This window comes from Populus alba, chromosome 8, assembly GCF_005239225.2.
Source record: "Populus alba chromosome 8, ASM523922v2, whole genome shotgun sequence".
Classification (NCBI taxonomy): domain Eukaryota; kingdom Viridiplantae; phylum Streptophyta; class Magnoliopsida; order Malpighiales; family Salicaceae; genus Populus; species Populus alba.
In genome coordinates this window covers 7288402-7400045 of record NC_133291.1, presented here as the reverse complement: position 1 = coordinate 7400045, position 111644 = coordinate 7288402, and the positions used below count along the sequence as shown (strand labels likewise).

The 111644-nt window shown below is 34.3% G+C and overlaps 12 protein-coding genes, 2 long non-coding RNA genes and 1 pseudogene across 25 annotated transcripts; 10 read left to right on the top strand and 5 right to left on the bottom strand.

Annotated features, from left to right (window-relative positions):
- Positions 1 to 298: 298 nt before the first annotated feature.
- On the top strand, positions 299 to 2781 carry LOC118039999 (uncharacterized). Its single transcript, XR_004686000.2, has 3 exons — positions 299 to 539; positions 778 to 2523; positions 2655 to 2781. It is a non-coding gene; the product is annotated as an uncharacterized lncRNA (long non-coding RNA).
- A 3451-nt stretch (positions 2782 to 6232) lies between these two features.
- LOC118040000 (transcription factor BIM2) lies at positions 6233 to 10323 on the top strand. 5 transcript variants are annotated; one of them, XM_073410987.1, is made up of 9 exons: positions 6252 to 6556; positions 6701 to 6822; positions 7109 to 7193; positions 7295 to 7345; positions 8096 to 8165; positions 8268 to 8363; positions 9233 to 9618; positions 9711 to 9840; positions 9966 to 10323. In XM_073410987.1, exons 2-9 carry the CDS (start codon positions 6711 to 6713, stop codon positions 10068 to 10070), a joined length of 1035 nt encoding a protein of 344 aa, XP_073267088.1. In that variant the 5' UTR covers positions 6252 to 6556; positions 6701 to 6710; the 3' UTR covers positions 10071 to 10323. The 5 variants fall into 5 exon arrangements, with proteins under 5 accessions (XP_073267089.1, XP_073267088.1, XP_073267087.1 ...); XM_073410986.1 differs by having other exon boundaries at positions 6254 to 6556; positions 6701 to 6828; XM_073410988.1 differs by lacking the exon at positions 9966 to 10323 and having other exon boundaries at positions 6233 to 6556; positions 6701 to 6828; positions 9233 to 9632; positions 9711 to 9774.
- Positions 10324 to 10992: 669 nt separating this feature from the next.
- Positions 10993 to 13960, bottom strand: LOC118040001 (uncharacterized). Its single transcript, XM_035046859.2, has 6 exons — positions 13494 to 13960; positions 13313 to 13416; positions 13110 to 13207; positions 12422 to 12627; positions 11526 to 11575; positions 10993 to 11329 (listed from the first exon to the last, which is right to left on the bottom strand). Exons 1-6 carry the CDS (start codon positions 13891 to 13893, stop codon positions 11279 to 11281), a joined length of 909 nt encoding a protein of 302 aa, XP_034902750.1. The 5' UTR covers positions 13894 to 13960; the 3' UTR covers positions 10993 to 11278.
- Positions 13961 to 16608: 2648 nt separating this feature from the next.
- Positions 16609 to 21733, bottom strand: LOC118040002 (uncharacterized). Of its 5 annotated transcripts, none has more exons than XM_035046861.2 (5): positions 21273 to 21733; positions 20714 to 20800; positions 18318 to 19129; positions 17136 to 17773; positions 16609 to 17042 (listed from the first exon to the last, which is right to left on the bottom strand). In XM_035046861.2, the coding sequence occupies exons 3-5, from the start codon at positions 19065 to 19067 to the stop codon at positions 16934 to 16936; spliced, it is 1497 nt and encodes a 498-aa protein (XP_034902752.1). In that variant the 5' UTR covers positions 19068 to 19129; positions 20714 to 20800; positions 21273 to 21733; the 3' UTR covers positions 16609 to 16933. The 5 variants fall into 5 exon arrangements, with proteins under 5 accessions (XP_034902752.1, XP_034902751.1, XP_034902758.1 ...); XM_035046860.2 differs by having other exon boundaries at positions 18318 to 19098; XM_035046867.2 differs by lacking the exon at positions 21273 to 21733 and adding an exon at positions 20934 to 21199.
- A 10062-nt stretch (positions 21734 to 31795) lies between these two features.
- On the top strand, positions 31796 to 37179 carry LOC118040004 (uncharacterized). Of its 2 annotated transcripts, XM_035046872.2 has the most exons (8): positions 31802 to 32409; positions 33487 to 33611; positions 34865 to 34902; positions 35700 to 35810; positions 35899 to 35978; positions 36538 to 36574; positions 36647 to 36688; positions 36794 to 37179. In XM_035046872.2, exons 1-8 carry the CDS (start codon positions 32149 to 32151, stop codon positions 36877 to 36879), a joined length of 780 nt encoding a protein of 259 aa, XP_034902763.1. In that variant the 5' UTR covers positions 31802 to 32148; the 3' UTR covers positions 36880 to 37179. The 2 variants fall into 2 exon arrangements, with proteins under 2 accessions (XP_034902764.1, XP_034902763.1); XM_035046873.2 differs by lacking the exon at positions 35700 to 35810 and having other exon boundaries at positions 31796 to 32409.
- A 6586-nt stretch (positions 37180 to 43765) lies between these two features.
- On the top strand, positions 43766 to 49844 carry LOC118040005 (proline-rich receptor-like protein kinase PERK9). Its single transcript, XM_035046874.2, has 8 exons — positions 43766 to 45552; positions 45989 to 46399; positions 46487 to 46573; positions 47022 to 47092; positions 47202 to 47278; positions 47500 to 47647; positions 48692 to 48853; positions 48964 to 49844. The coding sequence occupies exons 1-8, from the start codon at positions 44586 to 44588 to the stop codon at positions 49132 to 49134; spliced, it is 2094 nt and encodes a 697-aa protein (XP_034902765.1). The 5' UTR covers positions 43766 to 44585; the 3' UTR covers positions 49135 to 49844.
- LOC118040007 (uncharacterized) lies at positions 49844 to 51588 on the top strand. The gene is made up of 2 exons (XM_035046876.2): positions 49844 to 50494; positions 51113 to 51588. The coding sequence occupies exon 1, from the start codon at positions 49844 to 49846 to the stop codon at positions 50480 to 50482; it is 639 nt and encodes a 212-aa protein (XP_034902767.1). The 3' UTR covers positions 50483 to 50494; positions 51113 to 51588.
- On the top strand, positions 51401 to 52069 carry LOC118040008 (probable calcium-binding protein CML15; annotated as a pseudogene).
- A 3213-nt stretch (positions 52070 to 55282) lies between these two features.
- Positions 55283 to 61496, bottom strand: LOC118040009 (putative phospholipid-transporting ATPase 9). The gene is made up of 10 exons (XM_035046877.2): positions 60590 to 61496; positions 58322 to 59769; positions 57950 to 58226; positions 57781 to 57869; positions 57570 to 57678; positions 57178 to 57387; positions 56935 to 57060; positions 56728 to 56826; positions 56386 to 56577; positions 55283 to 56276 (listed from the first exon to the last, which is right to left on the bottom strand). The coding sequence occupies exons 1-10, from the start codon at positions 60983 to 60985 to the stop codon at positions 55638 to 55640; spliced, it is 3585 nt and encodes a 1194-aa protein (XP_034902768.1). The 5' UTR covers positions 60986 to 61496; the 3' UTR covers positions 55283 to 55637.
- An 8902-nt stretch (positions 61497 to 70398) lies between these two features.
- Positions 70399 to 75871, top strand: LOC118040010 (tRNA(adenine(34)) deaminase, chloroplastic). Its single transcript, XM_035046878.2, has 4 exons — positions 70399 to 74248; positions 74330 to 74417; positions 74706 to 74833; positions 75493 to 75871. The coding sequence occupies exons 1-4, from the start codon at positions 70635 to 70637 to the stop codon at positions 75764 to 75766; spliced, it is 4104 nt and encodes a 1367-aa protein (XP_034902769.1). The 5' UTR covers positions 70399 to 70634; the 3' UTR covers positions 75767 to 75871.
- Positions 75872 to 77217: 1346 nt separating this feature from the next.
- Positions 77218 to 78381, top strand: LOC118040011 (uncharacterized). Its single transcript, XM_035046879.2, has 2 exons — positions 77218 to 78021; positions 78155 to 78381. Exons 1-2 carry the CDS (start codon positions 77242 to 77244, stop codon positions 78257 to 78259), a joined length of 885 nt encoding a protein of 294 aa, XP_034902770.1. The 5' UTR covers positions 77218 to 77241; the 3' UTR covers positions 78260 to 78381.
- Positions 78382 to 79144: 763 nt separating this feature from the next.
- LOC118040012 (uncharacterized) lies at positions 79145 to 80011 on the bottom strand. Of its 2 annotated transcripts, none has more exons than XR_004686002.2 (3): positions 79757 to 80011; positions 79515 to 79638; positions 79145 to 79257 (listed from the first exon to the last, which is right to left on the bottom strand). It is a non-coding gene; the product is annotated as an uncharacterized lncRNA (long non-coding RNA). The 2 variants fall into 2 exon arrangements; XR_004686001.2 differs by having other exon boundaries at positions 79145 to 79164; positions 79757 to 80003.
- An 817-nt stretch (positions 80012 to 80828) lies between these two features.
- Positions 80829 to 86952, bottom strand: LOC118040013 (phosphate transporter PHO1 homolog 1). The gene is made up of 14 exons (XM_035046880.2): positions 86314 to 86952; positions 85926 to 86229; positions 85038 to 85443; positions 84860 to 84908; positions 84679 to 84750; positions 84289 to 84418; positions 83435 to 83555; positions 83097 to 83346; positions 82877 to 82981; positions 82696 to 82740; positions 82424 to 82576; positions 81968 to 82246; positions 81405 to 81541; positions 80829 to 81283 (listed from the first exon to the last, which is right to left on the bottom strand). The coding sequence occupies exons 1-14, from the start codon at positions 86545 to 86547 to the stop codon at positions 81193 to 81195; spliced, it is 2376 nt and encodes a 791-aa protein (XP_034902771.1). The 5' UTR covers positions 86548 to 86952; the 3' UTR covers positions 80829 to 81192.
- A 12284-nt stretch (positions 86953 to 99236) lies between these two features.
- On the top strand, positions 99237 to 103210 carry LOC118040015 (uncharacterized). Of its 2 annotated transcripts, XM_035046882.2 has the most exons (3): positions 99237 to 99662; positions 99748 to 99872; positions 102159 to 103210. In XM_035046882.2, the coding sequence occupies exon 3, from the start codon at positions 102186 to 102188 to the stop codon at positions 102999 to 103001; it is 816 nt and encodes a 271-aa protein (XP_034902773.1). In that variant the 5' UTR covers positions 99237 to 99662; positions 99748 to 99872; positions 102159 to 102185; the 3' UTR covers positions 103002 to 103210. The 2 variants fall into 2 exon arrangements, with proteins under 2 accessions (XP_034902773.1, XP_034902772.1); XM_035046881.2 differs by lacking the exons at positions 99237 to 99662; positions 99748 to 99872 and adding an exon at positions 100918 to 101052.
- A 1116-nt stretch (positions 103211 to 104326) lies between these two features.
- LOC118040016 (peroxidase 11) lies at positions 104327 to 105963 on the top strand. The gene is made up of 4 exons (XM_035046883.2): positions 104327 to 104629; positions 104765 to 104956; positions 105075 to 105240; positions 105362 to 105963. Exons 1-4 carry the CDS (start codon positions 104390 to 104392, stop codon positions 105784 to 105786), a joined length of 1023 nt encoding a protein of 340 aa, XP_034902774.1. The 5' UTR covers positions 104327 to 104389; the 3' UTR covers positions 105787 to 105963.
- Positions 105964 to 111644: the final 5681 nt, after the last annotated feature.

Genomic DNA, 111644 nt, shown 5'->3' with positions numbered 1-111644 from the left:
TTAGAGCTTATATAAAACACACAAGTGTATAGGACTGAGCCCACCAGAGGAGAAGCGTTAATAATTAAGAAATTTGAGTTAATACATCTTTGTAGCTAAAGGTTCCTTTACTGTGCAGACTTAAGAAAAATGGGCAAGGATACGGCGAAGAGTTGGTACTCGTCGATCAAAACCTTGTTTGCCTCGTGCACCGGTACTGCATCTAGTGCAAGTAAGAATACAGAGAATGCAGAGAATGCGCGCAAGCTGGCCCGGACACCCACGTTAATCAAAAAAAAAAAAAAAAAAAAAAAAGAATACAGAGAATGCAAGAGCAGCGTCGCCAGCCGGGCCGGAAACAACCATGGTTGCTGCAGCAAAGCATTTCTCTTCCGCCCATAAAGTGAGGTTAATTTAGCCTACCATGTTTGCTTATGGTATCACAAGTTTCTGACAGCCCAGCCCTTGTGAAACCAAGCTTCAAGTGCTAAGAAAGGTTCAACCGAAAGAGGAACAGAGTATCAGGAAGCCTACAAGTTCAGAAGAAAAAACGCACACTGGTATTTTCCCAGAAGGCACTTGGCAGTTGACACAGTTTACGATTACTTCTTTTTCTAGTACTTTCTACATGGATTTTTTTTTTCTTGAAAAAAGAAAGAAAGGGGCTTCTGTATATATTTTCCTAGCAGGCATTGCTATCTGTTAAATATAAAATCAATTCCATTTTCAGATGGTATGTAGTTCATGTTTCAAATTCCTAAATCGAATTGCTTATCTCAAATCTGGCCACACTTGCAGGCAACAGAACGACACTTGAATCGCTGAAGAGGTAATTGACATGAACAAGATAAGTATATATACAAGGGAGAAGGGACTCCATTTGAATATGTTTAATGGGGATTGACAAATTTACCAACTTGGTTTAATTAAAACAAGTAATCAACGGCACAAAATCCCCGCTACCAACAAACGCATAGATAAAGCTAAGGAAGAAGTTGTTTGTTGGACAGGTTAATCCTTAAGTAGCAAAACATTGTATATATTGAGAAAAGGGGCCTGATTGCAAAGAAACCAAAACAAATGACCTCGTTCAGACTCAAAGCTTAACTCCTTTTTTATTCTGTCTGCCAGGCATCCAACATCTTCCATCTTTCTTTAGCTAGAGCACAGAATGTTGCCGACACCCTTCAAAGTTCTCTTGATCCTATGCGATCCAACACTTTGCCATGGCAAGCAGTGCCTTCTTGAGAGAAGAAATAATCATTTCACATTATGCCCTTTATCAACCGAGAAAATGATGTCTTGAAATCAAATCTTGGTATCGTACTAGTCTTTGCTATTCAAATCTTGTGCATCAGTTTAAAAATTCCCCTGTTTTCTTTTTCTTGCTGCTGCAAGTTATGGGTCCAAAGACACCAACAGGTCTACAAATTTGAGAAAATTTGCACTTTCATTCATCAACATCATCAAATTAGTAACAGGTGGAGCTATCGATTCCTGAGAGCTGAGATTTACCGAATTTAATTCAAATATCTTCTATATCTGCCCTTTCTCTTTCTTTCTCCAAAAGGACAGGAGTTCAAAAAACTGCAAAAATGAACATGAAAAAAGGGCACATATAGTAAATGAATTGACAGCGCAAGCTAGTTTAAAAAACATATTATTTATTACCAGTTCTTCACTGTGTATGTCTTTTCTTATTTGTTCCATTTTTCACCTTACGAAGACATTTTATTATTGCCCTTCAAATTTAAAAAATCAATTAACTAATCAACGCATACCGTCTTTTGTTCTTCCTTTTTGGTACAAGATTTTGGTACCAGAATTTGCCAAGAGTACTCCTCGTACTTGCACAGGTTCTCTCTTCCATCCACCTCTGGATCATCTTCTTGTTTTTTTTGTTTCTCTTCTTCAGATTCATCGAAAGATGGAAGCTCCAAACTAGGGTCTGCCTTAAAGCTACCTTCCTTATCTTTGAGGCCCAGTTCATCGACCTTTTCATGATCAGCAATGTTATAATACTTTGAATCTCCTCCAACAGTCCTGGACCTAGTGGTTCCAAATTTCGTCCCAAAAAATGGGATATACTTCATTTCTAGAGAAACAACCTTAAAGATGAGGCAAGAGGATATAAAGCTACATAAGAATGGTAAAATTAAAACGAAAAGAAATATAATGAAAACGAAGCCAAAGAAAATACATGGAAGAAGAAAGGGTAGTAAGATTAACAGAGTGCTAGTAGCAGAGAAGCAGTTCAATAGTCTCAATAAAATGGGGCGTTGGAGAGGCATTATTGGAGATTGCTTTTGTATTTAGTTTTAGTATAGGTTTTTTGTTCCAGACGATTGGTATACTCGGGTTTCCTTCATGAATTTCTACAGATTTTCTTGGGTTCATTTGGAAGGTGATGTTACGTGGAGGTGAGCGAGGGTTTTCGGGAACCATTTTCGACGCCAAGAGCGTGATGTGGAGTTGGGAATGATGTGCGGGCGTTACTGGTTTGGATCAGTTCTATCCATACGTGGAATGTTCGGAGAGATTGAGGTAAGCATTTTCATGAGTGAAATCTTTGACGCGAGCAAGTTAGGAGGTTTTCTTTTTTGTTTTTGGGCTCTTTGCACGCATGAGTTGACACTTTCAATTTTCCATGTGGCTACTGTTCTGTGATCCTTCAGGTCTCCTCTCCTACTGACTTTCTATGAGTTATTCTTCGCAGAGAGCAGATCCTGATAGCCATTTTGCCAGGGGATCGTTGCATCGGAGCTAAACGTCTAGCAATATTTACATTACTGTTGGGAAATCCAACTGATGATGTGATAGTTGTTAATTGAAAGCTAAGCATACTAACACAATATTTAACATAGTTCGATAAATTATTTACATCTATGGAAAAAATAAATATTATTAAAAATAAAAAATGAATAGAAAACAAATACAGAGAAAAAAAATTAAATTCACTCTAACTTAACTCCAAGCTTACACACACTGCTGCATATGGTAGCAGGGCTGCTGCCCATTGCAGCAGCTCCTCTTTCTCTCTTCTTCACTTTACTCTCTACACTTTCTCATCGCTCTCAAATAATTATGTCTTTTTTATAGACATCAAATTATAAGGTTTTTTAGCACACTTGTCAATTTCGATGGGACAAGAAAGCCTTAATACATGCCACCAATTATAACACTAATAGTATTTCCACTTGCTTCATAATGGAGTATTGTCACAAAATAACAATATTATAACAACTACCGGTCATCTTCAAGCCTCACCCTGTCCTCTACCTCTTCCCCCACCCCACCCTGATCGTCAAAGGCAGACTAGAGAATCAAATTTTTTTTTTTGTGTGGTTTCAAGCAATTTAGGTTTCTAGGTTAGAAGAATAATGTTTTGTCTTTTATCATGTCCCAAGCTATGACAGGCCCTCATCATTTGCCAAGTATGAAAATGTATCACTTTTAAAAATCCATGCTATCACGTTTGACAGAGGTTAAAAGGTGAGGAAAATCATTGAAGATCGCCGCTCCTGTTACGGAGGCAATCGCCACTCCTTTACGGAGGCGATTCTTACTAGAGACAATCGCCACTCCTATTACGGAGGCGAGTCTTGGAACATCTAAAATCATTGAAGATTTTATATATATATATTTTGTATTGTATTTTGATGAACAGAATTTTCATTCGATAGTAAAAATTCACCCACTGCCAACCATCTTCCTTGTTGCGAGTCTACTGTCCATTGATATTTCTTCAGTGTCATCGATTCTTCGCTTGCAGGCCACTCGATGGCAGACCCATTGTCAGAGATGATCTAAGTTTAAATGGGCTGGCCCACTAAATCATAATGGGCCATAGGCTGAAGCTTTGTAATGAAAAGGGGGCCATGGGCATGTGAAAAACGTGGGGGTCACCTGCTTTTCACGGGCTCTATTAGCGGAATCCTTACCTTCTTGTCACGTGAACTCCGCGGGCCCCCATTGCTTCAACAGTCTTTTGCGACACCAAACTTGGAGGCAAGGACAACCGGGGGGGGGGGATCCAAGGTTTTTTTACTAGGTGTTAATTTTCACACGCTAATTTCACGTAAAAGTATCATAATAATCATCACTTTAATAACCTCTCTCTCTGTCAGACCACTTGTCAAAATGTTCAGGCGCTTGTGTTTTTATTCGTAAAATTGATTTTTTTTATTAAAAAATAATATAAATGTTCCGGATACTTTCATTAATTTTATGAACCTCAAAATGACCATATAAATTTATATTAGCCCTGTAATTTATAAGACTTTTATTAGTGATTTTTAAAAATTAAATTCAGAATCTAACTAGTTAATTTATATCTTTAAAAAATTTTATAAAATTAATTGTTATTCTTTTTAAGAGGTAGAAAATCTCTATCCTAATCTTAGAACCAAAGGTGAATGTACCTGGAGCTTGAGGTCTCTTTATACACATAATTCATCAATTTGCAAACAAAATAAATATAAAATATAAGCTTAAGTGGTTCGCTACTCCAACCAAACGCAAATTCTATTATTTGAGGTAGCTTTGTTTTTTGCAAAAAATATAAAATGCGGTAAAAAAATGACATGAAAAGAGTAGTCATAATTAGAATTGAGTCAATTGATATATCTTGTCAAATTTACTATTCAAATTATAAAATTATAATAGCTCAATAAAAATATATAAAAAAAATATAAAGATATTTTCTTGATAAAAAAATATGTTAAATTTTAAAGTTTGTGACCAAGGTCATTGGATCCAAGATATCCAATCTGGATAAATCATGAAGTTCAAGTTCAATTTTTAACCAATTAAATATTAAATAATAATTTTTTAAAAAAATCAATTATACAAGAGAATTAAAAATAATAGCAATTAAAATGATAAGGATCAAAATTAAAACACAAAATAATTTTTATATTTTACTGGAGGGTGAAATTAGAAAGAAAAATCAGTTGAATAAATGATAAAAAAAAAATCAAAACAACGAGGGTCACAATTGACATGAAAAATAAAAAACAATGTTTTGATAAAATAGTGGAATTAAAAAAAAATATTAACTTTTATGAAATGATCAGGAAAAAAAAATTAAAAATCAAAAGAATAAGGATCAAATTGAAAAACATAATATCATCAATTTAAATTAAAGGAAATTGAAAACCAATAAAACTTTTACAAAAGAGCAAAGATAAAACAAATAAAAATCCAAAGATTAAAGATTAAATTGTAGAATATAATATTTGATAAGTTGTGATTAAATGATGAAATTGAAAACAAATAAAACTTCTATAAAAATGATGAAACTAAAGATTATAAATTAAAAAAATAAGAACTGGAGTTGAAAATATCAACAATCAATAAGATCAAGCTATAATTTTTTGAGGAGAGAGAAGAGAGGAAAAAACGCGTCTATTATTGACAAACCATACCAATAATCGATACACGTTGCACCAACATAAAAAGAATATGATGACTCTTCCAACGACACAATAAAATGACATTGTTTTACCTTGAGAGGCGCTAAACACGCCACTTAAAGAGCATTAACACCTTCTAACCGCCTCTAAGTGTGCAACATGCGCACATCTTATTTTGTTTTGTTTTTTTATTTTTTTTATTTTACTAGATATGAAAGTGTTAAAAAAAATCATAGTGAAAAAAATTAAAAAGACCCTGACTTCATATTTGTTTTATTTTGAAGGTATCATCATCATTTTATTGTTTATTATATTTTATGTTTAGTCAAACAAGAAATTGTTTCCTAGCTTAAATTATAATAGTGAAAAAAATATTATATAAAATCATTGACACTAGGTTTAAGTTTTTTGTTTTCAATGGTGTTTTGATTGTTGCAATCAAGTTGCAAAATACTTATCTGTCCCCGTTTTGTTGGGCATTGAAAAATATATAAAGTGAAAAGATTTTAATATTTTTTAAAATATGCTTTAGGTTTTCTGGATGAAGAGACAAAAATACTATCATATTGTTCCAATTAATATTAACAATAGGTCTCGAGTTACACTATTTTATGAGAGGTTTTAGCTTTTTTTAAATATTCAGTCTAATTAATAAATTTTATGTTTCAACATAAATTTAATATTTAAAAAGAATCATTTTAAATCAAATCATCGATCTAAATAATTAGTTGTTGGTTCAGACTCAATAATAACATAATATTTAACCTTCACTGTTTTTTCACAGGTTAATAGGTAAAATATTTTTGGCACGCCTCAATCAAATCGAAGGGTGAAAAAAAATATCACTCCTGAGATTCCCTTTTATTCTCCTTCTCCCCTCACTCTTTTTTACCATAGAAATTTTTTAAGAAGAAAGCATTGAGCTCACGAGAAGAACATGAGCAGTTCCACATGGAATCGTTTGCACCATTTCCGGCTAGAAAAAACAAAAATACCTGAGTGACCAGACCCGGGCACGAAAATCCAACTCACAAACACAAATATACCGTCGGCAGATAGCCGGAGCCAGCATAACCATTCCACGGCCACGGCCGGTTCTGTTCACCAGAAACCACCCAACTCTTTAAATTGTCAATTCTTCTATATTAATTACTCCAGTCCAGGTTTGGCTCAATCTATATTTTCGTTTCTCTATCTATTTATTTTATTCATGGGCTTTGTACTACTGTCTTTCTTGCTCTTCTTGAGAGAAAAAATTCTGAGTTTTGGGTTTGCTTTTATTTTTTGTTCTTATGGTAATGAATTAGACTTACTGTAATGAGAGGAAAAGGGAATCAAAATCAAGTCGAGGAAGAGTACGAGGAAGATGATTTTGGTTCTAGAAAAGACGGGCCGTCTTCAAGTTTTACAGTGAACAACAATAATTCCAGTAAAGGTTTTTTCTTTTTTACATTTATTGTACTTGTATTAGATCCAGCTATGTTTACGTTGCTTTTCTACAAGGTTGTGACTGTTGATGTTCATTCCTTTCTTTATGGTCAAATTTTGCATTTTTTTTTTAAATCTAGACATTGTGCAACCTCTCTGATTTATTTGCTCAACAGCAAATTTTGGAGCTTTTATTGTGTCTTTTGGTTGTGAAAATGGCGTGTTTTAAACGGGGTGTTGAGTTTTGTTTAGTTCTATATTTTTGTGATCTGGGATTTGGATGTCAGATGGGAAGAATAGTGACAGGGCTAATGCAATAAGATCGAAACATTCCGTCACTGAGCAGCGAAGGAGGAGCAAGATCAATGAGAGGTTTGTTGGTTTATTTTTTTGGATGGACAATTAGTATTTAAATATGTAAGTAATGCAATTCTGATTTTTTTGCTCACATGATTCTCTTTTCTTTGTTCAAGTCACCGGCCTTTTTGTTGCGTACACTTTCATCTCAGTGAAGGGAGATATGGGTAAAAAGTTCGGCCAGTCTGAAAAATCAGTGGTATCTAGGGCAATTTTTGTTTACACTGGTTCAGTTAATGAATCTAGAACACAAGGATGATTTGATTTAAGAAGGGCATTTTTTAGGTAGCTTTCTTTGCAGTGGTTGTACAAATGTGTAGGGAATTAAGTCAATGCATTAAATAATGCAATTGAGCTGAGTTGAATCACTTCACTTGCTAATTGTTATTTGTAAGTCTCAAATACACCAGTTCCCGATACAATTCTTATTGTGCACTCGAATTGTTCTCATTGTCTAGTTTTCTTGGTTTTTTTACTAAAGTTCTGGAGCTTTTTCTAGAGATGGTTTCAGATTAGGTACTTACTGATTCCAGGATTCTTCATTTGTCATGTGACTATTGCTGACCCATACATTCAAATTTGTACCCTTTTTTTTATCAGCTTTTGGTCATGCTGTAGTGTTAAAAAATATAAGCGCACTTGTATAGCTTGGCATAATCTTAATACTGATTGCGAGGCTTGCATTTTGTGCGTGTGACTGCTGGCAAGGCAACTGTGTATCATTGTGGATACCAGTATCTCAACAAATGGTCACAAGTCAAATAATAAAAAAATTTACCGGAAATTTCAATGTTTGATGTTGCTTTACCATAAAATCTAGGATATTGATTGAACATTTGGTTATCAGTCAAAATTTTGTTTTCTCATAAACTATAAAATCTGATATAGCTTTATGAACCAAGGTATTTTTCTTTCAGATTTCAGATATTGAGAGATCTTATTCCTCATAGCGATCAAAAGAGAGATACGGCATCGTTTTTATTAGAGGTACACAATATACAAGTGACACAAACTAGAGAATACTTGTAAATTCAGCAGATAAGATTTACCATTCAAGTTTCTTGACTACATATTAATGCTCCTTTGCAGGTCATTGAATATGTCCAGTATTTACAGGAAAAGGTGCAAAAGTATGAGGGTCCGTACCAGGGATGGAGCCCTGAGCCAGCAAAGTTGATGCCATGGGTAAAGCTTTAATTCCTGTATATGTTGTATACTTATGACCTTCACCCATGTATTTTGGATTATGATCTGCTACACTCTAGGTGCTGACATATCCACTGGTTATAGTCTGCTAAACTCTGCAGGTAGAATGGTTATGACTTAGAGAGAGAATTTGGAACTGATGATAGAATTTAGTAAGGACTTGCTCATGCATTCAACTTGTGTGTTATGATGTTTTATATTATAACTTTGAGGGAAGAATTTTCATCTAGACAACATTTAACAGCCAGAAATCTTCATAATACAAAATGAAAAAAAAAGAAAAGGAAAACTGAGATGAATATTCATAATCAAGTAATTGAAAATTTTATTTTTTCTTTTCGAGTCTCAGAATGTTAACCCTATCAGTAGACCACGGTTCTATTTATGTTTGACTCGAATCCTGTTCCTTATGGATCGATTGACATAATAAAATTGTCATAAAACTGTCACAGATAAAAGAGTTGCAGTTGAAGTAACTTATTTGATATGCCTGTACTAAAACTGCCTTATTTTTAACTCCTTTAAAGCTTTTGGTTTTTGACTCATCAAACTTGAGCAACAACGATTGGTTTTAGATTTGGGGCTCATTTTTTTTTATGGTGAGCCCTTTCTCTTTAAACTTATTCTGTTTTGTTTTTATCAAGTTCAGGTTATCTAAAGGCTCTTGCTTCTAGATGTCCTTAAAAGTAGTTGCATTTTGGTTTGTGATGGGGGAATGATATTAATTTCTTCTATTGGAAATTTTCTGGTGGTGAAGAGCAATTGTGGATTTCTTTTCCATTTGAACACGTTACCTTTTTGACAATTAAAAAAACTCTCACAGTAACTCGTTGGTCTTCTTGAAACAGAGAAACAGCCACTGGCGCCTTCAAAGTTCTGTCGGTCACCCTCAAACTATTAAAAATGGTTCTGTACCAGGAGAAACATTTCCAGGTAAACTTGATGAGAATAACATTGCTCTCACACCAGCCATGCTTCCAAGCACACCGAATCTAGTAGAATCCGACCATGTTGCTTGCAAAGTGTTGGAACACCAACCTGAGCTGGCAAACAAGGTTATGCCTCTTCCCACACCTGCTCCCATTCGAAGTGTTGGACTTGTTGCTCACCCCTGCCAGCTACCAGTCTCTGATGCTCAATCAGCTGAGTGTCCCATCACCAGTGAAATGTTGAACCAGCAGGAGCTGGCAATTGAAGCAGGGACAATCAATATCTCCAGTGTTTACTCTCAAGAGTGCGTACAATCTTGTAAGATTTTTGAAGTTTTTGAAGTCCTGGGCGTTCAGCTATAAGCTGACAACTAATACGGAATTTCATGCAAATCAGGTTGCTGAATACTCTTACGCAATCACTGCAGAGTGCTGGTGTAGATCTATCACAAGCCAACATCTCAGTTCAGATTGATCTTGGAAAACGGGCAAATAGAGGGCTGACCCCTGGTACATTGACATCTAAGGTATGAGGCTGGTAATTTAAAGTGGTCAATAAACAACAGGTCTTGTTAGGAAGCAGTTGTAAACTTGTAAAGATTATGATTGTGCTTGATTGAGCCAGTTTTACATGTCTTCCATTGCTTTCTAGGATCCTCAGAATCCCCATCCTACCAATGAAATGATAACCCACCTTAGGGATGCAAGTGGAGGAGAGGATTCAGATCAAGCTCAAAAGCGGCTAAAGACATCATAAGGCACCATGGGATTTATCAAGTTTGCATTCGGTTTTCCTTTGGTTCCCATTATCAGTCATTGGGTTAATGTACATGCTATGCTTTTGGTTCCTCAGATTCTTACATACTTCATGGAATCATGTTAAGAGCTGTCACCTTAGATGATATGTTTCAGTGGAGTTGCTTAGATTTGTGGCCATTTCCTGCCATGGCCATATCGTGGTTTTAACGTACATATTAATTAAAAGCCCTGTTTGGCATTGCCCCATCCAACCACATTCTTTAGTTTTTTTGATATGTTAATATCAAAAATAAATTTTAAAAAATATTATTTTACTACATTTTAAAGCAAAAAATAAATAAATTAAAAAACAGTTTCTATCATAACCAGTTCCTTGGGAAAAAACTGCTTGATTATATTCAATACAGGATGTAGCGTGTCTTGTACCACCAAGGAAAGCGTCTATGCATGACCAAGTTTTATCATATGTTCCAGCATCTTATAATACAGCTGGAATGCTCTGCTGTTTGTTGGATGTTTGCTTTGGATGCAGAAACTACATCTTAGAAGACGGCATCCCATGCGATCGATCAAACAATCCTGTCTCCCCAAGCGCCTGCAAGATTGCATGCATGACTTTAGGATCGGTAACTGTCTTAAGGGAAGCAATCTTTTACGCGAGCAAGTGTGATCATGTGATAATTCTGCAGACTGTACCACAGAAAGGTTCTTAATAAAACAAGTGGAGAAAGAAAAAATATCTATGACTGGATGATCGAAACATACAGCCAATGAACCTGGAAGTGGAGCTAGGATACTCTATTCCCTTTATTCACTGTTGTGCTGCATTTTGTTTGATCACCTTTAGCTTTAAAGGAAAAAAAGAATTCCACTGCGTAACACTCTAAATACTTGAATATATATATATATATTTCCAACAATGAAATGAAAATTCTTAATCAACTGAATCAAATAATAATCTGTACAAAGCAAGTCAATTTGCCCTAATTTTTAAACATACCGGCATCATAACCTACCATTGTTCACCCCATTAAAACAAGTGAAAGAACACATGATATCTATAGCATTAAGTACATATTTCCCAGCCACCATGCACCTCTTCAGAAACACCAATAAGCGCTGCTTGCTTTTTCCTTTTGGTGGTCCTTTTCCATTCCTTGAAGGTGTTATTCTTCTCTCTCCATAATCTCCTGAATTACCACCACTCTAACTTGGACTACCTGTGCCCTTCTTCGAATGTTTCTCATCTTCAATATCCTGCAACACCCATCAAATTTTCCACTCATCTACCAATTACAGTACAATTCCGTAAAAGCATCTTAGCCTAGCATGCCCATTCTTTCTGACCTAATGATGCATTTTGCAAAGCAGGCATGCTAACTGGAATAAAAGGCCCTGCCTTAAACAACATCATGAGAGGAAGATAAAATAAGAAATCGCAAGATGAACTTACAGAATTGCCAATCTTGTCGAAATCATCATCAAAGCTCACATCACCGTCATCTGAAAGATAATGCAGATAGTTGAAACACTGAAGGCAACAACGAAAGAGGGAGCATTGGAGATGATAAAAAAAAAAAAATGCATGTCATCCTGTTCATGGATTGTTATTAATGAATTCTGCGGAGCAAACACCCATGCATTGATGAATCATGTCAACCCAGATGGCAGCCCAACAATTCACTGAGAAAGGATCAACCATTGATTAAATACCAGTGTACTGGGAAAATTAACAATGACAAAGCTTTTAACAATATGATTATGAAGTCAGATTTCCTAAGAGTGTAATATGCTGATAATGGCAATATTCAAATTCAGAATGGTCCCAGTGGATGTCTCTCTGACCAAAGGGGGTGTTTTAGGATTACAATTTCCAAAATATAGTTTCGTACAAGGCATATGAGCATGCTAACTTTAGGTAATCTCTCAAAACCAATTGCACATTCACCACCAGTCCAAAGAATTAAAATGATTGCGTAGAAAATCAAGAGACCCCAAGGAGAAGCAAGTAACTAAGCAATGTGAAATAAGGAAATCTCCGGAAACCAATTGTACATTCACCACTTGTCCAAAGAATTGAAATGAAATTGTAAAAAATCAGAGACCCCGGGAAGCAAGTGACCAAGGAAGCAGTGTGAAACTCAAGCTGTGAAACAGCTTGGTTTCTTCACAAGGATGCTAGGCAAAATGAAAACGTACTCTATAAGTAGAAAATGCTTCCATGCACAATGCAAGTATCAGAACCAAATAGTCAAAATAAAGTACAGAGTGAATATGTTAGAAGTCACGATTGAAACTAACAGCGTTGAAATAAACTTGCTTATAAACCCATATGTTGAAAGAATATACCCGGACCACCATCACTGTCCTCAAGATCTCCCAAAAGAAACGAGTCCAACTCCTGCTCATCTGAGGATGCCTTACTTTTCAGGCTCTTTTCTGTTGATTCTGATTTGGAAGAATTCTCCCCAACCCCTGAACTTTCCTTTGCCTTTTCATCATTCATCTGCTCTTCTGCTTTGCGCTTAACCTCCTCCGTATACTGCTTCTCGTACCTGAATTTTATCCATGAAAAGCAAACATGGAAAAATAAGACCTATGTTGTACTATTTCATTAATTCCACAAGAGCCTTTGATACACAAATTCATTTGAACCTAAAAAAGTTTACAAAATCAAATGCAAATAACCACTCCAGTCTTCCTGTTCTGTGATTCATAGACGACAAAAGCAAGCAGTTTCAATCTCCATGTAAAGCACGAAAACTGCTGTAAATTCACAAATCACATTAAAAGCCATCTACATGCGGCAATGATGATCAGTGCATAACACAAGCTACATATGATTAAGCTGCATAAATTTTTTTATCTTCGTAACTCAAAGAAATGCTTAATAAATCTAACTGAGTAAATCAATATGGATTTTCCTCAATTCTCGTCTGTCCATTAAGCATTCATGATGGCAAACCCAAAAACATAAAATCTTTTTCAACCATTAATCAAACCGGAAGGGAGCTTCAGAAAAAGAATAAAAACGTACGTCGCAACGTGAGTGCTGACAAGCGTGAAATAAATCCTCCAGAATCTCCTTTCTTTCATCACACGCGGACATAACTCATATCGCAACTTCGAAATTTGCTGCAATTAACAATTTAAAAAGAAAACACACACACAATTATAGTCTCGGTCGTTCCACGTTTCATACACAGAAAGAAGAATAACCAAAAACTAAATTGAAAATACCTTAACAGTGGTGAGAACAAGAGTGGCATGCCTCTCCTGCCATTCACTGAGATCCTTGCGTACATTTGACTCCGTTGCCTCCACATCAGACGGCTCTCCTTCATCTACACCATCAAAATCAACAATCCGATAAGAACAATTAGTCAAAAATCATAATCACATTTTGAGAGATGTGAACTACCTTGAATTGGAAAGTTCTGGAAGGTACTAGAAGTTAATCCTTTAACAAAATCTCTCAAATCATCAGTAACACCAAACTTCCGGAGCTCCGAATCGGAGACAACAGGACCAGAACCCGAAGAAGAAGCAGAGGAGAAGGCATTAGTATTGACGATGGAGAGAGAGGATAGCTGAGGAGGGATAATATCGGAAATGGACTTGAATTGGATCGAATCGGCTTGTTTAAGAGCGGCTATTTTGAGCTGATCGGCTTTTTTGGAAGCTTCTAAGGCAAGCTCTTTGGATTTCTTGGCGGTTTCAGTGACTAAATCGGCGATTGTGTTGGAAGAAGTTGTAAGGGTTTGGGATTTCTTCGCTGCTTCTTCTGCGAATACCTTCGCTCTCTTCCAGAAGTCTTCCATTTTTTTTTTCCTGTGTTTTTGTTGTGTTGTAGATTTTCTTACGTTTTCAATTTGTGAGATATAATATTTGCTTGCAGAGGTGGGGAGTTTGTTAATGACTTTCAGGGAATGGTAAATGCGATGACGTTTTATTGTCGGTGTTTTTTTTTAATGCTCCTTCTCTCTACATCAATTTCCTTGTCAACAATAGTTTTCTTTTTATTCATTATTAGTTACTTGTATTTTCTTCTTAAAAAAAAAGAAAAAGAAATTATCGTTGCAACGATTGGTAGGAAGGCTGAACATTTAGCGAGTGCTTAACAAAGTGTTAGAAGTAAAAAATATATGGATTTTAAAATTATATTTTATTATACTTATATTAGAAATAATAAGAAAATTTTAAAAAATATTTTAATATAATTCCAAACAAAAAAATACTTTATAAAAATAATAAATATTATAATTTCAAATATACACTTACAAAAAGTATATAGTGCTATTTAGTAATGCATTAAATGATTGATATTATAGTGTTAGGTGTTTTCTAATTAAAAATATTTTATTTTCATTATTTATTTATTTTTTATATCAATATATTAAAATCATTAAAAAATATTAAAAATATTAATTAAATTAAATTTAATGTTTTTTTATAAAAAAAATTTTAAAAACAGATTATAACTTAGAAACAAATAATCACTAATTCCAAATTTGATCCGCCCATGGAAATAATTATACATAAAAAAAAATATAGGTTTTTAATATGCACTATCACGTCTCCCTTCACAAAGACAATTTTGTTCAGCAAAAAATAGTCCTCTAGTCTTCGTTTTTTATTAGTAGAAAATATATTTTATTCAAACAAAATAAGAAAAGAGTAATTTGTTCTGCAAAATGTGTATTTTTTTTTGTTAGAGTTTAGATCATTATCTATTTTAATCATAAAAGAACTAAATAAAAAGAGATTTTGAAAACTGACACGCAGTACTAGTATTGTGTGGGAAAATAACAATAACAGCAAAATCAGCATTTTTGTTGTTATTTCCGTAATTACCAAAACAACAAAAAGACACTCCTCATTTCCGTAATTACAATAACACTACTTCTAACCAAAATCGTACTACTAGCTTATTTGTTAGCTTGTTATATTTTTTATATTTTGAAAATATTTTTTATTTTAAATTAATATTTTTATATATTTTTAGATTATTTTGACGAGCTGATATTTAAAATAATTTTTTAAAAATAAAAAAATTATATTTTTTTAAATTTATTTAGTTGGAGTTTTATAAATTTTAAAATTTATGAGATTAATACACACAAGTTTCCCTAAAACCTATATTAATCTACTAAAAAAAAGCATGTTCTTCTAACACTAGTACTGAAATTAAATCAGCATTTTACCACCGCCTCCGCCCCCCTCCATGCTTCACGGAACAACCGGCGAGGATTTGTTGTGTAGTGGGCGTCTCGTTCCAACGGGCGTATAATCCATTGTGAAAAAATAGGACGTGCCGGTCACCTTGACCCATTCACGCCACTTCCCGGCTGGTCTGCTCCCGGTGACCACATCTTGTTCTCTATGGTATGGTTTGCCTGGACATGATCATGGGTATCACATTAATTAACTAATGGGTCAAATCGAACAGCGCAGCCAACACCTGTGTGAGCTTCTGATCAACCAGTTAGAATTAACAAGCTATTATTGTATATTTCCCTGTTTTTCAAAACTGCATAAAGATATCTCCATTGACCCCCGAGTTAGAGAAGCACCTGTTCTGACTAAAGAACTGCCCGATCTTTTTTTTTTCTCAGCAGAGAGAATAATATCTGATAATTTCATTGTGACTGGTGACTTAGTCCTCTCTCATTCTTAGCTGAAAAGAAATTGTAGACAGCTCATTTATCATTGAATCACTCAACTAGTCAGCTATGTTCCTCTTGCCTCATCAGGGTACCACACCAAGTGACTGTTTTAAATACGTTATAGGCCCAATATATAATCTTTATTCTCCCAGAATCAAGCTACAAACAGGCCAATTTCCCTTTTTTTTCCTTGTTTAATTTTGGATGCCTTTTGAATTTAGCCAAGATCTTTCTATAAAGTACACCGTATTCAAGAAAGGTTGACTTTTTCCACGGAAAGTTAAAAAGGGTGATCGGGAAGAATATGCAACGAAAAAGGGGCTGGTATATGGTCATGGATCTGCAGGAGCCCATTAGCATATATATTATATAATTATTATCCTCCACTAACTCATGGAGGTTGCTGTCCTCTTTAAATGACCAGCAAAGTAACCAAATACCATGAAAGATTACATAGCTCTTGTCGTTACAGGTACCATTTTCTCCCCGTCTATTTGCCCCCTAAATCGCGTGCTGGTGGCTTTCTTGTTTCCTCTTAATTATCTCAAACTTTTCTATTAATTTTTTTATAAAAAATAAAACTAATTTTTTTTTGAAAAAATAAATGAATCCGCAACCATTTGCGAAGCAAATAAGACAAATTGAATCCACAGTTTTCTAGTTTTTTTTTGTGGCCCTGCACTAACTAGGAATCGCTTGTGAATTTAAAAAAGAAAAAAAAAACAAGATCAAGTTCAAGGATCTTCACTGAGTACTTATAGCGAGCCATTTTATAAGAAACGATAATGGTCATATGCGAAAAGGGTGCAACTTGGATCTTAAATCTCACCTACGTAGAAGTGGGCCGAGATTTGATTTTCGAGTCCCACCTTTGTCAATCTATCTGTCATAGGAAAATAAAATAAAATTTGATGCCTTAATATACAGGGTAAAATAAAATAAAATAAAGGGAGATGAAATGAAATAATAACAACAAAATTATAAGATTGTGCTTCCATCTCAACTAAAATGTATGAGCGCCCCGAACTCAGAACTTCTGATAATATAGAGCTGCTTCAAGCACACCCCAAGCCAGAGGAGGAAAGAGAAAGTTGCATGTCTGCACTACTAACTAAACCATAAAATAGAATTTTCAATGGTGTGTGTGTGTGTATATATATCTTTTCACTTCAATCTATGGACAGAACAGAGGAATTCAGAATCTACAGCAAAGAAGGCCCTGCATCCACTTCCTAGGTTTCTGGAAATGTCTTCGGTCAGCTTTTGCCATTCTTGCAGGACTGCTATTCCATTCTGACTGTAATCTGTGCAAAGCAATAGGCATAATCAAGTCATTACTCACCGATTTTATATATAGATACACAGAAAAACAAAGAAATAGTTTGGTTGTTATTTACATGGGGAAGGCAAAAGAGCGGGTGCTGGTTGTGCTGCTATCCGATCTAAGAGAGACACTACCAGAATATGGAATAGGGCCCGAGTGACTTGTCAGGCCAAATAAAGGACCCGATGAAGAGAAACTTGACTCTCCATCAGCATATTGAAGTTGACCACCTGAAAGCGGTTCAGCATTAGGATCTTCAAACCTAGACACGATTCGAGTCCCAAGACGCTGAGATTCACCTTTCTGAGGAGACTCTCTCGCACTTGCAACGGGAGCAGAAGAGTCATTGTCAAAACTGATGCATCGTGTGTCTGTATTGCTATTGTGAGGTAACTCATCCTCAAACCTACTGGTAGATTCTTCAGAAAAAGAATCCAAAGCATGGCTTGCCAATTTTGTTTCCTTGCTATCCGATTCTTCTGCTGCAGAAGTAAGAGTGGGACTCGCCAAGACTGCTTCCGTGTGGCCATGGTCTACTTCTTGATATGCAGGATCCTGGGTAGGGATTGCCAGGGTTGCTGACTCAAGGCCATTGTCCAATTCTTCAGCAGCAGAAACCAAAGTAGAGCTCACCGAGATTGTTTCCTCGCTGCAATTTTCAGATTCTTCACTGGCAAAATCTGTCTCCAATATTGCATTTTCCCTTGGGCACTGCAAGCAAGCATTCAAACCACATTACAAACAGCATTACATCCAAAACATGCCAAACCCAACACCTCAACTTTTGTTGTCCCTCTACACCAAATGCATTTGAAAACAAAGCTGAAATAGTTTTTCTGAAGCAAGGACCCGGGGAGAGGGCCTATCAATCCCTTTACATGAGAAGTAGCTAGCAATGAGTTTGCTGCAGACCAGATGATCATTAGCTATTCTACCAAGCACATTTAAAGGGTAGGACAGAGGTCTATCCATTGGATAATGTAAGCAATCACACTTATACTTTGTGGCACTCAAGCATCCACACCGCCCTCTATCAATTTAGTGCATGCAGTATGGTGACAGAACACCCCGCCCCCAAAAAAAAAAGAAGAAGAAGAGAAGAGAGAAAGGAGAGGAGAAAAGCTACACATAAATAATAAGCAATTCAATAACAATTAACTATGAATGGATAGAGCCATGCTTCCTTTTTCTCTATTTACTTTTTATTTGTGAAATTTGGAGCAAACCAAAATAATTTCGGTGAAGATGTGCATACCAGAAGAGATTGCTGTTCGACTTTATCCAGGTTGTGACAGGAAGCATTGGCTGGGGTAAACTTGGCACCTAATTCTGACATCGAAAGCAGATCTCCCAGTGATAAAATCTCTTTGGAAGCATCATCTGTAACCTTCTTTGTCCCATAATCCATTACTTCCTCTGTCGGCATTAAATGTTTGGGATCACAATCAAGGGACAGATCATGTTTCAAACCCTTTTCTTCGGGAGATATAAGCACATCCGGAACAGGCAAATGAAGATCCACATTTTGCTTTTCTGATGAAGATTTCAGCATATCTGGAACCAGCATATCAAGGTCAGACTTTTCTTTGACCATCTCATTGTTCATGTCCCTTTCAGAAGGTAAGAATTCACACATATTCTTCTTGTGTGCATCTGTGTCAAACAAGAACTTGTCCTGCAAAGGAACTCCCTCGTCAACACAGATATCCTTGACATGGTATGTATTCTCTTTGTAACAAACTATTAAATCTGGCACCTCACGTTCCATAACACTCTTGTCCACATAGAAAACCGACTCCTCGAATGGTTCCATTTTCAGTGAAGAATGAGGAGATGGTACTGGTGCTACATTTGGTAATCGATCTGCATCACCTTCCATGCCCTTCAAATCACTCAACTTTCCATTCTCAATTTCCTTCACAGGCCCATTTCCAGACTTGAGTCCAATGGAATCCAGAGCATCGTCATTATATTCAACAGGTCTAGAATCAGGCTCGTGGCTCATGGCTCCATTGCAAAAATAACACGTTCACTCTCTGCAAGGAGCATATTTAATGGCAGTGAAATCTGAAATCTGAGCGTTAGAAATGTCCACAGTAGAAGGAAACTTAAATGACAGTATATTTCCAGATAAAACAATCCATCCAGCAAGTAAAAATGAATGCTAAACCAGGGATAAAATAGTAGCAAGTCTCCTTACAATACTTGCAAGAAAAACAGAAACATAGACTGCAAACTTAAGCTAACAACGAAGTCAAATGGAGATGAAGAATGCAGAGCAGGTAATTACCAATTCTCATGTTTCACATAGATTGTACGAGATGGAAGATGTACAGTTATTCAAGCTACTGTGAATAATTTTTCAAACATATACTACTTGGACAATGCTATCTAACCGGCTCACCAAAACAAGGTTGGTAAGGAAAATCAACTAAACTTTGGAAAAGAAAACTAACAATAAGGAGATAAAATTGGCATACAGATGCTCAACTCAAAATGACAGAACAAGCACCATAAAAAAAAGTAATTAATTTCTAAGAGTCATCAATTTCTAACTAAATTAGTCATAGTTAAGGCTGTCCAAGTTCTAAACAAGTAATTAGTTAACTTTTACAGGCATGCAAAGCTTGGGGAGTAACCCAAAATCTAAACAATAGGATGAAGCAAACATGACACAGGAACAAGATCAGAACAGGTGGAAAACAAGTTTAGGGAAAATTACGATAAAGAAAACCACATTCAGCCTGAATCTAGTAGATAATCTAGCAGAGCAGGTGGGAAACAACCTTGACTTTAATGTGTCAAATCCCGCAATCATGTGTGTGTCGTGGGAACCACTTTCTCTAACTTTAGGACAAAAAACCACCAAAAAGTCAAGTAACAAATCAACAAAGTAGCCCATATAAACTAATTACGAAAAGAAAACCCGCAACTAGCTTAGCTTAGTTATTCAATAAAAATTATGAAAGTCTAAGGAAAAGTTGTTGTGATCAGAAGAGGAAAAAAGACATAGTTCAAGTGTTCTTACTTGAATATAATCATAATCCAAGCTTACGTTCTTAGCTTAAAGTTGAAAGATTAATGGTTGTCCAATTAAATGATCCAAAAACAGTATTTAAGAATAATGGCTTCACAAAGATTAATCCAAAGTCAAACGCAAGCTTTCGGCATACCATGTGGAATTTTAAATCTGTTCTCTACATGATAAATAAGGACAAATAAAAGTTCGAACTTTTGCAAAAGCTTACATAAACTTTCAACAAAAATATAATAACACGGCTCAAAACAACCCAACCAAATTTTTAAACATAAAAAAAGGAAAAGAAAGAGAAATCCTCAATGACCCTCTTACAACACCACCACCTTCTTTTTGTTTCGTAGCTAGTGATGATCAGATCTAAAACCATGACAAATTATAAATAAAAGAAAATATGAAATCTAGAAACATCCCGAGTAAATCCCAGATGGGTTTTCACTTTTACCTCGAGTCCCGTGATAAACCAAAAGAAATAAAGAAAATGAAAATCAGTAGAAACCAAAATAAAGCAATAAAAGAGATCTGAAACCAGATCCCACCACATAAACAATCTCAATAAACACAAAAAAAATATAGCAAAAATCAAAACAAAGAAAACATTAACAATGTCATACCTTTTTTATCAGCTTCAAAAAAAAAAAGTGAACACCTGCTTTTCTTTCTGATTCAGAATGAACAGTGCCTCTTTTCAAGGCCTATCACTGCAAAAAAAAAAAAAAAACATTGAGAAAACGCATAAACAAATCAACATCTACCTCTAACTACCAGTGAGGAATCCATAAATAAACAAAACCTGAAGATATGTAAAGGCAAAAACAAAGAAAGAGAATAAACCTCAAGCAATAAAGAGAGAAATTCTGTGTGAAAAAACTAAGGTTTGTTAAAGAGCTGATTGCTTTTAAGAGCAGAAATAGTGGCAATAAATTTTGAGAAACAGAGACGGGAGACGGAAAGAGACAGACGGGCTGATGCATGTGACAGAGTTGTAATATACATGGCAATCCAAACCCTAAATAAATAAAAAAGGTCAACTAACATATGTCTGTAATTAATACCACGGATAAGAGCAACTAACGGCTCTGTTTTAGTATCATAACCCCCCCCCCCAAAACCCTATTAATTATAGCATTCAATTCCTCGCCAGCTAAATAAATACCTTAAGACTTTTTTTACCTTTTTTTATTCTGATTTTTTTTTCCGAGTAGCCAAACAGCAACGTCTTTTTTTCCGAGAAAAAAAATAAAGAAATGGTTTTATTGCCGCATCAATCCCGAACAAGGCTTTCTTTCTCGCTTCTTACGTCTGACTCTTCTAAACTGACAACGATGTCGGGGCGGGCGGGCGGGGGCAGGGGAGAGAGAATCTGAGATACTCACGAGGTTAATAGAAGTCAAAACTGTTTTTTGGTTGCTGTTCTTGTTCCTGTTGTCGCTTCACCGGAGATAGAGTGTTTCTGTTGCTTTTTGTGTTTGTTTCGGCCGGTCAAAGTGACGGCAAATTAAAAAGGAAATTTGTTTTATTTCGAACGGAGCGAGAGATATGCTAGGTTGTGACTGTGACAGAGGCAGAAGCAGGTGATATGATCAGAGTGAGTAGTGTCAGGTTTGCTGAGAGATTTTACCGAGCCTGGCCCTGCCTGCTTCACTGCTTTTATGTGATTTCATGGATAAATTCTGTCTATGATCATCCCGTTTTCTTTAACTTTGAGCATATCAGCCCTTGCATTTTCAATTTCTGTCACTTTAACCACTTCAACCGAGCTTGTTTGTTAGTGTAGTTGCGGTTGCTTTTTAAATAACTTTTCGTGCTAAAATACATGTCAATAATATTTTTTTATTTTTTAAAAATTATTTTTAACATCAGCATATTAAAATAATTTGAAAACACTAAAAATATATTAATTTGAAGTTAATAAAAAAATAAAAAAAAAATCAATTTTTTTAAAAAAACACTTTTAAAATACAGAAACAAACTAGTTGGAACCAATGAAAGACGTGTGAGGAACACGTGTTCCGTGGAGGGGATACGACTAGAGAGTAGAGATTGAAAGAATGAGGGCTGTCGTGCTCGAAATTAAAGTACAGGATTTGATTAGATGATATTTCAAAACTTGGGGGACTACGTGGGATGGATTTACACGAGATTTTGCTGCCAGCTACGACTACTTTATTTTTATTTAACTTTAACTTTATTTTTTATTAAAGTGGAGGACCGACAAGATATGAATTTCAAGTTTCGTACTTTCATCCCTCCCCTCCAAACAGCTGAAGGGCGCTCTAATTCCCGCTCCCCGTCTCACACACACACTAGCTAATTAACTGAGATGATGCGGATCTGACCAAATTTTCGTTGAACATCAAAAGGTATTTGTTAATATATTTTTTTAATTATAAATAAGTTTAATATAGGAAGATAGAATATTTATTTTGTAGTGTTTAATAAATTTTTTAATTAAAATATTTTGTATATTCAATCAAATAATAATAGAAATAAACATATATTAAAATTATTATTTTTTCTTCATCAAATTTAAAATTGCCACACGAGATTTTATGTCGAGTGGGATCGAATGAGGAGGTGTCAAACATGCAAGGTGTTGCTGGAAGAAAGACCCATCTTATTCATGAAGTGTGGAGTACAGGGACTCAATTGAATTAAATTTGTAGTCCGGTGAATCAAACAAATTGACGGAGCGCAAGAAAATCGTGCCAGAAAGCCGCATGTTTCTCGGCGACGTGTTGGTTTGTATTTTTACGGACTCGGGAAACAAATCAGATTTGAACATAGAAAATAATCAATTCCGTCGATTATCCACGCATCAAATCTTTGTGCAATACTTTTATTACGGGTGCTCACCGTTCCCCTGCTTCGTTCATTCAAATCAGATCTTCTTTGATACATTACGTTACAGTTTTATAGTCTTTTGACCCACACTCGGAGTTTCTTTAAAAAAAAAAATCTGTAATGAATGTGCATTTGTTATCAACATACTTTCTAACCTGAAAATAATTAAGTATAAATTGAAAAGTCAATGTGTATATTTAATAAATTAAATTAAAAAATATAAGTACTAGTAAATATGTAAAAAAAACTATAAATGTGAACCAGAAAATAAATTTTAAAGTTAAAAAATGGATGCATACTAAAACAATACTTGATCCAACGCCAGCAGTAGCTCTTTAATTTTTTTAATACATGACATTTGAATTATTTACAATGAAATGACATCTTAAATATAATATTATCTATTTAATTATATTAATTTTGATTAAACTCTAAGGGAAAGAAAGAGGAAAAAGAATAGTTAAAAAAACACGCTTGTTTATGCGAAAAACACTATTACAGTGTTATTTGAAAAATAATTTTAAAACTGAAAGGTATTTAATGGAATAATAACCTAAATAGTAGTATAATTATATATTTTAACAAATTTCATGTAATTTTTTTTTTAAAAAAAAAAACTTTCCAGCTCTTGGTCCAGAAACAGATTGTTAAGCCCACGCATCTGACTCTAAAATTTATTTGTTTTTTCAAATTGGACGAACCATATGCTGTCTATCAATTGTTTTTTAAAAAATAGCATACATCATGTTTTTTTTTCAAAAAAAACACAGCAGATGACCTTTTAAAAATCAGGTCATGGGCCTTTTTACCTGCAAAGCTAATTTTTAGTTCATTTTTACCAGGAAAAAGTTATAAAACACCCTACAAATCTTGATGGCCTCTTTACAAGTCCCAAAACAACCTAAAATCTCTATAAAAAAAAAAAAATATAAAGTATAACGGGATTAACATTGCATTTCTTTTAAAAAAATACAGTCTCTAAATAAACATGAACTTACCCTTTTTATTTTAGTTTTTTGTATTGAATTGATTTTATTTTTTATTTTTTATGGAGGCGTATGGTTCAGGAAATCCTACTTTAACCATTAAAAAAATAAAAAAAGAATCATGTCTATTTAAAAAATTGGAAATACTAGGAATAATATATACAGGTAGAAAATGGATAAAATAATACACTAATTTAGGAAAACAAAAAAGGATACAGTGAATTACGAGTACAAAAGATATCACAAAATACCATAAATCATTAAAAGTTAATGCCCACTCTCTGACTCGAGCATGACCCTTCTCCGAGTTAAGTATGATTGGGACTTCCGGGATCTGTACCAGGGTCTCCCATGACATGATCTGGTCCTTTGACTGGTTCACACGTGTAGCCGTCGTCTGTGCGCGACGAATCAAAATGATATGGTGCCGTTTAGACTACCTTACCTTCTTCCGTTTTGTCAAGATATCATGGTGAATTGCCACGTGGGCCCTCTCAGCAGTCCCGAGTCTTTGTTTGCTCGCGGAAAATAGCTGTTTTTATAGAAAATAATATTTTGATATTTAGTGTTGCAACAAAAAAAATAAGTTGGAAGATAAATTTTAATGCCTAGATATTCTATGAAAAATAAACTGAAAATAATTTATTAATATTTTTTTAAAAAATAATTAAATAAAATCTTACATATAAAAAAAAATTGAAAGATGATAAAAATTTTAAAAAATATATTATTTTTTTAATTAAAAAAAATAAAATAAATAAAAACCAGATGAATAAAAATTAAATTTGATATATAAAAATTTTCAATTAAAAAATAATAAAAAAACAAATAACAATAAAATAAATAAGAATCAAAATCAATATTAAAATCAAATTATAAGGGATAAAATTGAAAAAAAAATTCAAAAACAAAATATATAACAATTAAAAAATTAATGATTAAATTTGATATAATATAAAAATAAAAAAATATATTTTTTTATTTTTCTTGCAACTTCTAAAATGTGTTTTTTGTTTAAAATAAAAGGAAAATATTTTTTAAAAAAATCAAATTAATTTTTTTAAAAAATATAATTTTTATTTATTGATCAAATTTATCGCAAGCAAAGACAATAAAATTTGGATTGTAATTTATAAAAGCCCACTTTTGATAAACACAAAGAAGGCTCAAAATCTACCCCACCATTAAGACCATGGTGCTGCACTTCTTTCTTTTAAAATCATATAAAATTAGATCATGGTAATTAATGTGATCAGATTAAAATTTCAAATTAGTGGTTTAATTATCAGTTCTCGATGAAATTAAATCTAGTAATATTAATTTTTTATGTGACCTAACTTTTAATTATACTTTTTAGTAGTGACGATGAGGCTTAAATTTAATGTTTTTAAAGTATCAGCTTCAATATCATTTCCAACCAAAAAAAAAAAAAAAACTTGATGTCCTTTTGTTCCCCACTAGTATCCAGGCCATTAACGACGATCCCCACTCGGAGTCGGTCTCGAGGACCACATCCACATCCAATGTATTTAACGCTTTTTTCTATAATACGCCAGTCAAATAATTGGTCTTTATATCACATTTATATCTTTTTTACCAGGCAGACATATATATCCACAGCTTTCAAGTGGTTTTCGTGCCGTCCTTTGACAAGGGAAACCACTCAATTCATCACCGGCAGCGAAGTCTGGGTTCATGGCACAGCTATTCTTGGGTTCCGGTTGCTTGCACGCCCACCGGCCGTCAGATTTCACGGGACCTGATTTACATTTGGAACTATCCAACGAAGTATTAAAAGAAGGCGCGTGCATATTCCTACCCCGATTAGTGTTTTCTTCATTTCACATGACATTGATAGCTGGCGGCTTGACGATAAGATGAAATAAAAAATTTATATCCAAGTCTGCTTTCTTCTGCTTACCACTTCAATTAATTAATGGTATATCCCTTTCTTCCTTGCTGTAATTATCTAAAAAAATAAAAACAATAATTCAAATTAAAAACATCATATTAGCTAAGATGATAGATAAGAGGTGCAAACTAGTAAAAATAAATAAATTTGTACTCAAGACTTGCAGATATTCTTTACATTTTAAAAAATGTGAATCCCCTCGTGGATGTATAAACTAGTTTCAATCCCGATCTTAATCCATGACCTTGTTATCTATAGAAAAGTTTTCCATTCAGAGTTTTAATATGCAATTTGTAAATCAATGCCAGTAGAGTATATTGGCATGGAATCTCAACTGGTTTTTTTAATTTGTGGACCTGGATGACTGTACCAACGTTTTTTCTCTTGTTGGTCATTGGTTTAACACTTGAGCCTAAGTAGTAAATTTTGTATATATATATTTTTAATTAAAAATTTATTTTTAATATCAATATATTAAAATTATTACACGTGTGTAGCATTACAATGATTGTCTATCTTCAAGAAAAATAAATATAATGGTTTATCTGGCAAATGAGAGACAATAAATTATTATCTCTTATCAGAGTGTATTTTAGACCAGCTTAAATGGTTTAGGTTGTGTTTATTTGTCCGGTTTTAATTGCTTTTTAATTTATTTTTTTATTTTAAAGAATATTAAATACAGTCTGGTGTGTTAATGATCAATGCTTCATTTAATCATCGTCTGAGTCATATATATATATATAAAGCATGGATTGAACTGTGTGAGAAGAGAAGGTTGGTGGGAATAGACTTTCTTGTCCGGTGAACGACAACTCTTGCAACAAACTCAATGACTCGTGTACGAAACTCGTCACAAGTTTATAACACGCCATGCTTGTTCTTCGAGTTTAGTGGGTGTCAGGGAATCTGATGAGGTGAGAAGAGCTGTTTTTGGGTTTTTTTTTTTATTTTTGTGGTGGGTTTTATTTTAAAAAAACATATAAAAAAATGATTTTATAGTTTTTTTTAGTAAGGTGTAGTTTGTGGTTGAATAAATAAATAAGTTGTGCCTTAACAACAAAATATAAACTCGTTTATTGAACATATTTTTATTATCAGTTATTTTTTAAAATATATTTTATTTAAAAATAAATTAAAATAATATATTTTTTAATTATTTTTAACATTCAAAATAAAAAATATTTTTTAAAAAGAATAAAAAAATACAAACAAATAAAATTATATAAAGCTAGATAAAATTAATTTTTTTTAAAAAAATAGTTGAATCATAACGCTAAAACAAGGTATCAATCACTAGCCAATCACCCTGGCTAGATAAAATTAATTAATAAGTCCCTATAGTTAAGAATTAGGTATATTCGACAATATATGTTTGAATTCATTCATGATTTAATTAGCTTCCATTCAGCATGGTATATGTACACCTGCTCTTCAGGATAATTATAACCCAGTCACTGTAGCTCGATAGAGCTAATTAATTAACCAATACATGTAGTTGTGAAAAATATACATTCAGCCATATATTTTCTAAATCATTCCTTCTATCTGGTATGCCCTTTGCGAGTTAATTTAAGATGTTTTTAAACTTTTGACTGGTGGAAAGATCATGAATATGTTTAGCTAGAAATAAAATTTGAATCGAGAAAAGAAATATTATAAAATTTAGTTAAAATCTTGATTTTTTTAAAATTATTTTTAAAAAAAAGCTTTTAACCCGTGGATTATAACTTATGTTACATCAATGTTTTCAAAAAAATCAACTTTAATTCGTTTTTACTAATTATATTTCCAATCAAAAGTTATAAAAAATTTAGTCAAGATCTTGATTTAATCAAGAGTTTAAAATTTTAACGTTTAATTTGTATATATTCTAGCTCATGTTATATATTTATTTTTCAAATAAATTATTTTAATTCATTTTTCCTGGACATGTTTATAATTTAAAAGTCATCTTATTTTATTTTTATCACGAGTTATTTATGGAATAATATTTGAACCACGATTCAAAGTCAAAATCATTTTTCACATGTTATATCAAGCATACTCTTAGTCTTTTGTAAACCTATATTAAGAGATTATTAAATCGAGGATAGTAAATAATCGGTTAAGAGACTAGTTGATTACCTTTTAGATAATTAATTTTGATAAACTAAAAGGGACATGCCTTTTATTTTTTTATTTTTAACATTAGGACTACAAAAAAAATATAAAAAGTATAAGCTTGATGTAGTTTTTAAATGAAAAATAATTTTAAAAACAGTTTAAAAAATAATTGAACCGTGTTAGAGACAGAGCGTGCATTATATAAATAACTCCTTATTCATTGTCCAAGATAAAAGAAAAAAATGCACTTGAGGTCTTAGCCCAGCTGTTGAAGGGACTTGTTTTTTTCCTCTGCATCCTGGGTTCAAATCTCACCGTGCACGCTTGTCATCCCTGCGGTGCCTTACATGCTTATTGGGTTTGCAGGATGTTCAGTGAGTCGTGGGATTAGTCATGATGCGCACAAGCTGGCCAGAACACAAACGGAAATAAAAAAATAAAATAAAAGAAAAGAAGTCAACTCCTGCAATTCCAATGGGCTGCCTGTATATTCAAAACTATAGTTTGCCCACAAGAATAGTAATCAATAATAATTACACAGGGGGTCTCGTCCTACGGAAAAGGAGGTGGGGGACATGACTAACGTAACGTCTTTTTTTTCCTTCGGCTGCGGCGGCTGACATGTTTTCGGATTGAGATATTATTTATTTAAAATTTGATTTATTTTTAAATATTTTTATTTTATTTTAATAAACTAATATAAAAATAATATTTTTATTAATCCAATGAACTCCGGCGCACTTTCAAACAGCCGCTATCATGCCTTCTCTAACGTTCCACCACGGTATTTCTCCCACAAAAAAATACTCAACTGGCATAATTAAAATTCTTCGTCTCTATCATATTTGATAGCCCGTGTTATAAGTTTAGTGGGTTGAATTATGTATTTTTTTTAAATTATATTTTTTTATTTTATCATTCAATATCGAGTTAATTATAAATTAAGCTTCATGATGTATTTTAATTTGCTTTTTATAAAGCTATATTAGTCTCATGACTTGAGGTGTGAGTTTGAATGAGTTAATCCAATTGACTGAATTTTTTTTTAATTTTTCTTTTTAGAATCAAGTTGATTATAAATAAAATTTCATGTTTTGTTTTACTTTACTTTTTATAAAACCATCCTAATTTAATGACTTGAATCACATATTTTCTGAGTTAACTTGAGTAAACTCGTATTGTTTTATTATGTTCTTAATTTATTAAAAATTAAATTTTATATTTTTTCTTTATACATTCATCGAGTTTGACAAATTAATTTAAGTTGATCCAAGTTATTTTTTATATTTATTGTTCTCGAGGTTATTCTGTTTCATAACTTAAACTGTAAATTTGACATATTAATCTAAATTAATTTTTTAATTTTATTTTTAAATACCAGATTAATCAAAAAACGAGTTTCATAATTCTATATAAAATTACCATAATTTCATAATTAAAATCACAATTTGAACAAATTAATCCAAATTAAATCAAATCAATCCAATATTTTCTTAAAAAAGCTTCCTTAATGTTTTGAGTTAACTATTTTTGTACGCATCAGTTAATTAGGTGGCATCACATCAACCAGTTCACGGTTTAAAATTTCCTTACCTTGAAAAACGTTATTTTTTTTTCATACGTTAATTTTTTTTTTGATTTGATGTTTTTTACATGTTATCAATACGTGGTCATATCAATGCCAATTATATACAATATATAATTTCTGATATGTTTTTTTTCTTTTTCGGTAGCAGTGAATTCTTTAATCACTTCTCTGACAGCCACAAAAAGGACACACTGAGGCACATATACGACCTGCACTCTCACCGCTAATCAGTGATGTCAGAAAACAATAAAATAATTTATAATTCCTATACTTCTATTATTTTGCTTTCTTTTAATACCCAGCCAGTTCAGAAAACTATAAAATAACAAAAGGAAGGCGAGGAAGTGGGAAATCAAAATAATCAACTGCAATCTGATGCCAGGCAATAGTTAGCGGTCAACGCTTTTGAGTTTAATTTTTTCTTCCCCTGAAGTAATTAAACAAAGAATAAAGTAGTTTGATTTTAATATTTCAATCCGTGGGGCACCTTATTAAAATGCTAGAAGGTGTTTCTGGTAGAAGAAAAACTCGCATTCATTCAACGAGAGCGAGGGATGTCTACGAATGAAAGCCGAAGGGGACCAAGGAAATCTTGTAAACATTTTGTTATATTTGGACTTCGGAGATTCAACTCCCGAGATTGCTACGGCAGCCTTTACCGAGACGACAAGAGCCCGTTTTGTTGACAAACCTGCCTCTTCTTCATCATCACGTTGATTCGTGCAGCTGCCGGGGGAGGAGCAAATCTGGTCGTGTATCAATGGCTGATTTGACAACTGGACACTCTCCATGCCGATAATGTTTAAAAAATGTTATTTTATCTTATAAAAAAACCAATTAACCCGATTAAAACCTATAATTCAAGCCTCCAAATGGGTTAACCACTGTGCCGTGTTGAAATACTACCGTCGCAACTCGTTGATTTTAAAGCAACATATGCATATATGGATATACTTTTCGGTAAAAGACACGAACTTGAAGTTTCTATATTCAAGCAACTCAGACAATGTTCTTCAGGTAATTTCTAATATAGAAATATTGCATGGGCTGAAAAAAGGGGAAATCTTTTACAGTTTTTAATTCCTTTCTCCTATAAATATTGTTAATTACCACCCGTGCAAATACATGCTGCTGCGACTTTCTTGTTTGATCGAGAAGAAATAACCTTCATTGATATATTGATAAAAGGAAAAAGGCCCACGAGTACAAAGGAAAAGGCCTATCACTGGTCCCGTTGCATCCAGCAAACTCAGTGCTATTGGACACTGTCACTGTTAAGGTGCGACTCCAGTGAGATTCCTGGATTCACTGAATGGGCCCATGAACTTTAAGCTGTTTTTGGGCCTGGAGAAAGTGGTGGGGTTTATCTAAACTCTCTACATAAACAAGCCCACTCACCACTCATGAGAACCGTGTATTGAACCAGGAAGAGTCATAATCTAGGCCATCACAAGTATATCACAAATAAATAAATCCTAAACCACCGTATCTTTGCAAGTTACAGAAATTCCGATCTCTTAATACTTGCCGCAGTTGTTTCCATATAATCTTCTACTCCCACTTATTCATGTGTATTATCCCTGAGTATATCTAAGAGAATTACTTCGAGATTAATCTGTTAAAAACAGCAACTATAAGAAAAGCAGGAAGAGAGAATCGAGAGGAAAAGAGGAGGAGAAAAATATGATTTTTTTTCTTAATCTGGATGCGGTGGAAAGAGAGAAAATGAAGATAATTTTCTGGGATTTTTCTTTGTATACATGTTGTGCGATTATTTAGTGAGGGTGATTTCTTTCGGATGTTTCCAAAAGAATGGGAAAAAAAGGAAGAAAAACAGGGTTGAGAGAATTAATTGATGGTGAGCATTTCGGTGCTTTTTGAAAAGAATTTTCATTATAAACCTGCCTTTATTTTTTTGAGTTTAAGGGATTGATGTGGTCGTTGCTCTTCAAATCATTTAGAAAAAAGTAGAACTATAATCAGCATTTTTCATGATTTATTTAAATTTTTTCTTTTAAATCAAGCTTGTAATGTTTCAGATTCATTGATGTTGTTTTGAAACCATCAAATTTATTCATTGGTAAATTAAAATATACCGGTATTGTCTCGGTATAACTACTCTCAGGATAATCTGGCGTTTAAATTGTTGACCCTACTGCTTCCACATAATCACTGACATGGACCGTTAATGTGTAATCTATCTATCAACACTATAACACCTGAATTTTGTTCTTTTGTTCTCGTTCTGGAGGGGAAAAAATAAAAAAAGAAAAGTATGTTTGTGGCTCGAGAGAGAGGGAAATGGGAGAAAAAGCCCATAATGGAAGAGTGCATGCATACTGCATTACCTTATGACCGTGTGCGTTTGTAGGCGTGGCTGCGAGTGAGAGAGACGCCCATATCTTTTGTGGTGTCGTGGGACCAAGACCAGGCAGAACACAACAGCAACTGAAGAGAACAGGAGCGTTCAAGGCAAGAAGACAAGCCAACAAAACCCGGGCTTACCCCCTTTTTTTCCGCGCATAAACAGACCACAACTCAGTCGCACACCCAAATCACGTTTTCTCAATCTCAACCAACAAAAAATCACAGCACCCTACAACAACAACTACAATGACTGTTAATGCACCGACTCACTGCACTCTTCCACCGATTCGCACTCTACCACCTCGCTCCTCTCTTTCTTTCTTTAAACGGAGACAGCCCATTTTCTTAAACGAAGCTCCAAACCCGAGAATCGTTTTAGTTCGCTGCGATAAGCTTAATTCGGATGGGCTAGGACCCATGAGATCCGTCCTGGAGACCGAATCTGTGTCGGGTAACTCATCAGCGTCATCGGCTATTGATTTCCTCACATTGTGCCATCGATTGAAGGTATGAATGAGAGTGCAAAAAGGGTTGCTTTTCTTTTCTCAGAATAGGCGATAAATGGAAAAGTTTTCACCTTTTTCTTGTTAGCTATGAAATGGGATTTCATTTTCCAGTTTAGAGCAGATAGTTGTTGTTTTTATGTGGGTAATTGATTTAACAAATTATGTTTTTAGGCTAGGAATTCTTTTTGAAGGAATATAATTTGCTGAAGCTTATAGGCTTTGGGATTTGGAATGCCAAATCGCTACTAACTTTTAGAAGGAAGGTGAATAAAACAAGAATCGGATGATCTTGTTCTTGTAATCGATGCATGCTCGAATGAATTTGTCGATTTTGTTGCGGCAAAGGAGGGTAATTTTCGAGTTGCCTTCTAGTTGATGAATTTGCTAGGATTGGATTGGTTAGCGTATGAAGGTTAATGCAGATATTGGATAGCATTGTGCTTGTTACTGTAGATAGGACTTAAATAGAAGAGGCATTTAAGGGTATCCCATTTTACTATAATTCCATTTTCATATGTCGCACTAAGTTTTCCATCCAATGAGGTTTTGCGGATTATGCTCTGGCTAGGTCTAGAGGGTTTACCAGACCATTGTCGTGTTTAAAGGATTATAGTGAGCTTTGCATGATGCAAACTGAGTGGCCCCTGTACTTGTAATTGAAATATCGACTATAAATTCTCGGCTGGGACAATGTAACTTATGTGGTATAATTGGTGTCTCTGCTACACGTGATCATCATATATTCAAGTGGCTTATTATGGTACAGAAAAGCCCCCCGAAGCCCTGCTTGTTTCTCATATTCACAACTCTGAACTCTGAAAGAGGTTGGAGCCTGTATTTAGTTTCCTTAGTTTTTCCAATACCATGGGTGCGTGCATGCTTATATATTTACGCGTTCTATATATTATGCTTGTTCAATTTTTTCAGTGGATTTCTCTTTGCTTTGATCACGAGCAAAATATTTGGTTCTTGTTAAAAAAAACATGTTCTTTTCTTTTTCCTCTATGTAAAGCCTGATCTGATGTAGATAAAGGTCTAAATTACATTTTAGAAATGTCTAATCTCTCTCTTTACTCAGACCACAAAACGCAAGGGATGGATCAACCATGGGATAAAGGGTCCCGAATCAATTGCTGACCATATGTACCGCATGTCATTGATGGCGCTGATTGTTGGGGACCTCCCTGGTGTGAATCGAGAAAGGTTTAACTGTTTATACCATGAAGGCTTGTGCATTTCTTTCTTTTTATGAGCCTTCAGGACAGTCAATGTCTATACTCTTTTATTCTTTCCGTACATATAAAATGCAATTAGTAATATTAATTAATTTGATTGCAAAGGTGGTGGTTTGCATTTATCTAATAAGCTCATATTATTTGTTTGTCGGGTCTTCAATTGGTGTTTATTATAAGTATTAAACTACTTCATTGTAGTCTATACCATTTGTAACTTTTGTAAAGGCATTGATCTCATGACTCACCAGCTTCTTGCAAGTTCTGCTCTTTCTGCAAGCTGGAAGATCAGTAATTTAGTTCAATACAAAAGTTTGTGGACATCAATGAGCAAAAATTAATTGGTTCTCATACAAAAGTTTGGTTGGCCCAGATTTATCTAGCATATGAACCATACTTCATCTTAAAAGCTTTGTAGAGCTGGTCAGCAGGCCGGCTGTAAGAAACATGCCTGGTGCATAATCATGTAATCCAAATTGGTAGACTAATCAGCTGAACAGACCAATTTCTAAATGATTTACTACAGAACTTTTATGATTAATGTACAAATGATTCAATGCCATACTAAGATACAGGGGAAGATTCCTAGGCTTTTGCTCAAGCAGGAAAGTGTTGGGCTATCAATCAGAAAATAGAAACCAGAAATTTAATTTTCTATTAGACTATATCATTTCTTCAGTCTGTTGAAGTGAATAAATGGAGGCTGGTGTTGTACATCTGATTAACTCTACTTGTCGATACTGTATCCAATGCTAATGTAACTTACAGGCCTTTAAAATGGCATTGTGGTAAATTTACCAATTAAATTTGTTTTTCGGGACAATTGGATGCCTCATTTTTCAGACAAGTTAGAGTGGTAGAAAAAGATAGTGGAACTGCTGCACTGCCTTAGATATATTGGAATTTTGGTGTCATTGTTTCTCAACATGTAATGTAATATTAGAATGAATGGAGAAGGGAAAAAATAGTTATTTCAGAGTATTTTTCCAGGTTATGCTCCTGGAAGTACAATTTGCTTTATTTATTTTTTATTTCATAGAAGATTAGATTTCCTTTGGTGAAAGGCGCAGACTGATTAGTTTTTCAATGAAGTTAAAATCTTTGTTGGGTAATATCATGATTTTTATTTGTAAAGTTGATAAATTTGGTAATTGACATTTTGTTTCACTTGTCCTTTGTCTTGGGGGCTTGCTTATGATTTTTTTCATTATCTTATTGTAACAGGTGTATAAAGATTGCGATTGTGCATGATATTGCTGAAGGTATTCTACTAAATTCTTCTAATTGACCAATATAGTTGATAAATGATATGTTATTTCCATGTGTAATTTCACATGTAGGCATGGTTACAGGTTCATTTATGCTCAAATGGAAATTGGAAATTTACATGCTTCTTTTGGAATGTGTAGAGCATGGATTTTTCTTCTTATATTTGGAGGGAGGGTGGAGTCATTAGTATCTTGCCTAAGCAAAATCATGTCCTGAATCCATGCTGGTCATTAACCTTGAAAAATAACTCCTTCCTGCATAAATGGCTCAAGGATCTACTTGAACTGCTCCAGCCATTGCACGTCATGAATAGATTGCTAAGTCAGGGAAAAAGTGGACCAAATTTTAGGATAATAGATCTCTCACAGAGAGTAAATTTTTGGCTAAAAATTAGAAGAGCAGACTCAATGTTGTAGTTTCATGAGCACATTTAATCTAGTTCTTTTGTCACTATTTGACTCTTGTCAGGCCACAAAAGTGAAACATATAAGTTGATGCTCCTAAACCATAATAGTCCACAGAGCATAACCATGCTTACACATACTGAGTGAGAAAACAATGTGTGTCTGCAAATATTGGGTTGCAGTCAGAAATAAGAACTGTGTATCTTTATAATTGTAGAGTGGAAGAAGAACCCAACAATAGCTACAACATGGATTGATCTTTGATTTCCATGTTTGTAATTGTACTCTTTTTATATATCAAATTGAGTTTATTGTGTTTTACTTTTGCTAAATATGCAAATATATTTTTTGGGGGTTTTGAATTTTGAGTTGGGGTTTGGACATAGCTATTGTTGGAGATATAACACCATCAGATGGTGTGCCTAAACAAGAAAAGAGTAGAAGGGAGCAAGCGGCTTTAAATGAAATGTGTGAAGTTCTTGGTGGAGGAATGAGGGGTACACAACTATTCACCAACCCTTGTTATCTTGACTTGTATTAGATTCAGCTTTGAATTTTCTGGAATTAAATATTCTCATTTTTCAGCTGAAGAGATCAAAGAGTTATGGGCGGAGTATGAAAACAATGCTTCCTTGGAGGCCAACATTGTCAAAGACTTTGACAAAGTATGTGATGAAATTTGAATTTTTGAATGATGTTATAAAGAAGCCAAAAATTTGTTATCAATTGATTTTCTTGCTATTGAAATATGTTGTGAAACTCATTGTAACACAGGACAGTCGTCAAATAAATGTGTTTGTCATGTGCGCCATATATTCATATATATGCCAATTTTTTTTGAAAAGCTGCAGGAAGCTGTCTCTTATGACCAAGCCTTAAAGTAGTTTTGGTTTCTGCCCAGGGACTTCTTCCATCCATTGACATCGTGATCCTCATTTTGTGTTCATGTTCACTGGTTGCTGTTGAAATGTTTTGTCTATTGGTAGATATATGAATGTACTTTTATATATTCACAAGGAAAGCTACCTAATGTTAAATAAAGGGCTTTTCTACTGTAATCATCTTCGATGTAATGAACCGACAAAGTTCCATGCTCCCCAGAAGTAAAATTCCCTAACCACATAGATGGTTTTCTTATAGCACTTGATTCACATTTATATACATATATACCTTCCTATGTTCAATAATTTGTTAATAATCAAAGGTCCCATGTCTTTTGTGCAGGTTGAGATGATTTTGCAAGCTTTGGAATATGAAATGGGTAGGTTATCTGACGAATTGATATTTTCCGCTTCAATGACTTTTCTCATTCAAAATTAATATGTTTTTGCAGAACACGGGAAGGTGCTGGATGAGTTTTTCCTTTCGACAGCAGGTAGAATCTGCTACTTCATCCGAAACTGTCTGCAACTGGAGCTTTTTGAAGTTTTACTGTGATAAAATTTTGTTTATAATTGTCATGCATCCCTTCTATCTGTAGGGAAATTTCAAACTGAGATAGGAAAGAGCTGGGCAGCTGAGATTGCCTCAAGAAGAAAATCTACACTGGCCAAAAAGCAAAACTGATCCCTGGTCCAGCCTCCTTTTTCATCCCCTCTAAGGTTGAGACAGCTCCTTTGGTATCGATGCCTCTCTTACCTTTATACGCTTTTGTTGCACTGCCTGGTTATGAAAGGATTACTAATAACAAGAGGTTAACGAATTGGTTCCTCTTCCCGAGTCACGGCAGGGCTCATCGTAGGCAACTAACGACCAAAGAATTATAATTCCAGGATTTAGTGTTACCACTGTTGTGTCCAGTAATGCTCAAGTGTCGAAGTGTTATAATCTTTATTATTATTATTACTATTTAGTGAACTTCAATAATGGAGTACGTTTATGTCCTCTGACCTACCAAGGCAGCGAGAAGCACTCTTCTAATGGTAGCTTGTGATGCATATATGATTGTGTCCTTGAACAAACATAGGCAAGCTTCTGTTTGGTGATAAAATCATATGTATCGCATTATCAACCACGTAGTTACAGGCACTCGTGCTTCTGCATTCTGCCTACTCGAGCTCATGGCTCATGCCCCTGTTCATGTCTGCGTAGATTCCATGGCCATCATCACAATGTTATTTGGGTTCAGTAGGACACCGGTCCTTGTGATGTCGGTGTTTTTAAGGTACGAGGGGGCTTGCTCGTGCAGCAAAGGTTTAGTGCTCGTTTAACATTGAGATTTAACTTGTTTTTCATTAAAATTTATTTATTTTTACTTTAGTACTTTGAATTAAAAACAATCTTTACTACACTAAGCTCTCTGAACAAGATGAACGCGTGGAGAGTGAGTCAATAGACTCAATACCTTGTTGCCTACGAGCAATAGGCCCATCATGGGTCAGTCTCTTTCTGCAGTTCATCAAGATCTGCTCTTTATTTTGAAGTAAAATGTTGGTTTATGATAGCGTTTTAATCAGAGTTTTTTAAAACTTTATTTTTTTATATTAGTTTTTTTAATATTTTTAAATTGTGCTAATATTAAAAATAAATTTTAAAAATAAAAAATATATATATATTATTTTAATTTATTTATAAGTAAAAAATATTTTAAAAAATAACTACTATTACTATATAAAACACCATCTAAAATAGTTTGAAAATTATTTTAGCTAGTTCTTTAAAAAATCAGATTACATTTCTTAAATATAAAAAGTTGTGAATATTTTTTTTATTATTCAAATTATATATCATGAATGCACAAGTATTTTCAAAATAACAAGCACAAACATGATTTTTCGTATAACTTCAAACAAATATATTACCCAACACACATGAATCAAATAATCAAAAATAAAAAGCAACTTCGAATCATACCATCCACCGATCAAGATCGTAACCCATTCCTAGAAACTAAAGAAACAGACAAGATTTTTATTGCAAAGTGTATGATCACATGCCCAGTCAACACAAACAAATCATTAAATCATCACCTCTAGCTATCAAAATTTAAACTTCTACAGAAAGACATGCTTCCTCTGCCAAACACCATGACAAGCTTCTAATGCATGGCTCCGCACTGACTCAGCAGCTTAAGAAACCAACCTTTAGCTCTTCATATAATCTCATATTCGAGGATTGTGATGGCTAATATGATAGTCACTGAAAATTTATATAATCATTAACTTTAAATCCTGAAAAATTAGTTAAAATACGTGCAAATTAGCCTGAACACCCACATTAATAATAATAATAAAAAAAACCAACCATGATAAAATATCTTCAGCAAGTAGGGAAAACAAAGAAAAAGAAGCAGGAAAGTAAAAAAAATAATTCCTGCTCGATAACATTCTTTAGGAACCAAACAAATCAAACCCAGCAGCAGCAGCAGCACTTTGAGTAATTAACTTTTTAACACAAAGCAATACTTCTCTGTTGAGCTCAACCGTAGATCATCTTCCCAATCAATAAAAGATGAAAAATCTAAAATTTTGAAAACACCCTCCCTTCCCTTTAACTTTCCATTTAGCAAACAAAAATTAACACAAAGCAGCATCACCATACTAACGAACCAGTAAAGAAAACTGCAAAAAGATTATAACTTTCACTTCCTCTCACTTCTCACTTCCTTTTCATCATTGAACTACCAATCCAAAACTGATATTAAAGCAACCCAATCGATTTAAAGACATAGTTATATGGTAGAGAATCAAAAGAAAAGAAAACCAACCTTTGTTCATGAGGAACCAAGGGACACCAAAGACAAGAGTGATGATGGCCATGCCAGCCATGACATGCTTTGTGTCCCCACTATGCAAGTACGATTTACTCTTGACTCGAATCCTTACTGTTGGCCTTTTTTTTGGCGCCTCGCTTCCCTTTTTCTTCACTTGCTAAAACAAAGAGACAAGCTTCCTTTGCCAAGCTTCGAGGTAAGAAACGAGTGTACTAGGTACTTCCTCGTACCTTCTCCACCCCTGTTTGGTCTACCAGGTACCCTGGAACTAAGCCTTCCTTTGCCCGCAAACTTCGTTGCTCAATCTTCTATCTCAGCCAAGGAGTGCTATCTCGCTATATGTAGCGAGCACTGTTCATAAAGCTAGAATAAAAAGTGTATTAAGAAGCCTATACTTGCTATTATAGCCAAGGAGCCATGATAAAGAGTATGGTTGTGGATGCTCTAAATCGTTTTGGAGAGAGTAAGACCTTTGATTATTTTGCCAATTCTATCATAGAGGCCCTAAAAAGGGAGCGGTTTTTCTGGGCAAACAGAGCACACTTCGACACTATCTTCTTCTTCCTATGCACTCCAACGTTAAACAGTGCTACGATGCATCCCTTTTGGGTTGCTCCGAGGTCATCGTAGTTAAATACTTGCACCGGTTGAATTATTTCATTTCTTCTTTTCCTTTTCTTTTGTGGGAAGCATGTGTGAGGCATTCTTGGGACCATCCAAAGTTCCAAGCCTATAAACAGATTCAATTTGGGCTCTGCACAACCAGCTTGATCAAAGTCTTTGTTAAAAGTTCCTCGGGGCCAATGCAGCAGTACTACAATCAATCCAGAATTGAATCATTCTAAAGGGTGAACCCGATAGAGATCAGGTTAACCATTCATGAGCAATAACATCTTGAATTCTGAACAGCCACTCCAGGCGAGGATTTTCATGGTTATGGAGCGTACAAGTCATTTATACACGGGAGAATTCAATACAATTGAAGCTATGAAATAAATGGACAATCAGCCATTCATGTTCATACAACACAGATTTCGAGCACATCACATGTCGTCCTAAATTTGACCAAGCCCAATTGCTTGCAAGGATTATTTTTTTCTCTTATCAGTAAAGGTCACACTGAACTCAAACCTGGAGTGATACATTTTTGAGATTTTATTTTATTATGACCTTCTCTAAATTTGAACTCGATGCATGCTTCCTTGCAGGTTAAATTCACACCAAGATCCTAGGCTACCATTCTACAAGTAGTGTTTGAGTGCATGACATGCTGTCTTAAATTTTGACCAAACCCCCCAGTTGGTTCTAACATTTGAAACAAAGCTATCCTTTTCCTATACAGGGAATCATTCAAGATGTTCACACATTTATATACGAGAAATAGAATTCATAGTTAATAATTGAGTAATTGAGATAGACTCTAGCTCTAGGCTACCAAACATTAATTACTAATATTTATGGTTCACCCACAGCGATTCAATGGCCTGATTCTCATAACTTTTACGCGTAGTTTGTTGGGTTTTTTAGTCTCCGTGCTGTCAAAGTGCATGCCTGGATCAAGGACCCAGTACGCGTGCAGTCAAATTTACGGTCTGCTTGCCCATCTTTCTTCGACCTCCACCGACACCTCAAAGCATCATCTTCTAGTATGGTGTTTTAAAAATATTTTTTTTTATTTTAAATTAATTTTATAATTTTATATTGTTTTGATGTTAAAAGTAAATTTTTAAAAATAAAAAAATATTATTTTGATATATTTTAAATATAAAAATATTTTGAAAAATAAAAAAAATAAAAAAAATTCATAGATAATTATAATATGATTGGTTCTAGTAATGTAAAAGCATTAAGAGTTGAATTGATATTATATCATAGTTGTTTTTCAAATAATTTTTTAATTTTAAAATATATTAAAATAATTATTTTTTAAAAAATATTTTTGATATTAATACATAAAAAATATAACATTATTAAAATTAATTTTTAATTTTTTTTACTAAAAAAACAAACACAGTCTAAACAAATTGATTTTTTTTTTTTTTTTTTTTTAAAAAAAAAGTTGGAACTTTGAAGTTCACGGGTTGGCATAGATATGCCAATGATTGGACAAAAATGGCCCTCCACCACCTTTTTGAGATTTTGTGTCCTTTGGGTCAGGCACTTTCTTCCATTTTGATGTTAGCTCACCAAGCATTTTTCCTCTTCTTTATTATAATTTCTCTGCCTTCCAGTTTCCTTTACCTGCAACTTGAAGTTGAAGTGGATAAAGCTGTCGACAGCCTCTACTGGCTATTTCACCGTGCGCTGCATATTGAGTCATGTTTTTCAGTCATAAAAAAAAGCTCAACATACAAGCTTTTTCAGTGCACTTTTTGATATAAAATATTCATAGTAAAACTCATATATTTATTTAATTAAATACTTTAAGAATGATTTATGTAAATGAATAAATAAAAATCATTGATGACAGCTAACAAATAAAATAAAAAAATAAATCAAGATATTTATCCATCAACAGTGACAATTTATCATTTTATATTTAATATTTTATTTATTATAAACAATTTTCTATTTAATTAAACAATAATAGAAATAAATACAATCTTAATTGAATATAATAAAAGGAGAAAAATATTATATAGGGTTGCAAATATTAAAAAAAATTAATTTACACGCTTGAACTAAAACAGTCAAAGCATGCGGGCCTTTCAATTTAGGCTCACATGCATGGGTTGAGTTATTTTTATATTTTTTTCAAAGGGTGGATAACGCCCCTTTATTTTTTGAGAAAAAAAAACAAGGGACAAGAAGGTTGTCAAAAAATCAAGTCAAGGTTTTTTTTGCTATAAAAACTTGATTTTTAATTAATTTTTGACCTAAAACATTTAGAAAACACCGTATACAAATTAAAAAAACTATTTATGGCATCAAACAACTAAAAAACCCAAAATTAAATAAACTTTTTGAGCTTAGATTTACTATCTCATGTAAGGTGAAGGACAAAGAACATTTCATTGAATTGTACTCATACACACAAAAATCATTATTTTTCATAGTTAAAGTCAATATCAATAGACTCTCTCATTACCATTAAAACCGATTACTTTCTCTCTCACCTCTCAAGTCATGAAATAAAATAAATAAAGTTTTGGGTTCAAATTAAATTTTTTATATATTAAAAGGCCGGATGCTATAATTTGAAAAATTCAAGGATTAAAATGAATTTTTTATCCCAAGTTTGAAACAACCATCTCATTTCTTTATATTTTTTACTTTGATTCTGAAAAATAAATAAATCATTATTATAGCAATTCATAGCTGTCACATATTTGAAGTTATTTTCACACATGAAACAACCATTGCATCTAGCTTCATGTCACAAAATTCACATGAATATAGAAAAAACAAAGCACACAAGATTCGAATTTAGAGTAAAAACATAAGTTTACCTCATAGAGTAATTGTAGATGCCATGACATTTTAAATGATATTATACTCCGAGCATCTCCTCGAACTCATCAAAGGGTATTTCTAAGTCACTAAAGAATATACAAAGATGAATCAGTGTTGATCTGTTCCTTTAATTGGAGAAAATTAAAATGAAACAACGCTTGGCATCACCATGCTGAATTAAAAACACCAAATATTTTAATAATTAGTAAGAGCATGTTTGCTTTTATATTTTAAAAATATTTTTGAAAAAAAATTTATATTTTTTTATTTTAAATTATTTTTTTAAATATTTTTTAGATTGTTTTAATATGTTGATGTTAAAAATAAAAAATATTATTTTAATATTTTTTTCAAATAAAAAACACTTTAAAAACCAACCGTTACTACAATACTAATCAAGATTTAAAAGAACATTGAAATGTAGCTTAATTCTGATCAGGTCTTGAATTTGCTCCCTAATAATCATTAGTTCGAATCTTTTCAAAGTCTATTGGAAACTTTATATGGTCATGTTAACTTTAAAAACTGTGAAATTAGTAAATAAGCAAGTAAACTAACTCGGACACTCACATTAATAATTTAAAAAAAAAACTAAAAAAAAAGTCCAAATAAACAACAGATTACACATCATTAAGGATTAGTTTATAGGATCAAACACGGCTTGAAGGAGAAATCATTATCCGAGGGGCAGGTGGGTATCTTAATTACAATTTTTTTCTTTCCTCTTCCATCTATCAAACCTGTCGTTTTAACATCAAGAAAGGAATAACTTTATGATAAGAGCAGAGAAGTCCACGGTTCATCGAGAGCAACATTTAGCAATGAAAGAAGACCTTTCACTTCACCTTGAACAATTCTTTCTGCCTTTCTTCTCCTTGCAATGCGATGAATGAGCTCATTCCGTATGTCATCACTCAGAATTCAGTTTTATTAGGGTTTTTAAGAATAATGGAAAACAAGATTTATAAATGTACAAGCCAAAACATAGATCATTTACTCAAGATTAATAAAAAAAAAAAATCTAATTGCAGATGAATTTAAAGATATAGACATCTTTGTATTTTTTTAAAAAGTCACATGTTCATACAGCGTATCTTGGACTTGACGTTACCACAAAGACAGTGCTTTGCATCAATTGACCCTTAATAATAATATTATCATGACGGAGACGATGATGCTCTGATTTCCTCGATAATAAGAAGTAAAACTATATATATTTTTAATTATCTTAAGAAAATATTTTTCATGTTATTTTAAAGAACTTAATATTTTTTTTCTCGATATTAATATCAAAATTTGAAGCGTGTATACACGCGCCCCCATAAGAAGCAGCGCAACCACTTACGCTACGAAGATTTTAAAAATATCTTAACGTTTACTATTCATGCTAAAAAAAACTGCCCCAGTATTCTTCTGCTTTGAGGGTCTCTATCAACACTGCTTCTTGTTCCTCATCTGAACTTCCTATGCAGGGAATACAGAGATCAAGAGTGCTAGAGAGTTTTGCTGCAACGCAAATGACCAGAAGAAGTTGAGGAATTGTACCTTTTTTTGAGTTTTTTCGGGCTTTTGGCACGCGGTTTCTTGTTTGTAGAAAAACCAACGGTGCAAGTGTTGCTGCATTTTCTCATTGAATGGAGAGGATCTTATTGGTGTTGCTGGAATCAGTTTGCTGATCAAAGTCTGAATCTTTTTTATTTTACTCTAAATATAGTAACATGGGCGTTGCTTAAAGGTTGCTCTAGTGATGTGGGTTTGGTTTGGTTTGTGATATATATGATCTGGGTTTTAGCTGGAAAGAGACTGGAATTCTGGGTTTAGCTAAAGAGCCCAGGCGATCAGGTTCTGGCTCCAAAGTGGTTGCTGTGAATGTTTGGTGACTTTTCAGGATTTAGTTGGTTAAGTTCGGTGATTTGAATCTCTATTGGTTTTAAAGTTTGTAAATTTTGGAAGTTCTTCTTGAAATTGATCTGTGAGTTTTGATAAAAAAATCCTTCTGTACTTGAATTGAGAGAACATAGTGAAAAATTAATGGAGGTTTAAAATTTTGTGATGTTAATTATTGCATGACCTGTAATTCAAAATCACTTGATTTGGATCTGAAGTAATGGCAACTGTATCTCCATCCCCAAATTCACCTTCAAACAGTACACCACCCCCGCCATCCACTACTAGCTCATCGCCGCCCGCCTCCTCTCCTCCTCCTCCTACTTCCCCATCTTCACAGCCCAATGCCACTCCACCAAACCCAAGAAACCCTTCAACTCCACCCCCGCCACCTCCCTCTCTTTCTAATCCTCCTCCTGCCACACCACTAACCCCTCCACCCACGACATCGCATTCTCCACCTTTATCTGGTAGTGCACCCAACTCCAATTCTCCTCCACCACTGGTGAGCTCACCCCCACCCCCACCCTCATCTAATCCACCTTCAATTTCACCTCCACCACCACCGGTGAATCCACTTACAAGTTCCCCTCCACCACCGTCATCAACTCCACCACCTAAGGATTCTCCTCCACCACCATCATCAATACCACCACCTCAGAGTTCACCTCCACCACCACCCTCATCAAGGCCACCTCAAAATTCACCACCACCACCTCCTCCAACCCCATCACAACTGCCTACCAATCCTCCCCCACCACCAGCATCTGTCTCACCTCCTCGAAGATCACCTCCACCGCCAGCATCGACTCCACCTGAGAATTCACCACCTCCACCAGCATCAATAGCCCCTCTTCCCAGTAATGTGCCCCCAACTCCTATGCTTACTCCTCCAACTGCAACTGCTCCTCTACCAACACCTGTCCCATCATATTCTACTCCACCAGCATTGTCACCACCAACAATAAGACTGTCTCCTGCCCCTAATTCACCCGAGAGTTCAAACTCCACAGGTAATGGGGGCATTGGTATTGGAGGTATAGCGGCTATTGGTGCAGCAATAGGAATTATAATGCTCATCCTCGTTGGATTGGCTCTCTGGTGCATGAGGAAGCAGCGAAAAGAGATTTCTGGACTGAATGGTGTTTATGTTATGCCATCTTCTTTGGGCTCGTCTCCAAGATCAGGTATATATTTCAAACAGCATTTCGCCATTGCATTTTTAACATGTTGTGACTTTTTGCAACAGTATCACTCATATTCAATAAGTACTGCTATTGGTAACTCTGCCAAGAGGTTTTTTCTCTGTCACGTCCAAAACTTTCACTGGTGTTTGTTCTCATAATTTGATATAACCTTTGCAATTTGTACTGCGTCTGATTTGCAATCAAATTTTTCTAGAGCATAACTTCTGGTTAATAGTTTAACAAATACAAAGGGTTTATCACATATGTAAATCATATGGTCATTTTGATCTTAAAACTTAAAAGAATACAAATAATTGGTTAATTTATTGTCAGCTCACCTATCAAGACGGTAATCTATTCCTAGCAGACTTGCATTTAATGAGATTGTTGTTAAGCACTTTGAATGATATTGTTGGGTTTAAATTTGTCTCCTCAGGTTCAACTTTCACAAAGACTCAGTCTACAGCTCCCCTAATAACAAGTGGTTCTAGCAGCGATTGTTTTTCTTTGCCACCTCAATCAAGTGGATTAGGTAATTCAAGGCCTTTGTTTGCGTTTGAAGAGCTAGTCAAGGCGACAAATGGGTTTTCATCCCAAAACCTTTTGGGAGAAGGTGGATTTGGTACTGTATATAAAGGTTACCTGCCAGATGGGAGAGACGTGGCAGTGAAACAGCTGAAAATTGGTGGAGGGCAAGGTGAGCGAGAATTTAAAGCTGAAGTCGAGATTATTAGTCGTATACACCATCGCCATTTGGTTTCACTTGTGGGCTACTGCATATCTGACACCCGAAGATTGCTCGTATATGATTATGTCCCTAACAATACCCTTCATTTCCATCTTCATGGTAAAGCTATTTCTTATAACTGAGATTTGGCATGTCAGTTCATCAAAATGGTTCATCAGTCATACATGTTGGTCTTTCTTTCTGTAGAGGTGGGTAGGCCAGCTCTGGACTGGGCAACGCGTGTTAAGATTGCTGCTGGTGCAGCTCGGGGGTTAGCTTATCTCCATGAAGATTGTAAGTATTTCAAGTCTCGATTTTAGTAGCTGGATAATGTTCACTCTCACTTCCAAAATGAGTTCAAGAAATTATTCACCAGTGTTTTATTCTTTTTCTACACATGGCAACTGTTTTCTTAAGCTATCCACTGGTACCTGCTCTTCATTTTCAAATGTTATGATCCAACATTCACTAATAAAAAACAAAGATCTAATAACTGAAGGATTTTACAATATTCTCTTCCTAAAAGCATAAGCAGAATTTCATCTTAATCAAGATTAGTATGAGCATACCAGTTTTAGTACTACTGATGTTCTTAGAGTTAAGAACATGCTGATAAGAACTCATCCATGTGATCATTGATAGATGCACTGGTTTCTTACACTAAAATATTGAATGAAAACACTTAATCGACTGCAGATGGTGTAGCAGGTATTATTCATTTGATTTACTATTATATGTTTAGGTCACCCTCGGATTATTCACAGGGATATTAAGTCGTCAAACATTCTTTTAGATATCAACTTCGAAGCTAAGGTATGCATGGTTTTTAGCTTCTGATTATTCACAGTTTTCCCTTTACCATTTATTGATGATTAGTTTCAAGTAGATTGTTGTTTAAATGCTTCTAGATTTTACTTTGCAGGTTTCAGACTTTGGGCTTGCCAAATTAGCTCTCGATACAAACACTCATGTAACAACGCGTGTTATGGGAACCTTTGGGTAATAACTCATCTATTATTTGCTTAAATACCCGCCACAACAGGGCTACTTAGAGGCACCCCTACTCTCTCTCTCTCTCTCTCTTTTAATTTTTTCTGGAGGGAGGGCTTCAATCAGCCAGGAGTTGATGGGAATACTGTTTTTGAAGTACAGCTGTGTGTTATTTTCTTTTCCAGTGAAATGAACATATATCAGCCATTAATGTTTAATTGATTGCTCAGATACATGGCCCCTGAATATGCATCAAGCGGCAAATTAACAGATAAATCTGATGTGTTCTCTTATGGAGTTGTGCTTCTGGAGCTAATCACTGGACGGAAGCCTGTGGATGCATCGCAGCCCATGGGAGAGGAGAGTCTTGTTGAATGGGTAAATTGTTTGTGCACTATCTATAATGCACCCTGACTGTTCAGCTGATGAAAAAAAGTCTCGTTCAGTTTTCATGAATTGTTGATTGTTCATTGAAGCATGCATTATAGATACATCCAATAACCTACTTACAAGTATTAAGGGCTTGAATGACAATTTTATTGACAGATCAATTACTCTCTGTATTGACCTTGTGCTTAGCTTTCTTTGTCTGCTGAGCAGATCTATCCTATAGATGTGCCTTTTATTTCAGCATGCATAAATGATAAACTCAATCAGATCATTTTTCCTGAAGTTGCTACTTATCTGTGATATGTTCGATATGGCTTAGTTTGAGTAAAAAGTTTTTATGGCTTCTGACTGCTTAGCTTTGATACCAGTAGATGTTGCTGAAACTGTCACATTTTTTAGAACATTAGTTACAAGAGTAATAGAAACAGGGCTACTAGATCTGTTTCGAAGAGAGTTTGTTTTAAACTTCTTATATGTACCCGTAGTGGTTTAATTTAAGGAACAGGTGTGCTTATTTTAGAATGAGGTTGTTTGGAAGATTTGCTTGATGAGTGGATGCTGTTCCTTAGTATATGCAGACTGTGGCCTCTAATCATGTATAGATTTTTAACTGATGAAAATACCTCAGTACATCGAAAATATAAAGCCATCCCAGATCTAGGACTAATTTTTCTGAACCTTGAATTAAATTCAGTACATAATCATGATATTCCTCAGTGCATGAATGATAAAAAATGGGTAACTGATAAAACAAATGCACAGAGTTGAAACAGTGGTATGTCTTTAAAAATTGTCTTGATGTCGTTTTGTCTTCTCTGTTCTTTTTGGTGGAGAATACATAATCCTGCTTTTTTTAGTTTTCTTTTGTTCTCTTTTCAATAATGTAATCTCCTTTTGTATCTATAAAAAGAAAAAGAAAAGGAAAAAAAATGCACGTGTTCAAAGAAATAGATCTATATGTTAAGCTAGTATTTGATCCTCCTCAATTTCGTGCTCGAAATCTTCTCACCCAAAGCGTACCTTTTCTTTCAGGCTCGACCTTTGCTAAATCATGCACTAGAAAATGAGGAATTTGAAAGCTTGGCAGATCCACGGCTTGAAAAGAATTACATTGAAAGTGAAATGTTCCAGATGATTGAGGCTGCCGCGGGCTGTGTGCGGCATTCAGCTACTAAGAGGCCACGGATGGGACAGGTAATTGCAATTTGATCGCAGAACTAGATGAAAATTCTTGCTTTTATCATTAAATGTTCAGATTTGGAGATGGCGGGATGCATTTCTTTAAGTCTGCATATGCTTCTCAGGTTGTTAGAGCTTTCCATACCTTGGCAACTGCTGATCTAACCAATGGAATGAGAGTAGGAGAAAGTGAGTTATTTAACTCTGCACAACAATCTGAAGAAATCAGACTATTTCGAAGGATGGCATTTGGTAGTCAAAATTACAGTACAGATTTTTTTACCGCGGATACTTAAAGAGCACATGGTAAATAGTGTTAGAGATGAATTCTTCGACAAACAGCAGCAGGACTCATGAATTTCGAGATGGAGCCTATACAAGCTCAAGATGCACAGGATGGTCTCTGAAATTATCTCTCTGCCGCAGGGATTGGATTCCAAGCCCTTAATACTGGTAGCCGGGTTAAATTGGTTTTCCCACATCATAGCTGGGTTGAAAAAATATATCGAAGTGGTGAACAGTAAAACTAAGTTTTTTTAGAGTGTTTAGGTAATTGTTTTAGAAGAATAAAGGCACACCCATGATGTCTTAGCGGAAAAGGAAATGTTACATGCTTCATACATACAACCATCCAAGATAAAGGACCAAAACAAAATTCCGACAGAGAGAGAATGTTAAACTTACGAACCATGTACAGTGAGTGGAACCAAGTTCGGTTAACTCGAGGGAAAAGCTTGTGAAGAAAGCCATCGCATGGACAGTAACTAACTTTCGTTAATTTCAATTCTTGAGTAGGGGAGAGAATCTTGAAGACACTTCAAAACACTCAAGGCAAGGCTTGTGGTCATACAAGCAACCGTCTAATTCCCAAGAAAAGTAGGTTTCAAGCAACAACATCTGGACGCCCTATGTTTCCCTTTACGTCCAATATTCTATTGTATGCAATGATCCAAACTAAAAGCTATGGCTGCATTTCAGGAAATGGAGCATGTAATCTTTTAATTCATGACTAATTGCCTCCCTTTTTTTAGCTTTGCCACATATCATTCTGTTTGCTTTACCCTTTCTGATTACCCTCCAATGAGGACAAGGAACGTATTCCTTAACAAGACATACCTTCATCAACCATTCTTCTTCATCAACATCATCCCCTTCCTTCTTCCATCTTTGACATCCATGGAAGATCTGAACATGCTGGCCACAGATTGTGTAGTCATATCTTGTTGCTGCCAATGCTTGATACTACAATCAATCATATTCGTCTTGCTCGAACTTCCCCGCAAAGTCATTCAGAAGACCAGAGCATATGCTAAGAAGAAGCTTTGGCACAGAAAGAAAGAGAAGATGTTAGAATCAGTCAGGGGTAGGTTCCAGGATAGTTTTGATAAATTTCTAGAAGGGTCTATAGAAATCCAAGTAGATGACTTCCATGGAGGGCATGATTGTGAGAGCTGCATTGAGGAAGTTGAGGAAGTCTTGGAAGGATTTTCTCAGAAGGGGGAGTTTGCTTTCGGAAGCTTTTGGGGTAGGGTTGGATCAGGGACCTCTCCAGCATGTATAGTAGCTGTGCAGGAATTTGATTTTAGTGTTGCACAGTTTGAAGTGGTTGAAACAATCAGTACATCTTCCAGGCATTCATATTAATAAAGCAAAAAAGTAAGTTCCATTTCCAATTTATTGTATACATCCATAGTAGTTCCACTTGATTAGAAATTTGCATCCAAGTCATTCTTTACTCATCATTAGGCTATTTTGCTCTTACATGAACAATGAGACTAGAATGCCAATATCGTCAAAATACAATTTCAGTACCCTTAATCATAAAGGATAAATGTGGTGATTTTCTAAGAAGGTTCCAAGCTGCATTGGACATATGCAATAATTCTCCACAATTAATGTCGTGGAGGTGTATTGGAATGAGAATCATTTGCAGATGGGGTTTGATTAATTGTTGGTTTTAAGAACTGGCTTGATTTCCTGAATAGTTTTTGCTTGTCAACTACTGACCACAAAATGCTCTGAATCTCTCAGAAATATAACATTCAACGGGAGAAATAACTTTCAACCCATGCTACCCAGGACAGTCCATTCAATAAAACAATAAAGATATATTTAATCTAGTTTCTGCACACTAAGATTAGATCTTTCTTTCTGTTGAATTTTAAGCAAGCATATCTATATTCGTTGTCATTTTTCTTTCATCTTCAATCTTAAATGACAACATGGAGAACAAATATAGTTGCCAAGTTCTAGAATAAACATTTTAACATGCAGGCTAATCCTCCAAGGATATACCACCAATCCACATGCCCTCATGTGCACAAACACATTTTCAGAAACTTCAATACTTAAATACCTTTGCTCTTTTTATCCCCACATAACACGGCAATGATATAAAAGCGGTTTTGGTTAGAACCATTCCAGTATTCCAAGTCTTCAAGACAACACACGCACAAGAAAAAAAATAAATTTAAGCCCCACCCACATCCTTGGCCAGCAAAAATACAGATACACAAAAAACAAAATTCCTTTCCTTTTCTTTCACCTTCTCCATTTCCAGCCATGATGGCAACCCTTCAGACTGATCAGTTCAAGGAAGTCTTCATGCGCTTCGATATGGATTCCGAATTTCCGATGGCAGCTAGAACTCGCTGCTCTTCTACGTTCTCTTGGCCTCAAACCTACAGGTTATCAGCTTCATGCTTTGTTATCTAACATGGATGCTAATGGCAATGGTCACGTTGAATTTGATGAGTTGGTTAATGCTATATTGCCTGATATGAATGAAGAAGTCTTGATCAACCAGGAGCAGTGTTTGGAGGTTTTTCGATCATTTGATAGGGATGGCAATGGATTCATTACTGCTGCTGAGCTTGCAGGATCGATGGCTAAAATGGGACAACCTTTGAAATATCGTGAGCTATATCAGATATGATGAGAGAGCCGACACCAATGGAGATGGTGTTTTGAGGTTTGACGAGTTTGCAAGCATCATGGCTAAATCCGCTGCTGATTTTCATGGCATCAAAGTTCCATAGAGCATGATGAGAATAGTCTTGTTAATACATGGACACAGACATTGGGAACTGCAATATCCATTAATGTGTCGTCAGCATCATTGATGGTTTGAGATGATCCTATGACCTTTTCTTTTATTTATTTCTTTTTTTTTGTCCATTTGATTTTTCTTGTAATTTCTTGTGTGTGTAAATGTAATTTTTTCTAAGGTCTGGTCATGGGATTCCTGTGAGCAAGATGGAAGGAGGAGAAGAGACCTGAATCCCACTTGAAACAACTATTAACACAACTCGTAGATTGTATAATGTTATATTTATTGTAGTGGTTGGTATTATTTACAAAACGAAATAACATGAAAATAACATTTTATCTACTAGTTTCCAAGATTTTCTTCACTAATTTTTCTGCTACACATGACATTACTGGCGGCATCACCAATCCATGAAAGTATGGAAACCGGATGCGAAATCATTCAAGGTCCAGGGTCCGCAATTGAGAAAGAATTCGGCCTCTGAATGTACGATGTTTTTTTTTTTTTTTTTAAATCCATTTACAGACTAACAACTACCCTTTTGCCCGTGGATCATTGGATCCAGTTTCGTGCATTCCACAGTTATTACTCTTGTGCCAAAAAGGCCTATATCTTGCTGCATAGTTTTATATAAATGCATCACTAAGATACTAGCCAATAGGCTAGGAGAGTTTTCCTTCCTTATCTTTTTAGTTTAAACCAGTCTGCATTTATATATGGCAGGAGAATAGGAGATAACATATTGATTGCTCAGGAAGTGGTGAAACGCTATCTTAGGAAAAATATGCCTCCCCGTTGTGCTCTCAAAGTGGACTTGATGAAAGCTTTTGACTCCGTACGTAGGGATTTTCTGTTTAATTTCTTAGAAGCTATTAATATCCCTGCTAAATTCATTGCTCGGATCAAGGCTGTGTTACAACTCCATCTTTCTCTATTTTGGTTAATGGAAGCTTGCACGGATCTTTTTTCTGGCAGTCAAGGATTGAGGCAAGGAGATCCATTATCTCCGTACTTGTTAGTATTTGCCATGGAGATTCTATCTTGCCTACTAAATAGATCAGTTATGGGAGGCCAACTGTCTAAACATCCCAAATGTAAAAAGATCAATCTTACTTATTTGTGTTTTGCATATGATTTAATGATCTTTACAACAGGAACAGTGGATTCTCTTGAAAAAGTTGCAGACATCCTTCATCAATTCTATTGGTTATCTAGATTAAAGCGCAATCCTTTGAAGAGTAAATTTTATGTGCTGAGGTAGATGCTTCTATTTCTCATTCTATGCTGGTTGTTACTGGGTTCAGAGTGGTAAACTGCCTGTAAAATATTTGGGGTGTTCCGTTAATTACGAAAAAGCTGGCTTATACAGATTGCAAGCCTTTACTGGACAGAATATCTTCAAGACTTTAGAAATGGGCAAAAAAAAATCTTTCATTTGCTGGAAGATTACAGTTAATATCATCTGTCATTTTTAGCATTCAGAATTATTGGTGTTATTGATGTTAGAGAATAATATAAATCATATCATGGGATCTCATCTAATAGCTTAAGCTATTGAGTTGAAATGTTTTTTTAATATGGTATTAGAACTTAGATGACCAAGCGGTCACGAGTTTGAATTTCACTATCCGTATTTATTTGATAAAAATTAAACATAGCATAATATGATTCTATGCAAGTTTCGAGTCCAAAAGACTTTCACTTATAGGGTGTGTTAGAAAATAATAAAAATCATATCGTGAGACTTCATCTAATAGATTAAGTTATTGGGTTAAGATAATTCTTTGATAGTTGTCAGCAAGAGTAATGAAGGTTACAAAACGTAATGCTTTTCTATGGAAGGTTAAAGAGGGGCCTGCAAGAGGAGCTAAAGTTGCTTGGAGTAAAGTTACGTTGCCCAAGCACGAGGGTGGATTGAGGGTAAAAAAGATCGAAGAATGGAATGTTGCCTTTATTTTTAGATGTATTTGGATTTGTTTATGAAGGTAGCATCTCTATGGATAGCGCGGGTGAGTGTTAATAGATTGTAAGGGTGAAGCTTTTAGAGTATGAAAATAACAGGGGACTCCACTTGGTATTGGAAAAGGCTTCTCAAGTTTAGAAAGTTTGTTTGGGATCAAATTCACTACATTGTGGTAGATGGAAAAACTACTCAACTGTGGTGGCATCCAGATAGCGTGCTTGTTAAATCCTATGGATAGAGGATACTGTTCGAGTCTGGAATTCTATTTAATGCTAAGTTGTTAGCAGTCTTGAGAGATGGCAATTGGGTATGGCCTAGCTTCCTTTCTGAAGCTTTGCTTGGACTACAAATGGCTATATGTGGGTGCTATATATCCTGATCCTTTGTCTGAGGATAAGGTGCTTTGGGGAACTATACAAGGCAGAGATACTTGAGGAAGCTCATCTGAATCCTAGTTTTTCTTATATTTGAATCAGCGGGTGTTGTTATAGCTAGTTGATATAAAAGATGTACTTGCTGATGGCCTAAACTTTGTAGTAGGATGAGCTCCTACTTGTCTCTTTTTGGATAAACTAAATCGTCATTTATCATTAAAAAAAAAAAAGGCATGGTGTTTTATTTTTTCTCCTTTTTTTCAGATATTGATGTGGGTTTCATGCACATACTGATGATGGCCGATGACATGCATTTATCCGTATAACTTACATCCACAGCAGCCACTCGATCCTGGTTTTGTATATTTTTCAGTAACAAAACTACTGTATGATGTAAATTATTCCCGTTAATCGATGTTCTGTTCTGATGATCCCTGCATTCTGCAGAAATTGACTGAACGGGCTCTTAAGAGTTGAATACAAAATGCTAACCAAATGCGAGAGATGGAAAGAGAATCCACAGTAACGGTTTAAATTGATAAAGAAAACATAATATGGCTCAAATTGACTCATTTAAAACTCAAACCTGAACCACTGAGACTAGGGCCAAAGCTTTTGTGCTTCCAACTCATTTTGAAATGAAACCAGGGAGATAAGGAAGTACATTTACAAGCTCTGCTCCCGCTGTGGTGTTTCATAGAGAAAGAACAGGCAATTTTATTGCCATATTTTTTGCCAAGGAAACAACATTATGCCCAAGAGCACCAAGATGGAGAAGAGAAATGGCAATATTTCCGAGAATTTCAAGCTCCGATCACTGATTATTGCAAATGTTCAACCAAGAATAAGAGGGTGTTTGGCCGCCTGCTGTTTTAACTTTCTGACTGCAATTAAAAGCAAGACGTCCGCTGTGTGCTTCAGGAGATTCAACAAATTTACCAAGCCCAGAGAAACAGAGACGGGAAAATAAAAACCTACTCCATGAGTTGTAGTCAATTAAAAAGAATCCATGTTTATTAAGAAGCACCAACAAATAATGAACTGAATAGAGCTACAAATTACAATAACAAAGAAAGTTTATTCTTATAAACAGCAATACAATCCAAATCTACCACGAATTCCCTTGTTTCCTACATACATTGTAAAATAATACAAGTCGGTATAAACATTATATTTCTTTTAAAAAGTACAACAAACAAAATTTAAATTCCTTTTGGCATAATTTTCCTGTTCCACGTATGGTACAGCTGAAAGATGCTTCCAGAAAAAAAGTCACCAAAAATTACTAATTTGCAGGGCAAACCTTCTGGTCAAGTAGAAGCCTCAGTAGTCATAGACAGCGGGGACTCGGATTTTGAGCAGATGACCACAACCCAGAAACATTGACAGATACCCTCCAAGAATAATCAGCCATTATCGTGGCTGATTCTTATTCTTGCGTCTTAACTTATTTGCTCGTGCTGCCAAGCGTGCTGAGAAACCTACTGATGTTGGTGGCCGCAATAACCTTTGTCGCATCATATCACAGTACTCAGGATCATCTTCATGTTTCCCACTCTCTAACCTTTGTATCATCTGGTGGTACATGGGAAAGAACCTTGTTTCAATTGCTGAATATGCATAGAAAGGCAACAGTGCTGCGATTACCACAAATATGATTGTAAACCAGTACGAAGCAGCTGGGGCGAGGGCTTCTGTGAAGAGCTTGTAAGCAGTTTTAGACATTGATGGAGACAGGGACCCAAATGCCAAGAAGAAAATGTACAACATACAAAGACAATATATAATTAGGCCACACTGTATTTTGGTGAAGAAACAAACAGACAGTGCCATCTGCAAGTTCACAGCCCACACAATGCAAGTATACATAGTGCCTCCTAAAACATCCATCCCAACAGTTTTTCCATCACGGTTGAAGGCTTGGTGCTGCAGTGCAGTTGTGCAGAAGAAGAAAACGACTATTGCAGTGTAGAACCCATTACCCAGCCAATGAAGTACTCGGCGCCAGCCAAAGAGGAGATTTTTCACACCTTCTTGGTATAGTAGAGGATACTGAAATATGAAAGAAGTCAAAAAATGACCAAAATTTGACCAAGATGTTTACTTCTACTTTGCTAACCATTTAATGACCATAATTGAGTCTGCAAAGTGAGCGAGATACCTTGAGACAGCTTGCAGCAGATACATCCTGTTCAAAGATACCCAAAGCAGCAACTGGAAGAGCTGTGAAGAAGACATTATAAAATGACAAAAACCAATCGCTGTATACAGGCTGTGCGGAAAATGATGTATATGCCTCATATAGCCAAATGGAGAAACCAAAGGCAATGTTCTTGTAGAAGAAGTAGCATATCTGCATATGGAAAAAAAAATCAGTGATAATCGTGAAAAGGAATAAACTCATGATCGCATGCGACGTGCATCAATAATCATTAAAGTTACTATAAGACTACTACTGAAAATGTTAAGCCATGTCCAATTCCAAATGTACAAATGGCCTTACCATTGATGAGAGCCTCCTGTAACACCAGTGCCCATGTACGAGTAGCAAACGCTCCAAATACCGAAACTGAGCAATTGCGACATCACTTGCCATGGCAGCCTGAGTTGAAAACAGGCATAAAATAGGGTTAAAAGTCAGTAAATTACAAGCAGGTAGAGAAATATTTACAACAATTAAAATGGATGTAAGCTTTTCTGTGGAGAGGACCTGCATGCCTTCAACACCACTGATTCCAACTCCAATATCTGCTTCTTGAAGCATACCCACGTCATTGGCACCATCACCAATTGCTAATGTTGTTTTCTTGGTTCCAATTTTGACTAGTCTCGTAACCTGTATTTTACCATTTAAAACAATTATTCCTTCAAGAAAAATATATAGAAGGTCTTCAATATCTAATAACACATGCGCCTACAGAAGAGAAAAACTACAGAAAGAATGATAACCCACCAGTGCTTTCTGTTTTGGTGATGAACGGCAACAAATCACAGATGCACAACTCATGGCAAGATCTAGAAACAAATGCTTCATATCATCCTCCAATGCATAAGCAAGTGATTTTCCATCAATTATCAATGCAAATATCTCAGCGGTTCCACTTGGTCCAGTAAGCAGAGCCTTTCCATCAGTTATTTGACGAAGAACATTTTCCCTTGATGCCTGGAAAATGAAAATGTATCCCATCAATATCACATAGAGATTCATAATAATTTAAGGTGCATCTTCAACTTCAACATCCCCTCGTTCCCACCAAGATGACACCCAGAGAAAAGGAAAATAAATCCCTATCACAAGTAATCTGAAGTGGATTGAAATCCATGATGAATTAAAGCAGTCTTTACCTTAGCAATGGTATCCTTGTCTCCTGTTTTTTCCAATGATAGGATCTCTGGATTCTCCAAATTGATTATGATCTGCTTCATTCCTTGTCTAAGCAAACAACAGGAGAAGCTGCATATTCAAATTTTGAAGTCAGACACCTCCACGTATGATACAAACTGTAAAGTCCATCTTAAAAGCATCAAAACAAACACCCGTTTCAAAATAACATACCCAATATTGATGGCAGTCTCCATTTTGTCTCCAGTCAAAACCCAGATCTTAATTCCAGCTTGAGCAAGTTTGTCTATGCAGGCAGGAACCTAATGGGTACAATAGAAAAATAAATTCAAAATCTCTAAAGAGGCTTTTATTTCAAGACATTTTAGGTTTTCTTACTCACCCCTTCTTGGAGTTTGTCCTCAACAGCAGTTGCACCAAGAAGAATTAGATTCCTCTCAACCTTCTCTGCCACTTCATCAATCAATGATTCCCGATCTGCATTAACTGAGTTCTTAGCCTCGGTGAATTTCTGGTTAAAATTTCTGTATTCTTCTTCATCAAGTTCACGATAGGCAAGTATGAGGGTCCTCAGGCCAGAATCAGCATAGTCATTCACGTGATTCCTGGTTTCCTCTTCAAACTTCCTACCACTCTTAGCAAGCCTTTCAAACATGACACTGCATAGGATAAAGGTTAATTTAATTAATAAGCAATAGATTAAAAGATAAGGAATTTGCCAGTGAGAAGGGTTTCAAGGTAGTTGATCACAAACCTGTCAGCTCCTTTACTAAGTAATAGTAATTTTCCCTCCTCATTTCTTACTATCACAGACATTCGCTTTCTTGCACTGTTAAACTCCAAAACATTCAAAACTGTATACACCCTTTCAACTTTCCTACCAGTCTCTGGATTGTACTCATGCACTGCAACGCTTGTTTGTGTCCTTTTGTAGAATTCAAAACCAATTTCTCTTGCAGCAATCACAAATGCCGCCTCATCTGGTGATTCAGCTTCATATGAAATCTTCCCTGTTTCTTCATCCACATCAGGTATGGCGGTGTGACAGATTGCCAACAAGCGGAAGAATTTTTCAATGATGTGAGCTTGGGGTTCATGGACCCACTTCCCATCCGTGATCCTTTCATCTTTAAAATTAAAGCCTTTAATGTGTGGTTTTGTACTGGAAGAATCCTTGCTCTGATCCCAACCATTCACACTTTCACCTTCTCTCATAGCCATTCCCCGTTCAGCCTCAGTAACCCCATGGCCATAAGCAGTCCCCGCAACAGAACACTTGATGAACTCCATGGAATTGCATGTCAATGTTCCGGTCTTATCAGAAAGTATTGTGTCCACTTGCCCAAGTTCCTCATTCAAATTTGAGGTGCGAGAATGTGCTGGCCTGTCAGATGGCTCATAGTACAAATTGATATCGTTGTTGATGAAACTGCTCTGAAAAACTTTGACGACTTCTATTGACACGTACAAGGAGATTGGGATGAAGTAATTGTACAACATGAGAGCAGTCAGAAAGTGAAAAATTGATGCCATGACCACTCTTTTAGGGTCAAAGTAAACCGTGGAATCATCTGGTTTGAGATACCACCTTTTCATCCTCTGGCCATCCAAGTCATTGTCAGTTGCGACTCCAAAAACAAGAGATCCAATAAATGCCATCATAAATAGAACAAAGAACAGGAAGTAAACAATTTTATCCATCTGCTTCTCAAATTTGCTTCTCTTTGAAGGGGGGGCTGTAGAATTTTGCATAACCTTAGTGTCATGTCCAGTGAAGATAACTGCCCCATATATATACTCCGTATTTCTGAGTTTTGAGTCTCTGAGGAGAAGCCGTTGAGGAGACAGGGGATACAGGTTCTGTTCAAAGTCCAGAGTTCCAACGAATGAGTACAAATTTGTATTTGGATCCTCACATTTGACAAGAGCCTTGAAATCCCGATAGTAAGAGTCCTCGTGCATGAATGCAGTTGACTCCAATGCCTGTTTCAGTTTCAAATTTGTCTCTCCATCTAGATTCATGGTCTCAACATAGCAGATTCCATCATCATAAGTTGATGAAAGCAAGAGGAGATCTGCTGGGAAGTATTCATCCTTCTTCACCTTCACTATATCTCCCACCCTCAGATTTTTCCATCCAGTGGATTTGAAAGTACCATCACCCTGGTGCAGTCTAGTTTTTCTACCGTTCATCTCAATATCCTGAGAAGGCATTCCGAAAGCAAAAGTATAGATCAGATATGAGAAATTTCAATAGAAGATGGATGGTCAGCATATTTATCATTTTCGATTTAGACATCTCTAATGACATGCATGAGAACATGGAAGCATTTAAAAAGTTGCAGGTAAAACATATACAATATAAACAGGACTGCTATATGGGAACAGGAGTTTCGATGCTAACCAGTGTAGCACAAATTACCCTGTGAGAGAGCAGAAGGCTCATCCTGTATGTGATGTTTCACTACTTTTACAAGTTACACAAAGTCTGGGAAAAGATGACATGAATCTTTAAAAATGAGCTAAAGTTCCGGTCTATCTTTCCCCGGACATATTGAAGATATAATTTAGCAACTATCTCCAATTCTTAATTTTTTGAAAAAGAAAGGTCTTTTTTTCTCTCTCTAAAGACTCTGTCAGTGACATGTCAAAACTGTCATTTAGTTTATCACTGTCATCTAAAGCCTTATTAAACTTCTAGGCAAAAGATTTCCCAGATATGTCAAGCAAAAAAAATGAAAAATTCCAAATGAAGTATCAGAATTATCCCAAAATTTCATCATCAAATCATACAAATACCATTCAACCAGTACAGTAATTTGAAACAAATGAAAATTTCCAGTAGTAGTATCAAAATTATCCCAAGATTTCATCATCAAATCATACAAATACCATTCAATCAGTAAAGTAATCTGAAACTTCTCTCTGTGAGAACTAGTCAAGAAGACATTACTGAAACACGTCAAACCATAATCAATAAACATATCAAACTTAGAAAACAGATGAAATATAAAAACCATACCTGCTGGGCTCTCTTCCAATCTTCAATACCTTCTTTAACCATGGTAGCTCCAACAACAACAATAAGGGGGAAGATAGCACTGACAGCTGTGAAAGGTGCAAGAGGAGTGAAGGCCAGGATACCCACAACCAAGAAATAGAAGTTAGCCACTCTCCTGAACTGCTCAAACAATGATTTGGGCAAGAAAGTAGCAACATTATACTTGGTAGTACTAACATAGTTGCTACTATATTTCCTAATCTTTGCCTCAAAACAGTCTGGTTCATTGCAGTGAACTACCCTTGAAAATCCAGGTGACCCCATCTGGGACTGATCACCCTTTAAAGATGTCTTTCCACATGCAAACGAGTACAGTTTGCTCAAACTCAACCTCTTCCTTTTCCCACCACCAGCCATTTCTCTCCTCCTCTAACAAAGAACAGAACTTTTTGGTTCTATAGTTAGGAGTGCTAAAAATGCCGCTCCTTTGAATGAAAACTGGAATACCCAGAAGCAGAAATCACACCAAAATCAAAATCCCATTTGGAATTCAAGCCTGAAAGCTCAAAAATTCAATAACCCAATAACACAAAGATGAATATTGAATAAGAAAAGAAAGAAAAGGCAAGGAACTTTTAAGAGATTGACGCGGCTAAAAACAGAGGATTGGAAAAAGGTAGAGACACCTTTAAAAGCTATGATCATATGGATTCTTGGATGTGATCTCCACCCTTGAAGAGGAACACAAAGGTAAGACAGTACAAGAGTAGTTTGTTTTGAAGGACACAGAGGTATATCAGATTGAGTGCGTCCTAAAACAAACCACTCTCTTTAATATAGATGGAGAAAAAATTGTCGAGGTGGATGGTGGTGGTCTTACATTGATTTAGTATTTATTAAAAAAAAATTATTGCATTGGATTGTTTTCTTCTTTTTTCTTGGAAAGGGAAAGCAGCGAGAAGCACGAGATGAGAGATGGCGCATCCTGTACGCTCTGAACGTAGACTTTGATTTAATTAGATGCCCCCTTTTATTTTTCTTTTTTTCTTTTTTTGACTTTTCGTTTTTTTGCTGTTATCTTTATTTTTTATTTACAAATATATTAAAATCATAAAAAATATCAATTTGACATAAAAAAAATTAAAAAAAACATAATAATAAAAACCTAATTTTCAGACACACTTTAAATGAAAGTAAATGAACAACAATCAAAGCAACCGGGTAACAAAACAATTAATGTTATAAAAAGAAAAAGAAAAATAGTTTGAGAATACTTCAAAAGTATAAATAGTTTACTTAAAAACTTGTTAGAAAGATTTAGCATCCACACATGATAGTTGATCTTAAAGATAATCTTTTTAGAAAGATTTAGCATCCACACATCTAAAGGTTCATGCTGGGATGGTAATTGGAATCCAATCATAAAAAAGAAAAAGAAAAAGAAAAATCAGTTTAAGATTGCAAGTCCGAGAATACCCTTGTTTAACTTTTAAAATAATAATAATAATCCTTTTATAATGTAAGAAACGCGCATTTGACCTCCTTCTAGATGGATGAACTTAGTCAAAATGGAAATTTAGTGCCGGAGAGTGACAAACCGTTAAAGAATATAATAAACGAGAGGACTAGTGGCTCTGAGATTTGAAGACTTGTGGCATTGTTTTTTATTTTTATATTTTTTTTTTGTCTTTTGTCGTAGAAGACCATGGATTTTAAATTTCGTGGTAAATCTTTACGGTGACCTGAGAAATTCTAGAAGGGAGGTTTTACATGGTGGGGCTGTGAGTCTAATTGGTTATTTTTTGAAGTATTTTTTTATTTAAAAATATAATAAAATAATATTTTTTATTTTTTAAAAAATTATTTTTAATATTAATACATCAAAATAATTTAAAAATATATAAAAAATATAAATTTAATATAAATAAAATATATATAATTTATTTAAAAATATATTTAAAACACAAAAGCAAATAATTAGTTAGAATTAGATTAATAATTGCATCTTGAACTGGGAAGATGGTGGCGAGCGAGTGCTGAGAATAGCGATTTCCGCGAAACACGTTTTTACTGATTTGGCATTTTTGCCCCTTTCCCCTCTCTCCTCCCTTTACAAATTTCAATTCAATACCCAATGTTTCATGTGTAAGTTGACGTGACTCACAAAAAAAAAAAAAAAAGATTTTACATTATTCAATTCAGTACTCAATAATTTTATTTTATGGGAGCTGGCATAATAATTCTCTAACCACTAAATTAGAAAAAAAATCACGAGACAAGATTGTTAGATTTGTTTTTGGATAAACGGTCGTTAGAGCGCTGTTTTATATAGTAATATTAAATTAATTTTTGAGGTAATGGGATTAAAACAGGGAAGGAAGAAAGAAAATCGGAAATGAGATCTTCAAATGAATTTTGGTTATCTGTCGAATATGAGAGGAAATCGAAAACATATCATATCAGAAAAACAAAAATAATCAAATAGGGACGGTTTTTTAAACAGGTTAAGGTGTTATTTAGCATTCCAGTCCAGCTTTAATTTTAAAATATTTTAATTTTTTAGTTTTAAATTGTTATTTTTAATATTTTTTAATCATTTTAATGTATTAATATAAAAAATAAAAATATTTATTACACTCTCCAACGTACCTTCATAATTAATTGTTTACTTGTTTGATGTTTATTGTGTTGTTTGTGGCCATGTTCTTTGTTGGATTACCGTTGGCATCGTCATGGTGGCGACAAAAGCAGGCGTGAAAAAAAGATTCGAAAAAAATTTCGAATCAGTTGCCATGGATTTTTTTACTAAGGAATTGTTGCCATTAATTTTATTTTTTTTCTATATGATTTGGTTTATTTTCCTATTACCGTTCTGAATTCTTGCCAATATTTTATTTATCTTTGTTACCTGTAAATTTTTTAAAAAAAAATGCTAGTGGGGATTCTATAGTTGAAAACAGATCATGAGGTGACGACCAACTATGACGATTAAAGTTTCTTGTGATGATCATGTATCACCAGAATTTCCGGATGAAAATCTATTCTCATTGAAAATGAAAAGGAACAATTCATTCGTTTAAGAAACCCGTAGTGAAAAAAGTGAACACTAACCCGTCATTTCATTCGAGCATTTTATAGATTCTCAAGCTCAGATAAGATTTTATTTATTTTTAAGTTTAATATTTTTTAGTTAGTTATACGATAAGTCCAAGTATATCTAAATCCGGTATTTTATTACACCTAATATATTTAGACTCATTTACACACTTGGCACAAGTCTATGATGGACTGATATCTTGCCAAATTTAATATTTTTAAATTTAATTATGTATTGGATCCAATACATATAAAGTTAATAAAATATTACACTCAACATCCTTCGACTCAGCTATGTGCTAAATTTAAATGCATGTGAGCCTAATAAGATGTTAAATAATTGATTTATATTTATAATATATTTTTTTTTCATAAAATAATTGATTTTTAAATTTATATTAATTTATTTTTTAAAATTATTTTCAATTCATGTTTAATAAAAAAACAATTAAAAAATATTTTTAAATTAGTACTGACGGAGTTATTAACAGACCGAGCCTGTTGATATATTCAAGAGAGTTAGAAAAAAATTATTGTAAATGCCACTACAACTCACAAGCAATTATCATATTGGCAACATGATGAACAATATCGAGAGAATTGCTAACAGATTGAAATGAATAATTTTTTTTATATGTAAAATTCGTTTATAAAGCTATCGGTTAATTTATTAATGATAATTTACCGACAAATCAGAATTTACAAATAAATGTTTTTTTAACAAACAGTTTAAACCATGATTTTTTTGGTAAAAAAGAAATTTGATGAGTAAAATTATTAAATTTGGTTATGAGATATTCAAATAAAAAATATTTATTATTTATCCGGCGAGATGATCGCTAATGCAACGTGAATCTAGAAGCCTTTTTATCTTCTTGCATTATCCACACACTTTTCCTCGTTTTTTCCCCGTGTCTTCGTGATGTCGTCATTTTGCATAATCATGTCAGGCCACGGATAAAGTAGTCTGTCAATCGCTCATGGAATATTGTACTGCATAAAGAGTGTTTTTTTTTTCAGGCTAAATCCAAGTAAATTCAACACGGATTCACGGGCAGGTTCTTTGATCGCTTTGAATTTACATCACTTGAATTAAAACCTCTCTGTGTTTCATATAATTAATTTATCTGGGGTGGAGTCTATTGTACATGTAGACGCACCAAATCACGCGATTATTGACTCACACGGACAAGTTTGTATACATCTTGCTGATATAGAGCGTGTTTGGCAGTAGGTAGCGGTTGCTTTTTAAATAGTTTTTTTGTGCCAAAAATACATGTCAATAATATTTTTTTTATTTTTTAAAAAATTATTTTTGATATCAGCATATCAAAACGATCAAAAAAATACAAACCGCATTCAATTTTAACAAAAAAATAAAATAAAATTTAACCAAACACAGATTGAAACGCACAGCCAAACGCTACCATAGTTGTTGAGCGTCTAAATTGACCATGCCGATTATTAATTAATTGGATGAAAGTTGATGTTCGTTCTTCGTTGAGCCCAACCATAACCCTTGACCTCCAATCGAATCTGGACTTGTTAAATACTATAGAATGCTCTGTACGGCACGCAAGAGTCTACATACATATCCCGCTCAACGGTGTCTTCTGGGCATGATTTTCTACAGCCGTCTCTTTTGGCAACCTGTCAGGATTATCTAGAGAGAAAATGATAAGTTGTGCAATTTATTAGTTTATAACTCAAATGTCTATCAACTGTGCCGAGGGGCCTCCATCTATCCATCGCTTTTATGGAAGTACAAGCATCATCTGACTTTCGAGCAAGCAAATATCTTAAAATTACGTGACCCTTGCCTTGGGTTTCGAACCATATAATAGCCTTCCTTGTTTGAAAACTTATAATTTAATCCGTCAGCTATTGTAGACCGTTTATCTTACTGGAGTAAACCTGAAGATTACGAGATGGTGTGGAAACGCTGTTCAGTTTGTGTTTTTTATACCACAATCCGTCAGCTATTGTAGACCGTTTATCTTTACTGGAGTAAACCTAATATTTGTTTTTTATATTTTAAAAATATTTAAAATATATATATATTTTTATTTTTTATTTACTTCAAATTAATATATTTTTAATGTTTTCAAATTATTTTAATGTGTTAATATCAAAAATAATTTTTTAAAAAATAAAAAAATATTATTACATAATTTTTCACACGAAAAGTGAAAAGCAACCACGATAACCACCAAAAAAAAAAAGTTCACACATAGCCAATATGGCTCATGGCACAGTAGATGAGGCCTTGAAGTCGACATGCTGCTCATTTCAAATAGAAGGAATGCAAGAATAGTTGTTGTTTTCGACCAGATACATTCGACCTGGTGTGGAATTGTTAGATTTTGATGCTGGTGATGCTTTGCTTTACTTTACTTTACTAATCAGATATTAGTAAAGAGATTAAAAAAATACTTCGGAATGTAACTAGTGTTAAAAGAACTAATTTAATCCTAATACCTTAAATTATTAAATAAAATTTCAGGATATGATTTATATTATTTTCTAATATACCCTCTTAAGTGAAAGCTCTTGGTCATCAAGGCTCTGATATTATGTCAAAAAACCATCTCAACACAATAACTTAAGTTTAAGTAAGATCCCAAGATATGATTTATATTTATTTTCTAACACACCCATTCAAATAAAAATCTTTGTGCGAGTCCATATTATCTTTTACTTAATTTTTATCAAATAAATAAAAAAATGGTGAAATTCAAACTCATAACCACTTAGTTATCAAGGTTCTGATATTATATAAAAAAACTATCTAAATAAAAAAATTTAAAATTATTAGATAAGAATCTAAAGATATAATTTATATTATTCTCTAATAATAATTATTACATTTCCAACATACCCTAACGGGTAGAGAATTAATCACTAACATGACTGGGTTTAGGGAAAGATGTATCGATGTGTTTTACCATGATGCATGGAACTAAATTATAGGTTTGCAAACATTAAGGCAGGGTTGTTTTGACGTCTAGAAGCCAAGTATAAATTACCCGACACATTTCCATCTGCGCAGTGGTAAGAGTTCGGAGTGGCAGGGTTTTTGTTTATTGGGGATGCATCTTCAGAAACATTTTGTTTTCTTCAACTGGGTTTTTTTTTTTTATTATTATATTTTTTAGACAAACGCAATTTTTCAAAACAGCTTAATCATGTTCACTGGGAAAGGAAAGTAGAAAGCTCAATGGTGAGATTAAGATATAAAAGAAAGCGATTCTAAACGACAACTGGGTTCCGTAAATAGAATTGTCAAGTTTGTTTTAGTTTGAATTTGAATCGAAAATAGAATTAAAATAAATTTATAATAGATAGATTAAAGGTCGGTCATAGCCGTACTAACCAGGGCGTTGTGCAGGCGGTATCCCAGGCTTATATAATCTGGTGAGTGGTCATTCACCGGTTCTTCTGCCGTCCCTGTTAGCTTTTGACCGAGGAGGAGTCACTCCAAAGTTTAGTGCCCGTATTTTTTCAGTGAATAATTTCAAATTTGAACGATTAATTAGACATTGGTTTTACCTCCAGAATATTTGCACCGAGGGACTTTCATGTATATTGAGAATATCGATCAGCCACATGTTGTAAATATATTTGTTATTTTTTAATTGAATACATAATATTTTTTTATTTTTTTAATATTAACACATCAAAATTATTTATGAATATTTAAAAAATATCAACATTATTTTTTTAAAAAAAATTATAACACAAAAATAAATACGCATTTAATATAAAATCAAATATTCTCTCGTCTTTCTCAACTTTTTTGCCAATAGCTACCTTTTTATGGTGCCAACTTTGTTTATCTCGCGATAATTTATACTTTTAATTTTTTTAATATTTTTATATTATTTTAATATAATAATAATAAAAAAATTATTTTAATATATTTTATGCACAAATACATTGAACAACAACTGTTATCATAATAATTATAAGCACCATTTATATATATAAAAAAATATGGGTAATATTTTTATATTATTTTAATATAATAATAATAAAAAATTATTTTAATATATTTTATGCAAAAATACATTGAACAACAACTGTTATCATAATAATTATAAGCACCATTTATATATATAAAAAAATGTGGGTAATTGGTAACACTTGGAGATAAAATTCCAATCACAAATCCAGATTGCTGAGGAAAAACTGATCCTGCTTTCACTACGATCAAGTTAATTTCAAAAATACGAAATATTAAAACTCTGTTGATGCGTTTATATTACAGCAGTTAAATACTCTGCTTTTATATATACATATTACACACATGTGTGAGTGTCCTAATAAAAAAAAAAAGAAATTCGGCCGCCATCCTGAAACACATGCATCAAACAATTCGGTGGATTATTAAAAATTTCAGGTCTCAGAGTAAGGGATGCTCGTAGACATGTGCATACCCCTCCTTGTTCATATAAAAAAAGATTTCTGTAAATCATTAGTAGATCTTCATTATTATATATAGATCAATGCTGACCAAGGAACAAGGGAGACGTCAAAGAGGACTGAAGGGTTTTTTGAGGACTATATATATATATTCAATTAATATTCATACGGACATGTCAACGCCCGAGATTTCAAGGCATCATAGCCATGATCCTTCAATTAATTTATTTTATCATTCATATATATATATATATTAGTAGCTAGCATTTGCTGTTGTTGCTTGAAATATTATTGTCTTTGAAGCAAGTAAAAACCAATCTCTGCACTAAAAAACTTTTGACGGTTTTCTGACATATTTTGAGCCAAAATAAATAAATAAATTAATTAATTTGAACCTCATTAACGAAGTGTATTAAGAAATTACATATATTACAGAGAGTGTTATGGTGCTGAGAGTGAGATGATCAATGGTCCAGTAATAGACGTGATGGTGCATGGTAGGGCTTCACGAGGAGTAGCAAATTAATTGATCTTCTTTTGACCACGATGCATGCCATGGAACGGCGCTTCTCCGAATTAATGTGGCTTCCTTCTCTACACGGCTGACTCAGAAAATAACAAATGCATTTGTACTTTATTTTCTCTTTTTTTCAAACATAGATTGTGGGCTGGAAAAAAATAAAAATAACAAGTCGCTACTTTGGCATGCTTTAGGCGACAACACGTTTTAAGATTTCAATAATATGTCAGCTTAGGTTTCATATTATGAAAAGAGATTTTTTATTTTGAGTGCTTAATAAAACATGAAGTTACCTTTTCCCTAAATAATTTGTAACATAAACTAAAGATATATTTTGTAAAAAATGACTTAAAACAACTATTTGGATGGAAAAAAGATGGTATAAATTAATCTCAACTTTAAATAAAATATTGATTGAGTTTTATAATTAATAATGTTTTAAAATCCAAGATATGTAAATAAAAAGTTGTTTAGTATTTTGGATAGTGGTTAATCAATATCCTTGAGTGCTTAAATTTTTTCTTCTTAATCTAAAGAACTTCAGACTTATGATAAGAACATGCAACGACATTTCAGAGGATTTAAAAACCCTTTGATAATAAAGTTAATATTTACGAGAAATATATTAAATAACCCAAGACAGTAAATAACTTGAAATAACCTTAGATTCAAGGAACAAATATATATTCTGGAGTTTTAAGCTGATTAATACTCTAAAAAAAATTATAAACTTGTTACCTATATGGGCTAAGGAGTAATTATACCCCACAAACCTTGTCTTTTTCAGAGAATAAAAGTACTAAAAAAATCTCTGCTTTTCAAATACATTATTGGAAGACAAATATCCCTATATGTTATTGATAGGATAAATAAGTACATGGTAAATCTCTTATAAGACCTTATATACACTCATGAGTATAGGTATGACGATTTATCATGTCTTTAATATTTTTATTGTAGAGGATTGTTCACAATCACATTTTACTTTAGAACTTGTTAATGTTTAAATTTTTTGGATCTGTCATGCTGGTAAAATCTACATTACCTTGAGTTCAGTTGACTATCAAGCTTAAATATTTTAGATTTAACATGCTTAGAAAACCTATTTTATTCAAGATAACTTTTATTTATAAAAATCCCAACCAAAAAGTTAATTCATCAATAATTATTTTTTAAACAAGTGAAAATAATTCACACATAACATAATTATTGAATATTCTTTAAATAAAAAACTTAAATTTAAATCAAATTTTTAAAAAAATATGATAAACATAATCAAATCATTGTAACAAAGAATTGCAACTAGGTGATCATGCTACAAAGTCATAGACACAGTGAGTCTTGTTTGGCAGCGAATGTTGAGCAGCAAATCATGCTTGTTGTGCCCCGCAAACAAATGAATAATAATTAATGAATTGCGTCAATTTGAATGCTCTGAGTTGGAATTTACTTCGAAGGTTCTTATTAGCCATAGCCACCATGCATTATTATTTTTTTAAAAAAATCTGTACGGATACCATAAGTGATTTGAAATCACCAAACGGAATTTCTGACTTAGTATTAGTCATTAATTAATGAATAAATAAATATTTTTTTGGTTAATTTGTATCTAGAGTTCCGTTAGTATATTTACTCACACTATAAATTGGGCTGGAGTATTGGACTTTGAAAGCCCAATTTCATAGATCAGATCTCAATTAACTTATATACGAAGCCCACTCATGTTTGCTTAAGTTCACCCGCCTGGAAAGCCAGCAGCCCACAGCCCAGTTTGTGTCAATCTCTAAAGGCGACCGAGTTAAACCAGCAGAGAGAGTCAACTCATCCGATTTGAAAAATGAAACCACTAGCTCTTTCTCTCTCTCATCCTACATTCTGGTCCAAATCTTGTCAAGCAAAAATACAAATCACCAAACCAGTTCCAACAGAACATCCCACATGATTTCACCACCAGTTTTAGCTTCAAAAACCTAACTAAATCCATCAAGGTAAGCTCCCTCCCTCTCTCTATAACAGTGGACCAAAGATATGCATAACACTTATATTAGCTCAACTTTTTTGTCCGTGGGAACAAGAGGGTCACTTTCATTTTCTTTCAATGACTACTCTAACTTATTAAATGAAAGATTTGAAAGAAACCCATTTTTATTACAATCTTGTTCTTCATCATGTCATAATTGTTGCTGTTGCTGTTGTTCTTGTTCTGCATCATCATCATCATCATTTTCTACTACTACTACTATACGTAGAGTGCCAATAAACCCAGGTTTGTTTTTTGGATTTAGACAATCTACTATTATTCAATGTCCGCCTTCTAGAAGGTTGATCTTGGGTGGGAGGGATAGGTGTTATTACCGGTCTCCGGCTTATGGTCTTGATCATGGTTGTTATGAGGATTCTTGCTCTTTTAAGGAGAAGAAAGGGAGTGAGAGGGTTGTTAGGAGAAGGGTGGGTGGGTCTGGGGGGGTAAGGTTGCACGAAAGGCGATGTTTTAGCGGGGTTGATGATGTGGAGGCCGTAATTAGTTTGCTGAGTGAGGAAATGAGTGAAGAGTGTTTAGGTGATGGGGAGAGAAATCAGGGCCTGTCAAAGAGAGTGGGAATGGAGAAGAGAGGAAATTACAGTGGTGGAGATCATAAGGGGAGGAGGAGGAAGAATGTTGGGCGTAGCTCTTTGGAGAGTGATACGAAATGTAAATTTGGGTTAGCTAATGTTGAGTTGAGGAAGGAAGAGTTTCCAAGGAAGGAAGGGAGTGAAGACAGGGAAGAAAAGAAAACAGTTTTAGAGGGGGAGAATTGCAGGGGAAAGAGAGGGAGCTCTAGTGTTTCATCATATTACTCACTTTCTTCTGCTGAAGATTTTGAGAGTGACATGGAAGCTCAGGATGAACATGTTGATTGTCTCAAAGAATCATCGCATGGATACAAGGAGGAGTTAAGAAGTGGAGAGGGTAGATTAGAGGGGCAAGTTGTAGAAGAGTTTAAGAGGCATAGAGATGGCACAGAGTGGAAGGGGGAGGTTTTGGAAGCAGGAACTAGTACAAGAAGGACTGGTGTTGAGTGGGATTTGAGGAAGAAATCTGAGAAGAAACTTTCTGAGATTGAAGAGACACGATCAGGAAGAGAATCCTTACAAATGCAATCAAGAATGGCAAGAACCACTGAAAGTGATTACAAGAATGTATCAGGTTCTCATAAGCAAATTGATGACGAGGAAGAGAAAAGCTTGGCAGTTAAGTTGGAGAAAGGAACAAGAAAGCAATATGGTCAGATGGGTGATCACGTGAAAGAGCAATCTGAATTCAGAAGAAATGACCAGGAAATTACTAATAAACATGAGAGCAGTGGAAAAAATGTCAAAGCAACTTCCCAATCCCAAAAGCGGTTTACTGGTAGAGAAGAAAACCTAGTGGATGTAAATTTGGTTTGGGAAGGAAGGGATGAGCGTTATGAAGAAGCAGGTGAAACTGCTGCAGAAAACAATATAAAAAGAAACACTCACCAACTGATTGACACGTCAACCCTTGAGAATGTCAGAACTGAAAGAGTTTCAAATTTGCAGAGTCAATCCGAGCCTAGAATGAAGATTCTGGAAGAAGATAGAGCTCCAGGGTCATTTTATGAGACAAATGAGCAACAATTCCAAATGGGTGGGCAGACAAGAAGAGAAGTTCAATCAAGATGTTTACAACAGTTATCTAAAATATCAGAAGTTCATGACAGTAGTAGCAAAAACACTTTGATTTTACAATCAGAAACTAGAATGAAGAAGCAGGAGGGACGTGAGAGTGTTGTTTCTAGTTCAGGTACAGAAGCAAAAGAGCACCAGCCTCGAACAAATCAAAAGGCTCTTCAGGGAACTGAAACCATAAAAGGATCTGGAGATGTCACCAATATCTCTCTGAATGTCACTGGTGCATCACCGGTCCATGCAAGTGATATGAAAACAGTCACCAATTTTGGTGGAACTTCTGGAAAGAGAATTGTTGATCAGGAAAGTGAATCGACATCAGCTGTGGAACCCATTCAAGAAACAAGAGAGAGGGCTGATAAAATTGAGGAAAATGTCACTCAATTCAAATCTAGAAATGAGGTTTGGAGGCCTACTTTCGAATCAAGGCACAGTGAAAGAACTTCACAGGAGGCTGCCTTAGATTCTCAAGCATCTGCTAATATGGTTTCTCAAGTGGGAATTCAACAGGTTGATGTTGGGGAGGGCAATCAAAGAACTTCACAGGCAATAATGATGCCTCCCCCACCTCAATTGTTAGCTCGAGGTACAGCACTTGTTAATCCACCAAGTAAGAATGCAAACCAAGAGATTTCCAGAGGAACTTCAGAAAGTGGCGCAAGTGCTCTATATATAATTTCTGGAGGGAGAACTCCAGTTTTCCAGCAGGAAACATATGGTAAAAATGAGAAAGATGAGATTTACATTGAGCCTTCAAATCTTATCTTAACTGGAGATGCTCTTGGTTCAACTCATCGTTTAGAGGAATCATCAATGCAGTTTGTTGGGGAGTTTGTTGAGAAGGCTAGGCATGAATTATTGGCTTCTGAAATCCAAAAGGAGAAAGTTTCTGATACAAAGTTGGCATATGAAGCCGAGAAACAGAGGCAAAAGAGTTCAGGTCAATATGATTCTGAAGACTTACAGTTTAAGAGGCAGGACTCAAGGAAATCATCTGGGGGCTCCAGAGGGAAGGGTCCCTCAGATGAAATGTGGCATGTGACAGATACATCCATTCAGGAACCTACAGACACAGAAGCACCGGCAGGTAGCACAGAAACTGAGAGTGGTGCTGTTAGGAGAACTGGAAGGTCCTTGTGGAGCATCATTTCAAATATAGCACGATTGCGCTGGGGTTCACATACTGAAACTCCTAAATCAGCTTGCAGATCAGGTGGAAAGAGTTCACCAAATGATTCTGTTACCAGTGAGGCATGGTTTTCTGGCCACGAACCTGATGAAAACAGTGATGAGAACGTAAAAAGGGAAAGGGAAAGCATGCCTAAGGAAGCTGCCTCTTCTCACCAGCTGCAACCAACAAACACTTTTAGTCAAGATCAGGCAAAAGCATCTGACACATTTGTATCAAAGAACATAACAAGACAGCTTGAAGTATACACTTCATCCCCACCAATTATGTTAAAAAGCGAGTCCACATCAAAAGGCATTTCCACACCTTCTGAAGAGGAGAATCTTGGCTGGAGTCAAGATGGGAACGATTTTCAAGCTGCTACATCTAGCACGGAAGTAGAGGAATCATCACTAGTTTTATTGCCTTCTACAAGCACAAGCGATCCCATTGTGGAAGAAAGTTCTGGTACTGCTAAAACTAATGTCTCTGTTAGTGGTTCAATGGAGCGACCTGATAGTGAAATGTTAATTGGAGTATCAGGCTCTGAGGGGAAGGATGTGGAGTCAAAACAAAGGAGGTTTCAGAGAAACAAGCAAGTTGAGAGAGACAGATTTGATGAATGGGAAGAGGCCTATTTACGTGAAAGTGAGCTGCGGAAAACTGATGAAATGTTTATGAGAGAAGCGCTGCTAGAAGCCAAGAAGGCTGCTGATTCTTGGGAGGTGCCTGTTGGGGCCGTGTTGGTGCATCATGGGAGGATTATTGCTCGTGGCCACAACCTGTAAGTTGTATGCACTGGTGAATAAACCTTATATTGTGCTTACTCTTTTTTGGGTTTTTTATGCGGAGATTTATATTTCAGAGTGGAGGAGTTACGAGACGCCACTGCCCATGCAGAAATGAATTGTATACGGGAAGCATCAAACAAACTCCGGACATGGAGGCTTTCGGTACTTTCTCCATTTTTTGAGAACTTTTTATATTCCCTTCATTCTTTTTGAAATAGTGGATAATTGATAGTTAATGGATTCACTCCCAGCTAGTTTAATAGTTATCAAACCATTTTAACTTATTCATTGACTAGCTTTTACATATGAAACGAACAGATAAAAAGGCAATCGTATCTATATCAATTGAAAGCCGAGTTTCAAAGTGCAAATCACTTCTCAAGGAACTGTCTCTAAGTTGGCTGATATGCACAGCAGGTGGTTAATGATGTTTAATGATTTGATTCGCAGGAGACTACACTTTATATAACACTTGAACCATGTCCTATGTGTGCTGGAGCAATACTTCAAGCAAGAATAAAAACTCTTGTATGGGGAGCTCCCAATAAGCTTCTTGGAGCTGATGGAAGCTGGATTAGGTAAGCACATCTTCCATGAAGTCTCATTATAATGGGAGCCTGGTCTTTTGTACAGCAATTATTATTTAAGGAAAAAAACCAAAGCCATTTTTTTTAAATTGTTCTTGTTAAATATCAATAGTGCCATAACCATTCCATGAAAAAAATGCATTATTTGGTCCTTTACTGCTGAGAGACTTGTTATTAAAGTGATCTGACCATACATTATGCACCCCAATGGGAAAAGTGTTCAGATTGCCTTGCCATAACAATGTACTAAGATTGAGATACACGTGTTCCCCCTTTTCTGTATCAATGTCATCAATGCTAATAGCGCTCATAATGCGTATGTGGATCAAAACATGATTAATAGAGCACAAGCTTCGCCCTTACTAAAATCAGTCTTTTATTTCCTATTGCTGTTGCTATTTTTTTTTTTTTTGGAAAGAAGATGATTAATTGGTTTCTATGGCCATTCTCCCAGCTTAACTGAAATGGCTGCTGATATTATATGAATTTTACTCGTTCCAGTTACCAAGCAAAGCATACAATCTCTGCTAGAATGGGATTTAGGGCCAAGAGACTTGGAACAAACCACCATTCGCAAACCAGTTAGATTCAACTTTATTAGGCCTTCAGCAGACTCAACCAAAAATTTTCACGTGTGACAATTTTTGCAGGCTTTTTCCTGATGCGGGAGAAGAAAATGGCTCAGAACCATCTAACAAGCCAGCTGCTCCAGTCCATCCTTTCCATCCAAAGATGACAATTCGGCGAGGAATATTGGAATCTGAGTGTGCAGATGTAATGCAGCAGTTCTTCCAGCGTAGGAGAAGGAAAAAGGAGAAGAAAGAAGATTCCCCTCCTCAGCCTTCGTGTCTTCCTATAACAAATCCTCAATTGAAAATCCTTGGTAAGATGCATGGTATCTTCCATGCCATGTTCTGTTTGTAAGAGATGATAGAACACCGAGTCCTTGTACGTTAAATAAAAAATCTGCTAAAAAACAGTAGTATCTTTTCGATCAAATTGAATAGATTATTGACGTCTTTATGAGAATATGAAATCCACGAACTTCATATTGCCTTTGTCTGAAGGTGAAAAACACGACTTGGAATAAAACCTTGTATTAGCATAGAGAGATCATGATATCGTTGGAAAGATTGGAAGATACCCTAGTTTCCCAGATACCTTGTTTCCACGTGGGCCTGCAGTAGCAATTGTCATGGAACGGCTGTCACCATGGAAAACCACTGTAATCTCACGAGTTTTTATTTATTGTAACTGCAACATCAAGTCGAAATTCTGGATTTGCAGATTCTCTCTTTTTTCTTCTATTTTTTAATGAAAAAACGGGGGGTTCATTGCCGAAGACAGGAGAATTTCACCAGGTTTGCAGCAAAACTATCCGTCCAAGATTTAGCCACAATTCATGAAAGTTGTTTGCGATTTACTTTTAGCCTTATTGTTAGAGCCCCACAGGGTCACTAGAATCAGGCAACAAGTAGCCTGAACTTGTGGATATAACAAGTTCAGCGCTCGCATTGTACATTGGATTATAATTTTACAAATTCTAACGGATAAAAGAATATGCAATGCCTTGAGAGAATTACCACTATCATTTTTTGTCCATAAACAGAAAGATGTCCTCAGCTGAGTGAAACAAAACAGAAATCAGAAAAAGGCACCCTACCTTGCCCTCTGTCCTTGAACTGGACAGGGACTGCTTACCAATGTAAAGATTGTGTTAGGATCGACATCATGGTCCGTCCCAAGTAGGTGAAAGGTTAGCCCAGTTTGCCGTCTGCATCTCCTCCCTTTCATTTCCACTCAATCATTTGTCTAGACATTTCTGGCACAACAAATAAAAGATTGTGGTAATAATTTATGATCATAAAAACTCGTGATTCGTGATTCAAATTTCTGTTAGGTTCAAGATTCTATTGAAGCAAACACTTATTACCTAATTACGAGATCCCACCGTGAAGAAAAAGAAACTTCAGCCTTCCCTCTTTGTGCTAAGGTTCTAAATGAGTTCAAACTGCATAACAGATCGAGTACATGGGTCTCTTTGGCTGCTGGCATATCCAAATCTGACTGATGCAATATCCAAACATCCAATACAGCACAGCTATTGACAATCATATCAGACATGCAGCACAGTTACCGATATACCTAAAACTTAAAAGCAGTAAATCTTTCTTCAGATTACTAAATTTTTGGCCCCAAATCTGACTGATGCGACCAACTAAATGCAGAGCTGGACGTAAAAGACATCATTCCCGATCATTGGAAGGGATGTAGCATTCAAATAAAGACTACATCTCCCCCTCTTAACATTCTACCAAACATTTATTAAAATTAAAAACCTATTTCCCACAACTCTATATAACATATTACTTCTTCCTGTTACTTCTCATTACAACAAAATGGCTTTGGTGCTTCGGGCTCTCATCGTGGCTTGTCTGAGTTTTCCATTAGCTATTACCGATGCCCAAACACCAGCAGCATCACCATCAACAACTTCACCCGCTACAACTGCACCTACAACCTCTGCGCCTCCACCTTCAACCACACCAACCACACCAGCACAATCACCAATAAGTGCAATGACACTCCCACCTGCAACCACTCCTATATCACCACCGTCTCCTAAAGTAGCACCAGCTACCAGCCCAATCGTTCCACCTCCACAACCACTGCAAAGTCCTCCAACTGCAGCTCCAATACAAACACCAGCACTGCCACCACCACCAGCTACACCACCGCCTTCTTTACCACCACCACGAGTGTCTCCAGCCCCAGCACTAGCCCCTGCAAAAGAGACACCAGCACCATCACCATCTAAGGAAGTACCTGCACCAGCACCAGCCACACCAGCGCCGGCACCAGCACCAGCAACACCAGCGCCAGCACCAACCACTCCAGCGCCGGCACCAGCACCAGCAACACCAGCGCCGGCACCAGCCACTCCAGCACCAGCACCAGCACCAGCTATTCCACCACCAGCCCCATCACCAGCATTGGTGCTTTCCCCAGCTCCAGCTCCTGGCAAGCACAAGAAGAAAAGAAAACACAAGCACAAGCACAAGAGGCATCATCATGCACCAGCTCCAGCACCAAATCCCCCCAGCCCCCCAGCCCCACCTACAGTGACAACAGTATCTGAGGACACAGCTCCTGCAGGACCTGCACCATCCCCAAATCCAGTATGTTTTCAAACAATTATTTTTTTTTCATTCTAAACCACTAACTGAATTCACTAATATTTCCATTCCAGAAATGATAGAAATTTGTCTCAAATTGTTCTAAATTATGTACCCTGCCTTTTCTCACCTGCAGAATGGAGGAAATTCATTGTATCACCATGAAGGAAGAGCCGGAATGTTAGCAAGGACTGTTGTAGCTATTGCCTATTTGCTGATAGTTACAAGCTACAGTTTCTAGAAATGTTACCAAGCCATGAAATTATATTTATGATGAAAAGACATTACTTTATATGTACAAACAAGACTGGTGTGAAATTCAGATTACAGGTATTATAAAGGCAAGCCAAGAAATTGTCAACATTTTTGGATTTTTTATGTTCATTGGAGTACACAATAAAGATGAACGTTATAACCATGAACAAAACTATCCAAGAGAAGAAAACATAATAGAAATTTACTTCATAGTTCTAAAAACACGAAAACAGTAATAATACGAGGAGCATACAAAAATTTCCATGGACAAAACTGTTGTAACTCTTCAACATAAAAACACAAAAGCAATCAATTTCAGTTGCACAGTTTTGCATCAGAAACTGTTCTTCCCTGAAGAGTATCTATCATGTTCTAGGGCAAATTAAGGTTCTGCAAACTTTCCCAAAAGCGAGTAAGAAGAAAATAGCACTCCTGAAAAAATTCCCTAGGCAGAAAGGAACTTGTGAATCAACCATGTTCAATCCCATGAACAAATAAATATAGTTATTTGGGAAACGACCTCATGCAAAATACTAAATAAGTTGCCTGGCAAGCACATATGCTCCAATTATTCCAACAGTTATTGAGAAACACCATATGGATATTTAAGTTAATTTTTATTAAGAAAATTTTGAAAACATGTTGATCATCAATAACATTGACAACATTTCCTTATGGAAAAGTGATGGGCTTTTAATTTTCTTCTAGTGCTTCATATTACTTTTGAGGTCCTCTATATTTCTATATTAACTCGTATCATTTCTTTAGGGAGCATTCAGTTTGAACATAAAACATAGGAGGACAGTGCATTGCTGGCCTTTAAAACAACAGGATAAATGCTTACTGTCAGCCCATTTAGAGCCTCTGATCAATGTCAATGGCTGCACCCTCCTAAAAGAATATGCAGGGGAGAACAAAAACACAGCTAAGAAATTTCCGTTTCCTCTTCGTTTTTGGTTAAAGCATCAAACTAATGCAGATTACCTGTAAGTAAAATCGATTCCCTCTTAACATGAATTTACATGCAAGAAATCAAGGACGACAGAGAAACAGAAAATGGGTAATTCACCATCAAGACCACAATTATTCATCAACTGAAAAAAAAAACCCAAATTTTGTTCCTAACCTAAACACAAATCTATCAAAACTAATAGCAACCAACACGTACATAAAGAACCAAGTTTTTTTTTTTTTTTTTAAAAAAAAATGAAGCTAAAATCAAATAACCAAAAGCCACATACCTCATTCAAATCACTTGATCCTGCTTCTGGGTATGTCTCAGAATTGCCATCCACTAACCCAGAAACCACAACTAACCAATGCGACAGTTTAGGTAATGCTGCTTTTGTTTGAGAAATTCTCAACCTGCCCAAAAAGGAAAGCAGACAAAAAAACAAGTTAGAGTTAAGATGGATTTGATTTTTAAGAGTTTAATAGTAGTAAAGTTCGAACATTTAGAGAGACTTTAGTAAGAGAGTGTGACCTGGCGTCTGTGTTGGAGAAACAAATGGGTTTGTAAAAAGCCAGGGCAGAGAAGTGAATTAATGGGTTTGAGTTTGGGATTTGATTTCAGACAAGTTATGGCGGGAGAGAAACGACATTGCGAGAGGGTAGCAGCAGCCACGGCGGTTTGATATTTTGAATTCTGATACGATGTTGCGCATGTGGCTTGTTTCTCTGTTTTTATTTCAAAATATATTAAAATAATAATTGTATTATTATTGTTTTAAAATTATTATATTAAAATAATAAAAATAAATAATTTAAAACTAAAAAATTTATTCAAAAACTTTTAAAAATATTGATGCACCGCGACCGGGAGCGGATAATTCGTGTATGACATGTCGGTTTGAAGTATTAAAGGAGAGAGCAATGAATGGATAGCGCGTATTTAATTTGTTTATTTCCCATCAAGCTTTCGGTATTCGGAGTTATAAGAGGAATCCCCATCACCTTTTTTAAATCCCATCAAATATGAATGTAAGATCGGCGTTTGAAAGCCTGGAGTATTCAAAGAATACATTAAAACAAACGAAAAAAAATTGTTACGAGATAACTTGTGTTTGGTATTGAAAGTGGATGGAAGATTTTTTGTAGACAAAAAAATCATAAAAAAAAAAAAAAACGAAGAAGAAGGAGGAGGAAGAAAGAAAACGTTAGGAAACTTGGTACTTTTCAATTGATGAGGATTCCTGGGTGAGTACTGTAGTTTATGATTGGGATTGTGTGTGCCGGCAGCTTCTTGTTTAAACCTTGAATCTTTTTTGTCGGAATGATGTCTGCTAAGTCCCAAGAGATTTAAATATAAATGAAATCAACCTGTAGTCCCTCTCATTCCATAACGATCTTATTCTGTAATTGAATTCACCAGTCTCAGTGTAATGTTATAATTTCATATGCTAAACATGGCTTATTTGCTCAAGGTTTTGCAGAATTACTGATTCTTCATGAGCACATACGCAAGGAGAAGATTTGAATGCATTAATGTGATGAACAGTGGAAAGCACCCCAGATGACAGTGGAGTAGCTATCAGATACTCCAGGAACAAACAAAGGAAAGAAAGAAAGATGTATTGGACGAGAAATTACTTCAGTTTTGGATATAAAAAATTCCTTCTCAACACAGTCCAGTGTTTTGCAGGACCTAGATAGAAGGCAAGGAAAGTATTGACAAGAATGAGTAACAAGAAATTCGGGTAGGTGATCTGTGCATGGTTTTCTTTTCCATGAAGAAAATCCTGTACACAACTATGAACCTTCTCTATCCCTGGAACAATTATGACCAAGTTGATGTCTTTCTACAACTGGTACAAGGACAATAAGGTTCTTGTCAGAAAATTTCGAGTAGAAAAAATGCAGCAAATCGGAATCGAATTCTGAAAGCAACTGCCGCCAATGAGCATCATCGGCCATCGGCCATCAGTCTTCTTCATCCACTTCATGAAAAGGAAGTGGCACCGTCTTGACTGCTCTATACTTGCCAGCATTATTTAGATGCTCATTCTCCAACCTGAACCATTAAAACAAATTCGCACTTTATAAGACCTAATGAAATGTCAGGAAAAATTTAAAATGAATTTATCATGATCATATTCACAAATGGCTATATCCAATTTCAGACAACGTTTTACCTGTAAAAATTCCACTGTCCTCTCCTGATGACTTCAAGGGAAGCTATAAACAGTTCCGTTACTCTATGATCAACATGTTCAAAATTTGAATGGAGAACAGTTTGTAGCCAGGCAAGCCTGAGAATAAGGTTCAGTCCCTGCAAGAAACGTCCAAAGTTTGATTTAGAATATACTTTAAAATTGAAATGACTTAAACCTGCAACTTGAAAAGAAATCCAATCTGTGTCTGTTGTGTGCTTATTTCAGAATCTAATTCTCTTCACTTGCCTAACTAGTACTAGCCTAGCTGATATTGGATAGGAATCGTACTTTCCTAGTAAAATGCTACCATCAGTACTTGCGATATGAATATGTTCGTTGTGCTCTTTCTAAGAACATCTTATCTTGATCGTCTTATAACTAAAATGAAAATGGGCAAGTTGGATGTCTAATCAGAAATCAGAATAACTTGTTTGGTACCAATATCCGTGAAAGATCTTGGCTTTGCTGGCAGTTAAATTCCTAATCGGAACCGGTGCCATTCCACTTAAAAAGAGAGTGATTAAGGGGACTTTAACATGTACCATGGAGAAGTAGTAAATGAACTTTCGACGAAGCACTAATTCATTCCTTAGCCAGGGATTCTTGGAATTCATTTGGAGTAAACCCCAATCCATCACGAAGTCCCAATACAATTGGTAAATTGTTGCAGCGCTTGAGATAACTACAACAAGCCACATCATTCCAGCACTCTTATCTCTCTCATAGGCCACTTTGGCTCCTGCTGCTAACATTGCTGATACATATTTGCCTAGATTGACAAGGTGATCTATCTGTCCTTCGTCAAACCATCGCCTAGCACACTGCACCGACGAATTAAGCATAAGAAAATATCACTCAGATACAGTTATATTGTTTAAAAATGATAAACTGAACTATAAGCAAGCAAGTGATTGGCACTTGATCAAGGGGCTGGAGAGCTTTTCTTTTCCTTTCTTTTTATTTTTTGACGAGGACGAGCAGATTTATTAATACTGTACCTGCATTGCTCTCCAGTAATAGGGTATAAAGGACACTGCATAAGCAAGATCACGGTAATGCTTGGACCTCATGCAGTAGCCATAGTCCTGAGTTTTGTAGCTCCCGGTTAAATAATAGCACGCCACATTCTCAAGGTTCCGAAGCATTGACACCTGTTCAATTACAAATTTACATCAGTGAAGCAGTACATTTTGACTTCCAGTACTGAAATGTTAATTAAGGTTCAATATTCTTTTGCAACAAGGAGCCTTTATTTAGCACGGAAACCAACCTGACTACAAAGCTGATCAGCCATGAAGAAGTCCAGCATGACAACCTGCGGAGATCAAAATTAGAAGCAGTTAAATAGATGATTTGGTTAGAATTCCTTTCAGCAAAGGAACCAAATGAAACTTTCAAGTGAAGGCTTAGCCTTCGAAACAAAATGTTGCAGACTTTCACAGAATGTTTACCTTGTAGAGAGGTGATAGAACGATGTTCCTTATCACACAAAGGAAGCTGAAACGACTTGATCGGTAGCAGATGTTGAAGGGGCACACAAGCAATAACAGGAAGCTCTGCGCATAAAGCAGTGACCCATTTTAGTAATTGACAGAACCAAGAATTGGACTCAAAACAAAAGAATTTACTTAAAGTGGATAAACTCTGTCAGATTTTCAATCAAAAAATTACCAAAAACAGAAGGCCTGGGATGGCTTGAACTTGGGAATACGAATATCGTTTCGTAAGAAGTGACAAGTGAATAAACATGACTCCCACCACTGCAGTCATTGCTGTGGTGCATATCAAGAATACATCTCTGTACTTTAGCTCCTTTGTGGGGGCCAGCTCAAAGATGAAGCTATAATTTATCCTGGATTTCCTCCACATTACAATGTTGCAACCATACAAAAAGAAGTGCAGGAACATCAAGCTCAACACGCTGCAAAGGACAAAGTCCCTTTTTTCTGTAAGCTACCATTCTTTAGGAATTTCAAACATGGTATTGAGAGTAAGTTGAAGAAACTTGCCTAAGCACAGGATAGAAAGTTTCCATATATGCTGTATCTGGATGCTGTCTGTACATCCCCATGATACGAGCCATTATTACATAACCAACAAGGAGGGCTATGAAGCTCCCGGTGAACAGTCCTGAATATTTTCACCCACATGAGGTTAATTTTCATCTATTTAAAACTCATTGAACATGGGATTCTCATTATTATCTGTCGAAGAAGTTGCGGTAATATGTGAATTAGATTCAGTAAATTCATTTAAATTTGCATTCAAGGTATGTTGGAAGGTATCGCGTAAAAGCTGTGCAAACTAGTTTAAAAGACGAGAGTAACATCATGCTTGTACGCACAGAAACCCACTATCTGATATATTATACAATGCAAGGATCGTAATTTCTTATTTTTTCAGATCAAAGAAGGAAATTTAATCATCCAATAGAAGATCAAGGGAGTCATAAGGCCTGATATGCGTGTTGGGTGCTCATTCAAACGTGTCCACGCAACATACTCCATAGCTTTTATTGCTCAAGGAAAAATAGTGGTCTTTTTTAGGAGCTAATAATATTCCTAATATTCGATACTTGTACGGGTCAAATTTGTATCTAAGATGATAATGGTATGACATGGGACCTATGCTTTATCATCCACCAAAATAAAGTGAACCGGGCACTGCCCTTCATTTGAAATCCCAGTGGCCTGATGGGTCCATATTTATGTTTCTTTAAGCCCTGTTTCATGTCACAAAGTGAACAAGAACAGAGCTCTTTACCCATATGATTGATCAAAAAAGGAAGGCAACTTAAAAAAAATGTTATCCCGTAATTTTAGTTTTAGACAAATTCAGTCAAATTTACTATTAAGAAACTCACCGATGAAAAAGGTCACAGAGTGTGATTCTTTACGCTGATGTGGTTTAAGGTATTTTCTGGCCTTTCTTCGGTCTTCTTCAGCGAAATGTTTGACAAATAGATCCTCAACTTCATCTGCTAAGTTCATTACCTGTCGTTTCTGAGACTAATGAGCAAGTCTAACAGATTCACCAAAACATTTTGGCCACAGAATTTGAAGTGACCAACAAGCATATCCAGGTTCTTTTTTCACAAATCTAAGGACTACCCGTCAGTGCAGACATGAGAAGCAAGATCATTAGCCACTTGACATTGTCGGAAAACATCCTATAATAATTTTTTCCGCAACTTGGCTATACATAACGGGACCAGATATTTTACTTTAATTAGTTTTTAAGATTCAGAATTTACCTTGTCTGAACTGTTAAAATAGGAGCTTTCGACAACTTTTAGATAGATGGGAAGCACTTGTTTTTCAGTTACCTGTAAAAAAGAAAAAAGAAAACCAAGAAAAACTCTTTTCCATTAGATATGTATATGCAGGCCAAAATGAAATGTTAAAAGAGGTTTAGAAGGTAACCTATTTACTTACTTTATCGAATTTCTTCAAAATCTTTATAAAAGCAAGCATGTTCAAGTTCCTGAAACCACACCATTAATTGCAGACCAGTAAGCTTCTCCATATCCAAATGAAATATCAACGACGCAGTAGTTTTTTTTTTTTCTTCTGGCTTTTCTTAAAAAAAAAAAGTAATCCTTCAATTAAATACCTGTAAGTTTCAAGATATCCCAACCCTTTATAGAGCTCTATGAAAGCTCCTTTGATCATCTTCTCTGCATGATGCAACTTTGTTTTGTTGATACGCAGCTTGCTCCCTTCAGGGTTGCAATTACTGGAGGGCTGATTAACTAAATCTCCCCAAACTAGATAACTGATCGCCGAGAAAGTACGAGAAGGTGTTGTTAGAGGAATGTTTATCCTTAAATTCTTCCCTTGGCAATTGAAAACACGGCCCGAAAGTGTCCTCAGTTTCCTATCCTCTCTTTTCATGATCCTTGTTGATTTTCCCATCTCTTCTGATCTTGGGGAGCCTAGGACTTCATTTTTCTCCATGTCATCTGTGCTGTCGTCCTGAATCTGTTCTTGTTCTATTCTGTCTGTCACTGAATCTTCCTCTGCAGCCAAGAAAAAATTTGATACAGAATAGAGATCATGAATTTACTGATATCAGATTATATCAAGTTAAAGAAAGTAAAATAAACTCTTGCACATTAATGCTAATACTAGTCCCACTTAATTAAGCTATTTCTATTTGTTTTTCTCTGCTACAGTTTTACAAGTTTAACAATTCCAATATGCTAAATCTTGATTATGATGCCTGAGGGTACTATTCTTCTAGAACTGATCTTTTATGGCCCATATTTCAAACAGCATAGGAATTAAAAAATTAAGTGTCAAATGTACTTGTGTTGTGCATGAACTATCATGTTCCGAGTCAAAGAGCAAAAATATGGATACGAGTCCTAATGGTAAGCGCATATGCAAGATTTAAATGAGGGTAAGAAAATGTGATATTATATTATATCTTTAATTAAATGACGTAAATTTGGAAAATCGGCTATCCTCACAAGCCAGAGTTGGAATGTGTCATTCATACCACAAGAGATTCTGCAATCAATAGAGGCATCCTCAGTGGAATCCTGGGCAGAATTAGCAGCTTTGTCGCGCTGTTGTTTGAATGCAGCTTTGAGCTCTACAAGAATATCCATTTGTTTCTTCAAGCAATCCCCTCTATCCAAGAACTCTTCCTCCTTAGTCTTGTAAAACTGGTTAACTTTGTTAAGTTGCAAGTCCAGACATGAGAAAAACTCTTTGGCAGCATCACTATCCTCAAATTGCTCAACCAGTTCTGTCTCGTACACATCACCGTTACTAGCTGAAGATGCAAGTTTCTTATGAACCTGTGAGACACCAATATTCATCACATTAATTCTTGCCAAGTATATCAAAGAAGTAATGCACATGTTAGGGGTAGATAGTACTACATGAATGGCTTCATGGTCCTTGTGTTGATGACCAAAGAAAGAGAACCCCCCCTTGAGAGAGGAAAGGAAGTTGCTAGACAAAGAGCTATGATGACTGTGCTTGATGAAGGTGTTCTTGTTGTTGTTATTAAGGATTTGGATTTTCTTGAGGTCTTTCTTGAGTTGCCAGTAATCAACAAAAGCCTCTTTCCACTCAGGCACAAGCTGACCCTCAAACTGCTTAGAAAACTTCATCCTTAACAACTGATCACCCTAGCCTGTCACTTACGTCTGAAAGAGGGTGTAACTAGGTGAAGTTTTTTTGTGCAGCTCGTTTTGTTGAGACTTGAGAATGAGTTCGATGGCAGCCCATGATCACATTATTTATGGGATGGGAGGGAAAAAAAAAAAGGAATATGATTGACGTGCTTGTACCGATGCTCGAGTACAGCACATTCTAAAATATCCTTCGCACTTGTACTAACAATTCTATGCTTCGTCAACTTGAAAGTTATAGTGGCCAAGATTCGCCGGAAAATCATCAAACCGCCACCGGATGTGATGGCTTCTCTGCCAACATGTTCTCGTGAAGGTTTTGAAAGGCTTGGGAATTTAAAGTGGAAGAGAGTGGGTACGTTCACATTTCAAAAATAAAAGGGGAGCTTCCTGCAATGTCATGATCGAGTAATATTTTGGACAGTTGGTATATTTATGTTTATTTTTTAGCTTTTAAGTATGGTGGAGTCTTCCTAAATAATAATAAACATGTACATGTATGCTGCCGGTGTGTACGTGGATCGATGTATACGATATTCTCGGTTTTTATTCTATCTATTTATTTATATACTCATAATTCGCCTTTATATATTAATTAATTTAAAAGACAAATACAGCTACTTGGTGCTTCATTAACTCTTAAAAAGAGTGAATTTGACTGGCTAATCATATACAAGCACACGAATGTTGCTTCTAATTAGACCAGCCTGATTTCCACTAATTCGAGATAAAGTAAGAGTCCCCACTGTTTAAAAGAAATGAAAATGAAAAAACTCCATTTAATGGACAAGTTACAGCTTGCTATCTTTCTAGACATGAATTACAATAACATCAGAAATTATAGTTGTGGAAAATGGACAGCGCGCTTAAGGTAGCTCGCTCAAAGATACGCTGTATTTATTTTCTCTCTTTTTTACATAATATAATTAATATTCATTGCTTAAGAGAATATCGCAGTTAATATATATTTCATAGAATAAATACGTTTTCTCTAATATTTATGTAATTAAGAGGATAATTTCCTTATAAATAAAAATAACGATGGCCTTTTTAAAATATTTATGTATTTTGAAGTAAAACACTGGAGATTGTATGTATATTTTTCGCAATCATTTTTAATAACTCCTTATTCTACAATATTGTATATATCTTTTTTATTCAAACACTTTAAGTTAGATAAATAAAAAAATTAAAAACAAACAAAGTCTAAAACCCTCAACACACATGTATCGGTCGAAAATACTTCAAACATTTTCTATCTAATCAGAGTAGGAAGTTCGATATGAAGAATATATACTTCTCATTTCATAGCAACCATGCCTGTGCATCGAATAAGACCTTCAAATCAGTGTAATTAGAATAAAATCGTAGTTTGAACGGACAAAAATGTTGATTCTTAGTGGATCGATGCATAAAAGGCTTACTTCCTTAAATTGGTTCAATCAATGATTCATCTTGATAACGATGCTCTGCATAATAGGGGGGGGGGGGAATATAGCAAATGAGCTGTATTTGTTGAAGCTATCCAAGCATGGAGCTTTAGTCGTTTTTTGGTATTATAGAGTTCGTATATTCTTTATAAATATATCCAAAAAACATTGTTTGATGTGAAATACATTAGTAATTGATTTTCTTTCGTAATTATAGAAGTTTCTTAATTATAGTAACATGCCAGAAGCAGAGCCATTGTACTTATCTGGTTAAGGAAGGACGAACAGAGAGCGAAAATCATTACAGACAGACATGGAAAGAAAAAAAGAACACGGATCAAAATATATGTGAGATCCATCTGGAAGCCGGCGCACGGTCGACCATAACATCCAAGCTTACAGGAGTCGCAGCCCCACGCCTGCAAGAGACGCCAAAGGAGCTGAGCAGCAGCAAAGGCATTCAATGCACGCCGATGAAGGCGTGGCGAATGTCAAAAAAGAAGGAGGTCAACATCACATCTCAGATGGGAGGATGACACAAAATAGTAAGAATTAATGCTCATACAGTCAATAAAAATAAGAAACTATAAGTGAGTGTGAGTGTGTGTGTGTGTGTGTGTGTTTTATGAAATCAGTACAGTCAATAAAAAGAACAGAAAGAAAGAAAACATGCACTTAAACCAAAAAAGAAAGGGCACCCACGAGATCTAAATAACTTTGGTTTTTATGTTTCAAAATGTTTTTTAAAATTTTAATTTTTTATTTTAAATTAATATTTTTTTGTTAGTATTTCTGATTATTTTGATATATTAATAACAAAAATATTATTTTCATATATATTTCTAAATAAATAACATTTAAATAAAAAATTATTATCATTCTCGTAACTTCCAGAACTAGAAGTGCGTTGAACCAATTACAAGACATGAAAATGATAGTCTGATGCGGATGGCATGATATGTTTTGGTGCGCTCTTTTCACTGTCTCTCCTTTTCTTCTTCCCGTTAATAACGTTGTCATCTCGCATACATATATATATTCTACTCTATGTTGTGATACAAATGTTTGACCCCACAACATAAAGTGATATATATTTTTTTATCATTCGACAAGTTAATCGATTAAATATATCATTCATTATATTTTTTTTATTAAATATATTATTATTTAATAAATATGAAAACATGTTCTTAACAACATTCATTAAATACTCTTTTTTAACGATCTTAAAGCTCATCACCTGCTTGTTAAGTCTAGAATTAATGAGATGCCACTCTTCAAGTATACACCTTCAAGATGTATGAAGTGCTCCAACCAAATTAAATTAAGGAAATCAAGAATTTTGAAGTGTAATGTGTTAGGTTCAGATTTCCGTAGCATGGGAAGATGATCCTGTGTGCTTATGATTCTTCAATTATTAATTATTATTTTTCTCCGAAAATGCCCTCAAATTAGTGGCAGAGCACATTTCAATAAGAGGAATATCCCACTTTAGTGAAAATTATTACACCCCATTTAACATCTTTGCATCCTTCGAGAGGGATTGAAAGCCTCTCTTCATTTTCCTCCTTTCCACTGGTTGATGATTCAGACTGAGCATATACTTCAATATTTAAGGTTCCATACATCGAATAATATTGCATAGGGAAAGAGGTCATATTTGAACAACATTAGATTATAGCCACCTAGGGATGTCTTCCAAGTATATGCTCTGCCTTGCATCTTTCACATGTGATTTAGACAATGTTTGACGTTTTATTTAGAAAATGTTTTTAAAAAAATTTGAAATTTTTTTATTTTTTTAAAAAATTAATATATATATTTTTTATTTTTTTAGATTATTTTGATATGCTGATGTCAATAATGATATTTTAAAAATAAAAATTATATATTTTTAATATATTTTAAAATAAAAAACATTTTAAAAAAATAACTAAAATACTTTTAATGATCTCAAAGCATACAGCTTTGATATGCTGGCGAGGTATTTGGGTTCTTATTCTTGTGAAGATCAAGCGTTAGAAACCACAATCTTCTAGAGTTGGGGAGAATAGAAGATTGCTTAGAAAAAAATGTACATGATGTGTAACTAATTAATGCATAGTATTTTATGTCGGGAATTTTATCTTGATGCAAATTATGGGCTTTAATTTTATCAAACTTAGAAAGTTTAGTACTGCAGCCTAATGTGGATGGATTATATTTAATGTATATTAATTACACGATAAAGACATGGACTCTCCGAATGTATCTTCATGTTCAGAATCATTATACCGTAAAAAAAGGTTCATAATCGTTATCTTTTATATATAAAGTTGGAGAGAGAAAAGTTTGATTAATATAAAAATATTTTTAAAATCTTATCTAACAATTTAATTAGTTTTTTTATTAGATATTTCTTTGACTTGATACTAAAATAAAACTTTAGTAACTGAATAATTATAATTATGAGTTTAAATTTATTATACCTATTCTTTTTAATAAAACTAAGCTCCAAGTAAAATGGTTTTGTATTAGTTTCCAGGACAGATCTTTAAATAAAAATCTCATTCCAAAAAGAAACTCTAAAATTAAATTTATATTTAATGAATTAATAATCTTACATTGCCCGATTTCAAGATAAAAATTAATTAGTTTAGGTTGCTCTTTTTAGTAAAAATTCTATGAAAGAAAAGGAGAGGGAATTAATGACTTTATTTATTCTAATATAATAGATCAGATATTCTCCAATTTGTTCTTGTATATATAATTACATCAATCTAGCATATGCTTGAGAGATCTTTCTCCAATATTGCTTACCTAGCTAGACTTTTTTTCATTTAAAAAAAAAAAAAAAAGAGGAGAATTATGTTCCTTGCGAACCATATAAAAAAAATCTTTTATTCTAAATATTGCAGGTAACTCCAAAGTCTTTATATATATTTTAAATGTTGTACCTATAAATACATAATTAATTAAATGTATAATGTGCCTGTTACATGTTTAACTTTTAGTTAGATCTATAAATGACTTTTTATTACAATATGTATTATTTAAATTGTTGAAGAATAATATAAATTATATATTAAAATTTTATCTAATAATTTAAAATTTTGAATTTAGATGATTTTTCTACATAATTATCAACAAATTTATAGCTACTAACCATATATATTTTTCAAATTTGAATATAAAATAAACAAAATAATGTATTAAAAAATACTTTTTAATCACGAGTTAAACTAACACAGTCAAAGAGATGTTAGAAATCGTAATAGATAATATGAAGCTATTTCTTCAGAAGAAAATAATAAAATAATAAAGAATTTGTATTGGATAATGTGAGCAAGCCGATCTATAAGTGCATTATGAACACATATATATTGTCAAAGAACCATTTCAACCCAAAAGTTTAAGCTGTGAGGTGAGGTTTCAGGATATGATTTATATTATTCTCCAACATACCTCCTCAAGTGAAAGTCCTTTGAGCTTGAAACTTGCATGGACCTACATTACCTTGTGCTTAATTTTATCAAATAAATGGTGATGGTGAGATTCGAACTCGTGACCACTAGGTTATTAAGGCTCTAATACTATGTCAAAGAATCATCTCAATCCAAAAGCTTAAGATGTGAGGTGAAGTTTCAGGATATAATTTATATTATTCTCTAACATGTATTATGTAAACCCAATTTTTAATGAGATTTATCTTTAAATCTGTTATTAAATGTTTTATCAAAAAGTTATAAATTGTGGTTGGAATAAAAACATAGGTATAACCACAGTATCAAAGACACTAACATGTGCTTCCATGGCATATTCCCAAGTGGAGAAATATTGAGAAATGTAAATTATATATTCAGGAATAAACCATAGCGTCCACGTGTACTGGGTTAATTTTGATGACAGTATTGTACTTTTGCGAATCAGAATAACCTTTTCTATAATTTTGTGACTGTCATGGCATCCATGCATGATTTGGAATATTTTTTTAAAAAAGAAAAAATATAATAAATCGGTGTCACTTCAAGTAAAGATAACGATAGACCTAAATTTGAGAAAAGATTGTCCTATTTTTGGAATGTATTAGGGAATAAGTTCATAATACGTAAGCTCATATATTGTTTTTCCAAACAATACGCTCTCCGTATAAATTATAGGTTTTTTTTTTTTTTTTTTTATTGACAAACCTCAATTACTTTTAGTTTAGTTTCAACCTCTTAAATATTATTATTATTTTTGCCAGTCATGTTTCATCCAAAGCATTCGTCAACCAATCCATACAAGTCACCTGTGCAGGGGGTGGCGCTCCGCCTTGCCCCCGAGGGGGGCCGTGGCCCCCCAGCTGTTTTGAAAAATTAATTCCAACCCTTATATTCAAGAGTTAATTATGATCCTTATAGTTATGAGTTATCTTAATTAGTCCCATCCAATGGTTTGTTAACGTTTAATTCCAAATTCATCCATATATTTTTAATTTGCCTTTTCACATTAACTCCTCATTTATTATGTCCTAGCTCTGCCAATGAATGTGAGTATTTCTTTTATTAAATAATTCATTAAAATAATCATGAAAACCAGATCAAACCGTTCTATCACTTTTTGTGATATTATATTCTAGAGAAATACTTTGCATCACGGATTCTTGGGATGGGAGTGATAAGCATGAGAATTTCAATGGAAAATCGTAATTAAGGGGATGCCTAATTAATTAAAGTCCTGGGGTATGAGAGGAGACGACTTTTCAAATCAATGAAAAAAATCATGATCACCTAATAATTTCCTCTCCGTATGCGTAATTATGAAAATAATAATAATTATTATAATAATAATAATAATAATAGTTGTAGTACTGATAAAAATAAAAATTAAATATTTTATTTAAACAGAAACAGCCTAAAACAATAACAATGACAAAAACTAACTTCCAGATAATAATCGTTATTATTATTATTATTATTATTATTTGTATGACAAATTTAACTCAAATACTCTATTTTTTAGTTTTAAAAGTGTATTTGAAAAAAGATATTTTTTATTTATTTTAAATTATTATTTTTTGTTTTAAAATTGTTTTAATGTATTGATATTAAAAATATATAAAAAATTATTTTGATGTATTTCTGAGTAAACAATACTTTAAAAAACAAACATTACCACATTGCTAAACACCCTTTTCTATAAGTGTGTTTCGGCACCGTATTCCTAAAAATTTTGAATTTTTTGTATTTAAAATAATTTTTTATATATATTTTCAGATCGTTTTAATATGCTGATATTAAAAATAATTTTTTATATTTTAATATATTTCTATGCAAAAAACATTTTAAATAATCATCACTATCACAATCCCAAACAAAATTATATGTACATGGAAAGCTGACACCCACCAACTTGTACTAAAACCCTTAAAATCAATAAGAAATAATTATCAAACCTTTATTTTAAAAATCAAAACTCTAACAAGTAGAAAGCTAAAAGAGAATAGACTTACAAAACATTCATAAAACATAAATCTAGATACTGATTTTTAAATGGACACACAAACAAAAACAAAAATAAAGGATTCCATCTAAAATTAAATTAGATCAATCAAGAGAAAAGATAAAACATAGATATAGAAAAGTGTCAGACTTTTTTTTTAAATAAAAAAACAAGAGAAGAAAGGGAAAAAGAGAATCAAACAAAAAAAAGTGCATGTCGCTAATGAAAAAACTGTTTTGGAATATGGTAATAGTTGTTTTTTAAAGTATTTTTTATTCTAAAACATATTAAAATAATATTTTTTTATTTTTTAAAATTATTTTTGACATCAACATATCAAAATATTAAAAACATAAAAAATATATTAATTTAAAGCAAAAAAATTAAAAAAAAATAAAAATTTTTAAAATCACTTTCTAACCTTAATGCCAAAAAATAACATTGACAAGCAACTATTTTTTTATTATTATTATTTTAATATGGAGGCCCTTTTTAGAGAGAAAAGTGCGTACGTCTTTGCTTGCAACTCTTTAAAAAACTTCTTTTACTCTCTTTCCATATTAGATATTTTTTAGAATTTCTGTAGAAAAGAGCAAGTTAAAGATAAGATTAATGATCATCCTGCACAATAATCTTATACAATGAACTTTTCTGAAAAACTACCATCCAAGTGATATTCATATTTTTCACAAATATTTATTTTTTATTTAAATTTTCCTGTGATTTAATACAAGAAATTTCACATTGAGCATTATTTCTTTAGAGAAATACCACATGTATGACATGCGAAGATTTTATGAATGAATCTCATTAATTTGAAATTGATATCATTTTATACTATTAATTAATGATATTCTTAACTGTTATTAAATAGTTTAGTTTGATAAATTAACTCTAAAATTTAACAATCAAGATCTATTCTATCAAAACTAGTTAATTCAATTAACTCAGTTTAATTCAATTGATATATTAATTACAAAATATATACAAGAATTTAAAATAGTATCATTTTAATTTTTTATTAAAAAAAAGTTTTAAACTAGTGATTCAAGAATTGCCCCAATAATTTAATTTAATGATTTGAATTCTTTATCAGATAAAATCTCTTTTGGAGTTTCAAAACTATTTTTCTTTTCCCTTCTCTATCATAAAACCCCAGATATGTGTTGTTACAACATTAGAGAAATGATTTGGTCTTGGCTACATCATAATGGATCGAGGAAACTTTATACGTACGAGTGTACATGTATATATATATATCAAGAAAATTCAGCTTGTCTTCTCCTTATAATGAGATATATTAGCATAGGTGCAATTAAATTGGAATTGCCTTTTTGAATGTATCAACCATATATATTTTTATCATAATATTAGAGAATAATATAAATCATATCTTGGATCTTATCTAACAACTTAAGCACTATTAGGTTAAGATAGTTTTTTGTCATGGTATCAGAGCCTTGATAATCAAGCGATCACGAGTTTGAATCTCGTAATTTCTATTTATTTATTAAAAATTAAACACAAGGTAATGTAAGTTTGTATAAGTTTCAAATCCAAATCATTTAAATGGATGTTTTAAAAAATAATATAAATTATATATTAGATCTTATTTAATAACTTAAACTTATTAGATTAAGATGATTATCTAACACACGCAAACGATGATAGGCCACTTAAAATATGTTAGTGATGATTTACCCGATTTCTCTTTTGCACTCACGCACGAAATTTGTTCCGTGTACGAATCATTGGACGTTATAATCTTGGATAGGATTCTCTGAATCAATTAAATGTCAAGAACTGGGGGCAGGAAATCCTGATGCATTAGCCAAGTACAAAAGCAGCAATGGCTCTGTCAAAGTGGCAATTCCCTTTTTTTATGATTATAACAAGTAACTTGAGTTCATATTCTTATAGATAAATTTCAAATAAGTATAAATGTGTAGCTTTCCCGTTGGATGATGGGTTACACGAATGAGAAAACCACATATGTGCATGCAAGAGATCGACCTGAAAAAGTTACATATTATTATACTGTATATATACTTAATGGCTTGCATGGTAAGCATCCATTAAAAAATCAATTATAGATTATCTTTGATGCATGTTATGATTGCAGATAACCCGTGCTATATATGGCTCAAACTATTCATTAATCATCTCCTGTCATCCACGCACCCACTTTCCAATGCGAAAACAACTTGATTTCCCAGGAGCTAGGGTTCATGGGCTGCTTCGTTAATTTCAATCCAGAATCTGTACATAGATTGTGTATTAATTAAAAAGATTAGATTTATCAATCACGGATAAGCATATCTGTTAGAATTCTGTGATGATAAACAAAGTAAAGCTCAAGGTTAAATTTTATGAATCAATTAACATCTTCTTCTGAGAGCATATTCTCTGATAATAAAAACCAGGCAACCTAATAGACAAGTCAAATGTTTAACAAAGTTTGCTTTCTCTTTTGATTTTACAAGTTCGGATTTAAATACATTGAATCTGTTATGAACTTACGACGTCTTTAATGGAAACTGATCCCAGTATATATTACTTTTGTCATAGAACCACGATGATGGTGATAATGCTCTGCTGCAAAGTTACTATGAACATGTAGTCCCGAGGAAAAGTTGCATGGTACTCCTAGCTTGCTAGCGACGACCATTCCCTGCGGCCCTACCAAGAAAAAAGAAAGACAGAAAGAGAAGCACCGGAAAAAGAAAAGTAGGATATCTGAAAGGATATTCCCACACAGGAAATCTTCTTGTATCGTAGCCATGGTAGAATTAAACTTGAAATGATGTAAAGGTGAAGGTCAACATTCCACGCTATCAAACAAATTGGGCTAAATCTTTTCCTCTCCAACAAAAGTAGAAGCAAATCTTAGGCCATAAATACGAGTGCAAAACTCCCATAATCATTGGAGTCCAATCATGCATTTATTTTTAATCACTAAGCAGCAGCGCTAGCTAGCTTATATTAGGGTAAATTAACTACATTTTCTAAAGTCAATTTTTTTAAACGTCGGAGCTGGAAATCAAAGAGATCAAGGAAGCTGAGTTGTGATAAAATCAACTCAGTGAAAAAGATAAAAGAAAAAAAAGCGAAATCTAAATGCTTCTGGAGATTGCTAAAATAATTGCTCTCTGGTTTGATTATTCAAATTCAATATTTTCAAGCAGCACATCTTCAGATTCTCAAATGTTCAAATATGGTAACATCTCCAATATTGGCTCTGAAAAACAAAACGAGAGACAGAAAATGACCATTAAACATCCCAAGTGTTTAATAGCTAGTGTGCAGATGTGAGCTGATGTTTTAATTATAGTGAACTTATCTACGCTAAAAAAAGAAAGTGAAGTGTCATTTATTATTGAAGAAAAAAGGGTTAAAACCATTAAACAACAATTATGTCAAGGCTCGAGCAATAATAATTATACTTGTTATGAGTTATCAACACATAGTGTTTCTGCTTCTTCTTTTCTAGTTCTTTTTTAAAGTATTTTTGGTTTAAAAGGCATTAATTAAACTGATTTTTTTTAAATATTTTTTAATGATTTTTTTATGAGTTGGTATCAAAAATTAAAAAAACTTGATACCATGATTCTTAAAATGTGTTTGGGAGTGTAATGTGATTAAGAGTGATTTTTTTTTTAATATACAACTATTTAATGAACAAAACATCACCATCAAAAGTATATTTTGCATGTATTTTTTTTTTTTTGTTTTTAGTGCGGGCTCTACATAAAAAAAAAAAAAAATTATAAACACTCAACTGTATCATACACATACTCAAAGTCTAACCGTGAGGCCCAATTTCCATAAAAATGACCCACCAACCCACAAGGATCGCCCTCGATAGAACAAAGCAACTGGCGGGCGCGAGACTTGGCCTGAAGGCCTCAAGAGAGGCCCTACACCCTCAAGAATGGCCCATCGACCCACAAGGATCGCCCTCTGATAAAGCAGGCCCACCTTATTCAGGAGTCACGTGCTACATCGTTGATAGACTGGGAGATCGGGTCATTTCACACACAACCCTCCCCACAATCTCTATGAAATTTCTGCTGTTTCTGATCCTCTTGTTATGCGTTGAAATGATCTTGCACAGATGATTTCATGGGACCACTTACTAGCTGAGCAGCCATGCGGCGGAGCTATCCTCTCAAGTCTCACCATGCTGTACAATTTTGAGAGGTAACCATTGCTCAAATCTCTATTAAGTGTTTGGGATTGGAGTTGCTTTATTTTTTATTGTTGTTTGAAAATATATTTAAAAATAACTTTTAAATATTTTTAATGATTTTAAAGTGTTGATTTCAAAAATAAAAATATATTTTAATTTATTACTTTTAAAAAATAACTTACATCACAATACCAAATATGTCATGGCTCGGCTTATAATTACTCAATGAAAGACATTAATTAAAGATCAGGCTACATCCAAGTTGAGTAGTGGCTTGCTTCTTTTTTTTTTTTTATTTATTTATAAATGTTTATTTTTGCTGTTGTGTTTGTTTTTAGTGATGAGTCCACAGCTAAAACAAAAAACATAACAATAAAAATATGAATTTGTTGTGTTTTACTTGTGTTTTTTGCTGCAACAAAAACACCCTTAAACTAATATTGTAAAGTATTTTTAAAATTTGGCTTGCTTTTCCCTTTTCAATTACGCATCCCTTTCTAATTAATTTAAATCCGTATGATACTTGCTAAGGATTAAATATTATTTTAGAATTTTATGCCAACAAAGCACACACTATGTCCAAAATCTCATTAACATATGCATCCCAAACTTGAGATATTTGGAAACATATGTAATTAATCAAATTGATTTATACTCTTGAAAAAGTTCTCCATTAGGGAAGGATAAGCTGCTCACACTTCTTCACCTCACCGAGAGATTGGAGGAGCTTCTTATTTTCTATTTATGGGGATTTTTTTCCCCTCGGGTTTCTACTCAAACACAGTGAAAACTCTTACTCCATTATTCGACATTGTCGGGTTTGGTTTTTAAATTGTTTATGTGTATGGCATGTCTTGAACGATGATGTACTTGAACTTAATAGACACCACATTACAACTGAATAAAGCTTAAGTTGCCTGACACGTGCTTTTGTAAAGGAAGAAAGCTTCCTAATCGATTTGGATTTTTTATATATGTACGGCACTTATACGTGTTTGATACTGCAGTTCAAAATTTTTTTTAAAAAAAAAAATTTTTTAATTTTTTAATTTTAATTTTAAATTAATATATTTTTGATATTTTCAGATTATTTTGATATATTGAGATTTAAATAAATTTTAAAAAAATATATTATTTTAATACATTTTAAAATAAAAAATATTTTATAAAAATAATCACTACTATACTTTTAAATATTTTTAAATAAATATAACACTTTAATTCAATTTGATTGGATTGATTGAGTTGTAGAGAGGATGGAACATCAACAACCTTTTATTATGAAGTGGGCCTTATTTTTAATCTGGCCTTTCAGAAGATTGACCCACCATAGTCTGTGGGGGACTATATAATTACGGGCCTTGCGTTTACTATACGCGCTCTCTTTAGTTATATAATGTAGGCCCGTCAGGCCCACTTTTGAATTGTTAATTGAACGTATAAATTCTCGATAGCAACTCTTGATTTTGAAATGCTCGTGAGATGACATGGTAGTCAAAATAAAACAGTTCTCAACTCCTACTTTCGCAGTGTTAGAACTTTTGTTTCGGTTTTCTTTTCTTTTACAATTTTTCATGCTTATAATTGTTATTTTCATTTAGTCTTCTCAATTTCTTTTTTCCTTTTTTTTTTCTTTTATTAAGCCAATCATGTGGTATTGCTAACAGGTAAGATCCTCTCTGGGTTCTTGCCCCCTTTCTAAATGAATGCACCATGATTGAAATCAACTGCAGTGCTTGCAGCCAAAACTTGCAAATTATTGTAGAATACACCCTTTTGATTGTGGGTTATGTCTATCTTGGAGTATGCTTGCTACAAATGGTCTTTTTATTGAGGAGAAAAGAATGTTGAAGTGCAACGATGATTAAAATGAAAGAGCTCTCCAACCCCTGCATATCCACCGCAGGGGCAGCTTGAAGGCTCGTGGAACATATGCATTGTAGTGAAGCCAAAAAACCTGATTTAGCCGAGTAAGAAGGAATGGTAATTGCTTATCCTGAAAGGTTTGGCAGGTATGCTTTACCCAAGTTCTTGAGCTGTCATTTTCAAAGCCATTTTCCTTCAGCCTGTTTTTACTACCATTATTGTTTTCTCTAGGTGTTCGGTTCTCAGAAGAAAGCAAATGGCTTGTTGAATGCCATCTTGGATCTCTGCCATGTGTTTGAGACTTTAGGCTGCGTTATAGTAGTTTGGAGTACAAGACTAGAACTTTCACAGCCGAGGTGATTTCTGCCTCAAGGTCAATCACGTCTGAATATTCAAGTATTTAATGCAAAAGCAAGCTTGTTCATCGTTATTTAATATCTTTTTAAAAGTTATCTTAGCTCGTGTATTTAAAAAAAATTGATTGAAAGTCATTTAAATCTTTTAGCTTTAAATCTTGTCACTAGACCAACTAGACCACCTGGAATCTCTAATGATTTTTAGTGTTACTTGGATCGGATCACCCTCTTTTAGCTTCTTCTTCTTTTTCTTTTTTAGTAAATGGCGACCTCCCCATTCTTTTTATGGATGGCTGTTTTTTTTTTTAAGCGTGCATTTTAGCTACAGTAATCATGAAACATTTTGTGTTGTGCTGGGATAAACTTTAAGTTTGTTTGAGGTTTGATTGAGACTTTTCGAATGTTGTCACATCTGCGGCATTTGTCTTCCTTTGCCAGTTATGCATGCTCTCCACGGGATGTTGGCTGCTATGTTGGATTCTGGACTTTCATAAGTTTCTTTTGTGCTTTTTGACGATGTTTGCTATACTTACATCCTTCCTATTCATTTAGTTTGTCATTCATGTGATGGACAAGATGGAACAACTTTTTCCTGCTTTGGATTTTGATGTGGAAAGGAAATTTAGCAGCTTAGTTTCAACCATTGTACCCTGCCTTTTTTCTCATGCCTTTTGCCCTTCCTTATGGTTTCTTAGGGGGTGTTGCTTATGTTTTTTTCTCCATTGACATTGGATGCATATCTGCCCTTCCATTTACTACTCTTGCTATATTTTGCTGTCTAAAGTTAGCTCCTTCGTGTTCAAATTGTTTTTGTCACTAGACAAATTGGTTAAGTTCATTGGGCATCTTGAAGAATCAGGGAGGTCGGAAAAAAATTATCACTGTCATTGATAGTGGATGGATGGAGATTGAATATTCTCTTAACAATGATTATGTTTGGGGATAGAATTGAGAAAATCAAAAGATTTAGGACTCAATTGTCAGTGAGGTAAATAGAATAGGGACTAATTTGGGGTTTCCAAAAAGGCTTTTATAAGTTCTAATTCAAGCTTGGGCAAGAAGCAATTACCAAATAATAACAGGACGTAATACTTTGTGTGAACTACAAGACAGATAGTGAAAGCAAGTGGTTTAACGGTCTGATCAGCTTTCTCTGCCTCCTTGACGACATCGTTCTTCGGTACGCTTTATTGCCCTTGTCTTTCTTCCCGATCTTCTTCATAGTCGGTAACTTTTTTTTTTCGATTATCGGGCTAGTGATGGTATTATATGGATGCAAGAATTTCAATTATTTTGGTTTAGAGCTTCTTTTTCCTATGAGACTCGTAATGGGTATCGGCAATTAGCTTTAGATTGTTTTTTTTTTTTTTTTTTTTTTTTTCTGGGTTTGGACGAGTAGCAATTTCAAGTTCGTCAATTTTTGTGCTACTAAATAGTAATTGAAAAGTAATTACTTTCTCTTAGTATTATGGCCTATTTATATTAAGGGGCATGTGTTTTTATGGAATTCTTATTTTCATATCTGCAGTACTTTGAGTATTACTTCTTTCTCTGAGAATGTTAGGATTTATTGCCCAAAGGAGGTTGAGGTTCCTTATTTTTGGCGTTATTAAATCCAAAAAATTGTTATCTGAAAAATTTACTAGTACTAAGTCGGATGGTTATTTTCACTCGGAAATGTTAACGTCGGCCCACCCTTGAGGAAAAGGGCGATTTGAGGACCTTTTAGTGAAACATGCTCCATTGTTTGTGTGATTTATTTACTAATAACATGTTAAGGTAATTAGTTTTTTTGTCAGTACAGTCATTGCTATGCTCTATATTTACTCTTAGGTAAGAAAGATTGAATCTTTCGCTGTGAGGATGAAGATCTACTTAATATACTCTCCGTATCGGGAAGGTTATTATTGGAGTATTGCTATAGATTAACCTTATATTTATGCTTACATGGAAGGATTACCGGTCCTATGCGAGAGAATTATCTTCATCAATCGCATTGTGGCTGCTATAAAATACTTTTAAGTCAGTACAATTGTGCTTGTTTCAATTTGTGCACTTATTTTCAAATGTGATAATGTAACAACTTAGCATAGTTTTTTTTTTTTTTTTTGCAAGCATGAGGCCCAAAATTATCTCTTGCATTAACCTGCTATGAGAAAGAGTAATATTTGCTATTTGTATTTGATTTGCTGTTAAATCTGATAGACTTGTGAACTAAGTAGCGTAAGCGATCCATTTACATCTGTAATCAAACAACACTGATCGTGTATATACTTCAATTAACAGGTTGTTTGATTTGCTGCAAAGGAAGAGATGGGAGATGTACTTACAGAGCTTCCGCCCTCTTCAAGGTTCTTTCAGGAAGATCTGGACAACTTCGCAACTTCATCACCACCGCTTTCATGTCCTTCCCTTCTGTTATCTAATCTTAAACCTGATAAGCCTCTACATCCTTCTCTCCTCATCATTGCATTATCTTCCCCTTCTCTTTATGTTTTCCACCATATATCCTCAAAGACCCTAATCGGCAGTCTCATACTACCTGAGATCCCTTTCTCAGCAAACTCGATCGGGCCCTCACTTGGTGATAAGTCTTGCAATATTTATGCTCTCAATGATGCTGACAATTTAACACTCGTTGTCTCAGTACAGTGCTCTGTCAGTGCTGAGAGATCCATTGCAGTTGCTAAGTTGCTTATTGGTGATCAAATAATTCCTGAGAGGGTTCTAATATTGGATTCAGTTCAGAACCAGAATTTCCGGGGTAGGCTGGCACCAGACGAGATAAATGTTTTCAAGCTGGAGACATCAGCAGAGAGGAAAGGACTGAGTGATGATGGTTGTGGAGGTTCATCTTTACTGAAAGGTTTAGACTATTTTCCTTCAGGGAGTGTACTGGATGGCTTGGCAGCTGCTCTGTTGGCAAGATGTCAGATGAGAAAAATCAGAGGAACTCTTTGTGTTTCATGGCCTCAACATGGTGTTTCTGTGGTGGCTATGGTCAAGTCTCTGCTGCAGAGGAATGTGTTGCATGGCTTTGACTTGAGCTCGATTGGAGATTCCAAGGATGAATCTTCAAGGTTCAGTTCAATTAAGAATTATCCTTTTGATTCTGATATGTATACATGATGCGTTTTAGGTTTATAGTGCTTCTTTAGTTCCTAGCAATACTTTACTCTTACAAGAATTTTGGAAGACACGAGCAGTAAGATTGTATGATTTCCTCCATATATGCTCTCTTCTCTTACGTTGTTATTGTATCATTCCAATTTCAACAATGACGGAAGGGCTTGTATTTTTCATCTTGCACTGAAACTACATGTTAGTTTTCTGCTGGACATTTTGCTGCGGTATAGCCAATGCATGTCGGGAATTTATTAAACCACAACTCCATAATTCATACATGGACAGACTGATCATCCAGGGCGTCTCATGGTAACTGAGGCCCCAGACACAGTTGATCCGGGCATCGTTGCTAGGTGCTCTTGCTGTTCCCATGTTGTCCTATCCAAAAGTACAGCTATTCAAAATAAATCTTCTCCGGACCCGATTCAACGACTTTTTTTTTTAATCAGTGCTTGCATAGTTCGCATATTGTGATCTCCAATCCGTGCCGTGCCAACGCAGGAAAACTAAACCATAAAAACAAAACACTCCCAGGTCGCGCTCGCTGGCTTTAGCCATTGTTGAAAACTTGAATTCACAGTTCACGGCCCAAGATGTTTCATCATTCTATTCTATCACAAGGTCAATATCTCCGCGACAACGATGGAATTGATTTTCCTGGTTGGCTCTCTTACAAAAGCAAGATAACATGAAGAAAGGTAGAATAGGTAGGTATTCTTGTTCTTCAAGAATGATTGAAACGGATGTTTGTGTGCTGACCTAGATGGAGTGGAAACTAACACCTACATGTGCTAGTTTCAAAGTCATGAAAATCAATTTACCAGAATCACATCAATCATCTTAGAATATCCCCACATGTTAAATTCAGACCATCCAACCAGAGAAGTCCACACCAAATAACAGTCTAAAATGTCCAAGTAGATTACGACAAGTTTTTAAATAATAGATGGATGGCACATTTTCTTGAGGATTTAGTCATGCACAATTGCCTCGACTTGTTCAGGAAGAGAAGGAAACAGGGATGAATATGAAGATTGTTTTGAAAGTTGAATGCGTAAATGAGGGGTAATAAGCCGTTCAGTTTTAGGTTTGTTGATTTGCCCAAATCATTCATGTAATTTGAAGGGCAAAGACAGACTTTTCCAAGTCCCTTCTTTCGGTGTGTCTCGAGTATCTATTTGGTGATTGTGGTATGGGAGCACCCACCAACCAGGCCAACATTAGTTGCATCCTCTCTTGACTATAGAGATCTTTATGCAAAATACTCAGAACTGCTATGCAAAAAGCAAAGTGCAAAAATCTACTTTCTTTTCACTTAAATATCTCACTCCGTCCAATCCATCTCCCCCACTCTTTCCTACTTTCATTCAAGAAAAGCAAAAGGAGCAACAATGGCGTTTCCTCTTCAAGAAATAAAGCTTCCCATATTACCATTTTCTATGTTGATTATCATCTCCATCCTCGGCAGAAGCTTGCATGCAAGCGACCCTCCTTTAACTTTAGACTACTATGCTCCCACCTGCCCCAGTGTGTTTGAGATTGTCAAGAAAGAGATGGAATGTGAAGTTATTTCTGATCCACGCAGTGCAGCTTTGATAGTTAGATTGCATTTCCACGACTGCTTTGTTCAGGTTCAAAACTCTCAACTTTTGGCATTATCATTGAGTTTCTGCAACTCTAATATTCTTCCCTGTATATACAATAGTACTCCAAGTTATAAATCCTATCTAGCCAACTGATAGGGCATGTTCCAATTATTGGTGCAGGGATGTGATGGCTCAGTTTTGCTAGATGACACAATCACCCTGCAAGGGGAAAAGAAAGCTTCAACAAACATAAACTCTCTTGAAGGATTTAAAATCATTGATAGAATTAAGAACAAGATCGAGTCCGAGTGCCCCGGAATAGTGTCTTGTGCAGATATTCTCACCATTGCAGCAAGAGATGCAGTCCTTCTGGTACTAATACTGTTCAGCATTACTAGCTAATAGTAGTAGGAGAATAGATTCATTCTTTTGCTAGTTTGAGCAAATTCGGTCTCTTCCTCTCCTTTTCAACCAGTTATAATATTGGCAGGTTGGTGGACCATATTGGGATGTTCCTGTTGGAAGAAAAGATTCTAAAACTGCAAGTTTCGAGCTCGCAGCATCAAATATTCCAACAGCAGATGAGGGTCTGCTATCTATCATTACCAAGTTTCTTTACCAGGGCCTTTCTGTTACTGATTTGGTAGCTCTTTCAGGTAGGATGCTCCTATGGTGGGAGGGAGGGACATTGACCCTGCATAGAACTACTACTTGAAAACTCACAAGAACATTGCATTTTTAATATTTAAAATCCATTCCTGTCTGTGAAATCTGCAGGGGCACACACCATTGGCATGGCACACTGTGCAAATTTCCGGGCGAGGATTTACGGGGACTTTGAAGCAACTTCGGATAGAAGTCCAGTGTCTGAGACATATCTTAACAACTTGAAATCTATGTGCCCAGCTACAGGAGGAGGGGACAATAACATGTCAGCAATGGACTATGTCACGCCTAATCTTTTCGACAACTCTTTCTACCATCTACTATTGAAAGGAGATGGCCTGCTAAACTCAGACCAAGAACTGTACTCGAGCATACTCGGACTTGAAACAAAGAATCTTGTCATAAAGTATGCCCATGATCCAATTGCTTTCTTTCACCAATTCTCAGATTCCATGGTGAAAATGGGAAACATTACAAATCCTGATAGCTTTGTCAATGGAGAAATTAGGACGAACTGCAGATTTGTGAACACATGAGCTGGCAAATTGCGGGCTCGCGGGTAGTGATTTGGACGTTTTATATTGTTTGTTTGTCATGACAAGTGGTGGAAAACACAGATTATTTATGTAATAATATTAGCCATTGGTTAATATTAAGGCTCAAATTCTCTTTGATTTATTTTATGTAAGGTATATTATTTCTCCTTTTCTCGTGCCCAGCCATTGTTTTCCTATTGAAGTGGACTGTGAAAAAGCTCATAGCCAGCAATTTATTTCAGAAAACTAGTTATTATATATCTGTAATAGAACATACAGATTCTATCTGAACTTCGGATTGTGACTATATGAGAATGTATTCTTAAAACATAGCATAAAATTTGTAAATTTAAGGATGCCGTTAAAAAAAAAAACAGAATATAATCTTGTCCAGACTTGAATAGAGGATCAAGAAACTCCGACGGAAAAAATATGGCTCTCGTGCAAAAACTATTAAAATGTGTTTGTCACAAATGTTCACATAGTAGAAATTCCTGTCATATTTTGCTGCCCACATTCTTTGGTTGCCACCATCTCACCATGAGAGTGTTGTTCTGTGAAGAAAGAAAGAAATTATCAGGCAGGTTCATTCTTCAAGGTAATGCTCAGGCTGCCAGATCCAGAGAGAATGACGTTTTGAACCCAAGCCCGGGCAATCTAAACTCTTAGAGAATTGGACTGGGCATGTTAGAACATGAAGGCTTACTGAGTGATTTAGCTTAGAGCTGATTCTCCTTGGAAATGTATACTCCCTGACTTTAGAAAAGGTTGGCAGCTTGTCCCTTCCCACCGGATATCCAGTCCGGCCATCCCCGACACCACCATATATGGTTCTTGTACGGTTGGGATGACTCTAGGTTTTTGGAGTTCATTCTCTATACGGCACAAGTTTGACAAAACAAAGTAAGAATTATTTAGTATTTTTATTAAATTAGATTCAATGGGTCAGTTTTGAATTTTCTCAATCTGACTTATTGATAACATTAGTCAATCATCTTAATAAATTTAATAAATTCAAAGATAACTAAAAATATTAATTTAGTTCTAATTTTATTTTGAGATAACATATTTTTTTTAATATTAAAATGTCAGCATATTAAATTAATTATAATTTCATAATTTAATCCATTAAATTCACGATTTAAATCATGAACTCTATTGAATTAAGATAGTAACTTTCTTATTATCACTCTCTTTTATAATTATTTTTTTCTACTGGCTTATATGATTAAATTGTTGTTTGTTTTTGCTATATGATTGCACTTTTTAAAAATTTTGATTTTTTTTTGTTTTAAATTATTTTTTATATTTTTTTATTGTTTTAATATGCTAATATTAAGTATAAATTTTAAAAAATAAAAAATATTTTTAAAAACAATTCTTGCCCATCAATACCAAACACTACCTAATAAATTAGTTTTTTTTTTTTTTTTTTGGTTTTCAAAATTATGACTTAGCCATCTGATTTAAGTTGACTATTAACATCTTTTAGAATGGCCACATTACCCTTTTAAAGTGCTGTGTCGGTTTTGCCTAAGGTAGGTAAGATTATAAAAATTTACCAAAAAAAAAATCTGGAGAACAAAGAATAATCTATGTTGAATAATAAATGAAAATACTGTTATGAATGAATATAAAAATACAAAACTCATTATGTGTTTTAAAAAACAAAAGTAAAGTAGTTTTACTTTTTTATTTTTCTTGCGTGAGCAGTCCCTTCAAAGTCTGTGACGACTTGGCACCGAGATGAAAAGCTGGAAGAGAAACTCTTCGATGGTGATATTTTTCTTCTCACTTGCAGGCTATAAATCTGTTCCCATCGTTTCCCTCGACCTTTTCTAGGATGTCCTTTTTATATATATATATATATATATATATATATATATATATATATATATATATATATATATATATATATATATATATATATATATTTTTTTTTAAATAAAAAATAATTTTAAAAACAATAACTTCTATAATCTCAAACACCATTATAATATTTGAAAATATAATACTGATTGTTTTTTAATATGTTTTTTTAGAATTATATAAAAATAATATTTTTTATTATTTTTTTAAAGTTGTTTTTTATATTATCAAATTAAAATAATAAAAAACATCAAAAAAAAAATATCTTAAAAAATAAAGACACTCGATTTCTACAAAAAAAAAACAAACAGCCGCTACCTTCAAGTGTGTTAGAACGTTTTAGAATTAAAAAGCCATGAAAGGTGGAGATGATTGCAGTGAAAGATTTTTTTTATTTTTTAAAAAATATCTTTAATATTATCATATTAAAATAATACAAAAACATTAAAAATAAAATTAATTTCAAGTAAAAAAATAAAAAATTTCAAAAAAATAATAAAATGCAGTTTCTACATAAAAAACAAACAAACAACCGCTGCCTTCAAGTCCCCGTGTGAGAACGTTTTAGAATTAAAAAGCTACGAAAGGTGGAGATAAATTGCAGCGAAAGATCTCCCTCGACAGGTGATCTCTCTTTTCTGGAGGATGAACTTAATTTTATCGGGGGAAAGCAAGCTTGGATTTTCCAGGACTCATGACAGAGCTAAAGGTCGCGTCTTCCTCCTGTGACCCAGTCATGGCTTTCCTGCACTCAGATACATCCAGACGGAAAACGTAATCCAGTCTAAGGATATATACCCTAATTACAGAACCAAACGAAGTATATGTCTCTGCACTAGACTGACACGTATCCCTAATCATATTTCACAATCAAGATGAACAGTTTTCCTCTGCATCTACATTGATTGATTCAGAAAATATGATCATCTCAGTTAATGGTCGTCTCAGCTAGTTTTAGACAAGTATGATTATCTTTGACCGAACCCTAAACTTACAGAATCAACACATTTTTTGATATGAAATTGTAAACACCGTGGTTCATGCCTAAGAAATTTCCTCAATTTTAATATTTACATTGTTTAGACTTTTAAGAAATATCCAGACGCAAAAACGAGTTAAAATAGATCAAGTTTGACAAAGGGCTGGTTAATTTCTTCGTCGAGAGTTTGAATGGTGTTTCTTGGGAGATATGATTCAATGCATGCATTGATGGGGGAAATGACATAGTCCATTACATCACATCTACTGGTTAACTGGTTTGCACAGGAGTAAATTTTATTAAAAAAAAAAATTCGAGTTAATAATAGTAAAATCACATGTTTATTTTTGTTTCATATTCAAATTGTTCTTTGGATTTCCTTTCAATAATAAGTAATGATATTTTTGCAATCAAACCAATTAAATCTTTTCAAATGGATTTTCTATATGTATACAGTATTTGGAGTCATAAGTTTTTGTTTTAATTTTCTGCTATGAGAGTTTATTATTTCACAAAATACTATTTATTTTAATCATGTTTTTTTTTCCTGAATTTATATTTATTTTTTTATTTTATACTTTAATATTTAGCTTATCAAAGATTGAATTTTATAATTTATTGTGGCTTGCTTTATTCGTGGTTATTAAGATCTCATAATTCATGTCACAGGTTCGGCGGGTTAACTCGAGTTTTTTTTAATTAACATTTTTTTTTAACTTTATCGTTTATCATTAAATTGATTGAGAATTGAAATTTATAATTTATTTTAGTTTACTTATATGAGGTTGTCATGGTTTTATGAATCAAATCACGTGTTTTGTGAATTAACCCATGTAAAATGAGGTTGTTTTATTGTCTTTTGTTTATAGATTGATCTTTTTTTTATTTTAAACTTCATAATAATTTATTGAAAATTGAGTTTTATAATTTATTTTGATTTATTTTTTATTAGATTATCACAATTTCATAATCTTGATAACTTTCTTGACAGATTGATTCATGCTATTTTTTTTATATAAAATTATCCTGATTTTATAACTTAAATTTTATGTAGTATTAATATTAGATCAAATTCGGTATAATCTCATGAATGTAAAATAACTATTTATGATAATTTTTATATACTCAGCAACCATTAAAATAAAAGGTTAGTAACATTCATCTCTCGAACTCTAATAAAAATAAAAATTATAAATAAATAATCAGGCATCCCTTACCAATCAAGTCTCTTATAATCACAAAATCACGAACCAAAATGAAGAGAGCACGCACGACAACTCTCAAAAGATAAAAACACACATGACAATATCTATAATATTTTTTTCAATTTAGATACCTAATTAAACATGTAATATTTGTAGATACAATCATGCACTATACACTCTTGCTTGTATTTCACCATATTATATATTATTATGACATAATATAACTGCGATGATTACTTCATTGATCCGTGGCATGTGATTTTAGAAAATTAAAAAAAAATCACTATGTTCAAAGTAGGGCATCATTTGCTGCTCTGTACGTGAAAGCAAACACGGAAACGAATGAGATTCAAGAAGCGTGAAGCAGAAGTCACGAAATACTGAGCACATTAAGTACGATTAATTATAAGATTAGCTCTATATATCTCCTTTTAGTCAAACAATTAATCAATATATGTACTGTCAAAGCTAGCCGCTGTCCCATCAGTAGTTTGGGTTTACTTTGATCTAATCAACTGGCACACAGCTAGAACAAGAAAAAAAAAAAAAACAGAGGAAGAAATAAACTAATATAAATACGACGACGTACTAAGCTTCCGAAACAACCCGATATTAACTAACTTTGACATTATTAATATTGTAAGCCTCAATTTCCGCTGACTAACAATTAAAAAAAGGCAGTCAGTTGCAATTTGAACTTGCGTTGAAGAACAATCATTGCCACAGGATCACCAGATGGGAAGAGGATTAATCCATTTATATGTATGATCAAGGAAATACATGCTTGTAAAAATTTTGATTTTTTTTTACTTTTAAATTATATTTTTTTAATATTTTTAAATTGTTTTATGTGTTGTTGTCAATAATATTTTTTTTTAATAATTTTAATATATTTTTAAATAAAAATTATTTTAAAAAAACAATCTCTGCTTTTCTCGGAAAATCTTAAACAGTAGACTAGTTATGAAATTAGGGGCTCAAAATCATATTTTTTTTTTTATTAATGTGGATATCCGAGTCAGCTTGAGTGTATCTCCATTGATTTTATAGATTTTGAAATTAATGACTATATAAACCTCCAATAATTATTATATAAACAACCATATAATTTAAATCTGAAATCATAAAAAAAACAAATCCTCTTAGTTTCAAGTTTTTACAGGTTCTGGTGGTCACGACACTACAATATATTGAAATATTTTACTCCGGTCCTTCGGTTTTTAATCCTTTTTCACAATAATCATGTGTTCGGCTCCAGAAGACAACATGTCCTTTCAACAATCTTTCTTTAATCTGCACAGTTGTCTTTCGAAAACTTAAAATTAGCGTTCTTGTGAAATGTGAAATTTACATGAATTTCTTAACCTGTACAATATTCGTAATGGAATGAAAATCTGGTATCGGTCCTGAAAGTTGGTCTTAGAATACTGGAAAAAATCGAGCAAATTGTTAATTTTACTGATCATTAACGTGGGGAGTTAAATAATATTACGTAATTAATTAAAACACTTGTTTGTAAATAGGTAAAATTAAAATGTCACATTACTTGATATCTCTAAAAGAATAATAGGGTATCCACTCATCCCTTCACGGTCACACAAACAGTGATTTTTTTTGCTTTTCGTTTGATCTAATCATTTAATATTATTTTTTTTTAATAAATTGTTTTAGTTTGTTTTTCAATCAAGTTATCCCAATATCAAATACATATTTATTTTTATTTTTATATAATTAAATAAAAAATAATTTTAAAAAAATCTTTAGTTTATTAAAATTTATAACCGGATCATAGATTTAACAAGTTA

What these genes read in the sequence shown, in the direction of transcription:
- LOC118040000 (XM_073410986.1), top strand. Translation starts at nt 6,711, where the DNA reads ATGAGAGGAAAAGGGAATCAAAATCAAGTCGAGGAAGAGTACGAGGAA. An exon ending in CAACAATAATTCCAGTAAAG is followed by an intron (nt 6,829 to 7,108) that starts GTTTTTTCTTTT and finishes TTTGGATGTCAG; the next exon opens with ATGGGAAGAATAGTGACAGG. An exon ending in AGGAGCAAGATCAATGAGAG is followed by an intron (nt 7,194 to 7,294) that starts GTTTGTTGGTTT and finishes TCTTTGTTCAAG; the next exon opens with TCACCGGCCTTTTTGTTGCG.
- LOC118040001 (XM_035046859.2), bottom strand. Translation starts at nt 13,893, where the DNA reads ATGGAAGACTTCTGGAAGAGAGCGAAGGTATTCGCAGAAGAAGCAGCG. An exon ending in GTCAGCACTCACGTTGCGAC is followed by an intron (nt 12,628 to 13,109) that starts GTACGTTTTTAT and finishes GATAAAATTCAG; the next exon opens with GTACGAGAAGCAGTATACGG. An exon ending in TCGACAAGATTGGCAATTCT is followed by an intron (nt 11,330 to 11,525) that starts GTAAGTTCATCT and finishes TGGGTGTTGCAG; the next exon opens with GATATTGAAGATGAGAAACA.
- LOC118040002 (XM_035046861.2), bottom strand. Translation starts at nt 19,067, where the DNA reads ATGAGCCACGAGCCTGATTCTAGACCTGTTGAATATAATGACGATGCT. An exon ending in TCGAACAGCAATCTCTTCTG is followed by an intron (nt 17,774 to 18,317) that starts GTATGCACATCT and finishes GCTTGCTTGCAG; the next exon opens with TGCCCAAGGGAAAATGCAAT. An exon ending in CGCTCTTTTGCCTTCCCCAT is followed by an intron (nt 17,043 to 17,135) that starts GTAAATAACAAC and finishes TGCTTTGCACAG; the next exon opens with ATTACAGTCAGAATGGAATA.
- LOC118040004 (XM_035046872.2), top strand. Translation starts at nt 32,149, where the DNA reads ATGACTGTTAATGCACCGACTCACTGCACTCTTCCACCGATTCGCACT. An exon ending in TCTTGGTGGAGGAATGAGGG is followed by an intron (nt 35,811 to 35,898) that starts GTACACAACTAT and finishes CTCATTTTTCAG; the next exon opens with CTGAAGAGATCAAAGAGTTA. An exon ending in TTGTCAAAGACTTTGACAAA is followed by an intron (nt 35,979 to 36,537) that starts GTATGTGATGAA and finishes TCTTTTGTGCAG; the next exon opens with GTTGAGATGATTTTGCAAGC.
- LOC118040005 (XM_035046874.2), top strand. Translation starts at nt 44,586, where the DNA reads ATGGCAACTGTATCTCCATCCCCAAATTCACCTTCAAACAGTACACCA. An exon ending in AGCTTATCTCCATGAAGATT is followed by an intron (nt 46,574 to 47,021) that starts GTAAGTATTTCA and finishes TTATATGTTTAG; the next exon opens with GTCACCCTCGGATTATTCAC. An exon ending in AGGAGAGTCTTGTTGAATGG is followed by an intron (nt 47,648 to 48,691) that starts GTAAATTGTTTG and finishes CTTTTCTTTCAG; the next exon opens with GCTCGACCTTTGCTAAATCA.
- LOC118040007 (XM_035046876.2), top strand. Translation starts at nt 49,844, where the DNA reads ATGACTAATTGCCTCCCTTTTTTTAGCTTTGCCACATATCATTCTGTT.
- LOC118040009 (XM_035046877.2), bottom strand. Translation starts at nt 60,985, where the DNA reads ATGGCTGGTGGTGGGAAAAGGAAGAGGTTGAGTTTGAGCAAACTGTAC. An exon ending in AGGACAAACTCCAAGAAGGG is followed by an intron (nt 57,870 to 57,949) that starts GTGAGTAAGAAA and finishes TGTACCCATTAG; the next exon opens with GTTCCTGCCTGCATAGACAA. An exon ending in ACAAGGATACCATTGCTAAG is followed by an intron (nt 57,388 to 57,569) that starts GTAAAGACTGCT and finishes TTCATTTTCCAG; the next exon opens with GCATCAAGGGAAAATGTTCT.
- LOC118040010 (XM_035046878.2), top strand. Translation starts at nt 70,635, where the DNA reads ATGCATAACACTTATATTAGCTCAACTTTTTTGTCCGTGGGAACAAGA. An exon ending in ATTGCTCGTGGCCACAACCT is followed by an intron (nt 74,249 to 74,329) that starts GTAAGTTGTATG and finishes TTTATATTTCAG; the next exon opens with AGTGGAGGAGTTACGAGACG. An exon ending in TCCGGACATGGAGGCTTTCG is followed by an intron (nt 74,418 to 74,705) that starts GTACTTTCTCCA and finishes TTTGATTCGCAG; the next exon opens with GAGACTACACTTTATATAAC.
- LOC118040011 (XM_035046879.2), top strand. Translation starts at nt 77,242, where the DNA reads ATGGCTTTGGTGCTTCGGGCTCTCATCGTGGCTTGTCTGAGTTTTCCA. An exon ending in CTGCACCATCCCCAAATCCA is followed by an intron (nt 78,022 to 78,154) that starts GTATGTTTTCAA and finishes TCTCACCTGCAG; the next exon opens with AATGGAGGAAATTCATTGTA.
- LOC118040013 (XM_035046880.2), bottom strand. Translation starts at nt 86,547, where the DNA reads ATGAAGTTTTCTAAGCAGTTTGAGGGTCAGCTTGTGCCTGAGTGGAAA. An exon ending in TGATTGCAGAATCTCTTGTG is followed by an intron (nt 85,444 to 85,925) that starts GTATGAATGACA and finishes TCTTGGCTGCAG; the next exon opens with AGGAAGATTCAGTGACAGAC. An exon ending in TCCCAGGCCTTCTGTTTTTG is followed by an intron (nt 82,982 to 83,096) that starts GTAATTTTTTGA and finishes CTTTATGCGCAG; the next exon opens with AGCTTCCTGTTATTGCTTGT.
- LOC118040015 (XM_035046882.2), top strand. Translation starts at nt 102,186, where the DNA reads ATGGGAGATGTACTTACAGAGCTTCCGCCCTCTTCAAGGTTCTTTCAG.
- LOC118040016 (XM_035046883.2), top strand. Translation starts at nt 104,390, where the DNA reads ATGGCGTTTCCTCTTCAAGAAATAAAGCTTCCCATATTACCATTTTCT. An exon ending in CAAGAGATGCAGTCCTTCTG is followed by an intron (nt 104,957 to 105,074) that starts GTACTAATACTG and finishes TAATATTGGCAG; the next exon opens with GTTGGTGGACCATATTGGGA. An exon ending in TGATTTGGTAGCTCTTTCAG is followed by an intron (nt 105,241 to 105,361) that starts GTAGGATGCTCC and finishes TGAAATCTGCAG; the next exon opens with GGGCACACACCATTGGCATG.